Genomic DNA, 144,179 nt, shown 5'->3' on the forward strand with positions numbered 1-144,179 from the left:
ATTTGGTTTCATAAGAAGGAATAGACCCCCCCCCTTTTTTTTAAAAAACAACTCGGTCTGCAATAAATTGTTGTTTTAAAGTCAAAACGATGATAAATTCTGCTTGCTAGCGTTATCAACGGGAAAGGATTTCTTGTAAAGATTTATGTCTCTTAGCTAGTCCTAAATAGTTTGAATGCAAAATTCTATCCTCACAGACACGAAAATGAATTAATACTAACGATTACAATTATAGGTTATTTTATATTATAGCCCATTGTTGAACTGCCGAACCCAATTTTTGTCTTTACGACTACCGTGTTCAACTCCGTAGCCTTATAATTTTATCCCGAGCATCTCTTTGGGAGGCGAGTGTTCTATTCCCTTAGCCACCATTGCTCTAACTACAGATTATTTTAATTTTATAACCGTTGTTGAACAGTCGACACAATTTTTGGGTTTACGACTACTAATGTTCAACTTCGCAGCCTTGAAATTTTGATTCTAATCCGGAAGACAAGGGAACTCTTCGATCAAATATTGGGAGAAATTTGCCTTCGTGGAGGACTTTTTGATGAAACCAACCCGCATTTGAGTTACATGGTGAGAAAAACCTCCCACGGTTAGCCTGACAGTAAGGAGACTCTAACCTAGGATCCGTCTACCACTGCCTATTGTCAGCACTATGGTCGGTGCGAACAGGGTGCGGAATTCATTGGAAGGTGAACGCTTTAATCCCTAAGCTCATTGCATGTTATTTTACTTCATAGCCGTTGGTGAACAGCCGATCCGAAGATTGGTAGCCGTTTACGGCTACCAATTTTCAATTTCGTAATTTGAAATTTAGAGCTTAACTTAGAAGACAAGGAAACTCCTGGATCTAGAATTTGGTTTCGTGGACTTTTTGATGCAACTAACCCGCATTTGCGCTACATGCAGAGGAAAATTTCTCCAAGTTAGAATGGCGGCAAGAGGACTCTAATTCATGATCCATCTACCATTGATGATTAATTACGTAACAATACAGGTTATTAGGGAGAGTACAATTACCATTATAAAATCAGGAGAGAAAATAACCTTACTATAAAGATATTTTTATAGTAGTTTATTGACGCCTCGTTATACATGAAATAAGTTTCGGAAAGTTTAAATGTGGTTTGATTTATAGATAAATTCATGAAATTTAACAGAATGTTTAATTTATGCATGTTTCTAATGCAGCTTATTTTTTATATATTTATCGCATTTCAAAGTTTTTGTTATAATTGTCAGAATGATTTTATTCGTATTTCTCCCCCTTATGCCAGGAACACGAAAGCCTTAGTTTAACCTTCAGTTTGAAATTTAATGATATCGAGTGAATTTTAAAATTGAGATAAAATAGATATATTTTTAAGATTGCCACATTATAAATTTTATCTTTAAGTGATTTTTGTAATTCTAAGTTCATAAATTTAAAATAGCATGTGGGCTAAACAGAATAATAGAAGGGCTGGTTCACTCCTTTGAAGAAACTTTCGCCGCGCTAATCCTCCGATTTTCTCTAGTGACGTCACTTTGGCGCAAAGCTCGCACTTTTACTTCAAGAACGGAGCGTTCGGCCTCAGTAGCTCTAACTAATATTGGAGCATTTCTTTTTGCGAGATATTCTAAGAAATTAGTTATTTTCTATAATGACTTTCCTCAGTTTTTGCAGTGAATTTACAAGAATTTAAAACTATTATCGAAATGCCAGTTAGCGCGATTGCAACTTGCAAAAATTCTGATAGAAAAACAAAAGGAAAAAACATAATTTTCCACGTGTTCCTCAAAGAAAGGATCCCGAAATGACACAGTTAATATAGAACAGCAATACGTTTATTCTGTCGTTAAGAACTTTTATAATTCTCCTAATTTCATAACATATTTTCTAAATATTTATGATTTTTAAAAAAAAATTATATTGTCTTAAATTTAAATATCTATAAATTATATCATCGTAAATTTAGGTATCTATACACAATTGTAAAATTCCCAATGTCATTATGAACCTAAATTATTATTTTGTTTCAGTATTATTTTGTTGATGTTTCCTAATGATTAAGTATGAACAAATTGCTATTAACGGCATATTTTAAAATGAGGGATTTTTAAATTTAACTCAACTTATTGTTATAAAAGAATATGCAGATAAAAAAAAGTGTCGATATATGCTTTCATTTTTCTTAATAATTATAGTTAAAACTGAACTTTTTAAAATAAAGTATTTATAGAGTCATTTTCGCCAACTAGTAAAACATTTTTATAAGTTTAAAATGTTTTTTTTTTAATATAATGGCCAAGAAAGTTTTTTTCTTGAACTATGTTTATGAACGGAAATGTGTTAATTACGCAAAGTTTGAAAACTTATGATCTCCGAGATCTGTGGACACAGTGACGTCATGAGGAGGGAAATCGTAGCTTCAGCTCTAAGAGCGGAGTGAACAAGATCTTCTATTCTCTTTAGCCCTGAGAGAATGTAAGCAACGAAAGATATTACGTAAGCATAAGATAAATTACCGTAAAATACAGATTAACACATTCCTTGCTAGATCACGTGATGGAATTTATATATATAACAAAACTTTCTCCTTTATAACGCTATTATAAACATACACTTAGAAATATATTCAGACGTACTTAAATAGTGTGCCACATTGCGAGGTTTTCCCCTCTTTGTAACGCAAATGCGGGCTAATTTCATCAAAGTCAACCACGGAGGCAAATTTCTCCAAATATTTGATAAAGGAGTTGTCACCAGGATTGTGTTAAAATTTACAAGGCAACGGAATTGAACATGAAACCAAAATTGCGTCAGCTGTTCAGCGACGGACGTAAAATAAAATAGGAAATCACGCAGAAGCGCAATTTTTGACTTCAAATGAGTTTACCAGGATAATTATATTTCTTGGTCGTTTAGTAATACGAGTTACTAATTCGCTATACTAAAAATACTCTTCGAGCCATTTAGTCTCTTTTTTTGGGGGGTAAGTGAAACTAATATTTTTCTTTAAAATATTAAATCTCGCAATTTATGTAAGCATTAATTATTTAACGTTGTGTTATAAATAAAAGTTGAATTGTCAGAGTATTTTTTATATAATTAAAGAAATTCTGCCAAAACTTTCTTATAACAATATCACTCGATTTTCTTTTTTAATGAACGGTCAAAGATTTATGTGTTTAGAAGAAATTTAAAATTATCAGCTTCTCCTAACTTTTAATTAGAGTAACTGAACTAAAATATTTGTAATACATTATAAAACTATAAAAATAAGTTCTATTTTGCCTTTAGACTTCATGTTGCAAAAAATATCCCATTTAAGAACAAATATATACTAGTGTAATTCATAAAGAGTTTATGACCCTCATTCCAGAGGTCAAGTCATAAGATGACAGCTATTTTCATATTATCATGCTATTTTGTATAAATTATAGATTGGCTCATACGAAACGATTAGCTTGTGCCTGCCTATTTGACCGCTTTGTCTTGAAAGTTAAAACACAAGAGTTTTTAAATGATAGTTTTACGACTCTCAGACAAGGTGAAAATTATTTATGTTTTGCTGATGAAATAAGTGGTTTGCTATCTATTCGTAACTCTTAAAATCTAGACAATTATTTTCCGATATAAATTCGACTCTACATCAGTGTTTCCCAACGTGGGGCAATTCAAAAATGGAGTTTAAACCTTTTTCTCTGGGCCATTTAAATGCAATACGAGATTTCGGTGTCAAAATCATAAGAAAAAAAACAAATTCTTAAATAATTGCGGTCAATAAATATTATATGATTTTTTAAGCAACAAACCTGAAATGCTGTATCTGTTTACAGTCGATGGTAAAGCATTTGTGAGTTATTTAGCCAATATCTTTAAAAAACTGAATATATTAAATAAGAAACAAATAAAACTTTTGTTGATGCAAAATCGAAGATATTTGGCATCATTACCCTTATTGAGTTATGTCAGAAATATATTAACAACAAAAACTTTGAGCAGTTTCATTGACTCCAAAAATGTGAAGTAAATGATACCGCTTTACTTGTTATTCTCTATCATCTGAAAATTCTATCGGCTGATTTAAAACAAATTTATTTTCCAACATGGATGTTGCAGTTCATATTAGTGGATTTGTCTGATATATCAAATATATCGAGAAAAACTTGCATAAATGCAAAATGACGAGTCAGTTAAAATTTATTTAATATGAAAGGAGTGATGGTGTGGCTTCGTGAGGAAACAGAAAATAAATACCCAAATTCAGTCAAATGTGCAAGTAAACTATTGTTACCGATTCATATTTAGCTGAATGTGGATTTAATGCTGTAAATGATTTTATTGGTAAATAAAAGAAATCATCTGGATATAACAGAACGGGGAGACTTGAGACTGAAGCTAACCAAATTGGAACCCAAGATAAAATCTACGTGCAGCAAGCACCAAGGACAAGAATCTCACTAAATTAAAATATTAAATTATTATAGAAAAATCTTTATAAAGACTTAATCTGTAAAAAGAATCTTAAAATTATTTCGAATTTGAATTTTAGTTTTTCATTATATGTTCTGAAAATTTACTTACTTTGATTCGCTAACAATTACCTAAGTTTCTTAAGTGAACAATTCAATTTTTTAATATTAAAAAATTATGTATATGTTACATAGAAAGGCTTAGGCGGGACATGGTGCAAAAAAGGTTGGGAAACACTGCTCTACATGCTTGAATAAAAATCTTGACAAAGGAAAGCTATGAAATTCAGGTACAAAAATATAATTTTTTTTTAAACAGTGGACTCAGTGCAGTGTTCTTCATTATTGTTCAATGCATCAGTTATTATACTTTATTTAAATTACAGTTGATGAAATGCTCCTGCTCAAGATTGCAACCTGGAATTCGTCTAAAATGTATTGTTCGCCCACCCCTAAGCGTTCATAGATGAAACAAATACTATTCTAGATTAATATTAGTCCGCCATGGCTTACAGGGTGCAGATAGCTTCAAGAACTGAGGCGGATTATTTTTCTAACTTAGTCTACTTATATCGTTATGCTCGCAAACTTTATCTGGTGTATACGATAAGCTCATTAAAGTTTTAAATTCGGAAATTGAAGTGTTTATAGGGTGTTTCATTAGCAGAATAAGTTTTGTCTCTATACTAAATAAAACTACTGTTGCCACCACCATCGTTTCAGAAAATTTTTACCGAGCGCACTTTTCTCTGTCATAACTCAAAAACTATTAAAGGAAATTTTACACATTTACAGAAAATGCAAAAAAAAAAAAAAATCTTTTATCAAAATGTTGTGATTGAGTTGTTATATGTCAAAGATGAAAAATCTCTGTTTCGCATCGCGTAATTCAGTTTGGTGAAAACTGTTAACAAAAGAATTGTGATTGTTTTAAACTCAAACACTACTATAGTTAAAGAAAGTGAATAACTGGTCTCAGTTCGTATTAGTTTTAGAGTTATTAAATAGGTCATATGGGCTGCATTTTGGATTTTTCAGTGAAAAATTATAATTTTTAGTAGCCACTTTTGAGTAAAAATAAAAAAAAGGGTAATTAAATTTTCTTATTTAAAAATTGACCTTTTCTAGTGCAATTTTTATACTATCCCGAAAGGTTAAGTAATACGATTTTTTAAAATTTATTTGGCGAACCAAAACCAATTCCTCTATTTAAAAATTTATTTTAATTAGAGGACTCGATGAATGATACGTGGACGTCAGATGTGTGATGAGATCAGTAAGAGTATCAATTCCTGCTTTTAATTCATTTGCAAAGAATAATTTTTTACTTCCAAATATTAGTTATTTAAATTTGTAAACATATCTAGGTATACGCGATATTTAAAATTTTTCTTCAGCTGGAAATTGATTATTTAAACGTACTTCCTAACGTGGAAAAAAAAAGTTAATTTAACATTAAATTTATTTCCAATTGAGTTTTTATTTTGTTTTGCCAATTTGAATTTTTTATTCTTTATTCTGAATTTGTGTAGTTTTAAATTTCATTTTTATAGGTTACATTTAATAATCAGGGGTGATTGTGAGCCCAAGTCAAAATTCCGGAAAATTACTCGAGTTACAAAAAAAAAACAGTTTAAATTGAAAGAAATTTAAACAAGGTTTTTTGCCTTTTCTCAATATTTCTTAGTTTACTTAAAACATATATAAAATTCTACACATACCTATGATGACCTGGTGAAGTAATTATATTTTACAATATAACTTTCTTTCTTTAGTTTATGATTATAACAACTATTTACTGATAAAAAATTAATATTAATCATGAATATAAGTTTATAAAGTATCTCTCTAACTCTCCCTGACAAACAAATAAAATAAACTGTGTTTTTAAGTTCCACCTTTGAAAATTTGATTTCCGGAAACTTCTGTGATGAATGATTTTTTGAAACGTCTGAAACTTCGATCTCCGGAAACTTCCGGATCACTGTTAGCGAAAATTCCGGAGCACAATCAATCTTAAATAATTCAAAGAAAGAATAATTAAAAGAAAAAATGTATTAAAACAACGCATTTTTCGTATGTATTCCAAAATCTTATAGAAAACTGTAATACATAAAGTGCATAAATACTTCTGAAATTCCTCTAACTCAAGTAAAATAAAAACTTTAAATTGTCTCATATTCTTGGACGTTTAACATGTAGCAGCATGTTTTTCGATGGCTACTGAGATGACTAAAGAATGAATTCCCATTTAAAGTGAAAACACGTGTCTTCTTTTAACATTTTAAAAGCAGCTATCTTAGTTCTTTTAAAACATTATTTAAGCCTGCAAAATCTTTTTTTAAAATATAAATATTGTAATTTTAGTGTATAACAATTTTTAGTGTTTAACGATTTTCCTGACATAATAAATTAATCCTTATCTTTATGCGCTGCTTTTAAGCACTTTTGCTTTTTTCTGTAAGCCTTATAATTTCGCGGTTGCTACTACAATTTTCTCGGTTACAGAAACCATAATTTTCAAATATTTATTACACAGTTTGCTAGAAGCAGTTGTTAGATATTTTGTATTTACCGAACTGATCGGTTATTTAGAGAGTAAGTCTATGTTTATATAGCAATTAATCAATTTCCAATTTATGTTCAGAATTATTAATATCTGATATAATATACATCGTATCTAACTAAGCATAAATTCTTGTAATAGAGCTACAAAATGAGAAAGTGAATTCCAATTTAATTCTATCTCACATAACTTGTTAAAAAAGGGATTTATTTTTTGCTCCAATAGCATTTTAACTATTACTTTGATAAAATTAAGATGCTGTTAATTTATTATATTTCAAGAGTAATTTAGTTTAAAGTAATATTCTTTTTCAATACCTTATTTCATGTTTTAGGGGTAAAGTAAGAGACACACACGCAATACATTTTAATTAGATTCACAAGAATAAGAAGATTAAATATAAAGTATAAATAATAATAATAAAATTGCAAGTATAAATAAAAATATGAGTATAAATAAAGTATAATGAAATATAATTAATATAAATAAAGTATAAATAAACATTTTAGTAAGTTAACTTGGCCGCCTTTACAGTTCTCGTTTACTTCATCGAAAATAATCTTCTTTCAATGGAACTTTCTCACTCAAACCTCTCCAGTGACGTGAATTGTTGAACATCATAACATGCGGCGACCCTTTCAGTTTATAGAAGATTTTAAATCATATTATTCTTGAATATGTAGGAGTATATTTAGTGTACGTTGAAGACTGTAACGAACATGACAGAGGTGGCGTACGTTCAATTATAACATACCATCATCTTCTAAACAGTTTTGCGACTTGTTGATTTTAACACTCACTTTTCCAAGTATCTTAAGATCCTGTAATGAAAGAACACTATATTACCTCTTTATAACATGCTCTTACAATTCATAATGTTTGCAAAACTCTTGTTTCTTATTCATAGAGTAGAGAAGAAAAGACAACTTCAGAAAAGTGACTGCCATACCCTCTCGAGACCACCATATTGTGTGGTCCTAGGCCAAATGCTTTCCCTCTACCGTAATTGAATAAGAGTACTTTTAATTATACCATTAATCTCTTCAAAATTTTACGAACAAGTGTACTCGAAAAATCATTTTTATCTTAACCTGTAACATTAGTATAATAATGATCTCTTTGAAAACCATTTAATAAATTATATCAGAACAATTAAACATAGATATGAAATGTTGACCAAATTATTATGGCAAAACTTTTACCGTTAAACCATCAGTTTCAAATGTTTTTTTTTTTAACTAATACAATTATTTTTAAAGAGATGTGAGCTCGTAATTTGTTTTTTTTTTGTCTGATTAGATGTAGTGATTGTTAATATGGCATTATTGCGCTTGTTCAAAAGACTAACAATTTTTTATGTTTAACTAATTATTCATTAAATTTAATTCAATATATTTTTTCATAATACTTTGAAGTGAATTTTATTTGTTTTTTTTTATAAGTACGTATATTCGTTTATATTTATTTTATTTCTGTAAGAAATAAATGTTTGGTTTTATTTTTATTAAAAAAACATAATTATTAAATTTAATACCAAGCCAATTTTCGATCCATCTTCCCTAACCCCATTATTTACATGTTAAGACAGCCTCATTTAGCGCTGTTTCGTATTACGCTCTATTTTGATAGAACGTATCCTACGCGTTGAACGGGGTCTTACTGTAATTTATCTGTCATTTTTCTTAATGCATAACTCTTTTATACGTTACTTCTATTTTTCTTATGCGTTATTATTTCGGCGCCTTTCTTAACGTGTTAATTTTCCTTACGCACAAAAATTTTATGTTTAACTGATAAGCTTTATTGTATTTTGCATGTTGCTTCTACACCTTACCTCAAAGTGCATTTTTTCTTCTTATGTATGACTTCGGCATTTTTATGCGTTCCTTTTCTCATGCGTTACTTTTTACGTGTTATTTTTTTAATGCGTTATTCTATACTATTATTTACCTTATACTTCATGCTGCTCCTTACAATACATTTTACGCGTCATTTTTCTCATTGCGTTACTTTTACTCAATACATTTACTTTTCACGTTATATTTTAGTAGTATTTTTTATTTAGCAGTATTTTTTACATTTATTATTTTTTTAAAAATCTTAATGTCATGTTCACCTTCTAATTTTTATACGCTTTCAATTTAGTTTACTTAACTTATTTACTTTGTACTTTAATTGACACTATTATTCATATTCGATTATATTTCATTTTATTATTTACTTTACACATATTTTACTATTCGTTACTCTTTACTTTATACATTTTTATCTGGAAAATATTAAATTTAGATTAAATGTAGATTCAACTTACATTTCACATTATGTTTTACTTCACACTTTATGCTTCGTTTACATGACGCTTCTTTTTCAAAATTTACTTTAAACTAGACGCTTTACTTTATGACATTGCATTTTATATATATACTTGTATTTTTACTGCATACTTTACTTAATCTTTTTACTATATTTTGTTTATATTTTACGCCCTTCATTATTTTATATTATGCTATTATTATTTATATTGCTTATTATTATTATTGTTTATTACATTATTATTTTACATTGCTTTGCGCGTTTTACATTTCGGTTAAATTATTTTAAATTGCTTTACGTTATTTTATATTTTACTTAACATTTAAGGCTTTGGTTTATACTTTCCTATATATTTCACGCTATCTTATTTCACGCTATCCTTTATTTGCTTCGCGCTTTTCATTATACTTTACACTTTTCTCTATATTTTATGCGTTACTTATGGTATACTTTATATTATATTTAACTTTTTTCTATACTTTGCATTTTATACTTTTCGCTTTTTACGTAATTTTTTATGCTTTACACTTTACTTTATACTTCATATTTTGCGCTTTTAGTTTACCTGGTACTTTACTCTTTACTCATCTTTATTCTTTCAATAATTTCTACTTTTACTTTAAAGAGTAAAATGTTTAGTGAAGTAAAAAGTATGCATTCCTTATATTTTAACCTTTACTTTATACAAGTATTTTATACATTACTACTATGTACAATTCTTATTTTACTATTTATATTAAACTTTGCACTTTATTTCATGCTTAAATTTACTTTAATTTGGTTTTGGCATGATTTAATATCTTGATGATTCAGTAAAACATTATGTAATTAATGCTTCTAATTTACTAATTTGTTTTTTTAATGAAAAATAAGATCATAATCGAAGATACGACAAAGAAAACTCTACTTAGTAATTCTTAGTTATTTAAGACTAAAAAATTCATTTATTTTAAGCTTTTTAATTTCATTTTTTTACCTCATTTTAGGACTATGTCAAAATGAACAAGGTTTAACAGCAGTTCAATAAATATAATACTTTGCTACTTTGAGATTTAATTTAAAACGTTTATTTTACTTGGATAATGTTACCATTCCTTATCAAGACTTTTCAATAAAACGTTTAATAATTTACCACGTTGAATGCCATGGGGGTCACCGGTGAAGCCAAGATTATAAGAAGCACATAATTCGAGTAAATTTTTAATACTTTTAATTTTTTTTATACGAGGGGCCTAAAGACAGTTAGTTTCCTTATTTTTTTTCAAAGAAGAAATCATACTTTCAGGAACATATTTATTGGCAACAAGTACAGCAATGTTTCAGCTACTTTTCTACATAGCCACCACCAGAATTGGGACACTTGTCGTATCGTGGAATCAACTTTTGTATCCCTCTGTCGTAGAACTCTGCCGCCAGTGGATGGAACCAGCGTGTGACTGACGTCTTCAACTTTACGTTGTTGCCAAAACTCTCACCGGAGGATAGGAATTACTTGATGTGCAAGAAAAGGTGAAAATCGCTGGGAGCAAGATCAGGGCTGTAGGGTGGATGATCAAACAACTCCCAGCCAAATTCTGTCAAAACATCTGTGCGTCGAGCCGTATGTGGACGAGCATTGGAAAACTGCTTACATCAGCTACGCACCATCTGCTTACTCAAGATGTTCGGCTCATAGACATGACAATGAATTTCAATTTTCGCAATGCTTTGCGCATTCAAGAACTTTATCACTGACCGAACCTCGCAGGTGGCAGGAGAAGAATAAAAGCTTCCATTTCGGACCACTGCTACCACGGTGCTGGAACGAGCAGGGACCTCTTCGGCTGGCATATGATTCATAGTGCAGGGATCTATTAAGCATGCGCAATTGATATAGCTAATTACGCTTACTTTAAAGGAGAAATTCTTTCTGGATGCGTCTCGTATTACTGTCACTACTAAAATGGTTTGAAGAAATTAATGCAATATATACTGAGAAAATCATTCTGGCCAGACGGGCAAGCCATGTAAAATTAGCGTGGCATTCAACGTGTTAATACTACAGGTGATTAATCTCGAAATGGTTTTATTATCTTTATTAGAAAGCACAGTTCCCTATCAGGATTTGTTACAATTAACATTGTCACCTATAACTCATTGATTAAAACATTTTAATTTTTCTTCAGTCCTCGTCAAGATTTTGAACATTTCCAGCGGGAAATTTAATCATTTTACAGGGTAGCTACAAAATACAGTTACACCAAAAATTATAATTAATTTTAATCAATTGGCAAAACAATTTCTCTCTCTCTATTCCTGTGATTGGCGCTTTCTATAAGTGCAGACGATTCTTGCTTAAAGCAAGGCATTTAGAATAAATTTAAGGATGGAATCTGAGGTTTAAAAAGCTTTCCGATCACGGATTTTCTGCAGGTAGAAATCTTCAAGGAATTAAAATCTCTTGGGTATAATAGAGCATTTATATATAGAACTATAAATCGATTATTGGATATTAAAAGCTGTAAAGATCGACCCAGGTCAGGTAGTCCACGCTCATTTCTCACAAAAATGAGCATTTTAAAACTACTGAAAAGATACAAAAAAATCCACAGAGCCCTACTAATAAAATGGTTATAGAAGTGAGCGAGAGTCTAAGCAAGTTCTGTTAAATATAGACCTGGGTTTCCGCCCTTATCTCAAAAGAAGAGTTCAAAGTTTGACAACTGCTCAAAAATTAAAAAAGTTACGATGGTGCAAGAAATCGCTTGACCGGCACAGTAACAAATTTTTAACAGAATAGTCTTTTCTGATGTGTAAATATTTTGCACACAATAAAGTTAATGTTGTATATTCAGTTACCTTCGATGCTACACCTGAAAGTTTAAGAACTGTTCAACGCTTTCAGCACAAGAATTCTGTAATGGCTTGGGTTGCAGTGTTAACAAATAACAGAAATTTTTTCTCTGAAATTCATCGATAACGGGGTAACATCGAAAGTCAATGCTAAATATTACAAAAAGGAACTATTGGTTACACATACACATGGTATACCAAAAAAGTATGGATATTTTAGCAAGATTCTGCACCATCACACCGAGCCAAAACAACATAGGCTTGGTTCCATGTCAATTGTCTCAAATTTATTATGCAAGAAGATTGTCCCTCTTCTTCACTAGATCTTAATCCTCTAGACCAGTGTTCCCCAACCCCCGGATCAGATGGTACCGGCCGCCCATTTCATTGAAACTGAATTTAAATTCCTAGGTTTATACACCAAATTAAAAATATCTTCGCTCCCTTAAAATTTTATTTATTTCAAAAAAAGGGACTCCCGAAGGTAGTGACATAAATTTTTTAATGCTTGTAATGTATCATTGTCTCCGATAACCCGCAGATGGAAACGTCTCATTGCAAAGAAACAAGCTCAGGGTTCTCATTGATTTAACGTTCTAGTAAGTTAAAATGTAAAATCCCTTTATATTTATTTTTTGGTGTAAATGTATTTTATTTTGAAGGAATGTTTAAATACAATTAAATTAAAATTAATAAATCAAAATAATCTAAGATATAAACTATCAACGCCCCCCCCCCATAGCGGGCTACGGTAAAATTATCTGACGTTGACTGGTCCGCAGTGATAAGAAGGTTGGAGAAGACTGCTCTAGACTATTGCGTTTGGGGTATTTTAGAGCCTAAAGTGAATGCTGAGCAGCATAGACCCCCCCCCCAATAGCTTTTTTATTGTGTGAATGGGACCAATTACCTCTTAAAATTATTCGGGCCGCCATCGGACAATGGCGCAGGATATTGTCTTTAGTAATCGATAAAGATGGAGGTCTGTTCGAATTAAAAAATTTTTTAAGGTAAACTTCCATTTATAGTGTTCATCATATTTGTGTATTCATCATTTTCAATTTAATATCCATAAAACAAAATGATTCGATATTTGTAACACTATTTCGCAGCCACCCTGTAATTTGCATGTATCGCGGTTTTTTTTTGCGTAGCCCTTCCCTTTTTTTAAATTGATTTAACTTGATTGGAAGGTCTACAAAAATTTTCTGAACGAAAACAATTGTTTTATTGTTTGAGTTTTTGACATATAAGTTGTCGAGGCTAAGTTTGGGACGCAAATTCTTTTTAGTATACGAAATGAGGTTTGATGTCTTTATTTATATAGCTTGAAAATTTATATAAATGTTGGTCCATATGAACATGAAAATTATTAAACTCTTCTTTTATATTACTTACCTCTAAAAAGCTAAGATGTCGAATCATCGTTGAATTTGTACTTCATGAAGTTTTCGAAAGCTGAAAAAACATCACATATTTATTATTATTACATTAATACTTATGCAACAGTATAGGGATCTTTCAAGAATTATGCAAGGACATAAAGGGGGTAGGGGTTTGAGATTTCTTTTTCTTTTTCTGACAAGTGGCAGATGGGATATGAGCCACGCCTGCGTAAGACATTTAAATCACATCATTTTTTTAAAAAATTTTCTTTCAAAAAAATAGCAATTAAAATAACTTAATTAACAAATTTAAAATAAAAGTTGGACAACAATTGCTGTTACGTGTTTCATACATCAAGATTTTTAACAGAAAAACAGAAATAATGAATACTCTTCACTAAAATGAATTGAAATATCTACTAATTTTAATTTTTGAAAAGTTACCTTGTTTATTTGAATTTTAAAATTAGATTACTTCAGTAAGAGCCAAAATTAGAGCAAGATAGTGCGTTGTTACCTTCTTACTTAAGTATAAGATGAGATTTGGTTATTTTACATTACGCTTCACTTTATGTTTTATGCCTTACTTTATATCTTACGCTGTAATTTATACTTCACGTTTTACTTAACCTTCTAATTTCCACTTGACACGCATTTTATTTTACATTTAATTCTACGCTTACTTTTTAGTTTATACAATTTTTACATTATGCTTTCCACTTTTTACTTTACTAGTTGTTTACTTTGCATTTTATAATTTAATTTATACTTCACATTCTATTTTACTTCGTACTTTTATTTATGCTTTGTTTACTTGACGCTTCTATTTCATACTGTACTTTAAACTATGCTGAATTTTTTACTACATTATATTTTAGAGTCTTCTTTACTTTATTTTGTTTTACATTTTAATATAATTTTTACTTTATGCATTATTTTATACTTCAAGCTTTATTTTATTCTCTACATGATAGTTTTTTTATATTTTTTTGCTTTATATTATTCGACATTCAATTTTATAGTTAATGCTTTATTTTACACTTTACTGTATATACTCTTCACTTGAATTTACCTTTATTTGCTTTACACGTTTCTTAATATTTTACCCATTTTATTAAGTTATGCTTGACTTTTTTATATACTTCCCTTTTTGTACTTTCAGATTTTTACTTTATGTTTATTTAACTCCGTATTTTTACTTACGCTTTTTTTTTAAAAAATTTACTTTTTGCTTCACTTTACCTCACTCTTTACGTACCACTTTAGATTATACTTCACATTTTAAACGCTTTAACTTTTCCTGATAGTTCACATTTTACTACTTTTTATTCTCTGCTATAATTTCTGGTTAATATTTTATGTTTTGTTTCATTTTAAGCTTTTTTTTTGTTTTACTTCACTGTACTAAATACATATTCTACTTCATTAAATATTTTACTTTTTACACCTTATATTTTCGCTTTATTTTATGCTTTATGCATTACTGTGCGCAATTTTTATTTTTACGTTTTACTTTACTTTGTACTTACATATTTTTATTTGCTCAACTTATTTTGATTGCGAATCATTTATTACTTAGATGCTTCAATATAACATTTGCATCAATAATTCACTAAGTTAATCTTTTTTCACGCAAAATTAAATCATATTCGAAGATACGACAAAAAATTCTACTGAACTATTTATAAACAAAACAGAAACATTTAGTTTATTTTTTTGCTGCATTTTGGGCGCAAGGTTTACCCGCTGTTCAATACATTTAGATTTTCGCTACATTGAGATTTATTTAGTAACTGTTTTATTTTAATTGGATAATGTACTATTTATTATCCACTCATTTCAATAAAATGTTTATTTATTTAATACTACAGGGGATTATTCTCGAAATGGTTTTATTATCATTATTAGAAAATATCATTTCCTATCAGGACGTTACAGTTTACATTGTTATTTATAATTCATTTATTAAAATTTTTCAACCTATTTTTCGTAAGTCTATGTGAAGATTTTAAAAGCTTTCAGCAGAAAAATTATTTTAATTTACTTATATCGAACATTTTTTTTCCGCAATGAAAGTTCATATTTTTTTAAAAAATGGCTTTAATTTGATTAGAAGGCCTCAAACATTTTCTCCACGAAAATTATCGATTTTTTGTTTGCTTAAATATTGACGAATATGTTGTCTTCTTGTCGAATATGATGCAAGTCATGAATGCAATTTCCTTTTAATTGAATTTGATTTGAAATGATAGTGCAAGAATTTCCCCGAACCCAGCGTGAAGTATTTCATCAAATATGTAAAATAATTGGCGCTTTCATACGCTACGGACTGACAGTACACCGAAATATATTGTGGTTGAATGAATTGACAAAACGTTGACTAAGAAAACAATGTGAAAAGTATGCTTTTGCGTAACATGTGGCAAAATTCGACTTGGTAAAGAAAAAAAAAATCTCATTTTCGAAAAGAGAAAATGAAGCAATTTTTTAAAAACACCCAATAAAATAATTTACCTATAAGGGCTTTTAGAAAACAAAAATAAGAAATAAGCACCTTTAAGTACTTTTTAAAAACGCTTCGCACCATGAGAGATTCGTGAAGATGACACGCATTTTATTCAGAACTTTCAAAATCATACAAAATTAGAAATTCATAATTTATTCGAAATGGGAGAGAGTTGAATCTTAATAGATGGATGACACTAATAATGCAAAATACCCATAAAAAAGTTTTATCATTAAAAATATTAGATTTGACAAGTTTATATTCTATTATCATATTTTTTTTGAGATAACTCTCAGACCGTCGATAATAGCCCATTGTGCAGCTCTAGTGCGACGAAAATGAACTACAGCTATCAGACTTTTTTTAAACGTTATTCTCCTTGATAATTTTTTTAGCTGCTTCTGTACAATTTTTATCCCAACTACTTATATCTGAAAAGAGGTGTCAAACATTTCAAGGAAGGAATTATTTAAAAACAATTACACAAGTTTAAAATTAATACATTTTACCTTATTCGCTAAGTTTATGAATTTGGCCTCACATTGAAAATACAATATTTGCGGTCACCTACTTATTATTTAAAGCAGCTAAAAATTTCTTGAACAAAGTTATTTTGAAAAGTATTAGACAATGCAATTTTTAATTACTTGATTTAAAGTTCAAATTAAAATTTATTTATTTTCGTAATATGGCGTAAAAAGATAATATAAAAAAAGGAGAACTTCCTAGATACTTCAATTTTTGTAAATATTTTGGAAGACGGTATTTTTATTTTAATATTTTTGAAACCAATTAAGATCTATTTCTGAATTAGTAAACATTAATCTTTTTTTTTTTTAAAGAAAGAACTCTTGAGCCCTTTTTTGTTAAAAATTTAAGACCTTATAGAAAGGAACAATTATATCGACGAAATGAATAAGTCACGTTGATGTGGGATAATTAGTGGGATAATTCAATTCACAGAATGAAAAGATGTATATCAAAACTAGTAAACAATTTGCAAAAAAGAACTTAAATACTTTTTTGTTAAAGAGCTTTGAAATTTTTTGTTTTGCTAAGTTACAAATAGGGAACCTAAGATCTGAATTTCTAAGATCTGATCAATTAAGAATTTTTTCACTATGTTGTCATTTATACATTACCAAATTTAAGACCTTGTAAAGTATAGTTTTATACTTGTCACTCAGAGTTTCAGATATTCATGGCGTGTTTTAACATGTTAATAGTAAAAAAAAATAATAAAAACGAAAATGCACAATTGGTATATTTAAAGGCCATATGTAAGACATTGTTTTAATGACATGATGGCTGAAGGAATAGAGCGATCAGCTTCCAATGAGGTGAGCCGGGTTCAAATACTGATGATGACTAGTCGATACGAATTCCGCACCCAGCTCGCATCGACCCTAGAGCTCGCATTCGTTAATAAATTATTGTGTTACAAATTAAAATGCTTATATAATCTTGGGGAGGATATTAATACCACAAATCCTATAAACTAGACAAGAACTTATATCAGAACTGGGATGGCGCAGGGGACAGAGTTTTCTGCCACCAAAGAGGTGAACAGGTCCCGAATCCTGTCAATGGCTGGGAGATTTGAATTCCGCACCCGGCTGGCATCGACCCTAGAGCTGGTATCATTAATAAATTATTGTATTACAAATTAAAATCATTAAAAAATCTTGAGTAGGATATTAATAACACAAAACCTATAAACTAGACAAGAACCAATATCAGAGCTGTGATGGCGCAGGGGACAGAGTTTTCTCCCACCAATGAGGTGAACAGAGGAACAGGGCCCGAATCCTGACAATGGCTGAGCGATATGAATTCCGCACCCGGCTCGCATCGATCCTAGAGGTGGCTTCATTAATAAATTATTGTATTACAAATTAAAATGCTTAAAAAATCTTGAGGAGGATATTAATAACACAAAACCTATAAACTCGACAAGAACCTATATCAGAGCTGTGATGGCGCAGGGGACAGAGTTTTCTCCCACCAATGAGGTGAACAGGGCCCGAATCCTGTCAATGGCAGGGCAATATGAATTCCGCACCCGGCTCGCATTGATCCTAGAGGTGGCTTCATTAATAAATTATTGTATTACAAATTAAAATGCTTAAAAAATCTTGAAGAGGATATTAATAACACAAAACCTATAAACTAGACAAGAACCTATATCAGAGCTGTGATGGCGCAGGGGACAGAGTTTTCTCCCACCAATGAGGTGAACAGAGGAACAGGGAACGAATCCTGACAATGGCTGAGCGATATGAATTCCGCACCCGGCTCGCATCGATCCTAGAGGTGGCTTCATTAATAAATTATTGTATTACAAATTAAAATGCTTAGAAAATCTTGAAGAGGATATTAATAACACAAAATCTATAAACTTGACAAGAACCTATATCAGAGCTGTGATGGCGCAGGGGATCACTAATGAGGTGAAAAGGGCCCGAATCCTGTCAATGGCTGGGCGATACGAATTACGCACCCGGCTCGCATCGACCCTAGAGATGGCTTTTCTCCCACCAATGAGGAGAACAGGGCCCGAATCTTGTCAATGGCTGGGCGATATGAATTCCGCACCCGGCTCGCATCCACCCGAGAAATGGCTTCATTAATAAATTATTGTATTACAAATTAAAATGCTTAAAAAATCATGGAGGGTATTAATAACACAAAATCTATAAACTAGACAAGAACCTATATCAGAGCTGTGATGGCGCAGGGGACCACTAATGAGGTGAAAAGGAACCGAATCCTGTCAATGGCTGGGCGATATGAATTACGCACCCAGCTCGCATCGACCCTAGAGCTGGCTCTTCTCCCACCAATGAGGTGAACAGGGCCCGAATCCTGTCAATGGCTGGGCGATATGAATTCCGCACCCGGCTCGCATCCACCCGAGAAATGGCTTCATTAATAAATTATTGTATTACAAATTAAAATGCTTTAAAAATCTTGAGGAGGATATTAATAACACAAAACCTATAAACTAGACAAAAACCTATATCAGAGCTGTGATGGCGCAGGGGACAGAGTTTTCTCCCACCAATGAGGTGAACAGGACCCGAATCCTGTCAATGGCTGGGCGATATGAATTCCGCACCCGGCTCGCATCGATCCTAGAGCTGGCTTCATTAATAAATTATTGTATTAAAAATTAAAATGCTTTAAAAATCTTGAGGAGGATATTAATAATACAAAATCTATAAACTTGACAAGAACCTATATCAGAGCTGTGATGGCGCAGGGGATCACTAATGAGGTGAAAAGGGCCCGAATCCTGTCAATGGCTGGGCGATACGAATTACGCACCCGGCTCGCATCGACCCTAGAGATGGATTTTCTCCCACCAATGAGGAGAACAGGGCCCGAATCTTGTCAATGGCTGGGCGATATGAATTCCGCACCCGGCTCGCATCCACCCGAGAAATGGCTTCATTAATAAATTATTGTATTACAAATTAAAATGCTTAAAAAATCATGGAGGATATTAATAACACAAAATCTATAAACTAGACAAGAACCTATATCAGAGCTGTGATGGCGCAGGGGACCACTAATGAGGTGAAAAGGGCCCGAATCCTGTCAATGGCTGGGTGATATGAATTACGCACCCAGCTCGCATCGACCCTAGAGCTGGCTCTTCTCCCACCAATGAAGTGAACAGGGCCCGAATCCTGTCAATGGCTGGGCGATATGAATTCCGCACCCGGCTCGCATCCACTCGAGAAATGGCTTCATTAATAAATTATTGTATTACAAATTAAAATGCTTAAAAAATCTTGAGGAGGATATTTATAACACAAAACCTATAAACTAGACAAGAACCTATATCAGAGCTGTGATGGCGCAGGGGACAGAGTTTTCTCCCACCAATGAGGTGAACAGGGCCCGAATCCTGTCAATGGCTGGGCGATATGAATTCCGCACCCGGCTCGCCTCGACCCTAGAGCTGGCTACATTAATAAATTATTGTATTACAAATTAAAATGCTTAAAAAATCTTGGAGGATATTAATAACACACAACATATAAACTTGACAAGAACCTATATCAGAGCTGTGATGGCGCAGGGGATCACTAATGAGGTGAAAAGGGCCCGAATCCTGTCAATGGCTGGGCGATACGAATTACGCACCCGGCTCGCATCGACCCTAGAGATGGCTTTTCTCCCACCAATGAGGAGAACAGGGCCCGAATCTTGTCAATGGCTGGGCGATATGAATTCCTCACCCGGCTCGCATCCACCCGAGAAATGGCTTCATTAATAAATTATTGTATTACAAATTAAAATGCTTAAAAAAATCATGGAGGATATTAATAACACAAAATCTATAAACTAGACAAGAACCTATATCAGAGCTGTGATGGCGCAGGGGACCACTAATGAGGTGAAAAGGGCCCGAATCCTGTCAATGGCTGGGTGATATGAATTACGCACCCAGCTCGCATCGACCCTAGAGCTGGCTCTTCTCCCACCAATGAAGTGAACAGGGCCCGAATCCTGTCAATGGCTGGGCGATATGAATTCCGCACCCGGCTCGCATCCACCCGAGAAATGGCTTCATTAATAAATTATTGTATTACAAATTAAAATGCTTAAAAAATCTTGAGAAGGATATTTATAACACAAAACCTATAAACTAGACAAGAACCTATATCAGAGCTGTGATGGCGCAGGGGACAGAGTTTTCTCCCACCAATGAGGAGAACAGGGCCCGAATCCTGTCAATGGCTGGGCGATATGAATTCCGCACCCGGCTCGCCTCGACCCTAGAGCTGGTATCATTAATAAATTATTGTATTACAAATTAAAATGCTTAAAAAATCTTGAGTAGGATATTAATAACACACAACCTATAAACTAGACAAGAACCAATATCAGAGCTGTGATGGCGCAGGGGACATAGTTTTCTCCCACCAATGAGGTGAACAGGGCCCGAATCCTGTCAATGGCTGGGCGATTCGAATTCCGCACCCGGCTCGCATCGACCCTAGAGGTGGCTTCAGTAATAAATTATTGTATTACAAATTAAAATGCTTAAAAAATCTTGAGGAGAATATTAATAACACAAAACCTATAAACTAGACAAGAACCTATATCAGAGCTGTGATGGCGCAGGGGACAGAGTTTTCTCCCACCAATGAGGTGAACAGGGCCCGAATCCTGTTAATGGCTGGGCGATATGAATTCCGCACCCGGCTCGCATCGATCCTAGAGGTGGCTTCATTAATAAATTATTGTATTACAAATTAAAATGCTTAAAAAATCTTGAAGAGGATATTAATAACACAAAACCTATAAACTAGACAAGAACCTATATCAGAGCTGTGATGGCGCAGGGGACAGAGTTTTCTCCCACCAATGAGGTGAACAGGGCCCGAATCCTGTCAATGGCTGGGCGATATGAATTCCGCTCCCGGCTCGGATCCACCCGAGAAATGGCTTGATTAATAAATTTTTGTATTACAAATTAAAATGCTTAAAAAATCTTGAGGAGGATATTAATAACACAAAACCTATAAACTAGACAAGAACCTATATCAGAGCTGTGATGGCGCAGGGGACAGAGTTTTCTCCCAATAATGAGGTGAACGGGGCCCGAATCCTGTCAGTGGCTGGGCGATATGAATTCCGCACCTGGCTCACATCCACCCGAGAAATGGCTTCATTAATAAATTATTGTATTACAAATTAAAATGCTTAAAAAATCTTGAGGAAGATATTAATAACACAAAACCTATAAACTAGACAAAAACCTATATCAGTGCTGTGATGGCGCAGGGGACAGAGTTTTCTCCCTCCAATGTGGTGAAAAGGACCCGAATCCTGTTAATGGCTGGGCGATATGAATTCCGCACCCGGCTCGCATCGACCCTAGAGCTGGCTTCATTAATAAATTATTGTATTACAAATTAAAATGCTTAAAAAATCTTGAGGAGGATATTAATAACACAAAACCCATAAACTAGACAAGAACTTATATCAGAGCTGTGATGGTGCAGGGGACAGAGTTTTCTCCCACCAATGAGGTGAACAGGGCCCGAATCCTGTCAATGGCTGGGCGATATGAATTCCGCACCCGGCTCGCATCCACCCGAGAAATGGCTTCATTAATAAATTATTGTATTACAAATTAAAATGCTTTAAAAATCTTGAGGAGGATATTAATAACACAAAACCTATAAACTAGACAAAAACCTATATAAGTGCTGTGATGGCGCAGGGGACAGAGTTTTCTCCCACCAATGAGGTGAACAGGACCCGAATCCTGGTAATGGCTGGGCGATATGAATTCCGTACCCGGCTCGCATCGACCCTAGAGCTGGCTTCATTAATAAATTATTGTATTACAAATTAAAATGCTTAAAAAATCTTGAGGAGGATTTTAATAACACAAAACCCATAAACTAGACAAGAACTTTTATCAGAGCTGTGATGGTGCAGGGGACAGAGTTTTCTCCCACCAATGAGGTGAACAGGGCCCGAATCCTGTCAATGGCTGGGCGATATGAATTCCGCACCCGGCTCGTATCCACCCGAGAAATGGCTTCATGAATAAATTATTGTATTACAAATTAAAATGCTTTAAAAATCTTGAGGAGGATATTAATAACACAAAACCTATAAACTAGACAAAAACCTATATCAGAGCTGTGATGGCGCAGGGGACAGAGTTTTCTCCCACCAATGAGGTGAACAGGGCCCGAATCCTGTCAATGACTGGGCGATATGAATTCCGCACCCGGCTCGCTTCCACCCGAGAAATGGCTTCATTAATAAATTATTGTACTACAAATTAAAATGCTCAAAAAATCTAGAGGAGGATGATTACAACACAAAACCTATAAACTAGACAAGAACTTATATCAGAGCTGTGATGGCGCAGGGGACAGAGTTTTCTCCCACCAATTAGGTGAACAGGGCCCGAATCCTGTCAATGGCTGGGCGATATGAATTCCGCACCCGGCTCGCATCCACCCGAGAAATGGCTTCATTAATAAATTATTGTATTACAAATTAAAATACTTAAAAAATCTTGAGGAGGATATTAATAACACAAAACCTATAAACTAGACAAAAACCTATATCAGAGCTGTGATGGCGCAGGGGACAGAGTTTTCACCCACCAATGAGGTGAACAGGACCCGAATCCTGTCAATGGCTGGGCGATATGAATTCCGCGCCCGGCTCGCATCGACCCTAGAGACCTTCATTAATAAATTATTGTATTACAAATTAAAATGCTTTAAAAATCTTGAGGAGGATAATAATAACACAAAACCTATAAACTAGACAAGAACCTATATCAGAGCTGTGATGGCGCAGGGGACAGAGTTTTCTCCCACCAATGAGGTGAACAGGGCCCGAATCCTGTCAATGGCTGGGCAATATGAATTCCGCACCCGGCTCGGACAGTAGAGCTGGCTTCATTAATAAATTATTGTATTACAAATTAAAATGCTTAAAAAATCTTGAAGAGGATATTAATAACACAAAATTTATAAACTAGACAAGAACCTATACCGAATCCTACGCACCCGGCTCGCATCGACCCTAGAGCTGGGTCTTCTCCCACCAATGAGGTGAACAGGGCCCGAATCCTGTCAATGGCTGGGCGATATGAATTCCGCACCCGGCTCGCATCCACCGGAGAAATGGCTTCATTAATAAATTATTATATTACAAATTAAAATGCTTAAAAAATCTTGAGGAGGATATTAGTAACACAAAACCTATAAACTAGACCAAAACCTATATCAGAGCTGTGATGGAACAGGGGACAGAGTTTTCTCCCACCAATGAGGTGAACAGGACCCGAATCCTGTCAATGGCTGGGCGATATAAATTCCGCACCCGGCTCGCATCGACCCTAGAGCTGGCTTCATTAATAAATTATTGTATTACAAATTAAAATGCTTAAAAAATCTAGAGGAGGATATTAACAACACAAAACCTATAAACTAGACAAGAACTCATACCAGAGGTGTGATGGCGCAGGGGACAGAGTTTTCTCCCACCAATGAGGTGAACAGGACCCGAATCCTGTCAATGGCTGGGCGATATGAATTCCGCACCCGGCTCGCATCCACCCGAGAAATGGCTTCATTAATAAATTATTGTATTACAAATTAAAATGCTTTAAAAATCTTGAGGAGGATATTAATAACACAAAACCTATAAACTAGACAAAAACCTATATAAGTGCTGTGATGGCGCAGGGGACAGAGTTTTCTCCCACCAATGAGGTGAACAGGACCCGAATCCTGGTAATGGCTGGGCGATATGAATTCCGCACCCGGCTCGCATCGACCCTAGAGCTGGCTTCATTAATAAATTATTGTATTACAAATTAAAATGCTTAAAAAATCTTGAGGAGGATTTTAATAACACAAAACCCATAAACTAGACAAGAACTTATATCAGAGCTGTGATGGTGCAGGGGACAGAGTTTTCTCCCACCAATGAGGTGAACAGGGCCCGAATCCTGTCAATGGCTGGGCGATATGAATTCCGCACCCGGCTCGCATCCACCCGAGAAATGGCTTCATGAATAAATTATTGTATTACAAATTAAAATGCTTTAAAAATCTTGAGGAGGATATTAATAACACAAAACCTATAAACTAGACAAAAACCTATATCAGAGCTGTGATGGCGCAGGGGACAGAGTTTTCTCCCACCAATGAGGTGAACAGGGCCCGAATCCTGTCAATGACTGGGCGATATGAATTCCGCACCCGGCTCGCTTCCACCCGAGAAATGGCTTCATTAATAAATTATTGTACTACAAATTAAAATGCTCAAAAAATCTAGAGGAGGATGATTACAACACAAAACCTATAAACTAGACAAGAACTTATATCAGAGCTGTGATGGCGCAGGGGACAGAGTTTTCTCCCACCAATTAGGTGAACAGGGCCCGAATCCTGTCAATGGCTGGGCGATATGAATTCCGCACCCGGCTCGCATCCACCCGAGAAATGGCTTCATTAATAAATTATTGTATTACAAATTAAAATACTTAAAAAATCTTGAGGAGGATATTTATAACACAAAACCTATAAACTAGACAAAAACCTATATCAGAGCTGTGATGGCGCAGGGGACAGAGTTTTCACCCACCAATGAGGTGAACAGGACCCGAATCCTGTCAATGGCTGGGCGATATGAATTCCGCGCCCGGCTCGCATCGACCCTAGAGCTGGCTTCATTAATAAATTATTGTATTACAAATTAAAATGCTTTAAAAATCTTGAGGAGGATAATAATAACACAAAACCTATAAACTAGACAAGAACCTATATCAGAGCTGTGATGGCGCAGGGGACAGAGTTTTCTCCCACCAATGAGGTGAACAGGGCCCGAATCCTGTCAATGGCTGGGCAATATGAATTCCGCACCCGGCTCGGACAGTAGAGCTGGCTTCATTAATAAATTATTGTATTACAAATTAAAATGCTTAAAAAATCTTGAAGAGGATATTAATAACACAAAATCTATAAACTAGACAAGAACCTATACCGAATCCTACGCACCCGGCTCGCATCGACCCTAGAGCTGGGTCTTCTCCCACCAATGAGGTGAACAGGGCCCGAATCCTGCCAATGGCTGGGCAATATGAATTCCGCACCCGGATCGCATCGATCCTAGAGCTGGCTTCATTAATAAATTATTGTATTACAAATTAAAATGCTTAAAAAATCTTGAGGAGGATATTAATAACACAAAACCCATAAACTAGACAAGAACTTATATCAGAGCTGTGATGGCGCAGGGGACAGAGTTTTCTCCCACCAATGAGGTGAACAGGGCCCGAATCCTGTCAATGGCTGGGCGATATGAATTCCGAACCTGGCTCGCATCCACCCGAGAAATGGCTTCATTAATAAATTATTGTATTACAAATTAAAATGCTTTCAAAATCTTGAGGAGGATATTAATAACACAAAACCTATAAACTAGACAAAAACCTATATCAGAGCTGTGATGGCGCAGGGGACAGAGTTTTCTCCCTCCAATGAGGTGAACAGGACCCGAATCCTGTCAATGGCTGGGCGATATGAATTCCGCACCCGGCTCGCATCGACCCTAGAGCTGGCTTCATTAATAAATTATTGTATTACAAATTAAAATGCTTTAAAAATCTTTGAGGATATTAATAACACAAAACCTATAAACTAGACAAGAACCTATATCAGAGCTGTGATGGCGCAGAGGACAGAGTTTTCTCCCTCCAATGAGGTGAACAGGGCCCGAATCCAGTCAATGGCTGAGCGATATGAATTCCGCACCCGGCTCTCATCGACCCTAGAGGTGGCTTCAGTAATAAATTATTGTATTACAAATTAAAATGCTTAAAAAATCTTGAGGAGAATATTAATAACACAAAACCTATAAACTAGACAAGAACCTATATCAGAGCTGTGATGGCGCAGGGGACAGAGTTTTCTCCCACCAATGAGGTGAACAGGGCCCGAATCCTGTCAATGGCTGGGCAATATGAATTCCGCACCCGGCTCGCATCGATCCTAGAGCTGGCTTCATTAATAAATTATTGTATTACAAATTAAAATGCTTAAAAATCTTGAAGAGGATATTAATAACACAAAATCTATTAACTAGACAAGAACCTATATCAGAGCTTTGATGGCGCAGGGGACCACTAATGAGGTGAAAAGGGCCCGAATCCTGTCAAGGGCTGGGCTATATGAATTACGCACCCGGCTCGCTTCGACCCTAGAGCTGGCTCTTCTCCCACCAATGAAGTGAACAGGGTCCACATCCTGTCAATGGCTGGGCGTTATGAATTCCGCTCCCGGCTCGCATCCACCCTAGAGATGGCTTTTCTCCCACCAATGAGTTGAACTGGGCCCGAATCCTGTCAATGGCTGGGCGATATGAATTCCGCACCCGGCTCGCATCCACCCGAGAAATGGCCTCATTAATAAATTATTGTATTACAAATTAAAATGCTTAAAAAATCTTGAGAAGGATATTAGTAACACAAAACCTATAAACTAGACAACAACCTATATCAGAGCTGTGATGGCGCAGGGGACAGAGTTTTCTCCCACCAATGAGGTGAACAGGGCCCGAATCCTGTCAATGGCTGGGCAATATGAATTCCGCACCCGGATCGCATCGATCCTAGAGCTGGCTTCATTAATAAATTATTGTATTACAAATTATAATGCTTAAAAAATCTTGAGGAGGATATTAATAACACAAAACCTATAAACTAGACAAGAACTTATATCAGAGCTGTGATGGCGCAGGGGACAGAGTTTTCTCCCACCAATGGGGTGAACAGGGCCCGAATCCTGTCAATGGCTGGGCGATATGAATTCCGCACCCGGCTCGCATCCACCCGAGAAATGGCTTCATTAATAAATTATTGTATAACAAATTAAAATGCTTAAAAAATCTTGAGGAGGATATTAGTAACACAAAACCTATAAACTAGACAAAAACCTATATCAGAGCTGTGATGGCGCAGGGGACAGAGTTTTCTCCCACCAATGAGGTGAACAGGACCCGAATCCTGTCAATGGCTAGGCGATATGAATTCCGCACCCGGCTCGCATCGACCCTAGAGCAGGTTTCATTAATAAATTATTGTATTACAAATTAAAATGCTTAAAAAATCTTGAAGAGGATATTAATAACACAAAATCTATAAACTAGACAAGAACCTATATCAGAGCAGTGATGGCGCAGGGGACCACTAATGAGGTGAAAAGGGCCCGAATCCTGTCAATGGCTGGGTGATATGAATTACGCACCCGGCTCGCATCGACCCTAGAGCTGGCTTCATTAATAAATTAATAAATTATTGTATTACAAATTAAAATGCTTAAAAAATCTTGAGGAGGATATTAATAACACAAAACCTATAAACTAGACAAAAACCTATATCAGTGCTGTGACGGCGCAGGGGCAGAGTTTTCTCCCACCAATGAGGTGAACAGGACCCTAATCCTGTCAATGGCTGGGCGATATGAATTCCGCACCTGGCTCGCATCGACCCTAGAGCTGGCTTCATTAATAAATTATTGTATTACAAATTAAAATGCTTAAAAAATCTTGAGGAGAATATTAATAACACAAAACCCATAAACTAGACAAGAACCTATATCAGAGCTGTGATGGTGCAAGGGACAGAGTTTTTTCCCACCAAAGAGGTGAACAGGGCCCGAATCCTGTCAATGGCTGGGCGATATGAATTCCGCACCCGGCTCGCATCCACCCGAGAAATGGCTTCATTAATAAATTATTGTATTACAAATTAAAATGCTTAAAAACTCTTGAGGAGGATATTAGTAACACAAAACCTATAAACTGGACAAAAACCTATATCAGAGCTGTGATGGTGCAGGGGACAGAGTTTTCTCCCACCAATGAGGTGAACAGGACCCGAATCCTGTCAATGGCTGGGCGATATGAATTCCGCACCCAGCTCGCATCGACCCTAGAGCTGGCTTCATCAATAAATTATTGTATTACAAATTAAAATGCTTAAAAAATCTTGAGGAGGATATTAATAACACAAAACCCATAAACTAGACAAGAACTTATATCAGAGCTGTGATGGCGCAGGGGACAGAGTTTTCTCCCACCAATGAGGTGAACAGGGCCCGAATCCTGTCAATGGCTGGGCGATATGAATTCCGCACCTGGCTCGCATCCACCCGAGAAATGGCTTCATTAATAAATTATTGTATTACAAATTAAAATGCTTTAAAAATCTTGAGGAGGATATTAATAGCACAAAACCTATAAACTAGACAAGAACCTATATGAGAGCTGTGATGGCGCAGGGGACAGAGGTTTCTCCCACCAATGAGGTGAACAGGGCCCGAATCCTGTCAATGGCTGGGCAATATGAATTCCGAACCCGGCTCGGACCCTAGAGCTGGCTTCATTAATAAATTATTGTATTACAAATTAAAATGCTTAAAAAATCTTGAAGAGGATATTAATAACACAAAATCTATAAACTAGACAAGAACCTATATCAGAGCTGTGATGGCGCAGGGGACCACTAATGAGGTGAAAAGGGCCCGAATCCTGTCAATGGCTGGGCGATATGAATTACGCACCCGGCTCGCATCGACCCTAGAGCTGGCTCTTCTCCCACCAATGAAGTGAACAGGGCCCGAATCCTGTCAATAGCTGGGCGATATGAATTCCGCACCCGGCTCGCATCGACCCTAAAGCTGGCTTCATTAATAAATTATTGTATTACAAATTAAAATGCTTAAAAAATCTTGAGGAGGATATTAATAACCCAAAACCTATAAACTAGACAAGAACTTATATCAGAGCTGTGATGGCGCAGGGGACAGAGTTTTCTCCCACCAATGAGGTGAATAGGGCCCGAATCCTGTCAATGGCTGGGCGATATAAATTCCGCACCCGGCTCGCATCCACCCGAGAAATGGCTTCATTAATAAATTATTGAATTACAAATTAAAATGCTTAAAAAATCTAGAGGAGGATGATAACAACAAAAAACCTATAAACTAGACAAGAACTTATATCAGAGCTGTGATGGCGCAGGGGACAGAGTTTTCTCCCACCAATGAGGTGAACAGAGCCCGAATCCTGTCAAAGGCTGGGTGATTTGAATTCCGCACCCGGCTCGCATCGACCCTAGAGCTGGTTTCATTAATAAATTATTGTATTACAAATTAAAATCATTAAAAAATCTTGAGGAGGATATTAATAACACAAAACCTATAAACTAGACAAGAACCTATATCAGAGCTGTGATGGGGCAGGGGACAGAGTTTTCTCCCACCAATGAGGTGACCAGAGGAACAGGGCCCGAATCCTGACAATGGCTGAGCGATATGAATTCCGAAACCGGGTCGCATCGACCCTAGAGCTGGTTTCATTAATAAATTATTGTATTACAAATTATAATCATTAAAAAATCTTGAAGAGGATATTAATAACACAAAATCTATAAACTAGACAAGAACCTATATCAGAGCTGTGATGGCGCAGGGGACCACTAATGAGGTGAAAAGGGCCCTAATCCTGTCAATGGCTGGGCGATATGAATTCCGCACCCGGCTCGCATCGACCCTAGAGCTGGCTTCATTAATAAATTAATGTATTACAAATTAAAATGCTTAAAAAATCTTGAAGAGGATATTAATAGCACAAAACCTATAAACTAGACAAGAACCTATATCAGAGCTGTGATGGCGCAGGGGACAGAGTTTTCTCCCACCAATGAGGTGAACAGGGCCCGAATCCTGCCAATGGCTGGGCAATATGAATTCCGCACCCGGCTTGAATCGACTCTTGAGCTGGCTTCATTAATAAATTATTGTATTACAAATTAAAATGCTTAAAAAATCTTGAAGAGGATATTAATAACACAAAATCTATAAACTAGACAAGAACCTATTTTAGAGCTGTGATGGCGCAGGGGACAGAGTTTTCTCCCACCAATGAGGTGAACAGGACCCGTATCCTGTCAATGGCTGGGCGATATGAATTCCGCACCCGGCTCGCATCGACCCTAGATCTGGCTTCATTAATAAATTATTGTATTACAAATTAAAATGCTTAAAAAATCTAGAGGAGGATATTAACAACACAAAACCTATAAACTAGACAAGAACTTATACCAGTGCTGTGATGGCGCAGGGGACAGAGTTTTCTCCCACCAATGAGGTGAACAGGGCCCGAATCCTGTCAATGGCAGGGCGATATGAATTCCGCACCCGGCTCGCATCCACCCGAGAAATGGCTTCATTAATAAATTATTGTATTACAAATTAAAATGCTTAAAAAATCTTGAGGAGGATATTAATAACACAAAACCTATAAACTAGACAAAAACCTATATCAGAGCTGTGATGACGCAGGGGACAGAGTTTTCTCCCACCAATGAGGTGAACAGGCCCCGAATCCTGTCAATGGCTGGGCGATATGAATTCCGCACCCGGCTCGCATCGACCCTAGAGCTGGCTTCATTAATAAATTATTGTGTTACAAATTAAAATGCTTAAAAAATCTTGAGGAGGATATTAATAACACAAAACCTTTAAACTAGACAAGAACCTATATCAGAGTTGTGTTGGCGCAGGGGACAGAGTTTTCTCCCACCAATGAGGTGAACAGGGCCCGAATCCTGTCAATGGCTTGGCGACATGAATTCCGCACCCGGCTCGCATCGACCCTAGAGCTGGCTTCATTAATAAATTATTGTATTACAGATTAAAATGCTTAAAAAATCTAGAGGAGGATATTAATAACACAAAACCTATAAACTAGACCAGAACCTATATCAGAGTTGTGATAGCGCAGGGGACAGTTTTTTCTCCCAATAATGAGGTGAACAGGGCCTGAATCCTGACAATGGCTTGGCGATTTCAATTCCGCACCCTGCTCGCATCGACCCTAGAGCTGGCTCTTCTCCCACCAATGAAGTGAACAGGGCCCGAATCCTGTCAATGGCTGGGCGATATGAGTTCCGCACCCGGCTCGCATCCACCCTAGAGATGGCTTTTCTCCCACCGATGAGGTGAACAGGGCCCGAATCCTGTCAATGGCTGGGCGATATGAATTCCGCACCCGGCTCGCATCCACCCGAGAAATGGCTTCATAATTAAATTATTGTATTACAAATTAAAATGCTTAAAAAATCTTGAGGAGGATATTAGTAACACAAAACCTATAAACTAGACAAAAACCTATATCAGAGCTGTGATGGCGCAGGGGACAGAGTTTTCTCCCACCAATGAGGTGAACAGGGCACGAATCCTGTCAATGGTTGGGCGATATAAATTCCGCACCCGGCTTCCGTCCACCCGAGAAATGGCTTCATTAATAAATTATTGTATTACAAGATAAAATGCTTAAAAACTCTTGAGGAGGATATTAATAACACAAAACCTATAAACTAGACAAGAAACTATATCAGAACTGTGATGGCGCAGGGGACAGAGTTTTCACCCATCAATGAGGTGAACAGGGCCCGAATCCTGTCAATGGCTTGGCGATTTCAATTCCGCACCCTGCTCGCATCGACCCTAGAGCTGGTTTCATTAATAAATTATTGTATTACAAATTAAAATCATTAAAAAATCTTGAGGAGGATATTAATAACACAAAACCTATAAATTAGACAAGAACCTATATAAGAGCTTTGATGGCGCAGGGGACAGAGTTTTCTCCCACCAATGAGGTGAACAAAGGAACAGGGCCCGAATCCTGACAATGGCTGAGCGATATGAATTCCGCACCCGGCTCGCATCGACCCTAGCGGAGGCTTCAGTAATAAATTATTGTATTACAAATTAAAATGCTTAAAAAATCTTGAGGAGGATATTAATAACACAAAACCTATAAACTAGACAAAAACCTATTTCAGAGCTGTGATGGCGCAGGGGACAGAGTTTTCTCCCACCAATGAGGTGAACAGGACCCGAATCCTGTCAATGGCTGGGCGATATGAATTCCGCACCCGGCTCGCATCGACCCTAGAGCTGGCTTCATTAATAAATTATTGTATTACAAATTAAAATGCTGAAAAAATCTTGAGGAGGATATTAATAACACAAAACCTATAAACTAGACAAGAACCTATATCAGAGCAGTGATGGTGCAGGGGACAGAGTTTTCTCCCACCAATGAGGTGAACAGGGCCCGAATCCTGTCAATGGCTTGGCAATATGAATTCCGCACCCGGCTCGCATCGACCCTAGAGCTGGCTTCATTAATAAATTATTGTATTATAAATTAAAATGCTTAAAAAATCTTGAGGAGGATATTAATAACACAAAATCCATAAACTAGACAAGAACCTATATCAGAGCTGTGATGGCGCAGGGGACCACTAATGCGGTGAAAAGGGCCCGAATCCTGTCAATGGCTGGGCGATATGAATTACGCACCCGGCTCGCATCGACCCTAGAGCTGGCTCTTCTACCACCAATGAATTGAACAGGGCTGGAATCCATTCAATGGCTGGGCGATATGAATTCCGCACCCGGCTCGCATCGACCCTAGAGCTGGCTTCATTAATAAATTATTGTATTACAAATTAAAAAACTTAAAAAATCTTGAGGAGGATATTAATAACACAAAACCTATAAACTAGACAAGAACCTATATCAAAGCTGTGATGGCGCAGGGGACAGAGTTTTCTCCCACCAATGAGGTGAACAGGACCCGAATCCTGTCAAAGGCTGGGCGATTTGAAATCCGCACCCGGCTCGCATCGACCCTAGAGCTGGTTTCATTAATAAATTATTGTATTACAAATTAAAATCATTAAAAAATCTTGAAGAGGATATTAATAACACAAAATCTGTAAACTAGACAAGAACCTATATCAGAGCTGTGATGGCGCAGGGGACAACTAATGAGGTGAAAAGGGCCCGAATCCTGTCAATGGCAGGGCGATATGAATTACGCACCCGGCTCGCATCCACCCTATAGATGGCTTTTCTCCCACCAATGAGGTGAACAGGGCCCGAATCCTGTCAATGGCTGGGCGATATGAATTCCGCACCCGGCTCGCATCGACCCTAGAGCTGGCTTCATTAATAAATTATTGTATTACAAATTAAAATGCTTAAAAATCTAGAGGAGGATATTAGCAACACAAAACCTATAAACTTGACAAGAACTTATACCAGAGCAGTGATGGCGCTGGGGACAGAGTTTTCTCCCACCAATGAGGTCAGGGTGCGTAGCCAAATCTTTGAATCAAAAATAAGCACTTTGTAAAAACTTTCCAAGCTCTTTACAAAAAATTTTAAGCACTCAAAAAATTCATATTCAATCAATGATATTATTGAAAAACAAAAACTTTTTATAAACAGTTTTAGCGTTAAAAAAAAAACTAAAAAGTAAATCAAAACAATCAATCAGTACTTTCCCACATCACCGAGTGAATTCAACTTGACCCTGAACTCAGAACAAAAGTACCCTTACCCCCTACGTCAAAAAAAGTGTTAGAAGTAAAATAAAATAAACAAGAACAAAATTAAAATAAATTAAAAAGAAAAACATTTCATAAGGATCGGATATTCTCTATCCGAATTGGAGCACTCGGGTTTCGGTTTCTAGGATCGCGCATGCGCAAGTCATAACGTGGGTACGACATGAAGTCAGCGTGAATGATTACGTAGGCAACTCCCCATTTTTCGTGAAATGCATGGGATTCACCAGATATCACTGAAGAGGAGAAAAAAAAATTCGGAAAAAAAGCACTTTTTAAAAAAGCCAGCTGAAAAAAGCACCTTTAAAAGCTTTTAAAAACGAAATCCCCAAAAAAGCACCTTTAAGTACTTTTTACAAACGCTACGCACCCTGGAGGTGAACAGGGCCCGAATCCTGTCTAAGGCTGGGCGATTTGAATTCCGCACCCGGCTCGCATCGACCCTAGAGCTGGTTTCATTAATAAATTATTGTATTACAAATTAAAATGCTTAAAAAATCTTGAGGAGGATATTAATAACACAAAACCTATAAACTAGACAAAAACCTATATCAGAGCTGTGATGGCGCAGGGGACAGAGTTTTCTCCCACCAATGAGGTGAACATGGCCCGAATCCTGTCAATGGCTGGGCAATATGAATTCCGAACCCGGCTCGCATCTACCCTAGAGCTGGCTTCATTAATAAATTATTGTATTACAAATTAAAATGCTTAAAAAATCTTGAAGAGGATATTAATAACACAAAATCTATAAACTAGACAAGAACCTATATCAGAGCTGTGAGGGCGCAGGGGACCACTAATGAGGTGAAAAGGGCCCGAATCCTGTCAATGGCAGGGCGATATGAATTACGCACCCGGCTCGCATCGACCCTAGAGATGGCTTTTCTCCCACCAATGAGGTGAACAGGGCCCGAATCCTGTCAATGGTAGGCCGATATAAATTCCGCACACGGCTCGCATCCACCCGAGAAATGGCTTCATTAATAAATTATTGTATTACAAATTAAAATGCTTAAAAAATCTTGGGGAGGATATTAGTAACACAAAACCTATAAACTAGACAAAAACCTATATCAGAGCTGTGATGGCGCAGGGGACAGAGTTTTCTCCCACCAATGAGGTGAACAGGACCCGAATCCGTTCAATGGCTGGCCGATATGAATTCCGCACCCGGCTCGCATCGACCCTAGAGCTGGCTTCATTAATAAATTATTGTATTACAAATTAAAATGCTTAAAAAATCTTGAGGAGGATATTAATAACACAAAACCTATAAACTAGACAAGAACTTTTATCAGAGCTGTGATGGCGCAGGGGACTGAGTTTTCTCCCACCAATGAGGTGAACAGGGCCCGAATCCGGTCAATGGCAGGGCGATATGAATTACACTCCCGGCTCGAGACTCCCCGTGTAGTAAATGGTGACTGATGCACGTTAAATCTGTCGAGTCTCAAAGTCCTCCATGTTCCCACAACAAATCAATACCTCTGGGGGTACTGATCCAGGAGTTTCCTTGTCTTCTGGATTGGTTCAAAATTACAAGGCTACGGAGTTGAACGTAAGTAGTTGTAAACCCATGAAATTGGGTCGGCTGTTCAACGACGGTTATAAAATAAAATAAAATGGTAGGCCGATATAAATTCCGCACCCGGCTCGCATCCACCCGAGAAATGGCTTCATTAATAAATTATTGTATTACAAATTAAAATGCTTAAAAAATCTTGAGGAGGATATTAGTAACACAAAACCTATAAACTAGACAAACACCTATATCAGAGCTGTGATGGCGCAGGGGACAGAGTTTTCTCCCACCAATGAGGTGAACAAGGCCCGAATCCTGTCAATGGCTGGGCGATATGAATTCCGCACCCGGCTCGCATCGACCCTAGAGCTGGCTTCATTAATAAATTATTGTATTACAAATTAAAATGCTTAAAAAATCTAGAGGAGGATATTAATAACCCAAATCCTATAAACTAGACAAGAACCTATATCAGAGCTGTGATGGCGCAGGGGACAGAGTTTCCTCCCAATAAAGAGGTGAAGAGGGACCGAATCCTGTCAATGACTGGGCGATATGAATTCCACACCCGGCTCGCATCCACCCGAGAAATAGCTTCATTAATAAATTGTTGTATTACAAATTAAAATGCTTAAAAAATCTTCAGGAGGATATTAATAACACAAAACCTATAAACTAGACAAGAACCTATATGAGAGCTGTGATGGCGCAGGGGACAGAGTTTTCTCCCACCAATGAGGTGAACAGGGCCCACATCCTGTCAATGGCTGGGCAATATGAATTCCGCACCCGGCTCGCATCGACCCTAGAGCTGGCTTCATTAATAAATTATTGTATTACAAATTAAAATGCTTAAAAAGTCTTGAAGAGGATATTAATAACACAAAATCTATAAACTAGACAAGAACCTATATCAGAGCTGTGATGGCGCAGGGGATCACTAATGAGGTGAAAAGGGCCCGAATCCTGTCAATGGCTGGGCGATATGAATTACGCAACCGGCTCGCATCGACCCTAGAGCTGGCTCTTCTCCCACAAATGAAGTGAACAGGGCCCGAATCCTGTCAATGGCTGGGCGATATGAATTCCGCACCCGGCTTGCATCCACCCGAGAAATGGCTTCATTAATAAATTATTGTATTACAAATTAAAATGCTTAAAAAATCTTGAGGAGGATATTAGTAACACAAAACCTATAAACTAGACAAACACCTATATCAGAGCTATGATGGCGCAGGGGACAGAGTTTTCTCCCCCCAATGAGGTGAACAGGACCCGAATCCTGTCAATGGCTGGGCGATATGAAATCTGCACCCAGCTCGCATCGACCCTAGAGCTGGCTTCATTAATAAATTATTGTATTACAAATTAAAATGCTTAAAAAATCTTGAGGACTATATTAATAACACAAAACCTATAAACTAGACAAGAACTTATATCAGAGCTGTGATGGCGCAGGGGACAGAGTTTTCTCCCACCAATGAGGTGAACAGGGCCCGAATCCCGTCAATGGCTGGGCGATATGAATTACGCACCCGGCTCGAGACACCCCGTGTAGTAAATGGTGACTGATGCACGTTAAATCTGTCGAGTCTCAAAGTCCTCCATGTTCCCACAACAAATCAAAACCTCTGGGGGTACTGATCCCGGAGTTTCCTTGTCTTCTGGATTGGTTCAATATTACAAGGCTACGGAGTTGAACGTAAGTAGTTGTAAACCCATGAAATTGGGTCGGCTGTTCAACGACGGTTATAAAATAAAATAAAATGGTAGGGCGATATAAATTCCACACCCGGCTCGCATCCACCCGAGAAATGGCTTCATTAATAAATTATTGTATTACAAATTAAATTGCTTAAAAAATCTTGAGGAGGATATTAATAACACAAAACCTATAAACTAGCCAAGAACTTATATCACAGCTGTGATGGCGCAGGGGACAGAGTTTTCTCCCACCAATGAGGTGATCAGGGCCCGAATCCTGTCAATGGCTGGGCGATATGAATTCCGATCCCGGCTCGCATCCACCCGAGAAATAGCTTCATTAATAAATTATTGTATTACAAATTAAAATGCTTAAAAAATCTTGAGGAGGATATTAATAACACAAAACCTATAAACTAGACAAGAACCTATATCAAAGCTGTGATGGCGCAGGGGACAGAGTTTTCTCCCACCAATGAGGTGAACAGGACCCGAATCCTGTCAAAGGCTGGGCGATTTGAAATCCGCACCCGGCTCGCATCGACCCTAGAGCTGGTTTCATTAATAAATTATTGTATTACAAATTAAAATCATTAAAAAATCTTGAAGAGGATATTAATAACACAAAATCTGTAAACTAGACAAGAACCTATATCAGAGCTGTGATGGCGCAGGGGACAACTAATGAGGTGAAAAGGGCCCGAATCCTGTCAATGGCAGGGCGATATGAATTACGCACCCGGCTCGCATCCACCCTAGAGATGGCTTTTCTCCCACCAATGAGGTGAACAGGGCCCGAATCCTGTCAATGGCTGGGCGATATGAATTCCGCACCCGGCTCGCATCGACCCTAGAGCTGGCTTCATTAATAAATTATTGTATTACAAATTAAAATGCTTAAAAATCTAGAGGAGGATATTAGCAACACAAAACCTATAAACTTGACAAGAACTTATACCAGAGCAGTGATGGCGCTGGGGACAGAGTTTTCTCCCACCAATGAGGTCAGGGTGCGTAGCTAAATCTTTGAATCAAAAATAAGCACTTTGTAAAAACTTTTCAAGCTCTTTACAAAACATTTTAAGCACTCAAAAAATTCATATTCAATCAATGATATTATTGAAAAACAAAAACTTTTTATAAACAGTTTTAGCGTTAAAAAAAAACTAAAAAGTAAATCAAAACAATCAATCAGTACTTTCCCACATCACCGAGTGAATTCAACTTGACCCTGAACTCAGAACAAAAGTACCCTTACCCCCTACGTCAAAAAAAGTGTTAGAAGTAAAATAAAATAAACAAGAACAAAATTAAAATAAATTAAAAAGAAAAACATTTCATAAGGATCGGATATTCTCTATCCGAATTGGAGCACTCGGGTTTCGGTTTCTAGTATCGCGCATGCGCAAGTCATAACGTGGGTACGACATGAAGTCAGCGTGAATGATTACGTAGGCAACTCCCCATTTTTCGTGAAATGCATGGGATTCACCAGATATCACTGAAGAGGAGAAAAAAAAAATTCGGAAAAAAGCACTTTTTAAAAAAGCCAGCTGAAAAAAGCACCTTTAAAAGCTTTTAAAAACGAAATCCCCAAAAAAGCACCTTTAAGTACTTTTTACAAACGCTACGCACCCTGGAGGTGAACAGGGCCCGAATCCTGTCAAAGGCTGGGCGATTTGAATTCCGCACCCGGCTCGCATCGACCCTAGAGCTGGTTTCATTAATAAATTATTGTATTACAAATTAAAATGCTTAAAAAATCTTGAGGAGGATATTAATAACACAAAACCTATAAACTAGACAAAAACCTATATCAGAGCTGTGATGGCGCAGGGGACAGAGTTTTCTCCCACCAATGAGGTGAACATGGCCCGAATCCTGTCAATGGCTGGGCAATATGAATTCCGAACCCGGCTCGCATCTACCCTAGAGCTGGCTTCATTAATAAATTATTGTATTACAAATTAAAATGCTTAAAAAATCTTGAAGAGGATATTAATAACACAAAATCTATAAACTAGACAAGAACCTATATCAGAGCTGTGAGGGCGCAGGGGACCACTAATGAGGTGAAAAGGGCCCGAATCCTGTCAATGGCAGGGCGATATGAATTACGCACCCGGCTCGCATCTACCCTAGAGATGGCTTTTCTCCCACCAATGAGGTGAACAGGGCCCGAATCCTGTCAATGGTAGGCCGATATAAATTCCGCACACGGCTCGCATCCACCCGAGAAATGGCTTCATTAATAAATTATTGTATTACAAATTAAAATGCTTAAAAAATCTTGGGGAGGATATTAGTAACACAAAACCTATAAACTAGACAAGAACTTTTATCAGAGCTGTGATGGCGCAGGGGACTGAGTTTTCTCCCACCAATGAGGTGAACAGGGCCCGAATCCTGTCAATGGCAGGGCGATATGAATTACACTCCCGGCTCGAGACTCCCCGTGTAGTAAATGGTGACTGATGCACGTTAAATCTGTCGAGTCTCAAAGTCCTCCATGTTCCCACAACAAATCAATACCTCTGGGGGTACTGATCCAGGAGTTTCCTTGTCTTCTGGATTGGTTCAAAATTACATTCTACGGAGTTGAACGTAAGTAGTTGTAAACCCATGAAATTGGGTCGGCTGTTCAACGACGGTTATAAAATAAAATAAAATGGTAGGCCGATATAAATTCCGCACCCGGCTCGCATCCACCCGAGAAATGGCTTCATTAATAAATTATTGTATTACAAATTAAAATGCTTAAAAAATCTTGAGGAGGATATTAGTAACACAAAACCTATAAACTAGACAAACACCTATATCAGAGCTGTGATGGCGCAGGGGACAGAGTTTTCTCCCACCAATGAGGTGAACAAGGCCCGAATCCTGTCAATGGCTGGGCGATATGAATTCCGCACCCGGCTCGCATCGACCCTAGAGCTGGCTTCATTAATAAATTATTGTATTACAAATTAAAATGCTTAAAAAATCTAGAGGAGGATATTAATAACCCAAATCCTATAAACTAGACAAGAACCTATATCAGAGCTGTGATGGCGCAGGGGACAGAGTTTCCTCCCAATAAAGAGGTGAAGAGGGACCGAATCCTGTCAATGACTGGGCGATATGAATTCCGCACCCGGCTCGCATCCACCCGAGAAATAGCTTCATTAATAAATTGTTGTATTACAAATTAAAATGCTTAAAAAATCTTCAGGAGGATATTAATAACACAAAACCTATAAACTAGACAAGAACCTATATGAGAGCTGTGATGGCGCAGGGGACAGAGTTTTCTCCCACCAATGAGGTGAACAGGGCCCGCATCCTGTCAATGGCTGGGCAATATGAATTCCGCTCCCGGCTCGCATCGACCTTAGAGCTGGCTTCATTAATAAATTATTGTATTACAAATTAAAATGCTTAAAAAGTCTTGAAGAGGATATTAATAACACAAAATCTATAAACTAGACAAGAACCTATATCAGAGCTGTGATGGCGCAGGGGATCACTAATGAGGTGAAAAGGGCCCGAATCCTGTCAATGGCTGGGCGATATGAATTACGCAACCGGCTCGCATCGACCCTAGAGCTGGCTCTTCTCCCACAAATGAAGTGAACAGGGCCCGAATCCTGTCAATGGCTGGGCGATATGAATTCCGCACCCGGCTTGCATCCACCCGAGAAATGGCTTCATTAATAAATTATTGTATTACAAATTAAAATGCTTAAAAAATCTTGAGGAGGATATTAGTAACACAAAACCTATATACTAGACAAACACCTATATCAGAGCTATGATGGCGCAGGGGACAGAGTTTTCTCCCCCCAATGAGGTGAACAGGACCCGAATCCTGTCAATGGCTGGGCGATATGAAATCTGCACCCAGCTCGCATCGACCCTAGAGCTGGCTTCATTAATAAATTATTGTATTACAAATTAAAATGCTTAAAAAATCTTGAGGACTATATTAATAACACAAAACCTATAAACTAGACAAGAACTTATATCAGAGCTGTGATGGCGCAGGGGACAGAGTTTTCTCCCACCAATGAGGTGAACAGGGCCCGAATCCCGTCAATGGCTGGGCGATATGAATTACGCACCCGGCTCGAGACACCCCGTCGTGTAGTAAATGGTGACTGATGCACGTTAAATCTGTCGAGTCTCAAAGTCCTCCATGTTCCCACAACAAATCAATACCTCTGGGGGTACTGATCCCGGAGTTTCCTTGTCTTCTGGATTGGTTCAATATTACAAGGCTACGGAGTTGAACGTAAGTAGTTGTAAACCCATGAAATTGGGTCGGCTGTTCAACGACGGTTATAAAATAAAATAAAATGGTAGGGCGATATAAATTCCACACCCGGCTCGCATCCACCCGAGAAATGGCTTCATTAATAAATTATTGTATTACAAATTAAAATGCTTAAAAAATCTTGAGGAGGATATTAGTAACACAAAACCTATAAACTAGACAAACACCTATATCAGAGCTGTGATGGCGCAGGGGACAGAGTTTTCTCCCACCAATGAGGTGAACAAGGCCCGAATCCTGTCAATGGCTGGGCGATATGAATTCCGCACCCGGCTCGCATCGACCCTAGAGCTGGCTTCATTAATAAATTATTGTATTACAAATTAAAATGCTTAAAAAATCTAGAGGAGGATATTAATAACCCAAATTCTATAAACTAGACAAGAACCTATATCAGAGCTGTGATGGCGCAGGGGACAGAGTTTCCTCCCAATAAAGAGGTGAAGAGGGCCCGAATCCTGTCAATGACTGGGCGATATGAATTCCGCACCCGGCTCGCATCCACCCGAGAAATAGCTTCATTAATAAATTGTTGTATTACAAATTAAAATGCTTAAAAAATCTTCAGGAGGATATTAATAACACAAAACCTATAAACTAGACAAGAACCAATATGAGAGCTGTGATGGCGCAGGGGACAGAGTTTTCTCCCACCAATGAGGTGAACAGGGCCCGAATCCTGTCAATGGCTGGGCAATATGAATTCCGCACCCGGCTCGCATCGACCCTAGAGCTGGCTTCTTTAATAAATTATTGTATTACAAATTAAAATGCTTAAAAAGTCTTGAAGAGGATATTAATAACACAAAATCTATAAACTAGACAAGAACCTATATCAGAGCTGTGATGGCGCAGGGGACCACTAATGAGGTGAAAAGGGCCCGAATCCTGTCAATGGCTGGGCGATATGAATTACGCAACCGGCTCGCATCGACCCTAGAGCTGGCTCTTCTCCCACAAATGAAGTGAACAGGGCCCGAATCCTGTCAATGGCTGGGCGATATGAATTCCGCACCCGGCTTGCATCCACCCGAGTAATGGCTTCATTAATAAATTATTGTATTACAAATTAAAATGCTTATAAAATCTTGAGGAGGATATTAGTAACACAAAACCTATAAACTAGACAAACACCTATATCAGAGCTATGATGGCGCAGGGGACAGAGTTTTCTCCCCCCAATGAGGTGAACAGGACCCGAATCCTGTCAATGGCTGGGCGATATGAATTCCGCACCCAGCTCGCATCGACCCTAGAGCTGGCTTCATTAATAAATTATTGTATTACAAATTAAAATGCTTAAAAAATCTTGAGGACTATATTAATAACACAAAACCTATAAACTAGACAAGAACTTATATCAGAGCTGTGATGGCGCAGGGGACAGAGTTTTCTCCCACCAATTAGGTGAACAGGGCTCGAATCCTGTCAATGGCTGGGCGATATGAATTCCGAACCCGGCTCGCATCCACCCGAGAAATAGCTTCATTAATAAATTGTTGTATTACAAATTAAAATGCTTAAAAAATCTTGAAGAGGATATTAATAACACAAAACCTATAAACTAGACAAGAACCTATATCAGAGCTGTGATGGCGCAGGGGACGACTAATGAGGTGAAAAGATCCCGAATCCTGTCAATGGCCGGGCGATATGAATTCAGCACCCGGCTCGCATCGACCCTAGAGCTGGCTCTTCTCCCACCAATGAAGTGAACAGGGCCCGAATCCTGTCAATGGCTGGGCGATATGAATTTCGCACCCGGCTCGCATCCACCCGAGAAATGGCTTCATTAATAAATTATTGTATTACAAATTAAAATGCTTAAAAAATCTTGAGGAGGATATTAGTAACACAAAACCTATAAACTAGACAAAAACCTATATCAGAGCTGTGATGGCGCAGGGGACAGAGTTTTCTCCCACCAATGAGGTGAACAGGGCCCGAATCCTGTCAATGGCTGGGCGATATGAATTCCGCACCCGGCTCGCATCGACCCTAGAGCTGGCTTCATTAATAAATTATTGTATTACAAATTAAAATGCTTAAAAATCTAGAGGAGGATATTAGCAACACAAAAGCTATAAACTTGACAAGAACTTATACCAGAGCAGTGATGGCGCTGGGGACAGAGTTTTCTCCCACCAATGAGGTCAGGGTGCGTAGCCAAATCTTTGAATCAAAAATAAGCACTTTGTAAAAACTTTTCAAGCACTTTACAAAAAATTTTAAGCACTCAAAAAATTCATATTCAATCAATGATATTATTGAAAAACCAAAACTTTTTATAAACAGTTTTAGCGTTAAAAAAAACTAAAAAGTAAATCAAAACAATCAATCAGTACTTTCCCACATCACCGAGTGAATTCAACTTGACCCTGAACTCAGAACAAAAGTACCCTGACCCCCTACGTCAAAAAAAGTGTTAGAAGTAAAATAAAATAAACAAGAACAAAATTAAAATAAATTAAAAAGAAAAACATTTCATAAGGATCGGATATTCTCTATCCGAATTGGAGCACTCGGGTTTCGGTTTCTAGTATCGCGCATGCGCAAGTCATAACGTGGGTACGACATGAAGTCAGCGTGAATGATTACGTAGGCAACTCCCCATTTTTCGTGAAATGCATGGGATTCATCAGATATCACTGAAGAGGAGAAAAAAAAATTCGGAAAAAAAGCACTTTTTAAAAAAGCCAGCTGAAAAAAGCACCTTTAAAAGCTTTTAAAAACGAAATCCCCAAAAAAGCACCTTTGAGTACTTTTTACAAACGCTACGCACCCTGGAGGTGAACAGGGCCCGAATCCTGTCAAAGGCTGGGCGATTTGAATTCCGCACCCGGCTCGCATCGACCCTAGAGCTGGTTTCATTAATAAATTATTGTATTACAAATTAAAATGCTTAAAAAATCTTGAGGAGGATATTAATAACACAAAACCTATAAACTAGACAAAAACCTATATCAGAGCTGTGATGGCGCAGGGGACAGAGTTTTCTCCCACCAATGAGGTGAACAGGTCCCGAATCCTGTCAATGGCTGGGCGATATGAATTTCGCACCCGGCTCGCATCGACCCTAGAGCTGGCTTCATTAATGAATTATTGTATTACAAATTAAAATGCTTAAAAAATCTTGGAGGATATTTATAACACAAAACCTATAAACTAGACAAGAAGCTATATCAGAGCTGTGATGGCGCAGGGGACAGAGTTTTCTCCCACCAATGAGGTGAACATGGCCCGAATCCTGTCAATGGCTGGGCAATATGAATTCCGAACCCGGCTCGCATCTACCCTAGAGCTGGCTTCATTAATAAATTATTGTATTACAAATTAAAATGCTTAAAAAATCTTGAGGAGGATATTTATAACACAAAACCTATAAACTAGACAAGAAGCTATATCAGAGCTGTGATGGCGCAGGTGACAGAGTTTTCTCCCACCAATGAGGTGAACATGGCCCGAATCCTGTCAATGGCTGGGCAATATGAATTCCGAACCCGGCTCGCATCTACCCTAGAGCTGGCTTCATTAATAAATTATTGTATTACAAATTAAAATGCTTAAAAAATCTTGAAGAGGATATTAATAACACAAAATCTATAAACTAGACAAGAACCTATATCAGAGCTGTGAGGGCGCAGGGGACCACTAATGAGGTGAAAAGGGCCCGAATCCTGTCAATGGCAGGGCGATATGAATTACGCACCCGGCTCGCATCAACCCTAGAGCAGGCTCTTCTCCCACCAATGAAGTGAACAGGGCCCGAATCCCGTCAATGGCTGGGCGATATGAATTCCGCAACCGGCTCGCATCCACCCTAGAGATGGCTTTTCTCCCACCAATGAGGTGAACAGGCCCGAATCCTGTCAATGGTTGGGCGATATAAATTCCGCACACGGCTCGCATCCACCCGAGAAATGGCTTCATTAATAAATTATTGTATTACAAATTAAAATGCTTAAAAAATCTTGGGGAGGATATTAGTAACACAAAACCTATAAACTAGACAAAAACCTATATCAGAGCTGTGATGGCGCAGGGGACGGAGTTTTCTCCCACCAATGAGGTGAACAGGGCCCGAATCCTGTCAATGGCAGGGCGATATGAATTACGCACCCGGCTCGAGACTCCCCGTGTAGTAAATGGTGACTGATGCACGTTAAATCTGTCGAGTCTCAAAGTCCTCCATGTTCCCACAACAAATCAATACCTCTGGGGGTACTTATCCAGGAGTTTCCTTGTCTTCTGGATTGGTTCAAAATTACAAGGCTACGGAGTTGAACGTAAGTAGTTGTAAACCCATGAAATTGGGACGGCTGTTCAACGACGGTTATAAAATAAAATAAAATGGTAGGGCGATATAAATTCCGCACCCGGCTCGCATCCACCCGAGAAATGGCTTCATTAATAAATTATTGTATTACAAATTAAAATGCTTAAAAAATCTTGAGGAGGATATTAGTAACACAAAACCTATAAACTAGACAAACACCTATATCAGAGCTGTGATGGCGCAGGGGACAGAGTTTTCTCCCACCAATGAGGTGAACAAGGCCCGAATCCTGTCAATGGCTGGGCGATATGAATTCCGCACCCGGCTCGCATCGACCCTAGAGCTGGCTTCATTAATAAATTATTGTATTACAAATTAAAATGCTTAAAAAATCTAGAGGAGGATATTAATAACCCAAATCCTATAAACTAGTCAAGAACCTATATCAGAGCTGTGATGGCGCAGGGGACAGAGTTTCCTCCCAATAAAGAGGTGAAGAGGGCCCGAATCCTGTCAATGACTGGGCGATATGAATTCCGCACCCGGCTCGCATCCACCCGAGAAATAGCTTCATTAATAAATTGTTGTATTACAAATTAAAATGCTTAAAAAATCTTCAGGAGGATATTAATAACACAAAACCTATAAACTAGACAAGAACCTATATGAGAGCTGTGATGGCGCAGGGGACAGAGTTTACTCCCACCAATGAGGTGAACAGGGCCCGAATCCTGTCAATGGCTGGGCAATATGAATTCCGCACCCGGCTCGCATCGACCCTAGAGCTGGCTTCATTAATAAATTATTGTATTACAAATTAAAATGCTTAAAAAGTCTTGAAGAGGATATTAAAAACACAAAATCTATAAACTAGACAAGAACCTATATCAGAGCTGTGATGGCGCAGGGGACCACTAATGAGGTGAAAAGGGCCCGAATCCTGCCAATGGCTGGGCGATATGAATTACGCAACCGGCTCGCATCGACCCTAGAGCTGGCTCTTCTCCCACAAATGAAGTGAACAGGGCCCGAATCCTGTCAATGGCTGGGCGATATGAATTCCGCACCCGGCTTGCATCCACCCGAGAAATGGCTTCATTAATAAATTATTGTATTACAAATTAAAATGCTTAAAAAATCTTGAGGAGGATATTAGTAACACAAAACCTATAAACTAGACAAACACCTATATCAGAGCTATGATGGCGCAGGGGACAGAGTTTTCTCCCCCAATGAGGTGAACAGGACCCGAATCCTGTCAATGGCTGGGCGATATGAATTCCGCACCCAGATCGCATCGACCCTAGAGCTGGCTTCATTAATAAATTATTGTATTACAAATTAAAATGCTTAAAAAATCTTTAGGACTATATTAATAACACAAAACCTATAAACTAGACAAGAACTTATACCAGAGCTGTGATGGCGCAGGGGACAGAGTTTTCTCCCACCAATGAGGTAAACAGGGCCCGAATCCCGTCAATGGCTGGGCGATATGAATTCCGCACCCGGCTCGCATCGACCCTAGAGCTGGCTTCATTAATAAATTATTGTATTACAAATTAAAATGCTTAAAAAATCTAGAGGAGGATATTAACAACACAAAAGCTATAAACTAGACAAGAACTTATACCAGAGATGTGATGGTGCAGGGGACAGAGTTTTCTCCCACCAATTAGGTGAACAGGGCTCGAATCCTGTCAATGGCAGGGCGATATGAATTCCGCACCCGGCTCGCATCCACCCTAGAAATAGCTTCATTAATAAATTGTTGTATTACAAATTAAAATGCTTAAAAAATCTTGAAGAGGATATTAATAACACAAAACCTATAAACTTGACAAGAACCTATATCAGAGCTGTGATGGCGCAGGGGACCAGTAATGAGGTGAAAAGATCCGAATCCTGTCAATGGCTGGGCGATATGAATTCCGCACCCGGCTCGCATCCTCCCTAGAGATGGCTTTTCTCCCACCAATGAGGTGAACAGGGCCCGAATCCTTTCAATGGCAGGGCGGTATGAATTCCGCAGCCGGCTCGCATCCACCCGAGAAATGGCTTTATTAATAAATTATTTTATTACTAATTAAAATGCTTAAAAAATCTTGAGGGGGATATTAATAACACAAAACCTATAAACTAGACAAAAACCTATATCAGAGCTGTGATGGCGCAGGGGACAGAGTTTTCTCCCACCAATGAGGTGAACAGGACCCGAATCCTGTCAATGGCTGGACGATATGAATTCTGCACCCGGCTAGCATCGACCCTAGAGCAGGCTTCATTAATAAATTATTGTATTACAAATTAAAATGCTTAAAAAATCTTGAGGAGGATATTAATAACACAAAACCTATAAACAAGACAAGAACCTATATCAGAGCTTCGATGGCGCAGGGGATCACTAATGAGGTGAAAAGGGCCAGAATCCTGTCAATGGCTGGGCGATATGAATTACGCACAAGGCTCGCATCGACCCTAGAGCTGGCTCTTCTCCCACAAATGAGGTGAACAGGGCCCGAATCCTGTCAATGTCTGGGCGATATGAATTCCGCTCCCGGCTCGCATCAACCCTAGAGCTGGCTTCATTAATGAATTATTGTATTACAAATTAAAATGCTTAAAAAATCTTGAGGAGGATATTAATAACACAAAACCTATAATCTAGACAAGAACCTATATCAGAGCTGTGATGGCGCAGGGGACAGAGTTTTCTCCCACCAATGAGGTGAACATGGCCCGAATCCTGTCAATGGCTGGGCAATATGAATTCCGAACCCGGCTCGCATCGACCCTAGAGCTGGCTTCATTAATAAATTATTGTATTACAAATTAAAATGCTTAAAAAATCTTGAAGAGGATATTAATAACACAAAATCTATAAACTAGACAAGAACCTACATCAGAGCTGTGATGGCGCAGGGGACCACTAATGAGGAGAAAAGGGCCCGAATCCTGTCAATGGCAGGGCGATATGAATTACGCACCCGGCTCGCATCGACCCTAGAGCAGGCTCTTCTCCCACCAATGAAGTGAACAGGGCCCGAATCCTGTCAATGGCTGGGCGATATGAATTCCGCACCCGGCTCGCATCCAACCTAGAGATGGCTTTTCTCCCACCAATGAGGTGAACAGGGCCCGAATCCTGTCAATGGCTGGGCGATATAAATTCCGCAGCCGGCTTGCATCCACACGAGAAATGGCTTCATTAATAAATTATTGTATTACAAATTAAAATGCTTAAAAAATCTTGAGGAGGATATTAATAACACAAAACCTATAAACTAGACAAGAACCTATATCAGAGCTGTGATGGCGCAGGGGACTGAGTTTTCTCCCTCCAATGAGGTGACCAGAGGAACAGGGCCCGAATCCTGACAATGGCTGAGCGATATCAATACCGCACCCGGCTCGCATCGACCCTTGAGGTGGCTTCAGTAATAAATTATTGTATTACAAATTAAAATGCTTAAAAATCTAGAGGAGGATATTAGCAACACAAAAGCTATAAACTTGACAAGAACTTATACCAGAGCAGTGATGGCGCTGGGGACAGAGTTTTCTCCCACCAATGAGGTCAGGGTGCGTAGCCAAATCTTTGAATCAAAAATAAGCACTTTGTAAAAACTTTTCAAGCACTTTACAAAAAATTTTAAGCACTCAAAAAATTCATATTCAATCAATGATATTATTGAAAAACAAAAACTTTTTATAAACAGTTTTAGCGTTAAAAAAAACTAAAAAGTAAATCAAAACAATCAATCAGTACTTTCCCACATCACCGAGTGAATTCAACTTGACCCTGAACTCAGAACAAAAGTACCCTGACCCCCTACGTCAAAAAAAGTGTTAGAAGTAAAATAAAATAAACAAGAACAAAATTAAAATAAATTAAAAAGAAAAACATTTCATAAGGATCGGATATTCTCTATCCGAATTGGAGCACTCGGGTTTCGGTTTCTAGTATCGCGCATGCGCAAGTCATAACGTGGGTACGACATGAAGTCAGCGTGAATGATTACGTAGGCAACTCCCCATTTTTCGTGAAATGCATGGGATTCATCAGATATCACTGAAGAGGAGAAAAAAAAATTCGGAAAAAAAGCACTTTTTAAAAAAGCCAGCTGAAAAAAGCACCTTTAAAAGCTTTTAAAAACGAAATCCCCAAAAAAGCACCTTTGAGTACTTTTTACAAACGCTACGCACCCTGGAGGTGAACAGGGCCCGAATCCTGTCAAAGGCTGGGCGATTTGAATTCCGCACCCGGCTCGCATCGACCCTAGAGCTGGTTTCATTAATAAATTATTGTATTACAAATTAAAATGCTTAAAAAATCTTGAGGAGGATATTAATAACACAAAACCTATAAACTAGACAAAAACCTATATCAGAGCTGTGATGGCGCAGGGGACAGAGTTTTCTCCCACCAATGAGGTGAACAGGTCCCGAATCCTGTCAATGGCTGGGCGATATGAATTTCGCACCCGGCTCGCATCGACCCTAGAGCTGGCTTCATTAATGAATTATTGTATTACAAATTAAAATGCTTAAAAAATCTTGAGGAGGATATTTATAACACAAAACCTATAAACTAGACAAGAAGCTATATCAGAGCTGTGATGGCGCAGGTGACAGAGTTTTCTCCCACCAATGAGGTGAACATGGCCCGAATCCTGTCAATGGCTGGGCAATATGAATTCCGAACCCGGCTCGCATCTACCCTAGAGCTGGCTTCATTAATAAATTATTGTATTACAAATTAAAATGCTTAAAAAATTTTGAGGAGGATATTTATAACACAAAACCTATAAACTAGACAAGAAGCTATATCAGAGCTGTGATGGCGCAGGTGACAGAGTTTTCTCCCACCAATGAGGTGAACATGGCCCGAATCCTGTCAATGGCTGGGCAATATGAATTCCGAACCCGGCTCGCATCTACCCTAGAGCTGGCTTCATTAATAAATTATTGTATTACAAATTAAAATGCTTAAAAAATCTTTAGGACTATATTAATAACACAAAACCTATAAACTAGACAAGAACTTATACCAGAGCTGTGATGGCGCAGGGGACAGAGTTTTCTCCCACCAATGAGGTAAACAGGGCCCGAATCCCGTCAATGGCTGGGCGATATGAATTCCGCACCCGGCTCGCATCGACCCTAGAGCTGGCTTCATTAATAAATTATTGTATTACAAATTAAAATGCTTAAAAAATCTAGAGGAGGATATTAACAACACAAAAGCTATAAACTAGACAAGAACTTATACCAGAGATGTGATGGTGCAGGGGACAGAGTTTTCTCCCACCAATTAGGTGAACAGGGCTCGAATCCTGTCAATGGCAGGGCGATATGAATTCCGCACCCGGCTCGCATCCACCCTAGAAATAGCTTCATTAATAAATTGTTGTATTACAAATTAAAATGCTTAAAAAATCTTGAAGAGGATATTAATAACACAAAACCTATAAACTTGACAAGAACCTATATCAGAGCTGTGATGGCGCAGGGGACCAGTAATGAGGTGAAAAGATCCGAATCCTGTCAATGGCTGGGCGATATGAATTCCGCACCCGGCTCGCATCCTCCCTAGAGATGGCTTTTCTCCCACCAATGAGGTGAACAGGGCCCGAATCCTTTCAATGGCAGGGCGGTATGAATTCCGCAGCCGGCTCGCATCCACCCGAGAAATGGCTTTATTAATAAATTATTTTATTACTAATTAAAATGCTTAAAAAATCTTGAGGGGGATATTAATAACACAAAACCTATAAACTAGACAAAAACCTATATCAGAGCTGTGATGGCGCAGGGGACAGAGTTTTCTCCCACCAATGAGGTGAACAGGACCCGAATCCTGTCAATGGCTGGACGATATGAATTCTGCACCCGGCTAGCATCGACCCTAGAGCAGGCTTCATTAATAAATTATTGTATTACAAATTAAAATGCTTAAAAAATCTTGAGGAGGATATTAATAACACAAAACCTATAAACAAGACAAGAACCTATATCAGAGCTTCGATGGCGCAGGGGATCACTAATGAGGTGAAAAGGGCCAGAATCCTGTCAATGGCTGGGCGATATGAATTACGCACAAGGCTCGCATCGACCCTAGAGCTGGCTCTTCTCCCACAAATGAGGTGAACAGGGCCCGAATCCTGTCAATGTCTGGGCGATATGAATTCCGCTCCCGGCTCGCATCAACCCTAGAGCTGGCTTCATTAATAAATTATTGTATTACAAATTAAAATGCTTAAAAAATCTAGAGGAGGATATTAACAACACAAAAGCTATAAACTAGACAAGAACTTATACCAGAGATGTGATGGTGCAGGGGACAGAGTTTTCTCCCACCAATTAGGTGAACAGGGCTCGAATCCTGTCAATGGCAGGGCGATATGAATTCCGCACCCGGCTCGCATCCACCCTAGAAATAGCTTCATTAATAAATTGTTGTATTACAAATTAAAATGCTTAAAAAATCTTGAAGAGGATATTAATAACACAAAACCTATAAACTTGACAAGAACCTATATCAGAGCTGTGATGGCGCAGGGGACCAGTAATGAGGTGAAAAGATCCGAATCCTGTCAATGGCTGGGCGATATGAATTCCGCACCCGGCTCGCATCCTCCCTAGAGATGGCTTTTCTCCCACCAATGAGGTGAACAGGGCCCGAATCCTTTCAATGGCAGGGCGGTATGAATTCCGCAGCCGGCTCGCATCCACCCGAGAAATGGCTTTATTAATAAATTATTTTATTACTAATTAAAATGCTTAAAAAATCTTGAGGGGGATATTAATAACACAAAACCTATAAACTAGACAAAAACCTATATCAGAGCTGTGATGGCGCAGGGGACAGAGTTTTCTCCCACCAATGAGGTGAACAGGACCCGAATCCTGTCAATGGCTGGACGATATGAATTCTGCACCCGGCTAGCATCGACCCTAGAGCAGGCTTCATTAATAAATTATTGTATTACAAATTAAAATGCTTAAAAAATCTTGAGGAGGATATTAATAACACAAAACCTATAAACAAGACAAGAACCTATATCAGAGCTTCGATGGCGCAGGGGATCACTAATGAGGTGAAAAGGGCCAGAATCCTGTCAATGGCTGGGCGATATGAATTACGCACAAGGCTCGCATCGACCCTAGAGCTGGCTCTTCTCCCACAAATGAGGTGAACAGGGCCCGAATCCTGTCAATGTCTGGGCGATATGAATTCCGCTCCCGGCTCGCATCAACCCTAGAGCTGGCTTCATTAATGAATTATTGTATTACAAATTAAAATGCTTAAAAAATCTTGAGGAGGATATTAATAACACAAAACCTATAAACTAGACAAGAACCTATATCAGAGCTGTGATGGCGCAGGGGACAGAGTTTTCTCCCACCAATGAGGTGAACATGGCCCGAATCCTGTCAATGGCTGGGCAATATGAATTCCGAACCCGGCTCGCATCGACCCTAGAGCTGGCTTCATTAATAAATTATTGTATTACAAATTAAAATGCTTAAAAAATCTTGAAGAGGATATTAATAACACAAAATCTATAAACTAGACAAGAACCTACATCAGAGCTGTGATGGCGCAGGGGACCACTAATGAGGAGAAAAGGGCCCGAATCCTGTCAATGGCAGGGCGATATGAATTACGCACCCGGCTCGCATCGACCCTAGAGCAGGCTCTTCTCCCACCAATGAAGTGAACAGGGCCCGAATCCTGTCAATGGCTGGGCGATATGAATTCCGCACCCGGCTCGCATCCAACCTAGAGATGGCTTTTCTCCCACCAATGAGGTGAACAGGGCCCGAATCCTGTCAATGGCTGGGCGATATAAATTCCGCACCCGGCTTGCATCCACACGAGAAATGGCTTCATTAATAAATTATTGTATTACAAATTAAAATGCTTAAAAAATCTTGAGGAGGATATTAATAACACAAAACCTATAAACTAGACAAGAACCTATATCAGAGCTGTGATGGCGCAGGGGACTGAGTTTTCTCCCTCCAATGAGGTGACCAGAGGAACAGGGCCCGAATCCTGACAATGGCTGAGCGATATCAATACCGCACCCGGCTCGCATCGACCCTTGAGGTGGCTTCAGTAATAAATTATTGTATTACAAATTAAAATGCTTAAAAATCTAGAGGAGGATATTAGCAACACAAAAGCTATAAACTTGACAAGAACTTATACCAGAGCAGTGATGGCGCTGGGGACAGAGTTTTCTCCCACCAATGAGGTCAGGGTGCGTAGCCAAATCTTTGAATCAAAAATAAGCACTTTGTAAAAACTTTTCAAGCACTTTACAAAAAATTTTAAGCACTCAAAAAATTCATATTCAATCAATGATATTATTGAAAAACAAAAACTTTTTATAAACAGTTTTAGCGTTAAAAAAAACTAAAAAGTAAATCAAAACAATCAATCAGTACTTTCCCACATCACCGAGTGAATTCAACTTGACCCTGAACTCAGAACAAAAGTACCCTGACCCCCTACGTCAAAAAAAGTGTTAGAAGTAAAATAAAATAAACAAGAGCAAAATTAAAATAAATTAAAAAGAAAAACATTTCATAAGGATCGGATATTCTCTATCCGAATTGGAGCACTCGGGTTTCGGTTTCTAGTATCGCGCATGCGCAAGTCATAACGTGGGTACGACATGAAGTCAGCGTGAATGATTACGTAGGCAACTCCCCATTTTTCGTGAAATGCATGGGATTCATCAGATATCACTGAAGAGGAGAAAAAAAAATTCGGAAAAAAAGCACTTTTTAAAAAAGCCAGCTGAAAAAAGCACCTTTAAAAGCTTTTAAAAACGAAATCCCCAAAAAAGCACCTTTGAGTACTTTTTACAAACGCTACGCACCCTGGAGGTGAACAGGGCCCGAATCCTGTCAAAGGCTGGGCGATTTGAATTCCGCACCCGGCTCGCATCGACCCTAGAGCTGGTTTCATTAATAAATTATTGTATTACAAATTAAAATGCTTAAAAAATCTTGAGGAGGATATTAATAACACAAAACCTATAAACTAGACAAAAACCTATATCAGAGCTGTGATGGCGCAGGGGACAGAGTTTTCTCCCACCAATGAGGTGAACAGGTCCCGAATCCTGTCAATGGCTGGGCGATATGAATTTCGCACCCGGCTCGCATCGACCCTAGAGCTGGCTTCATTAATGAATTATTGTATTACAAATTAAAATGCTTAAAAAATCTTGAGGAGGATATTTATAACACAAAACCTATAAACTAGACAAGAAGCTATATCAGAGCTGTGATGGCGCAGGTGACAGAGTTTTCTCCCACCAATGAGGTGAACATGGCCCGAATCCTGTCAATGGCTGGGCAATATGAATTCCGAACCCGGCTCGCATCTACCCTAGAGCTGGCTTCATTAATAAATTATTGTATTACAAATTAAAATGCTTAAAAAATTTTGAGGAGGATATTTATAACACAAAACCTATAAACTAGACAAGAAGCTATATCAGAGCTGTGATGGCGCAGGTGACAGAGTTTTCTCCCACCAATGAGGTGAACATGGCCCGAATCCTGTCAATGGCTGGGCAATATGAATTCCGAACCCGGCTCGCATCTACCCTAGAGCTGGCTTCATTAATAAATTATTGTATTACAAATTAAAATGCTTAAAAAATCTTGAAGAGGATATTAATAACACAAAATCTATAAACTAGACAAGAACCTATATCAGAGCTGTGAGGGCGCAGGGGACCACTAATGAGGTGAAAAGGGCCCGAATCCTGTCAATGGCAGGACGATATGAATTACGCACCCGGCTCGCATCAACCCTAGAGCAGGCTCTTCTCCCACCAATGAAGTGAACAGGGCCCGAATCCCGTCAATGGCTGGGCGATATGAATTCCGCAACCGGCTCGCATCCACCCTAGAGATGGCTTTTCTCCCACCAATGAGGTGAACAGGGCCCGAATCCTGTCAATGGTTGGGCGATATAAATTCCGCACACGGCTCGCATCCACCCGAGAAATGGCTTCATTAATAAATTATTGTATTACAAATTAAAATGCTTAAAAAATCTTGGGGAGGATATTAGTAACACAAAACCTATAAACTAGACAAAAACCTATATCAGAGCTGTGATGGCGCAGGGGACGGAGTTTTCTCCCACCAATGAGGTGAACAGGGCCCGAATCCTGTCAATGGCAGGGCGATATGAATTACGCACCCGGCTCGAGACTCCCCGTGTAGTAAATGGTGACTGATGCACGTTAAATCTGTCGAGTCTCAAAGTCCTCCATGTTCCCACAACAAATCAATACCTCTGGGGGTACTGATCCAGGAGTTTCCTTGTCTTCTGGATTGGTTCAAAATTACAAGGCTACGGAGTTGAACGTAAGTAGTTGTAAACCCATGAAATTGGGTCGGCTGTTCAACGACGGTTATAAAATAAAATAAAATGGTAGGGCGATATAAATTCCGCACCCGGCTCGCATCCACCCGAGAAATGGCTTCATTAATAAATTATTGTATTACAAATTAAAATGCTTAAAAAATCTTGAGGAGGATATTAGTAACACAAAACCTATAAACTAGACAAACACCTATATCAGAGCTGTGATGGCGCAGGGGACAGAGTTTTCTCCCACCAATGAGGTGAACAAGGCCCGAATCCTGTCAATGGCTGGGCGATATGAATTCCGCACCCGGCTCGCATCGACCCTAGAGCTCTCTTCATTAATAAATTATTGTATTACAAATTAAAATGCTTAAAAAATCTAGAGGAGGATATTAATAACCCAAATCCTATAAACTAGTCAAGAACCTATATCAGAGCTGTGATGGCGCAGGGGACAGAGTTTCCTCCCAATAAAGAGGTGAAGAGGGCCCGAATCCTGTCAATGACTGGGCGATATGAATTCCGCACCCGGCTCGCATCCACCCGAGAAATAGCTTCATTAATAAATTGTTGTATTACAAATTAAAATGCTTAAAAAATCTTCAGGAGGATATTAATAACACAAAACCTATAAACTAGACAAGAACCTATATGAGAGCTGTGATGGCGCAGGGGACAGAGTTTTCTCCCACCAATGAGGTGAACAGGGCCCGAATCCTGTCAATGGCTGGGCAATATGAATTCCGCACCCGGCTCGCATCGACCCTAGAGCTGGCTTCATTAATAAATTATTGTATTACAAATTAAAATGCTTAAAAAGTCTTGAAGAGGATATTAATAACACAAAATCTATAAACTAGACAAGAACCTATATCAGAGCTGTGATGGCGCAGGGGACCACTAATGAGGTGAAAAGGGCCCGAATCCTGCCAATGGCTGGGCGATATGAATTACGCAATCGGCTCGCATCGACCCTAGAGCTGGCTCTTCTCCCACAAATGAAGTGAACAGGGCCCGAATCCTGTCAATGGCTGGGCGATATGAATTCCGCACCCGGCTTGCATCCAAACGAGAAATGGCTTCATTAATAAATTATTGTATTACAAATTAAAATGCTTAAAAAATCTTGAGGAGGATATTAGTAACACAAAACCTATAAACTAGACAAACACCTATATCAGAGCTATGATGGCGCAGGGGACAGAGTTTTCTCCCCCCAATGAGGTGAACAGGACCCGAATCCTGTCAATGGCTGGGCGATATGAATTCCGCACCCAGATCGCATCGACCCTAGAGCTGGCTTCATTAATAAATTATTGTATTACAAATTAAAATGCTTAAAAAATCTTTAGGACTATATTAATAACACAAAACCTATAAACTAGACAAGAACTTATACCAGAGCTGTGATGGCGCAGGGGACAGAGTTTTCTCCCACCAATGAGGTAAACAGGGCCCGAATCCCGTCAATGGCTGGGCGATATGAATTCCGCACCCGGCTCGCATCGACCCTAGAGCTGGCTTCATTAATAAATTATTGTATTACAAATTAAAATGCTTAAAAAATCTAGAGGAGGATATTAACAACACAAAAGCTATAAACTAGACAAGAACTTATACCAGAGATGTGATGGTGCAGGGGACAGAGTTTTCTCCCACCAATTAGGTGAACAGGGCTCGAATCCTGTCAATGGCTGGGCGATATGAATTCCGCACCCGGCTCGCATCCACCCTAGAAATAGCTTCATTAATAAATTGTTGTATTACAAATTAAAATGCTTAAAAAATCTTGAAGAGGATATTAATAACACAAAACCTATAAACTTGACAAGAACCTATATCAGAGCTGTGATGGCGCAGGGGACCAGTAATGAGGTGAAAAGATCCGAATCCTGTCAATGGCTGGGCGATATGAATTCCGCACCCGGCTCGCATCCTCCCTAGAGATGGCTTTTCTCCCACCAATGAGGTGAACAGGGCCCGAATCCTTTCAATGGCAGGGCGGTATGAATTCCGCAGCCGGCTCGCATCCACCCGAGAAATGGCTTTATTAATAAATTATTTTATTACTAATTAAAATGCTTAAAAAATCTTGAGGGGGATATTAATAACACAAAACCTATAAACTAGACAAAAACCTATATCAGAGCTGTGATGGCGCAGGGGACAGAGTTTTCTCCCACCAATGAGGTGAACAGGACCCGAATCCTGTCAATGGCTGGACGATATGAATTCTGCACCCGGCTAGCATCGACCCTAGAGCAGGCTTCATTAATAAATTATTGTATTACAAATTAAAATGCTTAAAAAATCTTGAGGAGGATATTAATAACACAAAACCTATAAACAAGACAAGAACCTATATCAGAGCTTCGATGGCGCAGGGGATCACTAATGAGGTGAAAAGGGCCAGAATCCTGTCAATGGCTGGGCGATATGAATTACGCACAAGGCTCGCATCGACCCTAGAGCTGGCTCTTCTCCCACAAATGAGGTGAACAGGGCCCGAATCCTGTCAATGTCTGGGCGATATGAATTCCGCTCCCGGCTCGCATCGACCCTAGAGCTGGCTTCATTAATAAATTATTGTATTACAAATTAAAATGCTTAAAAAATCTTGGAGGATATTAATAACACAAAACCTATAAACTAGACAAAAACCTATATCAGTGCTGTGATGGCGCAGGGGACAGAGTTTTCTCCCACCAATGAGGTGAACAGGATCCGAATCCTGTCAATGGCTGAGCGATATGAATTTCGCACCCGGCTCGCATCAACCCTAGAGCTGGCTTCATTAATGAATTATTGTATTACAAATTAAAATGCTTAAAAAATCTTGAGGAGGATATTAATAACACAAAACCTATAAACTAGACAAGAACCTATATCAGAGCTGTGATGGCGCAGGGGACAGAGTTTTCTCCCACCAATGAGGTGAACATGGCCCGAATCCTGTCAATGGCTGGGCAATATGAATTCCGAACCCGGCTCGCATCGACCCTAGAGCTGGCTTCATTAATAAATTATTGTATTACAAATTAAAATGCTTAAAAAATCTTGAAGAGGATATTAATAACACAAAATCTATAAACTAGACAAGAACCTACATCAGAGCTGTGATGGCGCAGGGGACCACTAATGAGGAGAAAAGGGCCCGAATCCTGTCAATGGCAGGGCGATATGAATTACGCACCCGGCTCGCATCGACCCTAGAGCAGGCTCTTCTCCCACCAATGAAGTGAACAGGGCCCGAATCCTGTCAATGGCTGGGCGATATGAATTCCGCACCCGGCTCGCATCCAACCTAGAGATGGCTTTTCTCCCACCAATGAGGTGAACAGGGCCCGAATCCTGTCAATGGCTGGGCGATATAAATTCCGCACCCGGCTTGCATCCACACTAGAAATGGCTTCATTAATAAATTATTGTATTACAAATTAAAATGCTTAAAAAATCTTGAGGAGGATATTAATAACACAAAACCTATAAACTAGACAAGAACCTATATCAGAGCTGTGATGGCGCAGGGGACTGAGTTTTCTCCCTCCAATGAGGTGACCAGAGGAACAGGGCCCGAATCCTGACAATGGCTGAGCGATATCAATACCGCACCCGGCTCGCATCGACCCTTGAGGTGGCTTCAGTAATAAATTATTGTATTACAAATTAAAATGCTTAAAAAATCTTGAGGAGGATATTAATAACACTAAACCTATAAACTAGACAAAAACCTATATCAGAGCTGTGATGGCGCAGGGGACAGAGTTTTCTCCCACTAAAGAGGTGAACAGGACCCGAATCCTGTCAATGGCTGGGCGATATGAATTTCGCACCCGGCTCGCATCAACCCTTGAGCTGGCTTCATTAATGAATTATTGTATTACAAATTAAAATGCTTAAAAAATCTTGCGGAGGATATTAATAACACAAAACCTATAAACTAGACAAGAACCTATATCAGAGCTGTGATGGCGCAGGGGACAGAGTTTTCTCCCACCAATGAGGTGAACATGGCCCGAATCCTGTCAATGGCTGGGTAATATGAATTCCGAACCTGGCTCGCATCGACCCTAGAGGTGGCTTCAGTAATAAATTATTGTATTACAAATTAAAATGCTTAAAAAATCTTGAAGAGGATATTAATAACACAAAATCTATAAACTAGACAAGAACCTATATCAGAGCTGTGATGGCGCAGGGGACAGAGTTTTCTCCCACCAATGAGGTGACCAGAGGAACAGGGCCCGAATCCTGACAATGGCTGAGCGATATGAATACCGCACCCGGCTCGCATCGACCCTAGAGGTGGCTTCAGTAATAAATTAATGTATTACAAATTAAAATGCTTAAAAATCTAGAGGAGGATATTAACGACACAAAACCTATAAACTAGACAAGAACTTATACCAGAGCAGTGATGGCGCGGGGGACAGAGTTTTCTCCCACCAATGAGGTGAACAGGGCCCGAATCCTGTCAATGGCAGGGCGATATGAATTCCGCTCCCGGCTCGCATCCACCCGAGAAATGGCTTCATTTAATAAATTATTGTATTACAAATTTAAATGCTTAAACAATCTTGAGGAGGATATTAATAACACAAAACCTATAAACTAGACAAGAACCTATATCAGAGCTGTGATGGCGCAGGGGACAGAGTTTTCTCCCACCAATGAGGTGAACAGGGCCCGAATCCTGTCAATGGCTGCGCGATATGAATTTCGCACCCGGCTCGCATCGACCCTAGAGCTGGCTTCATCAATAAATTATTGTATTACAAATTAAATTGCTTAAAAAATCTTGAAGAGGATATTAATAACACAAAATCTATAAACTAGACAAGAACCTATATCAGAGCTGCGATGGCGCAGGGGACAGAGTTTTCTCCCACCAATGAGGTGACCAGAGGAACAGGGCCCGAATCCTGACAATGGCTGAGCGATATGAATACCGCACCCGGCTCGCATCGACCGTAGAGGTGGCTTTAGTAATAAATTATTGTATTACAAATTAAAATGCTTAAAAAATCTTCAGGAGGATATTAATAACACAAAACCTATAAACTAGACAAGAACCTATATGAGAGCTGTGATGCCGCAGGGGACAGAGTTTTCTCCCACCAATGAGGTGAACAGGGCCCGAATCCTGTCAATGGCTGGGCAATATGAATTCCGCACCCGGCTCGCATCGACCCTAGAGCTGGCTTCATTAATATATTATTGTATTACAAATTAAAATGCTTAAAAAATCTTGAGGAGGATATTAGTAACACAAAACCTATAAACTAGACAAAAACCTATATCAGAGCTATGATGGCGCAGGGGACAGAGTTTTCTCCCACCAATTAGGTGAACAGGGCTCGAATCCTGTCAATGGCTGGGCGATATGAATTCCGCACCCGGCTCGCATCCACCCGAAAAAATGGCTTCATTAATAAATTATTGTATTACAAATTAAAATGCTTAAAAAATCTTGAAGAGGATATTAATAACAAAAAACCTATCAACTAGACAAGAACCTATATCAGAGCTGTGATGGCGGAGGGGACAGAGTTTTCTCCCACCAATGAGATGAACATGGCCTTAATCCTGTCAATGGCTGGTCGATATGAATTCCGCACCCGGCTCGTGTCGACCCTAGAGCTGGCTTCGTTTATAAATTATTGTATTACAAATTAAAATGCTTAAAAAATCTTGAAGAGGATATTAATAACGCAAAATCTATAAACTAGACAAAAACCTATATGAGAGCTGCGATGGCGCAGGGGATCACTAATGAGGTGAACAGGGCCCGAATCCTGTCAATAGCTTGGCGATATGAATTCCGCACCCGGCTCGCATCCACCCTAGATATGGCTTTTCTCCCACCAATGAGGTGAACAGGACCCGAATCCTGTCAATGGCTGGGTGATATGAATTCCGCACCCGGCTCGCATCGACCCTAGAGCATTCTTCATTAATAAATTATTGTATTACAAATTAAAATGCTTAAAAAATCTTGAAGAGGATATTAATAACACAAAATCTATAAACTAGACAAGAACCTACATCAGAGCTGTGATGGCGCTGGGGACCACTAATGAGGAGAAAAGGGCCCGAATCCTGTCAATGGCAGGGCGATATGAATTCCGCACCCGGCTCGCATCCACCCTAGAGATGGCTTTTCTCCCACCAATGAGGTGAACAGGGCCCGAATCCTGTCAATGGCAGGGCGATATGAATTCCGCACCCGGCTCGCATCCACCCGAGAAATGGCTTCATTAATAAATTATTGTATTACAAATTAAAATGCTTAAAAAATCTTAGAGGATATTAATAACACAAAACCTATAAACTAGACAAAAACCTATATCAGAGCTGTGATGGCGCAGGGGACAGAGTTTTCTCCCACCAATGAGGTGAACAGGACCCGAATCCTGTCAATGGTTGGGCGATATGAATTTCGCACCCGGCTCGCATCAACCCTAGAGCTGGCTTCATTAATGAATTATTGTATTACAAATTTAAATGCTTAAAAAATCTTGAGGAGGATATTAATAACAAAAAACCTATAAACTAGACAAGATCCTATATCAGAGCTGTGATGGCGCAGGGGACAGAGTTTTCTCCCACCAATGAGGTGAACATGGCCCGAATCCTGTCAATGGCTGGGCAATATGAATTCCGAACCCGGCTCGCATCGACCCTAGAGCTGGCTTCATTAATAAATTATTGTATTACAAATTAAAATGCTTAAAAAATCTTGAAGAGGATATTAATAACCCAAAATCTATAAACTAGACAAGAACCTACATCAGAGCTGTGATGGCGCAGGGGACCACTAATGAGGAGAAAAGGGCCCGAATCCTGTCAATGGCAGGGCGATATGAATTACGCACCCGGCTCGCATCGACCCTAGAGCAGGCTCTTCTCCCGCCAATGAAGTGAACAGGGCCCGAATCCTGTCAATGGCAGGGCGATATGAATTCCGCACCCGGCTCGCATCCACCCGAGAAATGGCTTCATTAATAAATTATTTTATTACTAATTAAAATGTTTAAAAAATCTTGAGGAGGATATTAATAACACAAAACCTATAAACTAGACAAAAACCTATATCAGAGCTGTGATGGCGCAGGGGACAGAGTTTTCTCCCACCAATGAGGTGAACTGGACCCGAATCCTGTCAATGGCTGGGCGATATGAATTCCGCACCCGGCTCGCATCGACCCTAGAGCATTCTTCATTAATAAATTATTGTATTACAAATTAAAATGCTTAAAAAATCTTGAGGAGGATATTAATAACACAAAACCTATAAACTAGACAAGAACCTATATCAGAGCTGTGATGGCGGAGGGGACAGAGTTTTCTCCAACCAATGAGATGAACATGGCCTTAATCCTGTCAATGGCTGGTCGATATGAATTCCGCACCCGGCTCGCGTCGACCCTAGAGCTGGCTTCGTTTATAAATTATTGTATTACAAATTAAAATGCTTAAAAAATCTTGAAGAGGATATTAATAACACAAAATCTATAAACTAGACAAGAACCTATATGAGAGCTGCGATGGCGCAGGGGATCACTAATCAGGTGAACAGGGCCCGAATCCTGTCAATAGCTGGGCGATATGAATTCCGCACCCGGCTCGCATTGACCCTAGAGCTGGCTTCATTAATAAATTATTGTATTACAAATTAAAATGCTTAAAAAATCTAGAGGAGGATATTAATAACACAAAATCTATAAACTAGACAAGAACCTATATCAGAGCTGAGATGGCGCAGGGGACAGAGTTTTTTCCCGCCAATGAGGTGAACAGGACCCGAATCCTGTCAATGGTTGGGCGATATGAATTTCGCACCCGGCTCGCATCCACCCTAGAGATGGCTTTTCTCCCACCAATGAGGTGAACAGGGCCCGAATCCTGTCAATGGCTGGGCGATATGAATTCCGCACCCGGCTCGCATCCACCCGAGAAATGGCTTCATTAATAAATTATTGTATTACAAATTAAAATGCTTAAAAAATCTTGGAGGATATTAATAACACAAAGCCTATAAACTAGACAAAAACCTATATCAGAGCTGTGATGGCGCAGGGGACAGAGTTTTCTCCCACCAATGAGGTGAACAGGACCCGAATCCTGTCAATGGCTGGGCGATATGAATTTCGCACCCGGCTCGCATCAACCCTAGAGCTGGCTTCATTAATGAATTATTGTATTACAAATTAAAATGCTTAAAAAATCTTGAGGAGGATATTAATAACACAAAACCTATAAACTAGACAAGAACCTATATCAGAGCTGTGATGGCGCAGGGGACAGAGTTTTCTCCCACCAATGAGGTGAACATGGCCCGAATCCTGTCAATGGCTGGGCAATATGAATTCCGAACCCGGCTCGCATCGACCCTAGAGCTGGCTTCATTAATAAATTATTGTATTACAAATTAAAATGCTTAAAAAATCTTGAAGAGGATATTAATAACACAAAATCTATAAACTAGACAAGAACCTACATCAGAGCTGTGATGGCGCAGGGGACCACTAATGAGGAGAAAAGGGCCCGAATCCTGTCAATGGCAGGGCGATATGAATTACGCACCCGGCTCGCATCGACCCTAGAGCAGGCTCTTCTCCCACCAATGAAGTGAACAGGGCCCGAATCCTGTCAATGGCTGGGCGATATAAATTCCGCACCCGGCTCGCATCCACCCAAGAAATGGCTTCATTAATAAATTATTGTATTACAAATTAAAATGCTTAAAAAATCTTGAGGAGGATATTAGTAACACAAAACCTATAAACTAGACAAAAACCTATATCAGAGCTGTGATGGCGCAGGGGACAGAGTTTTCTCCCACCAATGAGGTGAACAGGGCCCGAATCCTGTCAAAGGCTGGGCGATTTGAATTCCGCACCCGGCTCGCGTCGACCCTAGAGCTGGTTTCATTAATAAATTAATGTATTACAAATTAAAATCATTAAAAAATCTTGAGGAGGATATTAATAACACAAAACCTATAAACTAGACAAGAACCTATATCAGAGCTGTGATGGCGCAGGGGACAGAGTTTTCTCCCTCCAATGAGGTGACCAGAGGAACAGGGCCCGAATCCTGACAATGGCTGAGCGATATGAATACCGCACCCGGCTCGCATCGACCCTTGAGGTGGCTTCAGTAATAAATTATTGTATTACAAATTAAAATGCTTAAAAAATCTTGAGGAGGATATTAATAACACTAAACCTATAAACTAGACAAAAACCTATATCAGAGCTGTGATGGCGCAGGGGACAGAGTATTCTCCCACCAATGAGGTGAACAGGACCTGAATCCTGTCAATGGCTGGGCGATATGAATTTCGCACCCGGCTCGCATCAACCCTAGAGCTGGCTTCATTAATGAATTATTGTATTACAAATTAATATGCTTAAAAAATCTTGAGGAGGATATTAATAACACAAAACCTATAAACTAGACAAGAACCTATATCAGAGCTGTGATGGCGCAGGGGACAGAGTTTTCTCCCACCAATGAGGTGAACATGGCCCGAATCCTGTCAATGGCTGGGTAATATGAATTCCGAACCCGGCTCGCATCGACCCTAGAGCTGGCTTCATTAATAAATTATTGTATTACAAATTAAAATGCTTAAAAAATCTTGAAGAGGATATTAATAACACAAAATCTATAAACTAGACAAGAACCTATATCAGAGCTGTGATGGCGCAGGGGTCAGAGTTTTCTCCCACCAATGAGGTGACCAGAGGAACAGGGCCCGAATCCTGACAATGGCTGAGCGGGATGAATACCGCACCCGGCTCGCATCGACCCTAGAGGTGGCTTCAGTAATAAATTAATGTATTACAAATTAAAATGCTTAAAAATCTAGAGGAGGATATTAACAACACAAAACCTATAAACTAGACAAGAACTTATACCAGAGCAGTGATGGCGCGGGGGACAGAGTTTTCTCCCACCAATGAGGTGAACAGGGCCCGAATCCTGTCAATGGCTGCGCGATATGAATTTCGCACCCGGCTCGCATCGACCCTAGAGCTGGCTTCATTAATAAATTATTGTATTACAAATTAAATTGCTTAAAAAATCTTGAAGAGGATATTAATAACACAAAATCTATAAACTAGACAAGAACCTATATCAGAGCTGTGATTTCGCAGGGGACAGAGTTTTCTCCCACCAATGAGGTGACCAGAGGAACAGGGCCCGAATCCTGACAATGGCTGAGCGATATGAATACCGCACCCGGCTCGCATCGACCCTAGAGGTGGCTTCAGTAATAAATTATTGTATTACAAATTAAAATGCTTAAAAAATCTTCAGGAGGATATTAATAACACAAAACCTATAAACTAGACAAGAACCTATATGAGAGCTGTGATGGCGCAGGGGACAGAGTTTTCTCCCACCAATGAGGTGAACAGGGCCCGAATCCTGTCAATGGCTGGGCAATATGAATTCCGCACCCGGCTCGCATCGACCCTAGAGCTGGCTTCATTAATAAATTATTGTATTACAAATTAAAATGCTAAAAAAATCTTGAAGAGGATATTAATAACACAAAATCTATAAACTAGACAAGAACCTATATCAGAGCTGTGATGGCGCAGGGGACCACTAATTAGGTTAAAAGGGCCCGAATCCTGTCAATGGCTGGGCGATATGAATTACGCAACCGGCTCGCATCGACCCTAGAGCTGGCTCTTCTCCCACAAATGAAGTGAACAGGGCCCGAATCCTGTCAATGGCAGGGCGATATGGATTCTACACCCGGCTCGCATCCACCCGAGAAATGGCTTCATTAATAAATTATTGTATTACAAATTAAAATGCTTAAAAAATCTTAGAGGATATTAATAACACAAAACCTATAAACTAGACAAAAACCTATATCAGAGCTGCGATGGCGCAGGGGACAGAGTTTTCTCCCACCAATGAGGTGAACAGGGCCCGAATCCTGTCAAAGGCTGGGCGATTTGAATTCCGCACCCGGCTCGCGTCGACCCTAGAGCTGGTTTCATTAATAAATTAATGTATTACAAATTAAAATCATTAAAAAATCTTGAGGAGGATATTAATAACACAAAACCTATAAACTAGACAAGAACCTATATCAGAGCTGTGATGGCGCAGGGGACAGAGTTTTCTCCCTCCAATGAGGTGACCAGAGGAACAGGGCCCGAATCCTGACAATGGCTGAGCGATATGAATACCGCACCCGGCTCGCATCGACCCTTGAGGTGGCTTCAGTAATAAATTATTGTATTACAAATTAAAATGCTTAAAAAATCTTGAGGAGGATATTAATAACACTAAACCTATAAACTAGACAAAAACCTATATCAGAGCTGTGATGGCGCAGGGGACAGAGTTTTCTCCCACCAATGAGGTGAACAGGACCTGAATCCTGTCAATGGCGGGGCGATATGAATTTCGCACCCGGCTCGCATCAACCCTAGAGCTGGCTTCATTAATGAATTATTGTATTACAAATTAAAATGCTTAAAAAATCTTGAGGAGGATATTAATAACACAAAACCTATAAACTAGACAAGAACCTATATCAGAGCTGTGATGGCGCAGGGGACTGAGGTTTCTCCCACCAATGAGGTGAACATGGCCCGAATCCTGTCAATGGCTGGGTAATATGAATTCCGAACCCGGCTCGCATCGACCCTAGAGCTGGCTTCATTAATAAATTATTGTATTACAAATTAAAATGCTTAAAAAATCTTGAAGAGGATATTAATAACACAAAATCTATAAACTAGACAAGAACCTATATCAGAGCTGTGATGGCGCAGGGGTCAGAGTTTTCTCCCACCAATGAGGTGACCAGAGGAACAGGGCCCGAATCCTGACAATGGCTGAGCGGGATGAATACCGCACCCGGCTCGCATCGACCCTAGAGGTGGCTTCAGTAATAAATTAATTTATTACAAATTAAAATGCTTAAAAATCTAGAGGAGGATATTAACAACACAAAACCTATAAACTAGACAAGAACTTATACCAGAGCAGTGATGGCGCGGGGGACAGAGTTTTCTCCCACCAATGAGGTGAACAGGGCCCGAATCCTGTCAATGGCTGCGCGATATGAATTTCGCACCCGGCTCGCATCGACCCTAGAGCTGGCTTCATTAATAAATTATTGTATTACAAATTAAAATGCTTAAAAAATCTTGAAGAGGATATTAATAACACAAAATCTATAAACTAGACAAGAACCTATATCAGAGCTGTGATGGCGCAGGGGTCAGAGTTTTCTCCCACCAATGAGGTGACCAGAGGAACAGGGCCCGAATCCTGACAATGGCTGAGCGGGATGAATACCGCACCCGGCTCGCATCGACCCTAGAGGTGGCTTCAGTAATAAATTAATGTATTACAAATTAAAATGCTTAAAAATCTAGAGGAGGATATTAATAACACAAAATCTATAAACTAGACAAGAACCTATATCAGAGCTGTGATTTCGCAGGGGACAGAGTTTTCTCCCACCAATGAGGTGACCAGAGGAACAGGGCCCGAATCCTGACAATGGCTGAGCGATATGAATACCGCACCCGGCTCGCATCGACCCTAGAGGTGGCTTCAGTAATAAATTATTGTATTACAAATTAAAATGCTTAAAAAATCTTGAAGAGGATATTAATAACACAAAATCTATAAACTAGACAAGAACCTATATCAGAGCTGTGATGGCGCAGGGGACCACTAATTAGGTTAAAAGGGCCCGAATCCTGTCAATGGCTGGGCGATATGAATTACGCAACCGGCTCGCATCGACCCTAGAGCTGGCTCTTCTCCCACAAATGAAGTGAACAGGGCCCGAATCCTGTCAATGGCAGGGCGATATGAATTCTACACCCGGCTCGCATCCACCCGAGAAATGGCTTCATTAATAAATTATTGTATTACAAATTAAAATGCTTAAAAAATCTTAGAGGATATTAATAACACAAAACCTATAAACTAGACAAAAACCTATATCAGAGCTGCGATGGCGCAGGGGACAGAGTTTTCTCCCACCAATGAGGTGAACAGGACCCGAATCCTGTCAATGGTTGGGCGATATGAATTTCGCACCCGGCTCGCATCAACCCTAGAGCTGGCTTCATTAATGAATTATTGTATTACAAATTTAAATGCTTAAAAAATCTTGAGGAGGATATTAATAACACAAAACCTATAAACTAGACAAGAACCTATATCAGAGCTGTGATGGCGCAGGGGACAGAGTTTTCTCCCACCAATGAGGTGAACATGGCCCGAATCCTGTCAATGGCTGGGCAATATGAATTCCGAACCCGGCTCGCATCGACCCTAGAGCTGGCTTCATTAATAAATTATTGTATTACAAATTAAAATGCTTAAAAAATCTTGAAGAGGATATTAATAACACAAAATCTATAAACTAGACAAGAACCTACATCAGAGCTGTGATGGCGCAGGGGACGACTAATGAGGAGAAAAGGGCCCGAATCCTGTCAATGGCAGGGCGATATGCATTACGCACCCGGCTTGCATCGACCCTAGAGCAGGCTCTTCTCCCGCCAATGAAGTGAACAGGGCTCGAATCCTGTCAATGGCTGGGCGATATGAATTCCGCACCCGGCTCGCATCCAACCTAGAGATGGCTTTTCTCCCACCAATGAGGTGAACAGGGCCGGAATCCTGTCAATGGCAGGGCGATATAAATTCCGCACCCGGCTCGCATCCACCCGAGTAATGGCTTCATTAATAAATTATTGTATTACAAATTAAAATGCTTAAAAAATCTTGAGGAGGATATTAATAACACAAAACCTATAAACTAGACAAGAACCTATATCAGAGCTGTGATGGCGCAGGGGACAGAGTTTTCTCCCTCCAATGAGGTGACCAGAGGAACAGGGCCCGAATCCTGACAATGGCTGAGCGATATGAATACCGCACCCGGCTCGCATCGACCCTTGAGGTGGCTTCAGTAATAAATTATTGTATTACAAATTAAAATGCTTAAAAAATCTTAGAGGATATTAATAACACAAAACCTATAAACTAGACAAAAACCTATATCAGAGCTGCGATGGCGCAGGGGACAGAGTTTTCTCCCACCAATGAGGTGAACAGGGCCCGAATCCTGTCAAAGGCTGGGCGATTTGAATTCCGCACCCGGCTCGCGTCGACCCTAGAGCTGGTTTCATTAATAAATTAATGTATTACAAATTAAAATCATTAAAAAATCTTGAGGAGGATATTAATAACACAAAACCTATAAACTAGACAAGAACCTATATCAGAGCTGTGATGGCGCAGGGGACAGAGTTTTCTCCCTCCAATGAGGTGACCAGAGGAACAGGGCCCGAATCCTGACAATGGCTGAGCGATATGAATACCGCACCCGGCTCGCATCGACCCTTGAGGTGGCTTCAGTAATAAATTATTGTATTACAAATTAAAATGCTTAAAAAATCTTGAGGAGGATATTAATAACACTAAACCTATAAACTAGACAAAAACCTATATCAGAGCTGTGATGGCGCAGGGGACAGAGTTTTCTCCCACCAATGAGGTGAACAGGACCTGAATCCTGTCAATGGCGGGGCGATATGAATTTCGCACCCGGCTCGCATCAACCCTAGAGCTGGCTTCATTAATGAATTATTGTATTACAAATTAAAATGCTTAAAAAATCTTGAGGAGGATATTAATAACACAAAACCTATAAACTAGACAAGAACCTATATCAGAGCTGTGATGGCGCAGGGGACTGAGGTTTCTCCCACCAATGAGGTGAACATGGCCCGAATCCTGTCAATGGCTGGGTAATATGAATTCCGAACCCGGCTCGCATCGACCCTAGAGCTGGCTTCATTAATAAATTATTGTATTACAAATTAAAATGCTTAAAAAATCTTGAAGAGGATATTAATAACACAAAATCTATAAACTAGACAGGAACCTATATCAGAGCTGTGATGGCGCAGGGGTCAGAGTTTTCTCCCACCAATGAGGTGACCAGAGGAACAGGGCCCGAATCCTGACAATGGCTGAGCGGGATGAATACCGCACCCGGCTCGCATCGACCCTAGAGGTGGCTTCAGTAATAAATTAATTTATTACAAATTAAAATGCTTAAAAATCTAGAGGAGGATATTAACAACACAAAACCTATAAACTAGACAAGAACTTATACCAGAGCAGTGATGGCGCGGGGGACAGAGTTTTCTCCCACCAATGAGGTGAACAGGGCCCGAATCCTGTCAATGGCTGCGCGATATGAATTTCGCACCCGGCTCGCATCGACCCTAGAGCTGGCTTCATTAATAAATTATTGTATTACAAATTAAAATGCTTAAAAAATCTTGAAGAGGATATTAATAACACAAAATCTATAAACTAGACAAGAACCTATATCAGAGCTGTGATGGCGCAGGGGTCAGAGTTTTCTCCCACCAATGAGGTGACCAGAGGAACAGGGCCCGAATCCTGACAATGGCTGAGCGGGATGAATACCGCACCCGGCTCGCATCGACCCTAGAGGTGGCTTCAGTAATAAATTAATGTATTACAAATTAAAATGCTTAAAAATCTAGAGGAGGATATTAATAACACAAAACCTATAAACTAGACAAGAACCTATATCAGAGCTGTGATGGCGCAGGGGACTGAGGTTTCTCCCACCAATGAGGTGAACATGGCCCGAATCCTGTCAATGGCTGGGTAATATGAATTCCGAACCCGGCTCGCATCGACCCTAGAGCTGGCTTCATTAATAAATTATTGTATTACAAATTAAAATGCTTAAAAAATCTTGAAGAGGATATTAATAACACAAAATCTATAAACTAGACAAGAACCTATATCAGAGCTGTGATGGCGCAGGGGTCAGAGTTTTCTCCCACCAATGAGGTGACCAGAGGAACAGGGCCCGAATCCTGACAATGGCTGAGCGGGATGAATACCGCACCCGGCTCGCATCGACCCTAGAGGTGGCTTCAGTAATAAATTAATTTATTACAAATTAAAATGCTTAAAAATCTAGAGGAGGATATTAACAACACAAAACCTATAAACTAGACAAGAACTTATACCAGAGCAGTGATGGCGCGGGGGACAGAGTTTTCTCCCACCAATGAGGTGAACAGGGCCCGAATCCTGTCAATGGCTGCGCGATATGAATTTCGCACCCGGCTCGCATCGACCCTAGAGCTGGCTTCATTAATAAATTATTGTATTACAAATTAAAATGCTTAAAAAATCTTGAAGAGGATATTAATAACACAAAATCTATAAACTAGACAAGAACCTATATCAGAGCTGTGATGGCGCAGGGGTCAGAGTTTTCTCCCACCAATGAGGTGACCAGAGGAACAGGGCCCGAATCCTGACAATGGCTGAGCGGGATGAATACCGCACCCGGCTCGCATCGACCCTAGAGGTGGCTTCAGTAATAAATTAATGTATTACAAATTAAAATGCTTAAAAATCTAGAGGAGGATATTAATAACACAAAATCTATAAACTAGACAAGAACCTATATCAGAGCTGTGATTTCGCAGGGGACAGAGTTTTCTCCCACCAATGAGGTGACCAGAGGAACAGGGCCCGAATCCTGACAATGGCTGAGCGATATGAATACCGCACCCGGCTCGCATCGACCCTAGAGGTGGCTTCAGTAATAAATTATTGTATTACAAATTAAAATGCTTAAAAAATCTTGAAGAGGATATTAATAACACAAAATCTATAAACTAGACAAGAACCTATATCAGAGCTGTGATGGCGCAGGGGACCACTAATTAGGTTAAAAGGGCCCGAATCCTGTCAATGGCTGGGCGATATGAATTACGCAACCGGCTCGCATCGACCCTAGAGCTGGCTCTTCTCCCACAAATGAAGTGAACAGGGCCCGAATCCTGTCAATGGCAGGGCGATATGAATTCTACACCCGGCTCGCATCCACCCGAGAAATGGCTTCATTAATAAATTATTGTATTACAAATTAAAATGCTTAAAAAATCTTAGAGGATATTAATAACACAAAACCTATAAACTAGACAAAAACCTATATCAGAGCTGCGATGGCGCAGGGGACAGAGTTTTCTCCCACCAATGAGGTGAACAGGACCCGAATCCTGTCAATGGTTGGGCGATATGAATTTCGCACCCGGCTCGCATCAACCCTAGAGCTGGCTTCATTAATGAATTATTGTATTACAAATTTAAATGCTTAAAAAATCTTGAGGAGGATATTAATAACACAAAACCTATAAACTAGACAAGAACCTATATCAGAGCTGTGATGGCGCAGGGGACAGAGTTTTCTCCCACCAATGAGGTGAACATGGCCCGAATCCTGTCAATGGCTGGGCAATATGAATTCCGAACCCGGCTCGCATCGACCCTAGAGCTGGCTTCATTAATAAATTATTGTATTACAAATTAAAATGCTTAAAAAATCTTGAAGAGGATATTAATAACACAAAATCTATAAACTAGACAAGAACCTACATCAGAGCTGTGATGGCGCAGGGGACGACTAATGAGGAGAAAAGGGCCCGAATCCTGTCAATGGCAGGGCGATATGCATTACGCACCCGGCTTGCATCGACCCTAGAGCAGGCTCTTCTCCCGCCAATGAAGTGAACAGGGCTCGAATCCTGTCAATGGCTGGGCGATATGAATTCCGCACCCGGCTCGCATCCAACCTAGAGATGGCTTTTCTCCCACCAATGAGGTGAACAGGGCCGGAATCCTGTCAATGGCAGGGCGATATAAATTCCGCACCCGGCTCGCATCCACCCGAGTAATGGCTTCATTAATAAATTATTGTATTACAAATTAAAATGCTTAAAAAATCTTGAGGAGGATATTAATAACACAAAACCTATAAACTAGACAAGAACCTATATCAGAGCTGTGATGGCGCAGGGGACAGAGTTTTCTCCCTCCAATGAGGTGACCAGAGGAACAGGGCCCGAATCCTGACAATGGCTGAGCGATATGAATACCGCACCCGGCTCGCATCGACCCTTGAGGTGGCTTCAGTAATAAATTATTGTATTACAAATTAAAATGCTTAAAAAATCTTAGAGGATATTAATAACACAAAACCTATAAACTAGACAAAAACCTATATCAGAGCTGCGATGGCGCAGGGGACAGAGTTTTCTCCCACCAATGAGGTGAACAGGGCCCGAATCCTGTCAAAGGCTGGGCGATTTGAATTCCGCACCCGGCTCGCGTCGACCCTAGAGCTGGTTTCATTAATAAATTAATGTATTACAAATTAAAATCATTAAAAAATCTTGAGGAGGATATTAATAACACAAAACCTATAAACTAGACAAGAACCTATATCAGAGCTGTGATGGCGCAGGGGACAGAGTTTTCTCCCTCCAATGAGGTGACCAGAGGAACAGGGCCCGAATCCTGACAATGGCTGAGCGATATGAATACCGCACCCGGCTCGCATCGACCCTTGAGGTGGCTTCAGTAATAAATTATTGTATTACAAATTAAAATGCTTAAAAAATCTTGGAGGATATTAATAACACTAAACCTATAAACTAGACAAAAACCTATATCAGAGCTGTGATGGCGCAGGGGACAGAGTTTTCTCCCACCAATGAGGTGAACAGGACCTGAATCCTGTCAATGGCGGGGCGATATGAATTTCGCACCCGGCTCGCATCAACCCTAGAGCTGGCTTCATTAATGAATTATTGTATTACAAATTAAAATGCTTAAAAAATCTTGAGGAGGATATTAATAACACAAAACCTATAAACTAGACAAGAACCTATATCAGAGCTGTGATGGCGCAGGGGACTGAGGTTTCTCCCACCAATGAGGTGAACATGGCCCGAATCCTGTCAATGGCTGGGTAATATGAATTCCGAACCCGGCTCGCATCGACCCTAGAGCTGGCTTCATTAATAAATTATTGTATTACAAATTAAAATGCTTAAAAAATCTTGAAGAGGATATTAATAACACAAAATCTATAAACTAGACAAGAACCTATATCAGAGCTGTGATGGCGCAGGGGTCAGAGTTTTCTCCCACCAATGAGGTGACCAGAGGAACAGGGCCCGAATCCTGACAATGGCTGAGCGGGATGAATACCGCACCCGGCTCGCATCGACCCTAGAGGTGGCTTCAGTAATAAATTAATTTATTACAAATTAAAATGCTTAAAAATCTAGAGGAGGATATTAACAACACAAAACCTATAAACTAGACAAGAACTTATACCAGAGCAGTGATGGCGCGGGGGACAGAGTTTTCTCCCACCAATGAGGTGAACAGGGCCCGAATCCTGTCAATGGCTGCGCGATATGAATTTCGCACCCGGCTCGCATCGACCCTAGAGCTGGCTTCATTAATAAATTATTGTATTACAAATTAAAATGCTTAAAAAATCTTGAAGAGGATATTAATAACACAAAATCTATAAACTAGACAAGAACCTATATCAGAGCTGTGATGGCGCAGGGGTCAGAGTTTTCTCCCACCAATGAGGTGACCAGAGGAACAGGGCCCGAATCCTGACAATGGCTGAGCGGGATGAATACCGCACCCGGCTCGCATCGACCCTAGAGGTGGCTTCAGTAATAAATTAATGTATTACAAATTAAAATGCTTAAAAATCTAGAGGAGGATATTAATAACACAAAATCTATAAACTAGACAAGAACCTATATCAGAGCTGTGATTTCGCAGGGGACAGAGTTTTCTCCCACCAATGAGGTGACCAGAGGAACAGGGCCCGAATCCTGACAATGGCTGAGCGATATGAATACCGCACCCGGCTCGCATCGACCCTAGAGGTGGCTTCAGTAATAAATTATTGTATTACAAATTAAAATGCTTAAAAAATCTTGAAGAGGATATTAATAACACAAAATCTATAAACTAGACAAGAACCTATATCAGAGCTGTGATGGCGCAGGGGACCACTAATTAGGTTAAAAGGGCCCGAATCCTGTCAATGGCTGGGCGATATGAATTACGCAACCGGCTCGCATCGACCCTAGAGCTGGCTCTTCTCCCACAAATGAAGTGAACAGGGCCCGAATCCTGTCAATGGCAGGGCGATATGAATTCTACACCCGGCTCGCATCCACCCGAGAAATGGCTTCATTAATAAATTATTGTATTACAAATTAAAATGCTTAAAAAATCTTAGAGGATATTAATAACACAAAACCTATAAACTAGACAAAAACCTATATCAGAGCTGCGATGGCGCAGGGGACAGAGTTTTCTCCCACCAATGAGGTGAACAGGACCCGAATCCTGTCAATGGTTGGGCGATATGAATTTCGCACCCGGCTCGCATCAACCCTAGAGCTGGCTTCATTAATGAATTATTGTATTACAAATTTAAATGCTTAAAAAATCTTGAGGAGGATATTAATAACACAAAACCTATAAACTAGACAAGAACCTATATCAGAGCTGTGATGGCGCAGGGGACAGAGTTTTCTCCCACCAATGAGGTGAACATGGCCCGAATCCTGTCAATGGCTGGGCAATATGAATTCCGAACCCGGCTCGCATCGACCCTAGAGCTGGCTTCATTAATAAATTATTGTATTACAAATTAAAATGCTTAAAAAATCTTGAAGAGGATATTAATAACACAAAATCTATAAACTAGACAAGAACCTACATCAGAGCTGTGATGGCGCAGGGGACGACTAATGAGGAGAAAAGGGCCCGAATCCTGTCAATGGCAGGGCGATATGCATTACGCACCCGGCTTGCATCGACCCTAGAGCAGGCTCTTCTCCCGCCAATGAAGTGAACAGGGCTCGAATCCTGTCAATGGCTGGGCGATATGAATTCCGCACCCGGCTCGCATCCAACCTAGAGATGGCTTTTCTCCCACCAATGAGGTGAACAGGGCCGGAATCCTGTCAATGGCAGGGCGATATAAATTCCGCACACGGCTCGCATCCACCCGAGTAATGGCTTCATTAATAAATTATTGTATTACAAATTAAAATGCTTAAAAAATCTTGAGGAGGATATTAATAACACAAAACCTATAAACTAGACAAGAACCTATATCAGAGCTGTGATGGCGCAGGGGACAGAGTTTTCTCCCTCCAATGAGGTGACCAGAGGAACAGGGCCCGAATCCTGACAATGGCTGAGCGATATGAATACCGCACCCGGCTCGCATCGACCCTTGAGGTGGCTTCAGTAATAAATTATTGTATTACAAATTAAAATGCTTAAAAAATCTTGAGGAGGATATTAATAACACTAAACCTATAAACTAGACAAAATCCTATATCAGAGCTGTGATGGCGCAGGGGACAGAGTTTTCTCCCACCAATGAGGTGAACAGGACCTGAATCCTGTCAATGGCTGGGCGATATGAATTTCGCACCCGGCTCGCATCAACCCTAGAGCTGGCTTCATTAATGAATTATTGTATTACAAATTAAAATGCTTAAAAAATCTTGAGGATATTAATAACACAAAACCTATAAACTAGACAAGAACCTATATCAGAGCTGTGATGGCGCAGGGGACAGAGTTTTCTCCCACCAATGAGGTGAACATGGCCCGAATCATGTCAATGGCTGGGTAATATGAATTCCGAACCCGGCTCGCATCGACCCTAGAGCTGGCTTCATTAATAAATTATTGTATTACAAATTCAAATGCTTAAAAAATCTTGAAGAGGATATTAATAACACAAAATCTATAAACTAGACAAGAACTTATACCAGAGCAGTGATGGCGCGGGGGACAGAGTTTTCTCCCACCAATGAGGTTAAAAGGGCCCGAATCCTGTCAATGGCTGGGCGATATGAATTACGCAACCGGCTCGCATCGACCCTAGAGCTGGCTCTTCTCCCACAAATGAAGTGAACAGGGCCCGAATCCTGTCAATGGCAGGGCGATATGAATTCTACACCCGGCTCGCATCCACCCGAGAAATGGCTTCATTAATAAATTAGTGTATTACAAATTAAAATGCTTAAAAAATCTTGAATAGGATATTAATAACAAAAAACCTATCAACTAGACAAGAACCTATATCAGAGCTGTGATGGCGCAGGGGACAGAGTTTTCTTCCACCAATGTGGTGAACAGGGTCCGAATCCTGTCAATGGCAGGGCGGTATGAATTCCGCACCCGGCTCGCATCCACCCGAGAAATGGCTTCAATAATAAATTATTTTATTACTAATTAAAATGTTTAAAAAATCTTGAGGAGGATATTAATAACACAAAACCTATAAACTAGACAAAAACCTATATCAGAGCTGTGATGGCGCAGGGGACAGAGTTTTCTCCCACCAATGAGGTGAACAGGACCCGAATCCTGTCAATGGCTGGGCGATATGAATTCCGCACCCGGCTCGCATCGACCCTAGAGCATTCTTCATTAATAAATTATTGTATTACAAATTAAAATGCTTAAAAAATCTAGAGGATGATATTAATAACACAAAATCTATAAACTAGACAAGAACCTATATCAGAGCTGTGATGGCGCAGGGTACCACTAATGAGGTGAAAAGGGCCCGAATCCTGTCAATGGCTGGGCGATATGAATTACGCAACCGGCTTGCATCGACCCTAGAGCTGGCTCTTCTTTTACAAATGAAGTGAACAGGGCCCGAATCCTGTCACTGGCTGGGCGATATGAATTCCGCACCCGGCTCGCATCCACCCTAGTGATGGCTTTTCTCCCACCAATGAGGTGAACAGGGCCCGAATCCTGTCAATGGCTGGGCGATATGAATTCCGCACCCGGCTCGCATCCACACGAGAAATGGCTTCATTAATAAATTATTGTATTACAAATTAAAATGCTTAAAAAATCTTGAGGAGGATATTAGTAACACAAAACCTATAAACTAGACAAAAACCTATATCAGAGCTATGATGGTGCAGGGGACAGAGTTTTCTCCCCCCAATGAGGTGAACAGGACCCGAATCCTGTCAATGGCTGGGCGATATGAATTCCGCACCCGGCTCGCATCGACCCAAGAGCTGGCTTCATTAATAAATTATTGTATTACAAATTAAAATGCTTAAAAAATCTTCAGGAGGATATTAATAACACAAAACCTATAAGCTAGAGAAGAACCTATATGAGAGATGTGATGGCGCAGGGGACAGAGTTTTCTCCCACCAATGAGGAGAACAGGGCCCGAATCCTGTCAATGGCTGGGCAATATAAATTCCGCACCCGGCTCGCATCGACCCTAGAGCTGGCTTCATTAATAAATTATTGTATTACAAATTAAAATGCTTAAAAAATCTTGAAGAGGATATTAATAACACAAAATCTATAAACTATACAAGAACCTATATCAGAGCTGTGATGGCGCAGGGGACCACTAATGAGGTGAAAAGGGCCCGAATCCTGTCAATGGCTGGGCGATATGAATTACGCAACCGGCTCGCATCGACCCTAGAGCTGGCTCTTCTCCCACAAATGAAGTGAACAGGTCCCGAATCATGTCAATGGCTGGGCGATATGAATTTCGCACCCGGCTCGCATCGACCCTTGAGCTGGCTTCATTAATAAATTATTGTATTACAAATTAAAATGCTTAAAATATCTAGAGGAGGATATTAATAACACAAAACCTATAAACTAGACAAGAACCTATATGAGAGCTGTGATGGCGCAGGTTACAGAGTTTTCTCCCACCAATGAGGTGAACAGGGCCCAAATCCTGTCAATGGCTGGGCAATATAATTCCGCACCCGGCTCGCATCGACCCTAGAGCCTGCTTCATTAATAAATTATTGTATTACAAATTAAAATGCTTAAAAAATCTTGAAGAGGATATTAATAACACAAAATCTATAAACTAGACAAGAACCTATATCAGAGCTGTGATGGTGCAGGGGACCACTAATGAGGTGAAAAGGGCCCGAATCCTGTCAATGGCTGGGCGATATGAATTACGCAACCGGCTCGCATCGACCCTAGAGCTGGCTCTTCTCCCACAAATGAAGTGAACAGGTCCCGAATCATGTCAATGGCTGGGCGATATGAATTTCGCACCCGGCTCGCATCGACCCTTGAGCTGGCTTCATTAATAAATTATTGTATTACAAATTAAAATGCTTAAAATATCTAGAGGAGGATATTAATAACACAAAACCTATAAACTAGACAAGAACCTATATGAGAGCTGTGATGGCGCAGGTTACAGAGTTTTCTCCCACCAATGAGGTGAACAGGGCCCAAATCCTGTCAATGGCTGGGCAATATAATTCCGCACCCGGCTCGCATCGACCCTAGAGCCTGCTTCATTAATAAATTATTGTATTACAAATTAAAATGCTTAAAAAATCTTGAAGAGGATATTAATAACACAAAATCTATAAACTAGACAAGAACCTATATCAGAGCTGTGATGGTGCAGGGGACCACTAATGAGGTGAAAAGGGCCCGAATCCTGTCAATGGCTGGGCGATATGAATTACGCAACCGGCTCGCATCGACCCTAGAGCTGGCTCATCTCCCACAAATGAAGTGAACAGGGCCCGAATCCTGTCAATGGCTGGGCCATATGAATTACGCACCCGGCTCGCATCCACCCGAGAAATGGCTTCATTAATAAATTATTGTATTACAAATTAAAATGCTTAAAAAATCTTGAGGAGGATATTAGTAACACAAAACCTATAAACTAGACAAAAACCTATATCAGAGCTGTGATGGCGCAGGGGACAGAGTTTTCTTCCACCAATGTGGAGAACAGGGTCCGAATCCTGTCAATGGCAGGGCGGTATGAATTCCGCACCCGGCTCGCATCCACCCGAGAAATGGCTTCAATAATAAATTATTTTATTACTAATTAAAATGTTTAAAAAATCTTGAGGAGGATATTAATAACACAAAACCTATAAACTAGACAAAAACCTATATCAGAGCTGTGATGGCGCAGGGGACAGAGTTTTCTCCGACCAATGAGGTGAACAGGACCCGAATCCTGTCAATGGCTGGGCGATATGAATTCCGCACCCGGCTCGCATCGACCCTAGAGCATTCTTCATTAATAAATTATTGTATTACAAATTAAAATGCTTAAAAAATCTAGAGGATGATATTAATAACACAAAATCTATAAACTAGACAAGAACCTATATCAGAGCTGTGATGGCGCAGGGTACCACTAATGAGGTGAAAAGGGCCCGAATCCTGTCAATGGCTGGGCGATATGAATTACGCAACCGGCTTGCATCGACCCTAGAGCTGGCTCTTCTTTTACAAATGAAGTGAACAGGGCCCGAATCCTGTCACTGGCTGGGCGATATGAATTCCGCACCCGGCTCGCTTCCACCCTAGTGATGGCTTTTCTCCCACCAATGAGGTGAACAGGGCCCGAATCCTGTCAATGGCTGGGCGATATGAATTCCGCACCCGGCTCGCATCCACACGAGAAATGGCTTCATTAATAAATTATTGTATTACAAATTAAAATGCTTAAAAAATCTTGAGGAGGATATTAGTAACACAAAACCTATAAACTAGACAAAAACCTATATCAGAGCTATGATGGTGCAGGGGACAGAGTTTTCTCCCCCCAATGAGGTGAACAGGACCCGAATCCTGTCAATGGCTGGGCGATATGAATTCCGCACCCGGCTCGCATCGACCCAAGAGCTGGCTTCATTAATAAATTATTGTATTACAAATTAAAATGCTTAAAAAATCTTCAGGAGGATATTAATAACACAAAACCTATAAGCTAGAGAAGAACCTATATGAGAGATGTGATGGCGCAGGGGACAGAGTTTTCTCCCACCAATGAGGAGAACAGGGCCCGAATCCTGTCAATGGCTGGGCAATATAAATTCCGCACCCGGCTCGCATCGACCCTAGAGCTGGCTTCATTAATAAATTATTGTATTACAAATTAAAATGCTTAAAAAATCTTGAAGAGGATATTAATAACACAAAATCTATAAACTAGACAAGAACCTATATCAGAGCTGTGATGGCGCAGGGGACCACTAATGAGGTGAAAAGGGCCCGAATCCTGTCAATGGCTGGGCGATATGAATTACGCAACCGGCTCGCATCGACCCTAGAGCTGGCTCTTCTCCCACAAATGAAGTGAACAGGTCCCGAATCATGTCAATGGCTGGGCGATATGAATTTCGCACCCGGCTCGCATCGACCCTTGAGCTGGCTTCATTAATAAATTATTGTATTACAAATTAAAATGCTTAAAATATCTAGAGGAGGATATTAATAACACAAAACCTATAAACTAGACAAGAACCTATATGAGAGCTGTGATGGCGCAGGTTACAGAGTTTTCTCCCACCAATGAGGTGAACAGGGCCCAAATCCTGTCAATGGCTGGGCAATATAATTCCGCACCCGGCTCGCATCGACCCTAGAGCCTGCTTCATTAATAAATTATTGTATTACAAATTAAAATGCTTAAAAAATCTTGAAGAGGATATTAATAACACAAAATCTATAAACTAGACAAGAACCTATATCAGAGCTGTGATGGTGCAGGGGACCACTAATGAGGTGAAAAGGGCCCGAATCCTGTCAATGGCTGGGCGATATGAATTACGCAACCGGCTCGCATCGACCCTAGAGCTGGCTCATCTCCCACAAATGAAGTGAACAGGGCCCGAATCCTGTCAATGGCTGGGCCATATGAATTACGCACCCGGCTCGCATCCACCCGAGAAATGGCTTCATTAATAAATTATTGTATTACAAATTAAAATGCTTAAAAAATCTTGAGGAGGATATTAGTAACACAAAACCTATAAACTAGACAAAAACCTATATCAGAGCTGTGATGGCGCAGGGGACAGAGTTTTCTTCCACCAATGTGGAGAACAGGGTCCGAATCCTGTCAATGGCAGGGCGGTATGAATTCCGCACCCGGCTCGCATCCACCCGAGAAATGGCTTCAATAATAAATTATTTTATTACTAATTAAAATGTTTAAAAAATCTTGAGGAGGATATTAATAACACAAAACCTATAAACTAGACAAAAACCTATATCAGAGCTGTGATGGCGCAGGGGACAGAGTTTTCTCCGACCAATGAGGTGAACAGGACCCGAATCCTGTCAATGGCTGGGCGATATGAATTCCGCACCCGGCTCGCATCGACCCTAGAGCATTCTTCATTAATAAATTATTGTATTACAAATTAAAATGCTTAAAAAATCTAGAGGATGATATTAATAACACAAAATCTATAAACTAGACAAGAACCTATATCAGAGCTGTGATGGCGCAGGGTACCACTAATGAGGTGAAAAGGGCCCGAATCCTGTCAATGGCTGGGCGATATGAATTACGCAACCGGCTTGCATCGACCCTAGAGCTGGCTCTTCTTTTACAAATGAAGTGAACAGGGCCCGAATCCTGTCACTGGCTGGGCGATATGAATTCCGCACCCGGCTCGCTTCCACCCTAGTGATGGCTTTTCTCCCACCAATGAGGTGAACAGGGCCCGAATCCTGTCAATGGCTGGGCGATATGAATTCCGCACCCGGCTCGCATCCACACGAGAAATGGCTTCATTAATAAATTATTGTATTACAAATTAAAATGCTTAAAAAATCTTGAGGAGGATATTAGTAACACAAAACCTATAAACTAGACAAAAACCTATATCAGAGCTATGATGGTGCAGGGGACAGAGTTTTCTCCCCCCAATGAGGTGAACAGGACCCGAATCCTGTCAATGGCTGGGCGATATGAATTCCGCACCCGGCTCGCATCGACCCAAGAGCTGGCTTCATTAATAAATTATTGTATTACAAATTAAAATGCTTAAAAAATCTTCAGGAGGATATTAATAACACAAAACCTATAAGCTAGAGAAGAACCTATATGAGAGATGTGATGGCGCAGGGGACAGAGTTTTCTCCCACCAATGAGGAGAACAGGGCCCGAATCCTGTCAATGGCTGGGCAATATAAATTCCGCACCCGGCTCGCATCGACCCTAGAGCTGGCTTCATTAATAAATTATTGTATTACAAATTAAAATGCTTAAAAAATCTTGAAGAGGATATTAATAACACAAAATCTATAAACTAGACAAGAACCTATATCAGAGCTGTGATGGCGCAGGGGACCACTAATGAGGTGAAAAGGGCCCGAATCCTGTCAATGGCTGGGCGATATGAATTACGCAACCGGCTCGCATCGACCCTAGAGCTGGCTCTTCTCCCACAAATGAAGTGAACAGGTCCCGAATCATGTCAATGGCTGGGCGATATGAATTTCGCACCCGGCTCGCATCGACCCTTGAGCTGGCTTCATTAATAAATTATTGTATTACAAATTAAAATGCTTAAAATATCTAGAGGAGGATATTAATAACACAAAACCTATAAACTAGACAAGAACCTATATGAGAGCTGTGATGGCGCAGGTTACAGAGTTTTCTCCCACCAATGAGGTGAACAGGGCCCAAATCCTGTCAATGGCTGGGCAATATAATTCCGCACCCGGCTCGCATCGACCCTAGAGCCTGCTTCATTAATAAATTATTGTATTACAAATTAAAATGCTTAAAAAATCTTGAAGAGGATATTAATAACACAAAATCTATAAACTAGACAAGAACCTATATCAGAGCTGTGATGGTGCAGGGGACCACTAATGAGGTGAAAAGGGCCCGAATCCTGTCAATGGCTGGGCGATATGAATTACGCAACCGGCTCGCATCGACCCTAGAGCTGGCTCATCTCCCACAAATGAAGTGAACAGGGCCCGAATCCTGTCAATGGCTGGGCCATATGAATTACGCACCCGGCTCGCATCCACCCGAGAAATGGCTTCATTAATAAATTATTGTATTACAAATTAAAATGCTTAAAAAATCTTGAGGAGGATATTAATAACACAAAATCTATAAACTAGACAAGAACCTATATCAGAGCTGTGATGGCGCAGGGGACCACTAATGAGGTGAAAAGGGCCCGAATCCTGTCAATGGCTGGGCGATATGAATTACGCAACCGGCTCGCATCGACCCTAGAGCTGGCTCTTCTCCCACAAATGAAGTGAACAGGTCCCGAATCATGTCAATGGCTGGGCGATATGAATTTCGCACCCGGCTCGCATCGACCCTTGAGCTGGCTTCATTAATAAATTATTGTATTACAAATTAAAATGCTTAAAATATCTAGAGGAGGATATTAATAACACAAAACCTATAAACTAGACAAGAACCTATATGAGAGCTGTGATGGCGCAGGTTAAAGAGTTTTCTCCCACCAATGAGGTGAACAGGGCCCAAATCCTGTCAATGGCTGGGCAATATAATTCCGCACCCGGCTCGCATCGACCCTAGAGCCTGCTTCATTAATAAATTATTGTATTACAAATTAAAATGCTTAAAAAATCTTGAAGAGGATATTAATAACACAAAATCTATAAACTAGACAAGAACCTATATCAGAGCTGTGATGGTGCAGGGGACCACTAATGAGGTGAAAAGGGCCCGAATCCTGTCAATGGCTGGGCGATATGAATTACGCAACCGGCTCGCATCGACCCTAGAGCTGGCTCATCTCCCACAAATGAAGTGAACAGGGCCCGAATCCTGTCAATGGCTGGGCCATATGAATTACGCACCCGGCTCGCATCCACCCGAGAAATGGCTTCATTAATAAATTATTGTATTACAAATTAAAATGCTTAAAAAATCTAGAGGAGGATATTAGTAACACAAAACCTATAAACTAGACAAAAACCTATATCAGAGCTGTGATGGCGCAGGGGACAGAGTTTTCTTCCACCAATGTGGAGAACAGGGTCCGAATCCTGTCAATGGCAGGGCGGTATGAATTCCGCACCCGGCTCGCATCCACCCGAGAAATGGCTTCAATAATAAATTATTTTATTACTAATTAAAATGTTTAAAAAATCTTGAGGAGGATATTAATAACACAAAACCTATAAACTAGACAAAAACCTATATCAGAGCTGTGATGGCGCAGGGGACAGAGTTTTCTCCGACCAATGAGGTGAACAGGACCCGAATCCTGTCAATGGCTGGGCGATATGAATTCCGCACCCGGCTCGCATCGACCCTAGAGCATTCTTCATTAATAAATTATTGTATTACAAATTAAAATGCTTAAAAAATCTAGAGGATGATATTAATAACACAAAATCTATAAACTAGACAAGAACCTATATCAGAGCTGTGATGGCGCAGGGTACCACTAATGAGGTGAAAAGGGCCCGAATCCTGTCAATGGCTGGGCGATATGAATTACGCAACCGGCTTGCATCGACCCTAGAGCTGGCTCTTCTTTTACAAATGAAGTGAACAGGGCCCGAATCCTGTCACTGGCTGGGCGATATGAATTCCGCACCCGGCTCGCATCCACCCTAGTGATGGCTTTTCTCCCACCAATGAGGTGAACAGGGCCCGAATCCTGTCAATGGCTGGGCGATATGAATTCCGCACCCGGCTCGCATCCACACGAGAAATGGCTTCATTAATAAATTATTGTATTACAAATTAAAATGCTTAAAAAATCTTGAGGAGGATATTAGTAACACAAAACCTATAAACTAGACAAAAACCTATATCAGAGCTATGATGGTGCAGGGGACAGAGTTTTCTCCCCCCAATGAGGTGAACAGGACCCGAATCCTGTCAATGGCTGGGCGATATGAATTCCGCACCCGGCTCGCATCGACCCAAGAGCTGGCTTCATTAATAAATTATTGTATTACAAATTAAAATGCTTAAAAAATCTTCAGGAGGATATTAATAACACAAAACCTATAAGCTAGAGAAGAACCTATATGAGAGATGTGATGGCGCAGGGGACAGAGTTTTCTCCCACCAATGAGGAGAACAGGGCCCGAATCCTGTCAATGGCTGGGCAATATAAATTCCGCACCCGGCTCGCATCGACCCTAGAGCTGGCTTCATTAATAAATTATTGTATTACAAATTAAAATGCTTAAAAAATCTTGAAGAGGATATTAATAACACAAAATCTATAAACTAGACAAGAACCTATATCAGAGCTGTGATGGCGCAGGGGACCACTAATGAGGTGAAAAGGGCCCGAATCCTGTCAATGGCTGGGCGATATGAATTACGCAACCGGCTCGCATCGACCCTAGAGCTGGCTCTTCTCCCACAAATGAAGTGAACAGGTCCCGAATCATGTCAATGGCTGGGCGATATGAATTTCGCACCCGGCTCGCATCGACCCTTGAGCTGGCTTCATTAATAAATTATTGTATTACAAATTAAAATGCTTAAAATATCTAGAGGAGGATATTAATAACACAAAACCTATAAACTAGACAAGAACCTATATGAGAGCTGTGATGGCGCAGGTTACAGAGTTTTCTCCCACCAATGAGGTGAACAGGGCCCAAATCCTGTCAATGGCTGGGCAATATAATTCCGCACCCGGCTCGCATCGACCCTAGAGCCTGCTTCATTAATAAATTATTGTATTACAAATTAAAATGCTTAAAAAATCTTGAAGAGGATATTAATAACACAAAATCTATAAACTAGACAAGAACCTATATCAGAGCTGTGATGGTGCAGGGGACCACTAATGAGGTGAAAAGGGCCCGAATCCTGTCAATGGCTGGGCGATATGAATTACGCAACCGGCTCGCATCGACCCTAGAGCTGGCTCATCTCCCACAAATGAAGTGAACAGGGCCCGAATCCTGTCAATGGCTGGGCCATATGAATTACGCACCCGGCTCGCATCCACCCGAGAAATGGCTTCATTAATAAATTATTGTATTACAAATTAAAATGCTTAAAAAATCTTGAGGAGGATATTAGTAACACAAAACCTATAAACTAGACAAAAACCTATATCAGAGCTGTGATGGCGCAGGGGACAGAGTTTTCTTCCACCAATGTGGAGAACAGGGTCCGAATCCTGTCAATGGCAGGGCGGTATGAATTCCGCACCCGGCTCGCATCCACCCGAGAAATGGCTTCAATAATAAATTATTTTATTACTAATTAAAATGTTTAAAAAATCTTGAGGAGGATATTAATAACACAAAACCTATAAACTAGACAAAAACCTATATCAGAGCTGTGATGGCGCAGGGGACAGAGTTTTCTCCGACCAATGAGGTGAACAGGACCCGAATCCTGTCAATGGCTGGGCGATATGAATTCCGCACCCGGCTCGCATCGACCCTAGAGCATTCTTCATTAATAAATTATTGTATTACAAATTAAAATGCTTAAAAAATCTAGAGGATGATATTAATAACACAAAATCTATAAACTAGACAAGAACCTATATCAGAGCTGTGATGGCGCAGGGTACCACTAATGAGGTGAAAAGGGCCCGAATCCTGTCAATGGCTGGGCGATATGAATTACGCAACCGGCTTGCATCGACCCTAGAGCTGGCTCTTCTTTTACAAATGAAGTGAACAGGGCCCGAATCCTGTCACTGGCTGGGCGATATGAATTCCGCACCCGGCTCGCATCCACCCTAGTGATGGCTTTTCTCCCACCAATGAGGTGAACAGGGCCCGAATCCTGTCAATGGCTGGGCGATATGAATTCCGCACCCGGCTCGCATCGACCCAAGAGCTGGCTTCATTAATAAATTATTGTATTACAAATTAAAATGCTTAAAAAATCTAGAGGAGGATATTAATAACACAAAACCTATAAACTAGACAAGAACCTATATGAGAGCTGTGATGGCGCAGGTTACAGAGTTTTCTCCCACCAATGAGGTGAACAGGGCCCAAATCCTGTCAATGGCTGGGCAATATAATTCCGCACCCGGCTCGCATTGACCCTAGAGCCTGCTTCATTAATAAATTATTGTATTACAAATTAAAATGCTTAAAAAATCTTGAAGAGGATATTAATAACACAAAATCTATAAACTAGACAAGAACCTATATCAGAGCTGTGATGGTGCAGGGGACCACTAATGAGGTGAAAAGGGCCCGAATCCTGTCAATGGCTGGGCGATATGAATTACGCAACCGGCTCGCATCGACCCTAGAGCTGGCTCATCTCCCACAAATGAAGTGAACAGGGCCCGAATCCTGTCAATGGCTGGGCCATATGAATTCCGCACCCGGCTCGCATCCACCCGAGAAATGGCTTCATTAATAAATTATTGTATTACAAATTAAAATGCTTAAAAAATCTTGAGGAGGATATTAGTAACACAAAACCTATAAACTAGACAAAAACCTATATCAGAGCTATGATGGCGCAGGAGACAGAGTTTTCTCCCCCCAATGAGGTGAACAGGACTCGAATCTTGTCAATGGCGGGGCGATATGAATTCCGCACCCGGCTCGCATCGACCCTAGAGCTGGCTTCATTAATAAATTATTGTATTACAAATTAAAATGCTTAAAAAATCTAGAGGAGGATATTAACAACACAAAACCTATAAACTAGACAAGAACTTATACCAGAGCTGTGATGGCGCAGGGGACAGAGTTTTCTCCCACCAATTAGGTGAACAGGGCTCGAATCCTGTCAATGGCTGGGCGATATGAATTCCGCACCCGGCTCGCATCCACCCGAGAAATGGCTTCATTAATAAATTATTGTATTACAAATTAAAATGCTTAAAAAATCTTGAAGAGGATATTAATAACACAAAACCTATAAACTAGACAAGAACCTATATCAGAGCTGTGATGGCGCAGGGGACCACTAATGAGGTGAAAAGATCCCGAATCCTGTCAATGGCTGGGCGATATGAATTCCGCACCCAGCTCGCATCGTCCCTAGAGATGGCTTTTCTCCCACCAATGAGGTGAACAGAGCCCGAATCCTGTCAATGGCTGGGCGATATGAATTCCGCACCCAGCTCGCATCGTCCCTAGAGCTGGCTTCATTAATAAATTATTGTATTACAAATTAAAATGCTTAAAAAATCTAGAGGATATTAACAACACAAAACCTATAAACTAGACAAGAACCTATATCAGAGCTGTGATGGCGGAGGGGACAGAGTTTTCTCCCACCAATGAGATGAACATGGCCTTAATCCTGTCAATGGCTGGTCGATATGAATTCCGCTCCCGGCTCGCATCGACCCTAGAGCTGGCTTCGTTTATAAATTATTGTATTACAAATTAAAATGCTTAAAAAATCTTGAAGAGGATATTAATAACACAAAATCTATAAACTAGACAAAAACCTATATCAGAGCTGCGATGGCGCAGGGGATCACTAATGAGGTGAAAAGGGCCCGAATCCTGTCAATGGCTGGGCGATATGAATTAAGCACAAGGCTCGCATCGACCCTAGAGCTGGCTCTTCTCCTACCAATGAGGTGAACTGGGCCCGAATCCTGTCAATGGCTGGGCGATATGAATTCCGCACCCGGCGCGCATCGACCCTAGAGCTGGCTTCATTAATAAATTATTGTATTACAAATTAAAATGCTTAAAAAATCTAGAGGAGGATATTAATAACACAAAACCTATAAACTAGACAAGAACCTATATCAGAGCTGTGATGGCGAAGGGGAAAGAGTTTCCTCCCAATAAAGAGGTGAACAGGGCCCGAATCCTGTCAATGGCTGGGCGATATGAATTCCGCACCCGGCTCGTATCGACCCTAGAGCTGGCTTCATTAATAAATTATTGTATTACAAATTAAAATGCTTAAAAAATCTTCAGGAGGATATTAATAACACAAAACCTATAAACTAGACAAGAACCTATATGAGAGCTGTGATGGCGCAGGGGACAGAGTTTTCTCCCACCAATGAGGTGAACAGGACCCGAATCCTGTCAATGGCTGGGCAATATGAATTCCGCACCCGGCTTGCATCGACCCTAGAGCTGGCTTCATTAATAAATTATTGTATTACAAATTAAAATGCTTAAAAAATCTTGAAGAGGATTAATAACACAAATGTATTAATAACACAAAATCTATAAACTAGACAAGAACCTGTATCAGAGCTGTGATGGCGCAGGGTTCCACTAATGAGGTGAAAAGGGCCCGAATCCTGTCAATGGCAGGGCGATATGAATTCCGCTCCCGGCTCGCATCCGCCCTAGAGATGGCTTTTCTCCCACCAATGAGGTGAACAGGGCCCGAATCCTGTCAATGGCTGGGCGATATGAATCCCGCTCCCGGCTCGCATCCACCCGAGAAATGGCTTCATTAATAAATTATTGTATTACAAATTAAAATGCTTAAAAAATCTTAAAGAGGATATTAGTAACACAAAACCTATAAACTAGTCAAAAACCTATATCAGAGCTATGATGGCGCAGGGGACAGAGTTTTCTCCCCCCAATGAGGTGAACAGGACCCGAAACCTGTCAATGGCTGTTCGATATGAATTCCGCACCCAGCTCGCATCGGCCCCAGAGCTGGCTTCATTAATAAATTATTGTATTACAAATTAAAATGCTTAAAAAATCTTGGACTATATTAATAACACAAAACCTATAAACTAAACAAGAACTTATACCAGAGCTGTGATGGCGCAGGGGACAGAGTTTTCTCCCACCAATGAGGTGAACAGAGCTCGAATCCTGTCAATGGCTGGGCGATATGAATTCCGCACCCGGCTCAATTCCACCCGAAAAATGGCTTCATTAATAAATTATTGTATTACAAATTAAAATGCTTAAAAAATCTTGAAAAGGATATTAATAACACAAAATCTATAAACTAGACAAGAACCTATATCAGAGCTGTGATGGCGCAGGGGACCACTAATGAGGTGAAAAGGGCCCGAATCCTGTCAATGGCTGGGCGATATGAATTACGCACCCGGCTCGCATCGACCCTAGAGTTGGCTTCATTAATAAATTATTGTATTACAAATTAAAATGCTTAAAAAATCTAAAGGAGGATATTAACAACACAAAACCTATAAACTAGACAAGAACCTATATCAGAGCTGTGATGGCGCAGGGGACAGAGTTTTCTCCCACCAATGAGATGAACAGGGCCTTAATCCTGTCAATGGCTGGGCGATATGAATTCCGCACCCGGCTCTCATCGACCCTAGAGCTGGCTTCATTAATAAATTATTGTATTACAAATTAAAATGCTCAAAAAATCTTGAAGAGAATATTAATAACACAAAATCTATAAACTAGACAAGAACCTATATCAGAGCTGTGATGGCGCAGGGGACAGAGTTTTCTCCCACCAATGTGATGAACAGGGCCTTAATCCTGTCAATGGCTGGTCGATATGAATTCCGCACCCGGCTCGCATCGACCCTAGAGCTGGCTTCATTAATAAATTATTGTATTACCAATTAAATTGCTTATAAAATCTTGGGGAGGATATTAATAACACAAAACCTATAAACTAGACAAGAACCTATATCAGAGCTGTGATGGCGCCGGGGACAGAGTTTTCTCCCACCAATGAGGTGAACAGGGCCCGAATCCTGTCAATGGCTGGGCGATATGAATTCCGCACCCGGCTCGCATCGACCCTACAGCTGGCTTCATTAATAAATTATTGTATTACAAATTAAAATGCTTAAAAAATCTTGAGGAGGATATTAATAACACAAAACCTATAAACTAGACAAAAACCTATATCAGAGCTGTGATGGCGCAGGGAACAGAGTTTTCTCCCACCAATCAGGTGAACAGGACCCGAATCCTGTCAATGGCTGGGCGATATGAATTCCGCATCCGGCTGGCATCGACCCTAGAGCTGGCTTCATTAATAAATTATTGTATTACAAATTAAAATGCTTAAAAAATCTAGAGGAGGATATTAATAACACAAAACCTATAAACTAGACAAGAACCTATATCAGAGTTGTGATGGCGCAGGGGACAGAGTTTTCTCCCACCAATTAGATGAACAGGGCCTTAATCCTGTCAATGGCTGGTCGATATGAATTCCGCTCCCGGCTCGCATCGACCCTAGAGCTGGCTTCATTAATAAATTATTGTATTACAAATTAAAATGCTTAAAAAATCTAGAGGAGGATATTAACAACACAAAACCTATAAACTAGAAAAGAACCTATATCAGAGCTGTGATTGCGCAGGGGACAGAGTTTTTTCCCACCAATGAGATGAACAGGGCCTTAATCCTGTCAATGGCTGGTCGATATGAATTCCGCACCCGGCTCGCATCGACCCTAGAGCTGGCTTCATTAATAAATTATTGCATTACAAATTAAAATGCTTAAAAAATCTTGAGGAGGATAGTAATAACAAAAAACCTATAAACTAGACAAGAACCTATATCAGAGATGTGATGGCGCAGGGGACAGAGTTTTCTCCCACCAATGTGGTGAACAGGGTCCGAATCCTCTCAATGGCTGGGCGATATGAATTCCGCACCCGGCTCGCATCGACCCTAGAGTTGGCTTCATTAATAAATTATTGTATTACAAATTAAAATGCTTTAAAAATCTAGAGGAGGATATTAACAACACAAAACCTATAAACTAGACAAGAACCTATATCAGAGCTGTGATGGCGCAGGGGACAGAGTTTTTTCCCACCAATGAGATGAACAGGGCCTTAATCCTGTCAATGGCTGGTCGATATGAATTCCGCCACCGGCTCGCATCGACCCTAGAGCTAGCTTCATTAATAAATTATTGTATTACAAATTAAAATGCTCAAAAAATCTTGAAGAGGATATTAATAACACAAATCCTATAAAGTAGACTAGAACCTATATCAGAGCTGTGATGGCGCAGGGGACCACTAATGAGGTGAAAAGGGCCCGAATCCTGTCAATGGCTGGGCGATATGAATTACGCACCCGGCTCGCATCCACGCTCGATATGGCTTTTCTCCCACCAATGAGGTGAACAGGGCCCGAATCCTGTCAATGGCTGGGCGATATGAATTACGCACCCGGCTCGCATCGACCCTAGAGCTGGTTTCATCAATAAATTATTGTATTACCAATTAAATTGCTTATAAAATCTTGAGGAGGATATTAATAACACAAATCCTATAAAGTAGACTAGAACCTATATCAGAGCTGTGATGGCGCAGGGGACAGAGTTTTCTCCCACCAATGAGGTGAACAGGGCCCGAATCCTGTCAATGGCTGGGCGATATGAATTCCGCACCCCGCCCGCATCGACCCTAGAGCTGGCTTTCGTAAATAAATTATTGTATTACAAATTAAAATGCTTTTAAAATCTTGAGGAGGATATTAACACAAAATCTTTAAACTAGACAAGAAACTATACGAGAGCCGTGAAGTAAGTCCATTGTAGTATCTCTTGACCCCAACAGAAAATAATGGTCTTTTAGTGTCTGATGTTAACAATTCTCACAACTGGGGACTGAATTAGAAATCTTAAGACGATAGGAACCAAACTATCTTACTTGTCGTACCTTTAATCCAAACTTATTTATAAACAAGACGCGTTCGAAACTTTCATAAAATAAGTAAATTATGATATATTAGTAAATTTGAGCCTGAATTTATTTCAATTTTTGTTAGCAGACATCTCTCATAGCCTTCCGTCTACTTTGCCTGAAAAAGTGATCAAATCCCAAATCCCTTTCCAAATTTAGGTGCTGTCGTTATAGTTGATTGGCCTGAAAATTTATTGAAGCACTAAAATAGAATTCTTACCAGAGCCATGATGAATCACAAAATACTATTCTGCATCATATAAAGAGAACATCCTCTCCTATAAAATGTAAAGTAATTAATAAGATATGAATAGAATACGTAGTAAAAGTACTAAAATATAAAAACCAAATTTTGTGCTAAAAAGTCTATTTATTTAAAATGGTAAACCCTCATTACTAACAGAATTTTTATTGAGTTGAAAAATTCTGATTGAGATCGTTCTTGAAAATGTTTTCCTCTTTAAAAGAAAAAAACGGGAAAGATTTCGTGTGTTTATAAAAAATTTAAGTTGATTAAGTTCTGTGTGAGTATCATCGGAGCACTCTTGTCTTGACAATCGACGTCGAAAGTTATGAAAAATAATGGCACGAAAATGTTCACGATTCAATTCCATTTTTTGAAAGAGAAGAACTTTTCAAATTACTGTCAACAACACAAATGAAGCTATAATGGTAGATGGTCTGCTGAATTTATATTTAAAAATATCAAACTTTCGATTAAAATCGTCTGCGGTCGCCTAGTAACACTTACTGTTGCCAAGGCCAGAAATATAAATAGCAGCCCTCGTAAGAGAGCTGGAATCTCTAATAAGTTATTATAAAAACGGTTACATGACTGGTGTGTAAAATTTCAGAATTGCAATACATAAAACAGTTAAGAAAGAAAAACAAAAATGCAACGTTTTACTTACAGTGTTTGTCCTTCAAAAGCAACAGTTTCTCTTAATCTGCTCAAAGAAAATGATTCAGGCAATGATTCAAAGGATTCGAAGACCAAAAGAGGAGTAGAGTAGATGTCTTCCCAGAGAAGACCAAGGCAGTCCAGGATATGATCGGCGGAAGCATTGATAGCAGAGGGAGTAGGTTTTAGTTCCTTAGGAATATAGTGAACCCTTTAGATGACCAGTAGCTAGGCGGGAGGGTACAGACTCTCCTTTCAAAGGGAAGAGTCAAAGAAACTCCAGGATTATTTCCTTTATACCAATTGTGGGTGGGAGGAATCAGCCAGTCCCTGAGAAGCTGGGATTTTTTTAGGGAGTAAAGTTCAAGATAGGTGAGATCAGAAGAGGTAGGGTGTGATAGGCTGCAACCCTCTCTACCCAGGCTATCCGCTAAGTCGTTGACCAACATGAGACCAACGTGAGAATGAATCCACTGCAGGTGAATATTATGCTGAAGGGACAAGAGTTTTAATTAGCTTAGGATGGAAATACTGGTTTTGCCGACAATATTGGTTATGTTTTTGAGATTTTGCAGGAAGCTGGGGCTAACAGTGAGTATCCAAAGGTCTTCAAAACAAAGGTCACTGTGCATAACTAATTCCAGACCCCTGTTGATAGCATGAAGTTCACTTTTGAAAACTAGAAAATCCTTAAAAGCTGAAATATATTAAATAAGAATTAAAAATAAACCATTTTTTTCTGTTCACAGGAAACAGGAAACTGAATTGAAGAGAAAATGTGACGTGAATAATTGAGTCTGTTAAGGACTGAAAGCCGGTATGATACTGAAAATCACATCGAAAAGAAAAAAATTGAAAGAAATTGAATGAAGTGCTGTGAAACATATTAGATAAAAACAAGAAAACAAAATGAAAATTAATTCGGAAAAATTTGGTAGACACATTGAATGAAAAGCTAAATGAAAAATGTATAAAAAAAACTGAAAAACTAAAAAAAATTGAAAACCAATGGAAAAAAAATAGAAAAACGAAAAGACAAACAGATGGAATGGGGAATTTGTCACTTGAAAAAATAATGAAGGAAAGTACGAAAAACAAGAAGTCAAAGCACGAGTTGAATGAACGGTTGCACGGGGCATGCATGTTATGAATCGAAAAAACTGGATCAAGAATTGGAAAAAAAAACTGAATACACTGATAAAAAAACTATAAGACATACTGATATTGACACATTCAATGAAATATCTTATTGACACATTCGGCAATAATTTGAAACAATAAATAAATAAACTTAATATGCGTTGGAAAGCGATGAGACTATTAAAAAAGAAAAAAGTACGAAATGGGGTGACAAAACATGACCAGAGACTTGAATTATAAAGAACAAAAAAAAGGTAAATATATTGTAAAAAACTAGAACCTAAAAAACAATGAAAAGAGGAAGAAAAATTGATAAGTAATGAAAATAATAACTTGAAAATTTGAGAGGAAAAAAAACTTGAAAATTAGAAATAAAAAAATTAAAAAAATTAAAAAAATGAAAAATAAAAAATAATAAAAAACACCACTACGAAAGTCACGGATGGAATTTATCAGCTGTAATAAAAAATAGAAAGTTATAATTTAAACAAAAATAAGAAGAAACTGTAAAACTAAGTATTGCGAAAAAAATGGATGATGAAAAACACCCAAAAAAGCTGAACACACTGGGAAAAAATAAAAATACTGAAAGAAAACCAATGGAAAATACCTAAAAATATGAATTGAAAACACACCGAATAGTAAGAAAAACACAATGCAAAAAATGGAAATAAAAGTTAAACACATTTAAAAAAAATCAATGGAAAACACACTGATAAAAAATCAACTGAATACACACCGAAAAAAACCAATAGAGAACACAAAAAAAAAAACAATAAAAAACGCAACGAGAAAATACCAATGGAAATTACACTAACAGAGCTGATAGAAACACACTGAAAATGAAAAATAACTGATGATGGAAAAAATAGAAATGAACACACACTGAAAAACACACAGAACACACTGGAAAAAAAAACAATTGAAAAATCGGAAAAACACAATGGAAAATAGAAAAAATACACTGGAATTCCCTGGAAAAAATGGCGAAAAAACATTGAGGAAGAAAAAAACAGAATAGAAACACAATGGAAAAAATAGAGAAAGCTCAACGGAAAAATGGAAATAGCAGAATTTAGTAAACACAATGGAAAAAACCGAAAAAGAAAATAACAATGGAAAAAAATTAGATAGCATTGAAGGAAAATTTAGAAAAAAATACAAAGGAAAAAATATAAGAGTCACGCTCTGGAAAATATCAAAAATTGGAAAACAACAACAATATTAAAAATTCAATATAAAAAATTGGAAAATGAAATTCAACGGAAAAACAAAATGGAAAAAATGAAAGAAAAAATCCTTCTAGAAAAAATTAAAAACCACAATGAAAAATGAAAAAAGACACTAAAAGTTTAAAAACAAAATAAAAATAAAAAAACACTGAGAAAAAATGCAGGAAGCACAATGGAAAATGCAGAATTTAGTAAACACAATGGAAAAGGAAAGAAAAAAAAATTAAATGGAAAAAAAATAGAAAGCATTGATGAAAAATATACAAAAAAGTACGAAGGAAAAAATATAAGATTCGCCCAATGGAAAATATCAAAAATATAAAAAAAACACTGTAAAAATTTTTTTTAAAAAATGAAGAAAAAAATCACATTGGAAAAATTAGAAAAACTCAATTGAAAAATATGAAGAAAAAAAACACCATGAAAATTAGAAAAAACACAATGGAAAAAATTCATAAAACGCAATGCAAAAAAATTAGATAGCATTGAAGGAAAATTTAAAAAAAAAATACGAATGAAAAAATATAAGAATCACACTCTGGAAAATATCAAAAATTGGAAAATCAACAACAATATTAAAAATTCAATATAAAAATTTTAAAATAAAATTCAACGGAAAAAACAAAATGGAAAAAATCCTTCTAGAAAAAATTAAAAAGTACAATGGAAAAATAAAAAAAAAGACACTAAAAATTTAAAAACAAAATGAAAAAAAACACTGAGAAAAAATGGAGGAAGCACCATGGAAAAAGCAGAATTTAGTAAACACAATGGAAAAGAAAAGAAAAAAAAATAAAATGAAAAAAAAATAGAAAGCATTAAAGAAAAATATAGAAAAAAATACGAAGGAAAAAATATAAGATTCGCCCAATGGAAAATATCAAAAATTGAAAAATCAGTATCAATCTCAAAAATTTACAATCAAAAATTGGATAATGAAACTCAATGGAAGAAACACAAGGGAAAATTGAAAAAAAGAAAAAATTACTCTGGAAGAAAAACACAATGAAAAAAAAAAAACACTGTAAAACATTTAAAAACAAAATGAAAAAAAAAACACATCGGAAAAAAGCAATGGAAAAAATCAATTGAAAAATATAAAGAAAAAAAACACCATGAAAATTAGAAAAAACACACTGGAAAAATCGGAGGAACACAATGGAAAAAATAAAATTAAAAAAAAACTGAATGGTAAAAATACACTGGAAAAAAACGAAAAACACAATGGAAAAAATTCGAAAAACACAATGGAAAAAAATAGATAGCATTGAAGGAAAATTTAGAAAGAAATACGAATGAAAAAATATAAGAATCACACTCTGGAAAATATCAAAAATTGGAAAATCAACAACAATATTAAAAAATTCAATATAAAAAATTGTAAAATGAAATTCAAAGGAAAAACAAAATGGAAAAAATGAAAGAAAAAATCCTTCGAGAAAAAATTAAAAAGCACAATGGAAAAAAAAAGGGACACTGAAAATTTAAAAACAAAATGAAAAAAAAAAAACACTGAGAAAAAATGGAGGAAGCACAATGGAAAAATCAGAATTAGTAGACACAATGAAAATGAAAAGAAAAAAAAATAAAATGGAAAAAAAATAGAAAGCATTGAAGAAAAATATAGAAAAAAATACGAAGGAAAAAGTATAAGATTCGCACAATGGAAAATATCAAAAATTGGAAAATCAGTATCAATCTCAAAAATTCACAATCAAAAATTGGAAAATGAAACTCAATGGAAAAAACACAAGGGAAAAATTGAAAGAAAAAAAAATCACTCTGGAAAAAAAACACAATGGAAAAAAAATTAAAAAACACTGTAAAAAAATTAAAAAACAAAATGAAAAAAAAAACTCATCTGAAAAACAGCAATGGAAAAATTGGAAAAACTCAATTGAAAAATATGGAAAAAACACCATGAAAATTAGAAAAAACACACTGGAAAAATCGGAGGAACACAATGTAAAAAATGCAAATAAAAAAAACAGAATGCTAAAAATACGCTGGAAAAAAACGAAATACACAACGGAAAAAATTAGAAAAACACAACGGAAAAAATTAGAAAAACACAATGGAAAAAGCTGAATTAGTAGACACAATGGAAACGAAAAGAAGAAAAAAAAATGGAAAAAAAATAGAAAGCATTGAAGAAAAATATAGAAAAAAATACGAAGGAAAAAGTATAAGATTCGCACAATGGAAAATATCAAAAATTGGAAAATCAGTATCAATCTCAAAAATTCACAATCAAAAATTGGAAAATGAAACTCAAGGGAAAAAACACAAGGGAAAAATTGAAAGAAAGAAAAATCACTCTGGAAAAAAAACACAATGGAAAAAAAAATAAAAAAACACTAAAAAAATTAAAAAACAAAATGAAAAAAAAAACTCATCTGAAAAACAGCAATGGAAAAATTGGAAAAACTCCATTGAAAAATATGGAAAAAACACCATGAAAATTAGAAAAGCACACTGGAAAAATCGGAGGAACACAATGTAAAAAATAAAAATAAAAAAACAGAATGATAAAAATACGCTGGAAAAAAACGAAAAACACAATGGAAAAAATTAGAAAAACACAACGGAAAAAAATTAGAAAAACACAATGGAAAAATTCGAAAAACACAATGGAAAAATTCGAAAAACACAATGGAAAAATTTGAAAAACACAATGGAAAAAATTTGAAAAACACAATGGAAAAAATTTAAAAAACACAATGGAAAAAATTTAAAAAACACATTGGAAAAAATTTGAAAAACACAATGGAAAAAATTTGAAAAACACAATGGAAAAAATTTGAAAAACACAATGGAAAAGATAGAGAAAGCACAATGGGAAAAAACAATGGATAAAAATTAGAAAGCAATGAAAAAAAATGTAGAAAAAAACACGAAGGATAAAATATAGCAATCACGCAATGGGAAAAAATAGAAGAAAAACATAGAGAAATTGTAAAAAAAAAAAAAATTTAAATGCATCATTGGAAAAAAATTTAGAAAATAAACAAAAAAATTGGAAAATGAACAATATTAAATAAAACGTGGAAATGGCAAATTGGAAAAAAAAGAATTCAGAAAAGGGATAAAAAAACAAGGTCAAACAAAGTGAGAAAGGTCTTAGAACACAATGAAAAATGGAAAAGACAGAAAAAAAGTAACAAAAGTATGGAAACGCAAACGCAATCAGATGACGGAACGACCGAATTTCGTCGCATGTAATCTAAGGCGAACGTAGGATTGTAGGATTGCGATTTTACCAGCGGGATGTGTGACGGGATCCCTCGAATTACCCAAAAATCTACAAACCGGAAAAAAAGAACCCGGACCAAATTTTGCGCTTTTTTATAAAAAATTTTTACCCGCACAAAAAGCGCAATATTAGATTAGCTATACGATTACTTTGAATATAGTTCAGGATAAATAAATAACTTACCTTATAATTAAGTATTATTACTAAGCTTACCTTTAGAACAGTATCATACCATTTCTTCAAGAACTAGAGCCTCATATTATTTAAGCTAGTAAAACTTACCTATAGTTACCTTACCTTACCATTAATGACTTTTAGGTCTTTACAAGGCTTCTTGCTCATTTTTCTTGATATCCTGAGGGAAAATTAAAGATCATTAAATTGCAATCATTACATTTTAATGTCGTAAGAGCAATATAATAATTGTATTTCAATGGATTAGTTTTGTCTTCCCCTTCTTAATTTTTCTAACATTAGGAAAACTAAGATCTCGGAGTCGAGAATCTCTATCAAGATAATTTGCAGAATAACTGAAGTGCTCAGTTAAAGTGCAGAAGAATCAAGTGTTTTCCCCATTTTTCCTAAGTAACGAGCACATAAACGGCTTCATGTCGTTCAAGTTCAAAAGTTTGTTTCTTTCATTCTATCAACTAATTTGTTGGCTAATATTTAATGACCTGATTCTAAAAATCAATAAATGACATTATATTTTTCCCTTTAATTGTAATAATATTTTATACCATTTGATTCGTTGTAGTATGGTTTTTAAAGTGATTGATTCTATCAACTATTGTAGTGAGTGTTGAAACTTCCGAGTTTTTTAAGTTTTCAGTAAGTTTATTTAAGGGGCCCAAATAAACGGTAATCTGAAAATAACGAATCCAGACTAAATAGAGGATGACTAACTGTAACCCAGGGAAATGTCTGTAACTTTTGTTGTGTTACTTCGGCTTTTGACAAATGTCTTTTCTTGCATCTTTTTGTTTATTGTTTGAAATTCTAGGTAGCCACCCCGCTGAGACTTTTCGATATTCCAAATTGTCATTAATTATGCTTTGCATACTTCCATAACTCATCTTTGTCATCGCATTAAGTTTTCGAACTTTCCTTCGTCGGTCATTCTGAATAAGGTCTATCATTACACTCTGTCATAAAACTCGCTCTTGGTCGAAGAGCATATGAGACAAATACTCCATTTATTAAGGGCCTTGTTTAAATAACTTATGACATTTGCATACTTGAGATCTCGGGCAGGGTGGATATCATCATCAAATAATGCCAGCAATCTGCTCAAAATTTTAATAGATTTGACATCTTGACCTCTTGTTAAAAATTTAATTATTATATTCTGTGCAACTACATTAGTAAAGTTACCGCTCGCTTATGATTAAAGTAACTCAAAGAAAATTAACAAACTAAATACTGCCAAACAATTATTTAGATTCTAGATGAAGTTATATTGTTACCATGACAATGAGAATATAAATAGCCCCCCCCCCCCTGGCAGAATTTTTTCGAGCTTTCTGCGACAAACTTCTTTATCACTAATATTTTGTTCTAAGATACTTTTAATTATACATACTTAAGATACTTAGAAATATAAATATTGTCATCACAAGACAGAAACTTTGTCGTTAATTCAATAAACTAAGTGAAAGTAATACCTGAATAACTGAATAACTTTCGTTCTAATGATCGGATTTTCACGTACTAAGTGCCGATCTTAATGGTTTCTGAGAGTGTCCTCAAACATGCTAATTATTTAGTGTTGACTATCAATTAAGTTACGAAACCAGACTCAAAACGTACTTTCTTTGAATAAACGTCTATTTTTTTTACATATTTGGATTCTTAATCTTCAAAATATAGGGGGTAGCAGCAATCTGGGAAATGTGGTCCCCACCGTTTGGTCAGGAGAGCGATTCAAAGTATGGACACCTTAATGTAAATTTCACTTTTTGCGTTTTTAGTCATACTTTAAAAACTAGTTAAGCAATTCAAAAAATAAAAAAATTGAAACCACTCAATAAATCTCATTTACCCAAAGATAATTTCATGTAAAAAATATTTTTTTATAATTATTTATTATTTTTTTTATTTAATAAATTGAGGATGAAAAAATGTTGAATTATAAGGTATGAATTTTCTTATACCATGCTAATCTACATATTTTTCAATTGAAAAATCTAAAGTTTCAACTGTTTTTATTTAGTAGAAGCTGAGAAAAATTAAAATTAATTATTTTTAAAAAAGTAATTTGGCGAAAATGGAGAAATATTTAAATGGGGCGATTAATATTAAAATGTGATTAATTTACGAGAAATTTGACTTCGTGCGTGCAGCGTTAACTTTCATTCATATATTTTTCGCAGATAACTGATTGCTAATCTTTTTATATTTTTGAAACTATAAAACTATTCTTCAACAATTTTAACTATTTTTTCAATATATAATGTACTATTTAATACGAATACGTAGTCAACATTTTTAAGCATCTTAAAATTCCTCAACATTTATACATCGTCTTAATCATAAAATAAATTTTTTAATCACCAGTCCGGAAGTGTTTCGCAGAATTTTTCTACCAACTATTTAATTAAATTTTAACATTTTTAAAAATCTTATTCTTTACGCAAACTACGTATATTATTTCTTCATTAAAATACTAATCAATTTTTTTAGTACTTTAATTTAGGTTTTCTTTAAAGTAAAGTTCCTTTTTAAATTACTGTCAATTTTTTTTAAAGAAAACTTAGAATTATTGTCTGCCAGCTATGAATAAAACGTTGTTAAGAAATTAAGAACATTCCGCTGTTTAAAATTATTTGATGCAGAACAGCTGACTGTTTACTAAACATACTATTTTTTTCGGAAAATGAATAAAATAATTGATTGTCCTTTTTTTTTGTTTCCTGTGACTTCAACATAGATTATCTAAAATAGTGTTGATGTTTTATAAGTCACTACCAAGAGTATAAAGATACAGATCATAAAGAGCTGTCGATTTTAAAGCGTCTTAAAATATCTTAGTATCTTAAATGTCGTTCCAACATCTTAGTTGTGAAATTAAATTTTTAACTAACGGACCACATGTGATTCACAGAACTATCCAACTAATTATTTCATCATATTTTTTAGTCTTTCTTGTAGATGCCATTTAGATTTTTTTCCGGATAATACACTAAACTATTTTATTTAATTTTTAACTTTAGCACGATTCGCAAGATATTATTTGAAGTTAGGAAAATGCCTCATTTTGTTAAGCAGCAAAAAGTAAAAATTGAAATTTGTAATAATAATAAAAATAATCGGGCCAATTTTAGAATCTTCCGATTTAAAAAAAAAATTCAATGAAAAATACGAATTTCGAACATATTTCGATGAAGAGAAAAAAAAAAAATACGCGGCGAGAAGGTTAACATACTTTTTACAGAGACTGAGAAAACCAACTTTTCCTATATTTCGTCATAGGAGGATAAGAATGATATTGCCACGAGGAACCTACTCAATAATTTCGTAATTTCCAGAATGAAATCTGTTTTATCGAAACGTATTATTCCTTGAAAACTAAAACGAGAAAAAAATTAACTTTTATTATTTATCTAAGCTTCTTCCATTTATTTAATGATAGCGGTATCAAGGTTAAGGATATGCGATGGAAGCCTCGTTTACTATTATGCTATAAATGCATTAAATCATATAGCTTGAATAATTTATTTTAAGCAAATTATTTAATAATTTTAAACAAATAAGGGTGTAAAAATAAACTCGATCGAAATACTCCTAAAGTATACCCTAAAATATATGTAGAATAAACTTTGAAATCGATAGATAAAAAATACCTTTTCAAACAACTTCGAGTAGGTCGGAAACGCTAACACTCTTTGAAGTAGCTGTCCTTGAAACTATTTTTTTTCGATTCCTGGTGCTAGGGAACATTCCATTTTCACATTCGACTTTTGAAATTTCAATTTTAAACGTAAATTTTTTACGTCCTTAAAAAACGTTAAAACTTGTAGCGAAAGAAAAATTGTACTGTATTGATTTTTTTAGAAAGTAATGAATTATTATTTTTTCAATCTAAGAACCTATGCCTTTATCTTACGTAAAACTTATTTTAATACCGAGTGAAATAATTTAATATTCTCTGTTACTATATGGATAATCCCAAGAAACTGAATCAAAAATATAAAAACTTCATTGATTTATCAAATAATAGATGATAATAAAAATAGACATGTTTTGAGAGTCCAATAGTTAAAGTCACAAGTCATTCACGCCTGACAAGTCTTGAGAATGGGCGCGTATATTTGAACGCTTGAAACATGTCGACTTTTACTTTCCTCTTCATATTTTTTGAAGCCAGTTGAGTTTTATTATCAATTATACTGTTTTACATTTGGGTCTTTTTCATTATTTTGATCAGGATTTTTAACTCGTTAAAGTAAACATATGCATTTTAATATTTCAACATGATTCATGTGGTATTTAAAGCTTAAGATAACATGAGTATCAATATTGTAAAAGTTATTCTTAATTTTAAAATTAAAATTTTGAGAGCAGATATTTTGAGTTAATGAAATTGAATATTTTAGCTTTTAAGTTTTTGTTCCCCCATGTCAGTATCTTAAGGATCTCACGAGCACTTTTTAAAAAGAGAGTATCGTATCAGATATATGTAAGAAAATAACAAAAAAAATTATAGTAGCAGTATTTGGGGGTAAATGTAGCATATCGTAATTGAAGAACATGCTGTGTGGCATTTTATGACGAATTTGCGAAAGTAAGTTTCAGAATGTATGATGATGCTATTCACATGAGGATGCTATTTGCAAATCATATTTATCCAAAGGAAACCATGTAACCTAAATACCTTTCAAAATGAAACGATTTTTTTAACAATGAATCTTACAGTATGCAACACATTATTCCAATATCTTATTTTTAAAAATAATATATTTCAATGTTTTTAAAATGCCACTTAACATTCAGCAATTCCTTGAGTTATAAAAAAAAAAGAAATATTGTAAATTATAGAAAACCTTGTGAATGTGCATTAGAGTTACTACAGAATCTACAATATTTTTTTCATTTTTCAAGCATTTTTTTTGCTTCTTCAAACTTTCCTGCCTAGAAAACTCGATTAAAGCTGTAAAAATGATTATTCCTGAAATTTTGTATATAATTATGATAAGTTATGTAAATTTGATTCTAGTATGAAATCTTCGCATAAATATAGTGAAAACAACATAAAAAATCTAAATAATGTCAGATTAAAAATTCATGTATTTAAATTCTAAAAGCTTAGAAAATCAGAATTGATTCAAATTTTCTTTTCAAAGGTGATTAAAAGAAAAAAACAATATTTTCTTTTTGGTCAAAAATCAGCTTAAAAACTGTCAATTGCCTAGAAACTTCGTGATATTTTCTATTAACTATTTAATTGAACCTCTCCGAGAAATCACCTAACATTATATAAATTTTTTTATAGTTTCTTCATAATTTTTATTATACATTGGTTGCTTAGCAACCTAGCAAAATTAAGTATTCCTCTTTTGATTTAGTCCATGGGATATCTTGAAATATTCATTTGCGGTAAATATATATAATCCTTTATTGCGACCCAATTTTTTCATAATTTTACCCCTATTTTAAGGGTCAGGATTCCAAATATGTAATAAAAATATATGTCTATTCAGTAGTTGTTGTTCATTTACGTCGCACTAGAGCTGCACAATGGGCTATTGGCGACGGTCTGGGAAACATCCCTGAGGATGATCCGAAGACATGCCATCGCAATTTTGATCCTCTGCAGAGGGGACGGCACCCCCGCTTTGGTAGCCCGACGACCTGCACGCGAAGTCGAGCACTTTGCGGTAGAACAGTTTAACGAGGACCCATACCGCACACCCTCGGTCCCTACGCAGGCTGATTCAAGTGCTCACCCACCCGCACACTGACCGTAGCCAGTGATGCTTGACTTCGGTGATCTGCTGGGAACCGTGTCTTAACGATCAGTCCACTGCGGGACATATGTCTATTCAGAGAAAGTACGTTTTTGTGTGTGATTTCGTAACATAATTAATAGTTAGCACCAATTAACGAGCATATTTGAGGTCACCACCACGAACTATTAACATAGACTTTTAGTTCGTGAAAATCCGATGATTAGAACAAAAGTTATTCATTATTATTCATCTTTTTTTTTGCAGACTGTACATACAATTCTAACAGAGCCTATTGAAATATTCTATTCTGATTGTATACGTGAAAGTCTGATTATTAAATCAAAAGTTAAGTAGTTCTGTGTTTTATATTTTGCATTGAGTTTGACATTCTTTCATCCTGTGAAAACTTAACTCTTTATTTTTACTTTCAATTCAACCACTTGCGCTAGAAAGACGTATTTCGCACGTCAAAGTGCTATTGACACAAAATTGTCAATGACGTGCTGTAGACGTTAACAGCAATCATCACAGAAATCAAATAGACTTTCGTGGTTCGTACCGAAAAAATAGAAATGATTATTCCGTTTTCTAACAACATCGTATTTTTGACGCCTCGCCATCCACTGTTTTGGTAAACATATCTATGAATTTTTTCCTAAAAAACGAATTTTGCAAAATGTATTGTCTAGAGAACATTATCCATAGCTGCTAACTTGTACGGCCATTGAGATATAATTTTCTTAGTGGTAGCGTTTTGGGGGTTTAAATCGTGAAGTTTTAAGTTTCAAAAAATATTTTAAACTACCACGACAAATCAAGAATTTTTTAAAAAAATATGTAGTTAGAATCTATTTGTTGGCTAATTCTGCTTAGAGATGTCTTAATAATTTTGCTTAAAGAAAATTCTTACAAATTTAATTGTTTTACAACCACTTTGTAAACATCTTTTTCAACGATCGGACAAATTGGCAGGTATGATTATCGTAAGTTTAAAAAGATTCATCAAACTTACCTAATTTAGAATAAAGACGATCTTTTTAGTGTTTTCTGAAGATTTTCTGCTGTCTTCCTCTCTGTCTATTAGTAGCAGTCACAAAGCTATTCATTCTCGTGGATAAAATCAGTTGACACGGTTTTATTAGTTGGACTGAGTATTTTAGTGAACTGAAATGAATCTAAAATATTTATTAGTTTTACCTGGAAAATAAAATTAACATTAGAGCCTGAAATGAAATAAAAACTTTAATAACCATTGTATTCATTTTTAAAGAGGTAATAAGTAGACTTATGATTATGTTGAAATTAACAACAATTATTTTCTCTTAAATTTGGAGAATGAAAAAAAGGAAGAAATATTTGAAAACTTTTTTGAAATCAAAGTTAAAAAGAAAATATAATCATAAAATTAAAATGGAGATAAAAAATTGAGCTACAGCAAAATAATATCTCAGAATTTAAAGCAGTTGTAATAGTTATAACTCTCAAACTACACTTTGTCATACATCATAGGAAAGAAAAGACACAAAACTTTAAAATTGAAATTTGATAACATGCATTTTGTTTTAAATTAGCTCAATCCATTTTTATAAATTTAACTGCAAAAGAAAATATTTCAAGGGTTTAAGATTTAGGGTGTTTAAATATTTTTTCTTTTTTGGGGGATCTAATTCTATCAAAAATTATATTAAACAAAATATTCATGCAAGTGGATTGAGTCGATTTTAAACCAAATCTTTAAACTGTTTTTGACAATAAATTTTTTTCTCATTTAAAGCAGGAATTAAAACGCGATATTACACGGACACTTAAATAAATTTCCTCGGATAGTTTACATAATAAAAAAAGTAAAACTAAATTTCAAGCTCCAAAATATGCATTTCTTATATTACATTTCATCAAAAAATATTTTTTGTCCACATATTTTATTTTTCAATTATTTTTTTAATAGTAAAATAATTTAACTTAAGAGCGAGTGAATTTGGGAAATATATTTAATTTTCTTTTGTGTCAAAATTGCTTGCCTTTTTCTTATGTTGTGTCATAAACAGCTTATGTGTAACACATTTCTGTTATTTTCGAGATTCTGTATATTTTTTTCCACAATTTTTGTACTATTACGATTGATATCACTGAGATTCGAACGTCAGTATCATAAATTAGTAAATAAAAATTTTGTGGATAAATCCAGAGGAAATAGAAAAATTTCTCCAGAATTCTTCAAGAGGAAATTTTTATTCAATTATTCAGTTCCGCTAAACGTTCGTTTGAATGTTTATTTTATTGTGTATTATCTTAGATAAACATTTGCTATTTTTATGTTTCCTTTGAACCTAGAACTCAGAAGACATTCAAATCTCTTCATTATCCATATTTACTTAAAGTATTGACTTCTGTTTTATGACATAAAACAGACTTTCTCGAATTAATCAAGTTAGCTTAGCATTCAGAGAAGTTTTTCCATAGATTAATTAAATAGGTAGACTGTTGAACTTTGACAGCCCTTTTGGCATCTGGGAATAGACTGCCCAAATGGCAATCTGAATAAAATACAAAATGACCATGGGTTACAGGGTTTGAGGCTACAACGAAAAATTTGTTTCGAAAACAAAATATTACAAAAGAAAAAATTTCTTGCAGTATTAGATTTCCTACCAAAATGTTTAAACACTTGTTTAGTTAATTGTATGCATCAATAAATATAAAGCATTAGTAGTAGGCGCAAGCTTGGTGATGAATATTTTAATTCGGAATTAAATTTACATCTTAATCATCAGAGGTGATGAACGGTTTCTATAAAGTGCAATCACATTAACAATATTCCGATTTCGATTAACTTATGCGTTATGTTAATTGGAAAATATATTATTGACATAAATATATATATAAATAAATTGGATAATATTTAGATAGGGGGGAGTGAGGTAAAACCGGCACATCTATTTTAGGGAAATTAGTAATGTCTTCTGCAGACAGACTGTAAATAACACTTTGCTAGTCAATAAGAAAAATTGGCTTCTTCAAAATAAATTCACGGCTTCAGCGTAGATAAGTTTGTTTAATTAAGTTTACTGTCTAACGTTCCTTCGTTTTCAAGCTATCCTTATTTATTGATGATTACAGTTACAAAAATTATTTTTAGTCTAGCTTATTATATGTTGACTAAGGACCTTAACAATACGGATTTAACCCGATAATTAGTACTGTTCCGTTTCGTATCGTACTACGGTATCCGCTCGTACTACCGGTGCCTTCTTTCTTGATGTGTGTTTATGCTGAGCCCACAAAAGCTGCAGTGCAGCAGAGGATGAAGAAAACTACATTCAAAGCTGAACAAAGGTTTTACGGGTTACCGGACAAAATTGTTAGCGAGCCCTATCCTCAATGTACAAAAAGCCTGATTTTCATATTCTGTAGAATTTTTTAACACCCTTCATATAAAATTTGCATTTTCATACAGGTAATCTTTGCTATTTTCTTTCCTTTTTTTTGAAAAAAATGAACCTTAATAAAAACTATATTTTTGTAAAGAATTTTGCTTGGGCCCTCAGCCGCTATGGGACAATTTTTCCTCTTTTTCCCTTCCCTTCGACTACGACTTAAGACTCCCACAACATGTAAATTACATGCATAATTTTTAAATTTGTCTTACAAAATAGAAATGACTGCTATTTTTTCACTGAAATTCTAGTGTTTTTAAATATCCCACTAGTTGGGTAAAACCAGATGGTTTACAGTTTTTCTGGGAAAAAATCCTTTATAAGGAAAATAGAACATCTATGACTTTTTGAGATTTATATGAACAATGAATATCTTGGTTAAATAAAACAAATTTCTAGATAGAACTATTTAGCTCCAACTGGCCTTCGAATCTTAGCTACCTAGCATTACCCCTCCATTCCAAATATATAAATTGGATTATAATAGATTTAAATTATATTTTTTAACATTTGATTTATTAGTAAAAATAAAGTCAATTTTTTATTGGAACATACATGCTCATGATGAACAAACTTTATTTCCTTAATTAAAACGCACGAAAAATATTATATGTTTAGAATTTAAAATTAAAGCATGTCTCTATGATAATTTATATCTCCCTTTCATAACTCAATTCAGTTAAATACTTACGATATTAGTTAACGAATTGTAAAATTAAAATTTTGAAAACTCAAAATTTGCGGGTTTTTTTCAATTTGAGAGCAAAATGATTTCATTACAAATATTCAATTTTCCAATTAAAAATTATTCAAAATATGCAAATTTTTGCAAAGAAGATAAACGCATTTGACAGAAATCTCTCTATATTTAAAAAAAAATGAAGTTATTTCTGCTGTTTCGGAAAATTTTCGTTAAGTGTGCTCACTACTATCTAACTCAAAAACTATTAAATAAAACAATATGAAATTCTGCATATTTCTAGAGATTTTTAAAAAAAACATTCGGATATCGAAATGTTATTAATGCAGTCATTATTATTGTTATTTTTTTTTGCGAAGAGTTATTTAATTTAGCAAAACAAATAGCAGGGGAGTTAAAAATTTTATTTGATTATTTTTGCAGACACGTACTTTATAGACTGAAAGTGCGTAACATGTCCTATTTCATTTAAATTTCGTATTACTTTAACAGTTAGTAAATAGTTTATATTGACCGATTTTGCAATATGTATAAAAAACGAACGAAATAAAAAACAAACGAGCAAAACTCAAAACAAGCGAAATAAAATTCGACTAATTAAAATTGTTTGTAACCATGTTCTCTTAGAAAAAAAGAAAGTAAAAACTTAGCATTTTAAAAAAATTCAAATTAGAGTCAAAATTATTAAATTTTAAAATGCTTTTCCTGTTTTACATTATCTCGAAAGATTGAGAAAAACTTAATATTTTTTTCTGTATTGGATAGAACCAAACTCAATTGTTAGCTATTCATTTAAAATAGCAATAGCATGCAAATAACAAAATCATCTAGTTTATAAGAAAACAAAGTAGTAAAATTGGTAATTTTTGTAAATCCCACAGACAACTAATCAACGTTAATAATTAATTACATTTTATGAACAAGGTTCTCTTAGGTGGTCTTTCAGAGGATGTTTGCCTCAGGGTGTTGGGGGTGGTTTGCGCGGACAGTCTAATCCGATTTTATCAGTCTATGGGTAATTTTAAACCCCTGAACTGAATGTTAGGCTAACTAACACATTTTCAGATGCTTTCTACTTATAAAAATACAAAAGGATATAATAAGTATATAATAAATACTTCATAGTAGAAGCATAAATAAACATATATGATTGTTAATAGAAAAAATATAAGAATAAATGGAAAGTTTCAAAATGTATAGTTGTTTTTTCTTCCTTAACCATTTAGAGGATAATTTTTTAGTTTTCTAAAAGCATAATTGTTAAATTTCCTTATTCAAAGAAACTTTTTTACCATGCATCAATTAAGTACAAATAAAAATTAAACAGAATTAGAAGAGAGGATGAGCCTCTTGAGACTTATGTGTATTAATTTATTTTAGAATTATTATTTCTATATATTGTATATCTGGGCCATATAATTTTGAAACTTTCATTTTAAAACATTATTTTAAGACAAATTTGGAGAAAGCTTTCTTCTCCAATCAATAACACATTTAAAATATGCATATATTTATGATGAATTGTGTATACTTATATACATAACTCATCTACATTTATGCATTCACATTAACACAATATTGTAAATACTCAGAACAAGATGATTCAAGATGTAAGTAATCATACTCTGCTTTGCCATGAAATAATTTAATCAGCTTTTTTTCAAATCCAGAAGGAAAATTACATTTAATTAAATCTATCATTAAAATTTTATTTTCTAAATTTTGGAACGTGGCAAAATGTACAATAAATGGATAAAATAGAATTATTTTCTGCCAAATCATTAACCACATCAATTTAAAACAAGAATTTTATAATAATGAATATAGAGAAATTTTAGTAACACATTGCTTGGTTATAGCATCAACAATATTTTTTTTCTAATCTTTTTGAAGTTCGTATATTATTTTAGTTGAATTAATTGAAAAAAAAGAGTCACATATTTTTTTTCTTTTAAGCTTTTGAGCTTAAAGTTTAAAAACAAAAAGAAAGACAAATTAATCATGCATCAAAAGCTGTAATTATGCATATAAATAACGAAGGAGCTCAACCTTCTTTTAAAATTGGAGTGAGAATGTTATCTCCCTTCGCAAATGCAAAAAGTAAGGTACTCGTAGTTTAGTTATAAATAACATGAAACAAAATTTTGTGAACAAATTAAAGTATTTAAAATGGTATGATGAAATACTTAGCTGAATAAAATATATCTAAATGCAGGGTGCGTAGCCAGTTTTTCAATAAAAAAATAAGCCCCATTTAAGTATTTTTCAAGCACTCAAAATTATTTTTAATCACCTTCCAAAAAAATCATAATTAGGATTTGCGCAGTAACAAAAATAATTTTTTCTATCGTTTAAAGTACTTAATTTATAAACATAAAATCAGTAAAATTCAACAACATTTTCAAAAACTTGACATAATCATGGTAATATAATTAGTTTCTGATAAATATTGCAGAGAAAATTGCGAAAATAATGCATTTTTTGTAATTTAGAGCAACAATCGATACGGCAAAGAAAAAATCTCTTTTTAAAAGATAGAAAATTAAACACTTTTTACATCACAAATAAAAAAAAACACAAATAAGGGCTTTTAAAAAACGTAAATCAAAAATAAGCACCTTTAATCACTTTTTAAAAACGCTACGCACCCTGTAAATGGTTTTGTTGTGTAATGAATGTGATGATCAAATAATCATTCAATTATCATACTCAATAATCTAAAGAAATTTTTTTTTAAATTTTAGAGAATCCTGCATTTTAGAAAAAAAAACAGATTAGACTTTTTTTCCAAAAAAAAATGAGTTTTATAAATATAAAGTAAAATTAACTGTCACACCGGCCACAGAGTGACTAACAAAAAAATTGTGATTAAGAAACTACCTCTTAATCAGCTCATTTTTTCTCACGGAAAATACAATTATTTTAAACTTATTATGAAATAAATAAGTTTTATGTTTATCATTAAATATTAATTTTATGTTGCTTTGTTGGATCCAATAGTCAAAGAACCCTAAATTTTAAAAGTTTAAAACGTTTTGAAACATTACATCAGTATATTTGAAAGTTCACAAAAATCCATACTTTTACATGTTCACAATATATAAATACATAAATTTAAAAATTATTAATAGAAAGTTTCTGTTTTTAGAGAAGTTCTTTTTTTTATTTTCTGCTTCCAAGAGGAAAAAATTATTTTCTTAAAAGAAGAAGGGAATTTCATTACCTAAATAATTTTTTTTTAATAATGTACATTAATGAATAGTATATGGTTCATAATTTTGTCTCAACGTACACGATGAGTTTTTACTTCAGTTCAAACAAAGATATTTTCTTGTGGAGCAGATTAAGCCGGCCAGAAAAGTGTGTTTTAGAACACGTGGACTGAATGCCATAATTCCATTACAAAGTTCTTTAAATACACAGAAACTTTCGATTATTAAAAAAAAAAAAAAAGTGTATTAAATTTTGTTTTCGTGCAACATTCAATGCTCTCTTCTGATATGAAAATACTTACTTTACCCAAAACACAAAATTTATGAGGCACAATTTTTAGATGAATTGGCTCTATGTTGTTTGGCTGAACAAATAAACCACCACTCATTAAAACACATACTCTTCAAATATCAATAATTAAATATTTTTGAAAAAAAAGAAGATATGTATTAGAATTCCTTCCAAGGGTATTTGAATTCCCATACATAAAAAAACAATAATGAAACAGTTTAGTAAATGCAGTAGAAAGCTCTAAAAATTAGAGTACATTGGAAAAAACAGCACATATTTATTTTTAACCTTCTAAAAAACATTAAATGTTCTCACATCAAAAATATTTTTAAACAAAACTGATCTACTGAATTGTTCTTTTTAAATAAGTAAAATTGGATAATGAAGCAACTCTTAATTTTTATCTTTTCAGACACCCAAAATGAATATACCTATATTTCATACAAAAATTAAGATATTTAAAAATTTTTTTAACAAGTCTATATAACAAATTTTTAACGGATTGATGCAGTTACTTTTAAGAGTCATCTTTTGTAATCTAATTTTCCCTTAGTAAAAACTAACTCAAAAAACTATTTAAAATGAAATACTCAGTCACACTTTGTCTTAAAGAGATAAAATACCGTCCATCTTCCTTTTCATGCAAAAAAAAATTGTTATAGAGATCTAAAAATTACGGAAATCAATTTCGAAAGTATATGAAGGAAGTTATCAATAATCGAACAGCATGTTTTAGCAACTTAGCCCTCAAAATTTTTCGAATTGCATGTTTAAGAACTATTCTTTAAAAAAATTGAAAAATAGCAAAATTTCAATAATTTGCAAAAAATACGTAGAAAAAAGTTACAAATGGCATCAATCAAGATTAATGCCAGAAAATGCAAACATAAAAGAAGATGGACGTCACTGGGGCACCCGGGTGCGTGAAGCTCCGTATTTGCTAAAATCTACAATTCTCATTCATACATATCAAATCTTTTTTTATGACACTTTTTTTTTTGAATTCAGAAATCTTTAAAGTTTCAAATTTATAAAAATTTGTAAAAATCAGAAATATTTTCATTCCGTTTTTTTTTAAAATTTTAAAAATTACTTTTAATTTGTTTCTTTCTTTCAAGAATTGAAGATATTTGAAAACAGTTCGAAATATAAATTTAAAAAAGAAATATTTTTCAACAAAAAAAACCGTATTGTAGATTTAAACAAACCCCCTGGGGAAAAGAATTTTTGAGGCAGTTTTATTTTTAACCAGAAAAGTTTAATATACCATAAAAATTTAATATAACCAGAAAAAAAAAATATATGTCAACTGTAGTATTAAATATATAACTTTTAAGTCTCGATAATGAACTCTAGTTTTTAAATATGTAATAGGTTAGAATTCCAATTTTGTTACTGCATCCAAAGCCAAATTACTTAAAAATCAATAACCCTAATAAAATACAGATCATGAATTCCGTGACACTCCTGAGTGTCACTTACAGATGTTTTTAGTGTTCCTCTCTCCGAAATTTGTCTTCTGAGTTCGATTCAAAATTTCAATGTTTTATAGTTACCTTATTCATAAAAACTTGTTAAATCGCGATGTGAGATTTAGTAAAAACTATCGTGAGCATAATTCGTCGCTAATAGAATTCATCACATGTTCTTATTTAATTAAACGCACAGTAAAAATTTAACATTTGAACATTGTATTAACCGCTCTAGAGGCTCGTAAGACTTAAGCTTTAAATGAGAAAATATACATAAATACTTGTAATTCATTAAAATATAAGTCAAAATATTAGAAAATCACATTATAACTTCAGTACAAAAATAATTTCTTCGTTAAATTCTATAAAAGACATCAAATTGCTTGTGCCTTTTCAAGAAAATGTCAAGAATTGCTTAGTTTCACAACTCAGGGAAAAAATAAAAAGTGAAATGAAATAATGTATATATAGAACTAAATTAATGAAAATAAATAAAATCTACAAAAAAACTGCAAAAAGACAAATTAAGGTCTAAAAATGAGAAAAAAGGATCAAAAAAATTTATAAAATTAAATACCTAATTTAAAAGCTTCAAAAAAAACATGTCATAAAATAACTTGGAATATTAGAAAATAAAATATTCATGAAAAAAAAATCAATATTTAAAAAAATAGGAAACATGCAAAGGAAAGTGAAATTTGAAAAAGAAAGTGAGAAATGCAAAAGTTAGTGAGTGAAATGTGCAACAGGAAGTAAACAGGAAAATTATAAATAAATTTAAAATTTGACCCCCCCTTCCCCTAATGTAATATTACGTATGAATAAGAAATAAAATCTAAGAGAAAGACAATTTTTGTGTTTTCGCAAGAAAACAATATAAAACTATCTGATGTGCTCACCTGTATACAATGAATTAGGATGAAATTGGAATTACCACAACCCCCCTCCAAATAAGTGAAACATCGCAGGTCATACGCATGAAAATACTACTTCATGAAAACACCATACTTTAGAGTTGAATGCTCTTCGATGATGTACTCATCGAGTAGTGTGTCCAAACATTTAACCTCCGATATTCCGCATTGACGGATATTACCCATTTTATAACCATTCTCATTGCATGCGGAAAAAAATCATGGATGAGAACAAGAATCTGATTAGTGAGTTTTTACGGGTAAATGCATTTCACCAATCAGGTTCTCATCCGCATCGTTGAATTCGCATGCAGTGAAAACGGTCCGCTCGTGTTCACATCAGATAATCCAGGCTGCTCCTGCAAAAACACAAAAACATCTTCGCTTTTAGATTTGCTTTGTTCACTTCCTTTTGAAAACAACCATGAATTTTAAATTTAATGAATTTTAAGGAAAAGTAAAGAAAAAGGTAAATTTATATTGCATTTAAAGTCTAAATATTATTTTGAGTTCATTGAGAAGACCGTGTAACTCCATAACTTCATTCATTGCTAGAGAAATGAAATTTTTCAAGGACATTCTCAATTCCATGTTAGAAACCCTCCTTATTTTTCTCATGCATTCGACACAAGCAATAATTCTCGATGAAATTTGATTTCCCCCACATCATTCCACCACATCCTTACGTTTGATTTAACTCAAAAGTTATTTCGGACATTTTTGAGATCCACTTGTTGCTGCAATTACCCCTTTCACACATAAGCAGTAACTTCTCCATAATTTTATTTTTGAAACCATTGTTATTCGTGTTCTTCTTAATTAATTTGCCACCACCACTATCCTGTTAACCATGGCGATTCTCATACTTTGTACTAATAAACAAATTGGATTAGAAAGATAATGGCTTTTAGAGGTTGATTTATCGTGTAAACTGTAGTAGTATCTAATTTCGAGGCTTAGAATTTTTCCCTTTTTATAAATAATAAAACACCATAAGCTGCGGTATTAAAATTAAATCTAAATTAAGGACTGACATTTTTCTTGCGCAATAATTTTAAGCCATAAATTTTTTCCCTAAGTAAAAATTATTTTAAAAAATTAAATAAAAAACAACTACCACTCTTAAAATAATATTTAAAAAAGTTAAAGCAATTCAGCAAATCTCTCTGTCATTTTTACAGTTCTTTTTCCGAACTAAAAAATCTCATAACCTAACAAGTTCGAATCGAAAACAAAGATACTCGTTGAGTTAGGTACAACTTGCAAGGGAAGATAAATATCCAATGCAATATTGCATGGTTGAAAAATTTCGACATTGATTTTAACCCTTACTCGTTTGAAGTGAGAAAAAATGAAAATGGTGGCTACAATATCTGGTATAAGCCTCCACAATAGAGCGCCGGAGTAAAAGAAAACGATGTAGAAAATATTGTAAGAAAAGGTTTTAAACTAATAAAGCGAAACAAAATTTAGGCAAGTTATTATGCTTAAAAAAAGATTTTTTTCCTTTGTGTTAAAGTTAAATAACTTTATTTGAGTGAATAAAAATTTCTGCTAAACTGCAATGAAATTTATTTTCATATAGCAGTCAATCATTTAAATTAAATTGCTCTACGATAACAATTATCATAAACTTATAAATGTTCACAAAAACTGAAACATTATAATCAAATTGACTGATGCTCATATATATTATTTATTAATTATGTGCTTTTTTTTAAAAATTCTCTCAAAACAAATCTGCAACCACCCGCTTTGGGACAGGGGAATCATGAAGGTTAAGGCTCAGCAATTAAATAACCTACAGCATGACTAAGGCGATGCGATTAGCTTAGCACTCAGGCTGCCTTTAATTTCGAGGCAAGCTTATATTCATCGATCTGAAGTTGGGCGTACTGCAAGCAGTCGCTGGGGATCGAACCTCATTCCTTCACAATGACAGTTAAGTTTTTAACCACTCAGCCATTGCGACTCAATCTAATGTATACCTTAATTTTTCAATAATATATTAAATCTATTAACATTATTTTAAAAATATTTCTGCTTGAAATAATTGCTTAGATAAACAAAAAAAAATATTTTTTGCATAAATATTAATAAATAACTGAATTTTCGTTTTTTGTACATTGTCAAAAAATAAGTTGGCGGTGTAGTTAAGAGAGTGGGGAATCCAAGGGGTTCTCCCAAAACCATTATATTGAGAAAAAAATACAAAAAAAATTTACATTTAGAGTCAGAAAGGTATGGCGTTCATCGTTGGGGAACATTATACGTAACTTTTCAAAAATGTACTATGTATAAATGCACAAAAATGTAAACAAAAATTACATTTAGAGTCAGAATAGTATGACGTTTAACTTAGGGGAACATTATATGTAACTTTTCGAAAATGTACTTGCTTCAACATCCAAGGCACGCTTAAGTTAAAAACTATTATCGACTCAGATAAAACCTTTATACTTTCAGTTGATAATGCAAATTTCGAAAATAAAATGCCTACATTAATTATACTGATTATACAGCTATTTATGGATGACTTACAAATAGTTTAACTCAAATTTATACCGCAAAATACATAATTTCTGTTTGCTATTAATTCATTTTTAGAACAGTCTCTAAAAAAGACATGGAAGTACTAATTGGTTAAAAATTTATGAAATCTTGTTTATATAAAAATACAAAAATAATTTCGATTTTAAATTTTGAAAGTGAAGACTAACCATGGGATGCATTCACGATACGATTGAATACAAACATTTGACTAAAAAGCTTCAGAAAAATACATTGTTGCATACCTAATGACATTACATAATGTTTTAATAAAGAAATTTGATTAATGTCAAAAATAAACAAGCATTTGAATGTTATTTCACAAAGACATTCTATAATAGTTCTGTTATAGATTAGGATAGAAATGATAAAAATAGATTGATTTAATTTTTAATTTACTGCTAAATTTATGGGCACCAACATTTTCAATATTTAAGCTATACATTTCCATAATTTAAGCTCAAAATCAATGTAAATACTTTAGCAAGCAAATGGCAAATCAAAATTAATTTTACTCCAATCCGATATTTTAAATATTTGCACTACTTTTAGAAATAAACCCAAAATAAATTCGATTGTAATTTCAAACAAATATCCATCATATCAATCACTACTGATTTATTAATCACCTCTTTATAACTATACTGATAAAAAAAAGACTTTCTATTAAATCAAAATGACAAAAGTGAAAAATAAAAATGCAGTTTTAAGAAAGAAATAAGTTTTAACGAAATCAGTTTTCTTTCAAATCTGACACACTTTGACATAACATAAAATATTAGTACTCATTCCATTTTTGGGCAATGTAGCAATTTATGAAAATTAAACTTAATTAAAAAGTGAGAACATTTAACTGGAAAATTTGCAAGAAAAAGTTTTAAAAAAAGTATCATTGCTGCTTTTTAAAATTTATTATTGTAAGTTTTTCTTTTATTCCCCCCCCCGAACTAGATTGAATAAAGTTTCGGAAAAGTTTTGCTAAGCTTTTTCGAATTGACTTTTCGAATTCGTTTAATTGATAATACAACTATTAGTTCAAATCTAAAGACATATTTTGTAAAAAAAATTCTACTAATTTGAGATTTATCCAAGCTAGTTCACTTGCATACCAAGTTATAAATGCTTCATTACAAATCCAGGTTTGTTGACTTAAATAAACCTATACTTTTTTTTTTTAAAAAGTCCTTCAATTTAAACATTTACAAAGCATTTTACTATAAGAGTGTTTAAATTCTATGTTGATTTTCATTGTATAAGATACATAGCTGTTTTAACAAATTTCAATAAGCAAAATTTCATTACTAGGTTACCTAGTGCGTAAAAAATAACAGCACATTTGAAATAATATTTTAGAAATCTTATCGAATTTTTCTAAATAAAAATAAAGAACGAAAGGAAAATTTAATAGTTTTATATAGTGATACATTTGTACAAAGTAGGCATCGACTTAAAATTTTTTTTCAAAAAAAGGTGATGTTAAAAGAATGATTCAAAAAAGAATGACGTTAATGAAAGTCCTACCCATTCATTATTTTCATAAACAATAATTAAAACAATGAACTTATTATTTTAATACTGAAGATATTTTTCTGACTCATAAAGTTTATTCAATTTCAAGAGAAATTATCCTTTACTGGCATAAAATCTAAATTTTTTTTAAACTGCCTTTCCCTTATAGTGAGTTTTTTTTTAATTTTTATAAATGAGTAAACTAAGTTATTCTAAACTGAAATGTTTGTCAAACTGTGGTTAGTCTGAGTAACACAAATTTGCCATTTCGAAAGTTTAAAAAAAAATAGATCAATGAAATGAGTTTTTTCGGTTATTTTAGTCTTCTTTTTGGTAGTTAATAATGATACACTTCCATTCCATTTTTAGTAGTTTAATATCATACATTTGCATGACGTTACATAATTACATTAATACTTATTTTCAAAGTAATTAATTGATGCAATCAATAAAATTTTTTAATCGCACCATTTTCTCACAGATCACAGAGCATATATAAAGAGCTATATTTAAGGGGATAAACCTTGGTTCAAATTAATGGAAATGCTTATGGAGTCGAATCCAATGATAGATTTGTAACTGTTGGAAAATCAATATTGAAAGACTAAATTAGATATTTTCAAACCTATTTGAAAATTTCCAGTCTTTCTATTTTTATTTCTTACATGGTGTATATTTGATCATAAATTTTTTTCGGTATAATCAACTAAAAACTTTATCTATCCTTCACATTTAAATTAAAGTGTTGAAGGCGACTTTAGAGAAATAGTTTAATAATTAAAACAATATTTAACTTTATAGTAGGAACTATACGTGTTTGAAATAAAATATTATCATGCGTGATTTATTCTCATTTGAATAAATAAAAAACTGTTTTTGAAAATATATTTTAACATAAAATCTTAAAGGATAATTTTTCTCAATTCCGAAATTATTTTCACTTGTAAGAGATCTACTATCAGAAATGAAGATAAGCAACCATTAGACGATTTAAACTTTTATGCTTGTTTTTATTTTAATCATAAGCGCAACGATCAAAACTACTGTAGTCAATTTTTCTTATTTTTAGTGACTTTATGGCAACAGTTCTAAAATAAACAGCTGTTATTTTTGATGAGTTGAAGATTTGAAGTATGCAACCTTTCAGAAACGAATTTTTTTTTCTTAAATGCGAATGCAATTTTTGCTAAAAATAATTATTTTTTCAAGTAAAATAACCGAAATGTAATTTTTTTTTAAAAACATAAATATATTTTAAGTTAAAGAATTAAAACAACATGAGAACATGACCATTTTAAAAATATTTTTTTTTAAACATTCGGGGGAAAAAAGAATTAGTTCTAAAAATTGTTAGATTTAGTAAATTTATCCATATGAATATAACATTTCTAAATTTAAAAAAAAAATCTATACCAATTAGGAGTACCGAATTGAAACTAGTCGTAATAAGTAACTAATTTTGTAATTTTTGACAAGTGGGAGAATCAATGCGACAATTTATCAAATTAAGGTTCATTTATTGATTGGCAGGCCCTAGTTCAAGTACTATTGCACTAGTAATTATGGTTTAGAGAACACCATCAATCCAAAGGTCATAAGATCGGTTATTTCAAAGGCTGTCTGCGTAGGAATTGAGTCCGTGATTTTAAATTCTCTATTAGCAAATCATGAATCCTCAAAAAAGTTTACTTAACATTTGTTGTTGTTTTAGGTTAGTAAGGCTTTGGAGGTACCCTCTATGGCCAAGAATTCGACTTCTACACTCATACCTATTCATAGGGAGGACCCATTCCTTCACCCACAGCTCGTAATTTTGACCTGAACCAAAGAACGATAAATCTCCAATCCAGCACCCTCAGTTTGCTAAGAGAGCATGGAGGACTTCGTGACCGGACAGATTTAACGTGAACCATTTAATACACGGGGTCTGCAGTCGGCTGGATTCCGTTCTCATAATTGTGAGTACAGTCCTCTACCAATCAGGCTAACTCAATTTATAATATAAATATGATTAGTCGCGACTTAAATTAATTCTGAATTAATAACACATTTTTTTAAAAACTAGATTTTACAAACATACCCAAGACTGACAAAACAGAGAACAACCAAAACTGGACGGAATTAACCGTGTTTGCAGAAATCGTAATTCACATTAGTATTATCATTAAATGCATAAAATATAATTGCGTATATTGGCCAGTGGCCTTACTAACCTAAAAAGAGTTTAGTATGCGGGATGAGCTACAAGTGTGCGGGATTATTTCTCCTAGAGAAATGAAAGGAGAAATTAAGAGTAAAAATGTGAATTAAAAAGGGTTATCAAATTCCTGAATTCAATCCCGATTAAATTTAACAGTTTCTAAATCTCGATACGCTTGAATTACTGAAAAAAATCATCTCGATTTCTAGTCGAAAAAAATCAAAATCTGTGCCATTCGATGAAGCAGAAATGGCTCAATAACATAGTTTTTTGAATTAATCCGAGTAAACAATGAATTTTGTATTTATTCACAAGCTAGATTTTAATTCAGAAAAAATCGTAGAAATTATAGTAGAAATATGAATTAATAGTAGCAAAAAAAAAAAAATGGAGGCAATTTTGTAGAATTAATATTTACGAATCAAGGCTTTATTTATGCTGAAATTCTAGCTTTTCAGATAAGAGAAAGAAACAAAAATTTGACAATATTTAGAAAATTTCATATTTACTTAGCTCAAATTCAGCTTTACTATAATTTTAGGATTTCAAATTTCGAATAACTTATTGGAAATTTCAGGAATTTTGTTTCTTGATATATTACGATTTAAAGATCAAAATAGCCATTCGTAGACAACTCAATTTTTCGAGATATTTACACATATATATTGAGTATCATCATTTAAAACACTTGAATATAAACAATGCGTAACTATGAAACTTATATTTTTCTATCACTTGTATTATTTTCAGATTGCATAGACTTGAAAATGAGGATAATTGCGAGTAAAAAATATAAAATTCTAAACCGGGTATGGCAAAGAATTTTGCAAGAATCGGACACATAATTTTGTTCAAATTAAGTAAGTTGCGATTTATTTCAATGAAAGTATTTGGTTAAAAACAGGATAAACCTTTTTTGAAAATATGCTTACATACGTTTAATTTGCCTTTGCAATAGGAATGACGGATTACAATTGTTTATGTTAATTGTATAAAAATAATCAAAAAGAAAGAAAAGAAAATGTTTATGCTTTTCTTTCACCTCCGTCGGGCTATCTATGTGGTTATACTCAAGTTGTTCATTCACAGTTCATTGACATTAGTTGTAGTTGGTTCATTCACAAGAATTCTATTTCAAAAATTCGATTAATGAATGATTTATTTATAGCAGCATAAAATTCTTTTAATGACATTAATTTTTCAAATTTTAATAACCATCGTGAAGGAATGCTTCCTAAAGAGAACTTTTACGTTTTCCCTTTTCTCTTTTTTATTTTATTTTATAATTCTTTTTGTTATATAAAGTAAAAACTTATATTTGATTATTGGTTTCTTTTTGACAATATGCTTAACAGATCATCGATAGAAAATTCCTACCATATTTACAGCAGTTGAAAAAATAATCAACTGCTCATTGATGCAGTTTTTATAGTAATTTAATATAACGTCTCGGTTATGTGAGAAACAATGCACTTACATTTCGTTTATTATTTCTTTTAGCAATATGACCATTACCTTAAAATACAAACTTTAGCAAGACAGTCAACCGCTATTATGATTAAACATTTAACCCATTGTGCTGAGGCAGAGTGGCTTGAAAAACAAATTACTAAATTCAGAGTATCGCTTTTTTTTGTCAATATGGCTAACTTAGGAAGCGTTTAAAATGCTTTTACATTAGTTAATATTTCAGTTTTAATCACAGGTTAAATATTGAGTCAAAAAGAGTGGACGCACATTTAAACAAAACACCAGTTACTCTGTTGAAAATATGACCAATAAATCATTTAGAAGGTTTTTTGATTGAGAAAGTTTTAAAAATAAACCAGAACCATTGATCAATGGGATACCTGCAAGTGAATGAAGGTATCTTGCCCTTAATTGGTTTTTAAAACGTGGCTTTTGTTTACGTTATTAACTGTTCTATTTATGCGGTTTCGAGAATGCCAAGCCCTTCAAGCATCAATTCTCTTAAGTGACACATTTTATATTCTTTCGCAAAGATTTTAATTCTTTCGCTATTTATTTCTTAAATAACACAAAAGTAGGCATGAAGCTATGTAGTAACTACTTATGCATCGAAGACAAACTTATTTTGCAAAAACTAATTATGCATCGAAGTTGCCAGGTAAGCAAACAAAAATATATCACTATAACAATAAAATACATAAACAAACCATTACTTCGAAATGTACTATCTGTAAATTGTAACCATTATTATTTCATTCTCATAATTTATGTTCAAAATATTCGATTTCAAAAGTTAGATAATTCAAAAATATTTTTAAACATTTTTGCATATTATTTGTAAGTTTAAATTTTAAAAAATAATGCTTTAGCAATTTTTAAAACTAATATGCATATTCGAAGTGTTTTTTGCTAAGCATTGAGTGCATTTATATCATAAAACTGAATACCAGAGCTATAGAATCATATAAGTTATATGCCTCAAAATTGGCAATAATAAGTTGATAATTAAATCTAAAACAAAATATTTTTTCGATTATACAAACCTTTCATCAATTTTTTACATTTTCCCTTATCAGATCTTTTAAAAGCTAATCTCCTGCTCATCACAATTTGTATTTATAAACAACTTTCAAAGTTACGAAATAAAATTATTTTTTAATATGCTTGAAGTTCATCTATTAACCAGCTTCATTTCATAGATAATTTGATACTTATTAAAAAAATATTAAAAAACATTTTAATCCGTTTCAGCAATCTAATAAATTAACCGGTATAAATCGATTTAACCGTTAGTAACCTGTATAAACAGGTTTTAAATTACTTAGATTCAATCTAAATTATTAAATACCGGTTTAAGAGTAATATAGGAGTGGACTTCTTATACAGACCCCCCCCCCGCAGGAATAAAATATTCATTATTTATCATGATTTCATTATTTTTTCATTGACCATAAAAATGTCTTTAAAAAAAATCACGATTCTAGGCTCTCTAGTAAATGACACAATTGTCTTCGTCTTCTTAACTGAGTAGCTGAGTTCGATATTAAAAATAAGAAGGACGTCTAAATGTTGAGAATCAAGATTTGCTTTTTTACCGAAAGCAAAATAACTAAAGAAACGTCTTATAAAAAATAAAAGTTTCAATTTCAATAAATATAAATATAACAACAGGAAATAAGTATTAACACAAAGTTTTTAAGAATGACGTTGGCTATTACGTCCAATATAATTCTATATTATAATTTCGTATTGAATTTAATTTCACTTGGCTATTCTTAACGATTTATTGCACTTTAGTTGCCAAAATAATTTTTAAGCCAAAGTGGCTTATTAACAGTAAGAGAAAATATATTTTCTGCCACCGACTCGTATAGGACAAGTGAAAGAAATGCTTTTTTCAAAAATAAAAAAATAAGAATTTTGGAGATAAAAGGGCGAAATTACCGAACAATTTTTTAGTGAAGTCTTAAAATACGTGGACTGGAAAGTTAATTAAAAAATAGAAATTTACTTTGAAAAAAAAATGAGCTTACTTTGTTCAAAAAAGTTTATGTTTACTAAATCAAAAACTTCAGAATTTTTTTTATAAAAAGGCTTTAACGTTAAAGGCATACAAAAAAATTATACTTTAAAAAATATACCCCTTCTATTTCAATTTAAGATCTATGCATTCTATTTAAGATCAATGCACTTTGATCATATTATTTCTTTTAGTTCTTTTTTTATTTTTATTTTTAAAGCAGAAAGTTTTATAATTATTTTCTAATTTGGGTATTCTTACAATCAAACTTCAGGATTCTGTTAAAGGATATAAGAATTTTGCTAACACTTTTTCCAAGGAAAATCTTTAGTGAACGGGTATTTCAGTTGAGAAATTACTATGGGAATAATGAGTTAATTAATTATTCAAATATTTGTTTACTCTGGAAAAACTTGATATTTAAGAGTGTCAGATTAAGACCGCCGTTGACTAGCATACACTCATTTAAGCAAAATTTTGAGTATTGCTACCAAAAATAGCTGTAATATTTTGCCAAACTGAAGTAGAAAATTTGTGTTAAAAAGTTTTACACTTGAATAGATTTTTAAGATACACACGTCAATCCAAGAATCTTTTTGATTGGTTTTCAGTCTTCCAGTAAATCGAATATCATGTTTGTTTTTTTCTCTTCGAAACTAAAGCTCCACTCTACTTTTAAAACCGCTCTATATTTTAGTAACCAAGACTTATAAATGAGAAAATAGTAGGTTCCACTTTCAAAAAATATTATCATAATATCCTAAAATTGTACTATTCATTGAAGTTAAATACTGAGATCTAATTAGACATATTTCACTAATCAATCACCCATTTGATTCATTGTTTTTTCATTACTAAATTTGAATCATTAATTGTAGTTTCAAATGATTCATTGATGATTTCATGATTGGAATTTACAATTGTAGTTTCAAATGAAAATTTCAAAAAATAATAGTTTCAAGCATTAAAAATGCTTCACAATTCCATCATATTCCTCGAAAAAAACATTTTTTCATAAATTTAGAATCATTTTAATTCGTTTTAAGCAGCACTATTATTTAAATAAAATTTACTTCCTTACAAATAGAACTTTTACCGAACATTTCGCAATTTCAATTATTATTACGAATTCTAGACATTGGTATCTCACTCAATTATTTGTAAATAATGAGGGAAAAAAGCAAATACTGATGCAAAGAAGTACTTAAAAGAAAAAAAAAGATTACAGAATCAAGACTACTTTTAATTTTAACCTGGCGATACAAAAAAAGTTTAAAACGTGTAAAATGCTTGAAAAAAAGCCCATCACTATTAATTAATAAATACTTTAAAAAAATTTTTAGAAGTCAATATAATAATTTTTCAACATTAGAAAATGTTAATAAAACAACTTAGAAGTGATGCATCGTTTAAATATAACTAATAAGACAATTAAAGTAACTTTTCAATACAGTACACTAAAAATAAAAGATTTTTTCAGTTCCTTTTTCAGTTGAAGGTTAATACAATGCATGCAAAATAAAAGATAAATCACTAAGACAATCACTATCATACAAAATTCTAAAACAGTTTGCTCTTTTAAATTTTTTTTTTAATGTTTTTTTTTTTTTTTTTTATTCATTTTTTTTTCTTTCTTTTTTTTATATTTTCTTTCTTAAATATTTTCTTTTTTTTATATTTTTTTATATTTTCTTTTTTAAATATTTTCTTTTTTTACATTTTTTTATATTTTCTTTTTTAAATATTTTCTTTTTTTTATATTTTTTTATATTTTCTTTTTTAAATATTTTCTTTTTTTTATATTTTTTTATATTTTCTATTTTAAATATTTTCTTTTTTTAATATTTTCTTTCTTTAATTTTTTTTTAATATTTTCTTTTATTTCCTTTTTTCTTTCACTTTTTTTTCCATTTTTTTTAGCAAACCGTTTTGTTGTTGACATAATTGGTTACACACAATTATTATCTGAAAAAAATAAAAATACCAATAACATTACAATATCGCTTTATTCAATGTAGACAGTTAATAATTAAAAATTAAGGTGTTGAATTCCTAGTTCATAAAATTTTGAAAACAGAATGAAACGTGCTTTAATTTTTGACATTTTGGTTGAAAAAACTTTTAAGAGCATAAATGACTAAACGAAATGCAATGGTGTTCAAAAAAGTTATAAAATTAAACACAAATATTATATATTAAAAAATCATATAATGGCTATATTGTGAAACTTATGAAAAAAATTATGAGAGATATTGAAATGAGATAACTATAAATTAATTACGTGAATAAGTATAAACGTATCCAAAATATGTAATATGCAAGAATATGTCAGTCAATCAATTAAATTCTTTAAAAAATACATTTAAAGAAATAAAAAAATTAAAAAATACTTTAAAATAAAAATTTAAGCTACACTTTTTCGATGCGGTGAAACAGATTTTCTGTTATTAAAAATAATTAAAATTGGTATATAAATCTGTGATATTATGGAGAGATTGACGCTATAGTTCGGACAAAGGAAATATAAAATAAATATAAAATGATAAAAATAAATATTAATCTGTCAAAAAAAAATTTTGGTTAAAAAAACACAAAAAAAACATTGGGTACTAAAAGAATAATGTCAACATTCTTCTGGAGAATAAGAAAAACAATTATTATCAAAATCAGAATATGACAGGACAGCATTAATATATTTAAAACAGAAATAGGTGTAATAAACAATAGCATGCATGTTTTATAAGTCTAGATGCCATAACATGGAGGTTCTGTAAGTCTGGAGGCAATAACATGGAGGTTCTGTATGTTTGTTAGCTTTCTAATGTTTTTCAATCACCCCCATGTTATTTAGCTCATTGGCTCTATTCTATGCCATAAATGGGTTTACATTGTTATTTGAAGGAAAATGTTAGGTAAAATGGAGAAGATACGTGACGTAGGAGTTGGGTCAAAGCTGCATTTATCAGATAATCGAGTAAATCTTGCCAGAAAACTATCTGGTCAATCATATTCTGGTTGCTATAGGGCAATTCCCAGAACAATGTGGCATTCAGTTCAAGGGAACATTAACTGTCCTGGTTCTACTTGCCTCTTGGGTGATTCACTTTAGTTACATCATATTCTAGTGTAACTGATATGGCACAATTTCTACAACAATGTGGCATTCTATTCACACTATCCAGATTCTACTTGCCACTTGGTTCACCATATATCACCTTGGTTCATTTTAGTTACACCATATTATAGTTGATATTGTACAATTCTTGGGACAATGTGACATTCTATTAAGAAGAACATTATGTAACTGTCCTGCTTCTACTTGCCACTAGGTTGAATCATTTCAGTTACACCATATTTTAGTTTCTATGGTACAACTGCTGGAACAATGTCGCATTCTATTCGAACTATCCAGATTCTATTTGCCACTTGGGTAATTCACTTTAGTTACTCCATATTCTAGTTTATATGGTGCATTTTCTGGAACAATGTGCCATTAAATTTAGGGGAACATTATGTAGCTGTCCAGATTCCACCTGCTACTTGTTTGATTCATTTTAGTTACACCATATTATAGTTGATATTGTACAATTCTTGGGACAATGTAACAGTCACTTGGGTGATTCACTTCCATCAGTTTTAAAATGTCTTTAGAAAAAAAATATCTGTTTTTCGATGAAAATGGTTGAGTCAATATTTATTTAGCTTCAGTAGACTTTATTTTTTAAATATCAAGTAAGATCTCAAGAAATTTTTCAAGTAAGTATTTTGCAGAACAATTGTCCATGATATCACTGGAGGCGTGCTTAGGGCAGGATTTGGAAAGACAACATAAATCCCTTTGTATCTAGGCAGTATCTGAATGGGTTTTACTGCCCATAATTTTTTCGCCAACTTATTTAGGAAACAAGAATTTCCTCCTTTCGAATGTTCTTGACTAATGATATTTCAAAACAGGATATTTTAGAGTGAAAAACGTTAGGTTGTGGTAAGAATCCTCTCGTTGTCGATAAATTTCTTGGGCATCTCGGACGTGAAGGTACACGGTATTGTTGAACAACAGATCCAAACGACATAAATAGTTTGCTTACTATCTTTTTTTCTTCGTTTCTGAAAAGTTTATTCTCTACGCATCACTTGATTTGGATTACATATCAACAATTTCACTATTTTTATTAACACAATCTTTTTAATCAAAAGATAACTTTTGTTATCTTTCTTGTTGTTCTAATCAAAAGATAAAATTTTTTTTCAATGGTAAAAGTGATGGTCAATAGTTTGTGTCAATGACTGAGTGGTAAACCCACTGTTCTAAATGGTTCAAGTGCAGGTAGCTCTCTTTTATCAAACGATAAAAATAATTTGACTAGTATTTTCAATTTTTTTTCTTTGCACAACTAAGATTAATTATTCCTTGATGAAGAACTGAAATTTGAGATCCTTTCTTTGGGTACTACTTTTTTTGTATGAAACTTTTTTTGTTGATAGAGATTTAGGAGTTGATGCTGCTTTGAGTTTTTCTTGTTCTCATCTGTGACGTTAATGAATTCATCGTCATACGAAATGTATATCGATGGCTCGTTGCATAAAGCAGTTATAATTCTCACAATATCTGCAGCTTCATAACCCAACTCGAAGTTAATTTAAAGCTGTTTGATTTAAGCATGGCATATTTGGGGGTGATCGTCTAAGGTTTCAGCTTTCACAAAATGTTCATTAATTTTCATTGAGAAAAATAACATTTTTGTTAAGAATAACAAACAATACCTCTGCTTCTACTTATAATAGTTAACATATATCAAAATTTTATTCCCAAAAAATTTTCGTGGAATTTTTTTCATTTAAGTAATTTGAACCACATTTAAGCATAATACTATAAAGTACCTGGCGTTAAAAATATTTTAGAAGAAACATCTTAGTGGCCAGAGAAACCTTAGTACAGAAATTTTTTTTGTGGCAATTTCCCCAAATTTCTGAATATTTTAAAAATTTAAAGTAGGTTTAAATAGTTCAAAAGCAAGTACAAAAAAACTACGCAAAGATGCCATGATTGATTAAAACAAAATTCTCAGTTTCAATTAAATTTTAGTTTGCTAGTTTGCCAGAATTTCTCAATTCAGATTCAATAGCACCAAAGGATTAATCAGATGAATATCACTAGTTAAAGCAATAACCAAATGAAGAAATAAGAAGAAAAAAATCTTTTTTTAGCCAAAATTATATTTGGAGATTTCATATGATAAGAAAAATTTTGATTTCCATCTATTTGAAAGAAAAAAAAAAGAACTTTAACATTAAGCAGAAAACTACAAAATCTAACCAAAAAATATGTTTTATAAAAAAATAATTACAGTTTCTCTAACTAATATAAATAAATAAATTTTTCACTTAAAATATTTTAAGTAGAAAATTGTATAATGAACATAATTATTCATGAACAGGAATTCGACTAAATAAAATTCAAAGGCAATTTTTCACATAAAAACGTAACGACCATGCAGTTTGCATATCAAGTATGATTTTTTTTCATATTTTGGATGCATTATTTAAAAACGTTGTTTTACATTTTTTAGTTTATTTTTCTTTTTAGTTTATTTTTCTTTTTATTTTGTTTTCACGTTTTTATGATTTTTATACAACAAAATTGAACCTGACATTTATGTTTGTCAAATTAATATAATCAAAACGTGATAAAGGTTGCCGTTGTCTAGCGTACGCTCATTAACGCTTAATTTTGAGTGTTGGCACTAAAAATAGTTCCAATATTTTGTCAAAGTGAATTAACAAATTTGGTTAATTAGGATTTACTTTTAAGAAACAAATTTGTCAAATATACGTCAACCCCAAAATCTTTTTGATTGTCTTCCAGTCTTCCAGTAAATGGAATAACATATTCCTTCCACACCTGAAGTTCCACCTCTACTTTTAAAAGCATTTTATCAATTTCGTGACAAATACTTAAAGTTAGACTACAGTAGGTTCCACTTTTGAAAAACATCCTCTTAAAAACATCAAATGGTACTGTCCATTAAATTTAAATACTGAAATCTAAATATACATAATTCACTTATCAATCACGCATTCGATTCACTGTTTTTTTTTATTTATTGATTTAAGTTATTTGATTCGAATCTATAGTTTCAAATCAAATCTTTTCAGAAAGAGTAGATTAGAGTATTTAAAAATGCTAGACAATTTTATGATATTCTCTGAAGAAAAATTTTATTAATAGAATTATAAACAACTAATTTATATAAAAATTTATTTTGTAAAAAAATATAACTTTTACCGGAAAATTTATTAGTTTAAATTACCACGGACTCTACACAATGCAACTCACTCAAATAATTATAAATGTTAAGAAAAAGTATAAATACTGATGCAAAGATGAACATTTTTAAACAAAATATTTATTTAAAATATATTATTTCTGCTATTTTCAAAATTTTCTTTTAACAATATAAGTTTGAAAAATGTGAAATGCTTAAAAAATAACCATTCACAAAGTTAAAAACAATTATAGGTACTTAAAAAATTATTTTAGAAGTCTTCAAAACAACTTTAATATTAAAAATTCTAGAAATAGTGTATAAAATTTTAAAAAAATATTTTCATATTTTAAATGTAAGGAATAAAATAATGAAAGTAATTTTTCAACACAGTACTGTACACTAAATATAAAACTAGAAGCATAAAAGCTGTAAACTTTTTTTAGGTTGAAGACACATACAATGCATGCAAAATATTATACAAAATACAATAATAGACAGTTTGCTTTTCATTCTGTATTTTTTTTTTTTTTTTTTTTTTTTTTTTTTTTTTTTTTATAATTTTTGTTCAAGTTTTTTTTTTCTTTTTTTTCTTTCGTTCCTTTTTTTTATCATTTATTATTATTTTTTTCTTTTTTTTTCTTTAATTTTCTTTTAATTTTTTTGAAATTTTTTTTAGCAAACTGTGTTGATGTTCAGATTATGATTGTGTACAAACCATTACAATCTGGAAAACATAAAAATTACAAAGAAATTACAAGAATTTCATGGAGGCCAAATTGTTGATTGTAGAAAAGTAATGAATATTAACCAAATTGTTAAAACTGATAGTTCAACAAATTTAGAAAATAAAATGGTCCGTCTTTTTATTATAGAGCATTTCAAATTTAAAAAAAATCAAAATAATAGCATACTTAAATAAAATGGAATACGGTTACTATTAATATTTTATAAATGTTAATAAAATAAATATAAAAGAAAAAATAACTTAAATGCACTTTTTTATTGCATTGGATGAAATAGAATTTCTTCGATTACAAACTGTAAGAACTAAATTATTTACGTTACTATAATGGGTGTATATGAAAGTAATTGTGCTTGTGACAAAAATATGATATTGAAATGGTTACTAAATGGGAAAAAAAGACTAAATATTAATCACTAAAATTTAATGACTTCAATAAGTATAAATATATATAATGTATAAAATTTATAAGCATTTAAAATTTGTAAGAGATTCCATTCAATCCGTCAACGAAATTTAAGAGAGAAAAAAAACACATTTAAGGAAATAAAAAAAAAGAAATTTGAATAAGAAATTATGCCAATTCAATTATGAAATTATAAACAAGGGATGTAAATAGACATAAAAACATTACATTAAAAAAATGTAAGAAATTCCATTCAGTCCGTCAACAAAATTAAAAAAAATAAACACATTTAAGAAAATTAAAAAAAGAAAAATAATTTTGAATAAGAAATTATGCCCCATCTTTTTTTTTTCCTACGATGGGGTGGTGGAATGGATTTTCTTAACGGAATGAACCAACTAAAAACAAGGGATGTAAATAGACATAAAAACATTACATTAAAAATATGTAAGAAATTCCATTCAGTCCGTCAAAAAAAAAATAAATAAATAAACACATTTAAGAAAATAAAAAAAATAAAAATAATTTTGAATAAGAAATTATGCCCCATCTTTTTTTTTTCCTACGATGGGGTGGTGGAATGGATTTTCTTAACGGAATGAACCAACTAAAAACAAGGGATCTAAATAGACATAACAACATTACATTAAAAAAATGTAAGAAATTCCATTCAGTCCGTCAACAAAATTTAAAAAAATAAACACATTTAAGAAAATTAAAAAAAGAAAAATAATTTTGAATAAGAAACTATGCCCCATCTTTTTTTTTTCCTACGATGGGGTGGTGGAATGGATTTTCTTAACGGAATGAACCAACTAAAAACAAGGGATGTAAATAGACATAAAAACATTACATTAAAAATATGTAAGAAATTCCATTCAGTCCGTCAAAAAAAAAAAATAAATAAATAAACACATTTAAGAAAATAAAAAAAATAAAAATAATTTTGAATAAGAAATTATGCCCCATCTTTTTTTTTTCCTACGATGGGGTGGTGGAATGGATTTTCTTAACGGAATGAACTAACTAAAAACATGGGATGTAAATATACATAAAAACATTACATTAAAAGAATGTAAGAAATTCCATTCAGTCCGTCAACAAAATTAAAAAAAAATAAACACATTTAAGAAAATAAAAAAAGAAAAATAATTTTGAATAAGAAATTATGCCCCATCTTTTTTTTTCTTATGGGGTGGAATGGATTTTCTTAACGGAATGAACCAACTAAAAACAAGGGATGTAAATAGACATAAAAACATTACATTCAAAATATAAAAGAATTTCCACTCAATCTCTAACCAATATGTTTTTATAAAAATGCAAATTTAAACAAAAGAAGAAAAAAAAGAAGAAAAAAAAGAAAAAGAATTTAGAAAAAGAAACTATGCCCATTTTTTCTTTTGATGGAATGGATATTCTTTTATTAAAAATAAGTATATGATTTAAATGTAAAATTTTAAAATTTTCTATTAATCTGTCAAAAAAAAATTTAAAAAATTAGTTTGCTACTAAAAAAATAATATTAACGGTTTTCTCTACTAAGTAAGTAAAACATAATATATACCACATTTTAAATATGACAAAAAATGTGTACTTAAATTAACAATAACTCTCACATGCCTCCATAACAATTGAAAAATTTACAAAATATTCCTTACATTTACATAGAAAACGCTTCAACATTAAAAGCATTTAAAGGAAAGAGAATGTAATAAATTAATTAAAGCATATTGTTCTGTAATTTTTTAAACAGTCAAATTTTTTAAATAACCCCATTTTATTTAGTTCGTTGCTTCTGTTATTTGACATCAATAGTTCGGTAAAATGGGGAAAACACTTGACGTGTGGGAGTTGGGTCAAGGTTGCTTTTATCACATAATCGAGTAAATCTTGAGAGAACTCTTTAGTATTTTGTAAAATGCCATTTACTTCAAAAGTCTGTTTTTCAGTGAAAATCATTGCTTTAGCAGTTTTAATTTTTTAAAGATCAAATAAAATGTTGAAGCATTTTCCAAATTAGTCCTACGAAGTCACTGGGATGATTCAGAAAGTCAATAAGAGGAACTCTTTCAATCAAAAACAGTATCAGGATGGTGGGACTGTTGTTGAATGCCTTTCTCCTCAAAATGTTTCTCAGAGCACATGGTTAAGCCAACTTTTGATATTTAGTAGCTTTATTTCTTAAATAATAATTAAAATGTCAATTTAAATATTAAATAAAATCACTGGAGGTCTGTTTGAGACAGGATTTATAAAGTCACTATTGGCATCCCTTTTTTTTTATTATCAAAGATAGAATCTGCATGGCCGGATTCAGCAAAAGTTTTATTAATTATAAACTTTTCTTCAACTAACTTATTAAGGAAACAATAAATCCCTTATCGTTTCTCTAAATATTCTTCATTTAAAATTGTATCTTTTGACTGACTAATTTCAATTGTTTTTAAAGCTGGATATTTTATAGAGCCAAATCTAAAGCTGTGGCAGAGATATCCCCTAGTTGTAGATAAATTTTTTGGACATCTCATAGACAATTGGGCATACAGTATTGTGTATTGAACTACAGATTCAAACGACTAAAATAATTTGGTCAATATATATTTTTTTTCTTTCTTTGTTTCTGAAATTATAGTTCATTCCGTATTCATCCAATGGATACAATCACTTTAACTGTTCGAACACTGTCTTTCCAATCAAAAGATAATTAATCACTTTATTTTCTTTCAAAGGAATTCAGGCTATTCTTACTACTAGTTTATCTGTATATCTGTTATCCTCCAATTTATTTTTTTTCTGATATGTTGTTATAATATTGGCCTAGAATTAAGGGAAGAAATCTTGTATTCATGTTTTTTAAGACTTATTAAACTGGATATTTCAGAGAGAAAATTCAAAAACTGAGACCAATAGTTTGTCAAAAAGCTCCTTGGACAGTGATGACGTGAATGGTAAAATACTGTTCAAAATGAATGGTAAAATACAACCCTCACATTTTCCAAGCAATAAAAATAATTTCACTAATAACTTCGGTTTTATTTTCTTTGCAAACCTATGGGTTTATTAGTCCTGGATAGCAGAAGCAAAATTTGACGTCCTACTTTTGAACATTATCAATTTTTGTATCACTTTAAAACTCAGTCTATATAATCTTCTCGCTTCATTTTGTTTCGCACAAATCAAAACTGGAACTACTGACAATTTTACTGTCAACTTCTGTTTGTTTCTTCTGTTCTTCTTCAACTTCTGTTCTGTTTGTGGGATGGATTATCAAACTAATCCATTCTGAATGCTCCGAATTCCGTCTTTTTAATGCATAAAATCTTATTTCTTCTTGCATTTTTTCTTTTAATCTTAATGGTTTCTGAAATTAGAGATTTTAAAGTATAAGTTCAAAAACTGCGCCACAAATTTTTTTATGAAAATTAAAATCTGTTTTCTTCTTAACTATGTCTAGTTGCTATGGTTCACTCCTTGTAGAATCAAATGGCGTTTATTTTAGTAAAACAATAACAAGTTCTAGTATTAAAGATTGATTCTTGCATAACTATGCGGTACTACAAGTTCTAGTAATAAAGATTCATTCTTGCATAACTATGCGGTACTACAAGTTCTAGTAATAAAGATTCATTCTTGCATAACTATGCGGTACTTATTTTAATGAAACAAGTAACTGTCCATATTCTAAAAGTAATGGTGTGATTCCCTTAGAAACATGCTGTATTTATTTTAGAGGAAAATTAAGTGACTATTCATATTCTAATTCCTATGATATAGTTCTGGTAAAACCATCTGGTATTTATTTGAGAGAACTATTAAGTAATTCTCCATATTCTGGTCGCTATGGTGCAATTCCCAGAACAGTGCGGTATTCAATTCAGGAGAACATTATGAAAGTGTGCAGCTCCACCTGCAACTTGGGAGATTCTCTTTAGTTACACCATATTTTAGTTGATATGGTGCAATTCAGGGAACAATGGGGCATTCTATTCCGAAGAACATTATGTAGTGTCCATATTTTACTTGACACTGAGGTGATTTACTGCACCATATTCTAGTTGCTATGGTACATTTTCCTGGAACATGTGGCATTCTATTCTGAAGAACATTATGTAACTGTCCAGATTCTACTTGTCACTTAGGTGATTCACTCGCCCCATATTCTAGTAGCTATGGTACAATTCCTGGAACATGTGGCATTCTGTTCAAAAGGACATTATGTAACTGTTCAGATTCTATTTGTCACTTAGGTGATTCACCATATTCTAGTTGCTATGGTGCAATTCCTGGAAAAATGGAGAATTCTATTCGGAAGAACATTTTGTAACTGTCCAGATTCTACTTGCCACTTAAGTGATTCACTTGAACCATATTCTAGTTGCTATGGTGCAATTCCTGGAACAATGTGGCATTCTATTCGAAAAAACATTATGTAACTGTCCAGATTCTACTTGTCACTTAGGTGATTCACTCGCACCATATTCTAGTTGCTATGGTACAATTCCTGGAACATGTGGCATTCTATTCAAAAGAACATTATGTAACTGTCCAGATTCTACTTGTCACTTAGGTGATTCCCTCGCACCATATTCTAGTTGCTATGGTACAATTCCTGGAACATGTGGCATTCTATTCGGAAGAACATTATGTAACTGTCCAGATTCTACTTGCCACTTAAGTGATTCAGTCGCACCATATTCTAGTTGCTATGGTGCAATTCCTGGAACAATGGGGAATTCTATTTGGAAGAACATTATGTGACTGTCCAGATTCTCCTTGCTACTTAAGTGATTCACTCGCACCATATTCCAGTTGCTATGGTGGAACATGTGGCATTCTATTCGGAAGAACATTATGTAACTGTCCAGATTCTACTTGCCACTTAAGTGATTCAGTCGCACCATATTCTAGTTGCTATGGTGCAATTCCTGGAACAATGGGGAATTTTATTCGGAAGAACATTATGTGACTGTCCAGATTCTACTTGCTACTTAAGTGATTCACTCGCACCATATTCTAGTTGCTTTGGCGCAATTCCTGGAACAATGGGGAATTCTATTCGGAAGAACATTTTGTAACTGTCCAGATTCTACTTGCCACTTAAGTGATTCACTTGAACCATATTCTAGTTGCTATGGTGCAATTCCTGGAACAATGTGGCATTCTATTCGAAAAAACATTATGTAACTGTCCAGATTCTACTTGTCACTTAGGTGATTCACTCGCACCATATTCTAGTTGCTATGGTACAATTCCTGGAACATGTGGCATTCTATTCAAAAGAACATTATGTAACTGTCCAGATTCTACTTGTCACTTAGGTGATTCTCTCGCACCATATTCTAGTTGCTATGGTACAATTCCTGGAACATGTGGCATTCTATTCGGAAGAACATTATGTAACTGTCCAGATTCTACTTGCCACTTAAGTGATTCAGTCGCACCATATTCTAGTTGCTATGGTGCAATTCCTGGAACAATGGGGAATTCTATTTGGAAGAACATTATGTGACTGTCCAGATTCTCCTTGCTACTTAAGTGATTCACTCGCACCATATTCCAGTTGCTATGGTGGAACATGTGGCATTCTAGTCGGAAGAACATTATGTAACTGTCCAGATTCTACTTGCCACTTAAGTGATTCAGTCGCACCATATTCTAGTTGCTATGGTGCAATTCCTGGAACAATGGGGAATTTTATTCGGAAGAACATTATGTGACTGTCCAGATTCTACTTGCTACTTAAGTGATTCTCTCGCACCATATTCTAGTTGCTATGGCGCAATTCCTGGAACAATGGGGAATTCTATTCGGAAGAACATTATGTATCTGTCCACATTATACTTGCCACTTAAGTGATTCACTCGCACCATATTCTAGTTGCTATGGTGCAATTCCTGGAACAATGGGGAATTCTACTCGGAAGAACATTATGTAACTGTCCAGATTCTACTTGCCACTTAAGTGATTCACTCGCACCATATTCCAGTTGCTATGGTGCAATTCCTGGATCAATGGGGAATTCTATTCGGAAGAACCTTATGTAACTGTCCTGATTCTACTTGCCACTTAAGTGATTCACTCGCACCATATTCCAGTTGCTATGGTGCAATTCCTGGATCAATGGGGAATTCTATTTGGAAGAACATTATGTCACGGTCCTGATTCTACTTGCCACTTAAGTGATTCACTCGCACCATATTCTAGTTGCTATGGTGCAATTCCGAGAACAATGGGGAATTCTATTCGGAAGAACATTATGTGACTGTCCAGATTCTACTTGCTACTTAAGTGATTCACTCGCACCATATTCCAGGTACTATGGTGCAATTCCTGGATCAATGGGGAATTCTATTCGGCAGAACATTATGTAACTGTCCAGATTCTATTTGCCACTTAAGTGATTCACTCGCACCATATTCCAGTTGCTATGGTGCAATTCCTGGATCAATGGGGAATTCTATTCGGAAGAACATTATGTAACTGTCCTGATTCTACTTGCCACTTAAGTGATTCACTCGCACCATATTCCAGTTGCTATGGTGCAATTCCTGGATCAATGGGGAATTCTATTCGGAAGAACATTATGTAACTGTCCTTATTCTACTTGCCCCTTAAGTGGTTCACTCGCATCATATTCTAGTTGCTATGGTGCAATTCCTGAAACAATGGGGAAATCTATTCGGAAGAACATTATGTATCTGTCCAGATTATACTTGCCACTTAAGTGATTCACTCGCACCATATTCTAGTTGCTATGGTACAATTCCTGGAACATGTGGCATTCTATTCGGAAGAACATTATGTAACTGTCCAGATTCTACTTGCCACTTAAGTGATTCAGTCGCACCATATTCTAGTTGCTATGGTGCAATTCCTGGAACAATGGGGAATTCTATTTGGAAGAACATTATGTGACTGTCCAGATTCTCCTTGCTACTTAAGTGATTCACTCGCACCATATTCCAGTTGCTATGGTGGAACATGTGGCATTCTAGTCGGAAGAACATTATGTAACTGTCCAGATTCTACTTGCCACTTAAGTGATTCAGTCGCACCATATTCTAGTTGCTATGGTGCAATTCCTGGAACAATGGGGAATTTTATTCGGAAGAACATTATGTGACTGTCCAGATTCTACTTGCTACTTAAGTGATTCTCTCGCACCATATTCTAGTTGCTATGGCGCAATTCCTGGAACAATGGGGAATTCTATTCGGAAGAACATTATGTATCTGTCCACATTATACTTGCCACTTAAGTGATTCACTCGCACCATATTCTAGTTGCTATGGTGCAATTCCTGGAACAATGGGGAATTCTACTCGGAAGAACATTATGTAACTGTCCAGATTCTACTTGCCACTTAAGTGATTCACTCGCACCATATTCCAGTTGCTATGGTGCAATTCCTGGATCAATGGGGAATTCTATTCGGAAGAACCTTATGTAACTGTCCTGATTCTACTTGCCACTTAAGTGATTCACTCGCACCATATTCCAGTTGCTATGGTGCAATTCCTGGATCAATGGGGAATTCTATTTGGAAGAACATTATGTCACGGTCCTGATTCTACTTGCCACTTAAGTGATTCACTCGCACCATATTCTAGTTGCTATGGTGCAATTCCGAGAACAATGGGGAATTCTATTCGGAAGAACATTATGTGACTGTCCAGATTCTACTTGCTACTTAAGTGATTCACTCGCACCATATTCCAGGTACTATGGTGCAATTCCTGGATCAATGGGGAATTCTATTCGGCAGAACATTATGTAACTGTCCAGATTCTACTTGCCACTTAAGTGATTCACTCGCACCATATTCTAGTTGCTATGGTGCAATTCCTGGAACAATGGGGAATTCTACTCGGAAGAACGTTATGTAACTGTCCAGATTCTATTTGCCACTTAAGTGATTCACTCGCACCATATTCCAGTTGCTATGGTGCAATTCCTGGATCAATGGGGAATTCTATTCGGAAGAACATTATGTAACTGTCCTGATTCTACTTGCCACTTAAGTGATTCACTCGCACCATATTCCAGTTGCTATGGTGCAATTCCTGGATCAATGGGGAATTCTATTCGGAAGAACATTATGTAACTGTCCTTATTCTACTTGCCCCTTAAGTGGTTCACTCGCATCATATTCTAGTTGCTATGGTGCAATTCCTGAAACAATGGGGAAATCTATTCGGAAGAACATTATGTATCTGTCCAGATTATACTTGCCACTTAAGTGATTCACTCGCACCATATTCCAGTTGCTATGGTGCAATTCTTGGATCAATGGGGAATTCTATTCGGAAGAACATTATGTATCTGTCCTGATTCTACTTGCCCCTTAGGTGATTCATCTTAGTTACACCATATTCTAGTGCTATGGCGCAGTCACTGAACAAGTACGTTTGCTTCATATATAATACCCTACTTCATTTCATTTTCTACACATCTGTCACAGTTCATTCCTATATTAGCTTTAATCGCTGATAAATTGAGAAAATGCTGAATTCATGCGTTTCTTATGCGACCTTTTTAAAACCTCAGATTCCAAACTTTTTCCTATTATTTCTTTTTCTATTATTCGTAGATGCCTGGACGAAATTAGGAATATTCTCCCTTTTATTGTCAAGCATTTTTCTAGGTAATGTGCCATCTCAATTTTTAATGTAACTGGAAATTTTAAAGTAATTGTTCAATATGTTTAGGCATTGCACACGTAAGGAATCGATACAGTTCAAAGTTTTTCGCTGTTTTTAAAAGTTAAAAAGCATTAAGTGTCTTCGTTTTCTTTTTCATCTAAGGCACTTAATAACTGAAATTAATTTCCAGTAAACATTATCACTAATTCAGTCTTTTGATTCGTAAGGTCATGAGTATTCTTTAATCTTGTTAACTAAGCTGTTCTCTTATTGTATCTATAAGCTACTTTGTTATGGTGTTATCTGACTTTCTGTACTTTTTATTAGTTTCTTTCTCTTTTCAAGCTTATTTTGTCAACAGAGTTCAAAAACTTCTATTTGCTGTTTCTTTGAGATCATACTATTCTTGTCATTTCGCACTTTCAATGATGTCAAACTGCAGACGGTTTTGTTGATAAGGCATGTTGATAAGTCCTTACTTAAAACAGTTATTTTCAGAATATCTGCAGCTATGTGACCCAACTCGAAGTAAGGCATATTTGGAAGAGATCATGATTTGGAAGAGATCATGATCATGATCACAAATTGTTCATAAGCTTTCCATGAGAAGAAGTAACACTTTTTTAAAGAATAACAATTAATATCACTGCTTATACTGAAAATAATAACAATACATCAACATTTTATTCTAAAATAATTATTTACTTCAATTTTTATTTTCATTTAAGAAATTAAAACCATATTTCATTTAGTAATTAAATCACACAATAAAAAATTCAATCGAATCTTATTTCACAAGACTCTCTGAAAATACAAGAAGTAGTGTACAGCATGCGTGCATTATTTTTTTTAGCTTTAAAAACCTTTAAGCATGAAAGTGACACAAACACTACTTTTTAATTCTTTAAGAAAATCCTTCTAAAAAACATTATTTTTTTCAGATGTATTTTTTGACATAATTACAAAAATTACAAAAAATTATACTTAAAAAAATAAAGTTAAATTTAAGAAGATAATATTTAAAACAAATGGCATTATTTTATTAATATTTAAAAAATTCAGATAACTTTTTGTTAAATGAATCTTGTCTTTGGCATCAGTTTTCAATCTTTTTCTTACAGTTAGAACTATCAAAATATGTAGTTCTCTGAGTGAGAGCAACGAAAAAAATATCCATTGATGTAATCAATAAAACATGTAAACATTATTTGTTGGAATGCATCGGATGCATG

General features: G+C 35.9%; 1 long non-coding RNA gene across 1 annotated transcript; it reads right to left on the minus strand.

Moving 5' to 3' along the window:
* Positions 1 to 7,479: 7,479 nt before the first annotated feature.
* Positions 7,480 to 98,084, minus strand: LOC147816039 (uncharacterized). The gene is made up of 4 exons (XR_015431609.1): positions 95,547 to 98,084; positions 94,856 to 94,913; positions 13,577 to 13,636; positions 7,480 to 7,854 (listed from the first exon to the last, which is right to left on the minus strand). It is a non-coding gene; the product is annotated as an uncharacterized LOC147816039 (long non-coding RNA).
* Between the last annotated feature and the right edge of the window lie 46,095 nt (positions 98,085 to 144,179).

Source organism: Parasteatoda tepidariorum, chromosome 2 (genome assembly GCF_982258835.1).
Source record: "Parasteatoda tepidariorum strain Cologne lab strain chromosome 2, Ptep-v5.0, whole genome shotgun sequence".
Taxonomy (NCBI): Eukaryota; Metazoa; Arthropoda; class Arachnida; order Araneae; family Theridiidae; genus Parasteatoda; species Parasteatoda tepidariorum.